We start from the raw sequence: 110,005 nt of genomic DNA, 5'->3' as shown, positions 1-110,005 counted from the left end.
TCACCCACCCAACTACTAACCTCCCGGCGTGTGGCTTAAGTACGGCTGAGCGGACGGGAAGCCCTGTTCTCCACACCCTATGGTCGTATGTATTTGTTCCATGGTTGCAAAGGATTATATAGAAGCTACCCCTAGAGTCTATGAGAGACAGCTTTAGGCTGTCTGCTGAAAGTCAACAAGGTGAGCCCATTGCCCAGCTCCATTCGGCACGGGATGACCAGGGACATCGTGTACTGGGCAAAGTTCACGACATGGGCCCGTCATCCAAGTTGACTCGAAATAGTCTAAAGTCGCTTCTCTGCCTAGTCTTGGGATCAGAATGGGCAAGACATGTTCAGGCACTGGCAGATGGTATGTAGAGGCTATCTGAGTGTCTATTGCGCTAAATAAAAACATCATGCTTGCTCTATACCTTGAAAGGGGCAAACTTAGCCGACATTATTAGTTGGTATGGATTTGGGAACGGTGTTCAGACGAAAGCCTTTGGCGAATTATATGCCATATATGTAACCTATCGAGTCAAACCAGCAACAAGACCTACAGAGTATGAACAATAGAAGGAAGTCGTATCCTTCAAACGGTAGCGCCTGTTGGCGCGGCACTAGTATCGTTCCATTACGCATAAATTACAGCTTCTTGGTACGACTGGAGCTTCATGGGAGCGTACCGTAGGTATTGTACGGTAAGAGACAACACATGACGTCTTTTATCTTATCTCGATCAACATCAACAACAAACTTGCAGCTTCCTTTGAACTCTTCTTTGTGACTCTCTTCACCATCAAACCATGGTGATTGTTGACAATGATTTCATAGATACTCTTATCAGAGCCTCATACCTTAGCAGCCGATGCCTAGTCCCATTTTCCTCAGTCCACAGACATGGAGAGTCTTGAAGAAATCACCCGTCCCCGCGATCCCGCTGAAGGAACCGTCGATGACGGCTCTTCCAGGGCTCCGTCAGTTGCTGATCAGAGCTTGGCAAACTCACTAGTGGGCTTGAATATAGGAAGCGCAGATGCATCGTTTAAATCCACATCCAGCAATAAAGTATCCGACGAACAGGTAGACCGGAAATTCACCGATCAAGAAGACGCCTCGATACCCCCAACCAGAGTGCTCTCCCCTTACGCTCCAGTGCCATACAACCCACCCTCTGCAGCTACCATAAGTGATGATGGGGGCGAGGAGGATGAAGAGCCATGTATCGCAACATCTTTCGAGAGGGACTCTACTCCTACATCCCTTCAAAAGCGTCGTTCGATGTTCTTCGATACCGGTGAAGAAGGCATCAACCGGATGCATAAATTTTCCCTGTACGAGACTGCTACGCGGTTTTATATGGTTGGTATGGACTTGTCGGACACCCGTTTCAAGATTTTGAAAATTGATCGAACTACCGAGACGGGTGATCTGAACGTCGCTGAAGACGATATTGTGTACAGCAAGAGAGAAATGAGTCAATTACTAGATGCTATTGACGACGGCAATAAGATATCGGGAGGTCTGAAGCTGAGGTGCAGTGCATGGGCTATGCTGGGATTTATTAAGTTCACCGGGACATACTATATGCTACTGGTGACTAAGAGGAGTCAAGTTGCTATGCTGGGTGGTCATTATGTCTATCAGGTTGATGGGACTGAGTTGATCTCTCTGACTAACTCCAGCACCTCGAAACTCAAGCCAGATAAGAATCCGGAAGAGGCTAGATATATCGCCATTCTCAATAACCTTGACCTAACTCGGTCTTTCTATTTCAGTTATTCTTACGACATCACCCACACGTTGCAGCGCAATATCTGCCGAGAACGCAAAGCTCATCAAGACGGTTACCCGAAGTCTTCTCAGCAGGACTACAACACAATGTTCATATGGAATCATCACCTTCTCAGCCCTGCCATTGAAAATCTGAAGAACCCTTATGAGTGGTGTCTGCCGATCATTCACGGATATGTTGAACAAGCGAAGATGCCTGTGTACGGCCGCTTGGTTTACATTACTATTATCGCTCGCCGGTCACGGTTTTTTGCGGGAGCACGCTTCCTGAAACGAGGCGCCAACGATCTGGGTTATGTCGCCAATGACGTGGAGACTGAGCAAATTGTGTCTGAAATGACAACCACCTCATTCCACGCCGCTGGCCCCGACCTTTATGCAAACCCTCTCTACACTTCCTATGTTCAGCACCGGGGAAGCATTCCTCTCTACTGGACACAGGAAAATTCCGGCGTATCGCCGAAGCCCGATATCGAATTAAACCTGGTCGACCCATTCTACTCCGCGGCAGCGCTGCATTTCGATAATTTGTTTGAGAGATATGGGGCCCCGATCTATGTCTTGAACCTGATAAAGTCCAGAGAGCGCACCCCACGAGAGTCAAAGCTTCTTAAGGAATACACCAATGCCATAAACTACCTCAACCAATTCTTGCCGGAAGACAAAAAGCTTATCTACAAGCCCTGGGATATGAGTCGAGCTGCAAAAAGCCGTGATCAGGATGTGATAGGAACACTTGAAGAGATTGCCGGCGAGATTATCCCCAAGACCGGATTTTTCAAGAATGGACATGATGCAGAGTCTGGCCTAAGGTTACAAAATGGTATTGCGAGGACAAATTGCATCGATTGCCTCGATCGCACCAATGCCGCCCAATTTGTGATTGGAAAACGAGCACTTGGTCACCAGCTGCATGCGCTCGGAATTATTGAAGGCACAACGGTGGAATATGACACCGATGCGGTCAATCTTTTTACTGACATGTGGCATGATCACGGTGATACCATTGCGATCCAATATGGAGGTTCGCATCTAGTCAACACAATGGCTACTTACCGGAAGATCAATCAATGGAGCAGCCATTCACGAGACATGGTGGAGAGTTTCAAAAGGTACTATAATAACTCGTTCCTTGACGCACAACGACAGGAGGCATACAATCTTTTCCTGGGCAATTATATCTTTTCACAGGGTCAACCAATGCTTTGGGATCTATCAACCGACTATTACTTGCACCACGCTAGTCCAAGGTCCTGGTCAAATAAGCCACGACCCAATTATATACGCTGGTATACACCGGACAATCTTAAGGAAAAAGAGATGCCACCGCCACCATCCCCGCCCAAGGAGCCTTTGTCTCGATATGATGATCACTGGCTCGAATATTACAGGCCATTGGCTGTCTCATCATTCTCGAAGATCTTCTCCTACAAGATGAATTCTACTCTTCGTTATCTCCCCTTCCGTCCGTCGTCGGGAGCGCTTTATGATCTCAGTCCGTTTGTGGCTCGAATCCCAAACGAGCAGGTCAACAGGGAACGTCAACAGCAGCAGCGGAGCGTCAAGATTCAGGAGCCGGATTTCGTCCGAGATCGTCCGGAAAGGGCACGATTTGACACTGTTACTCCTACACCAAATTGGCATCTCTCTACCGATCAAGGCTCAGGACTCATGAGAGACTCATCATTTGGGGCTTCACAGACTAGCAATTATACTCAGCGCTCTACACCTAGCAAAGCGCAAATCGCTCAGTGGACTTTGGGCCAATTGGTGAGCGACTCATTGAACCCATCTGTGACATCCGCGGAGGCCGAGGAGTATGAGCGCTATATCAACCATCCCTTGAAGGTACCTCTTGTTGTGACATCTAGGGACGATCTTACGGCCACCTCTGCTCGTGAACGAGAGTCAAACCTGGATTTAATTGAGTATGTCAACAAATGCAATGTTGAAGACTCCGCTCTCAAGGCCAACGCGGATCAAAATATGGCAGACTACACCGAGTTCCTCAATATATCGGACGAAGGACTCACAGTTTCAGCAGAGGACCATGAAATGAAGCGCTACAAGCGCTATCGACAATGGTTGAGAGGCAAGAGTCTTTTCAAACAGCGAGTTGACATTTGAACAGCATGTATATTTCTATACCACGATTCATGATTGATAGTTTAATGACGCGATACCCATACGCATCATGTCGGCATTAGCGTTTACAAGTCTTAGCTTAGCATGTTAGATGTACAGATTCGTGTTTTCTAACTACATGATCATGCATAAGTAATTCTATGAACAAAAGAAGCACCACCTAGGCTTCCCCAAAAAAGCTCCCATCATTGGCATCAATCTCTTCTAAAAGAAGACCACTTAAACTCTCATCCGCATCAACCAACTCTCGCAACTCCTTGTCCAGATTCTCCTTCGCCTCCAATTGACCCTCCCCACCATCCACTTGAATGGAATTCTGCAAAGCGAATTTCAGCAGATAAACCACCCCCCTCAACTCCTTCCTAAGCCTCCTCAAAACCGCACTCTCACTCTTACTCTCACTCTCCCCCGACAACCCGTTCCTCTTAACCCGATCCACAATATCACTCTCCTCCTCAACAACATGAAGCCAGCACGCGCACACCGCACCCAAAATCTCCCCCCTCCACCTCCACACCCGCGGATGCGCATTCAAAACCACCATTCTCGCAACCTCCACAGCACCCAAAAGCATCGGCGGATAAGCCGGTCCAAACGGATTCGCCAGCGTATTATGCAATAGTGGAATAATATCCTGCAGGAACTTCGTCGTGTGGATACCCAGCTCTCCCAGGACAGTCACGATCTGCTCCAAAAGCAGCGTCGAGAGACGCGGATACGGGAATGATGCGAAGTCAGATGATAGCGAGGTCGTATCTGTTGAGCTGATGTGGTGGAATGATGGGATGAGGTTTTCTCGGAGGGTGGTTGTTAGACGGGATATGTAGGTTTCGAGTTTGTTGGGTTGGGATTGGGATTGGGATTGGGATTGCTGAAATGGGGATGGGGAGGGGGTGTTTGTGTAAGTTGTTTTTTGGAGGGTGAGGAGTGCTGGGTAGGCTTCTTTCAGGAGGTTTATGGAGTCAGGCTCTGGGGTTATGGTGGGGAGGGAGAGGAGGCAGGGTCTTATGGCATCTTCGAAGACGGAGGTTAGGTTTGTGCGGTGGAGAATTGGGGATTTGGTTGCTTGGATTGGGGTTAGAAGTTGTCTGAGGAGGGTGCAGCCTTTTGTTTTGATGGAGGTTGTGTCGTCGTCTATTAGGGCTAGGATTGAGGGGACTAGCAAAGGGAAATGGGTTTCAAGATTGGTTTGGTTGGTGGGCTGGGGTGGTTGTTAGTGGTGTGGTTATGAGGGGGAAGAGGGCGGGGACGTACTTTATATTGCTGGGTTATCCAGGAAAGGACGGTTGTGGCATAAATGTCTTGAATCTTCCATGGCTTGGTTTCTGGGTCTAGGATACTGGCGTCGAATCGAGGTAATGGGACGGGGTGGAAGTTCTTGCGTCCGGCAGAGGTGATAGCTGGGTTTCTGGTTTTTGCGAAGAGGGGTCTAATTTTGTCCTTGAGGATCCTTTCGACCACGGACCAGAATGTGGTATTCGATTCTGTGTCGGAAGCAGTTGCCGGAGTAAGATTATCCAGTGCGGTAGTGGCACATGTGAATGCTTCTTCCGTTGTCCATGGATCTTCTGTGGATGAGAAGCTGGCTAATGCAATAACAATGTCTGCCGCATTCTCGGCTTTGGATATTGGCAGTGATTCATTCAATGTGGCAATCACCGACAACGCAATCCTCGACCTTAGTTGGTCTTCCAGGATAGCATCATTTTTCTCTGTGATGATCTTTAGAACGACTATTCATCAGATGAAGCTGAATCTTAACTCACCATCCGATGAATCTCCTAGCTGAGCATAGACTGGAGACGGGAGTGCAGCATCACTTGCCCAGGAATAAATATGATTTGCAGCAACCTCATCAGCACCGGACAAGTCTTTCGGGCCCCGGGCTTTCAAAAAGCTATATGCGACGAGGAGACTTTCGCATATCTAAGGCGTCATCAGTAAGTGCTTATATTCAACATAATCCACGCTTGTATTTGCTTACGTCCAGATTACTTGTATTCCCTTCTGATGACACATCCTGCCATAACAGATCTAATTCTTCCGGGAGTGTAATATCTACTACCTGCGCTTCTGGGAAAGTCGACGAAGTTGAATGTCTTTGTGATAGCGCCTCATGGCATGCCCGCCGAAGTCCTTCCATTGCCGTAAACTACTAGCTGATCACCCACACAGATTTAATCCTCCTAGTTGGATTGAAAAGGGAAAATGCGAAAAACAAGGAAATGCGAAAGATACTTAGTATATGTTAAATGAGCGTTTGGTATTGGTTTACATAATGAGTGTGATTTAAGAAATCCAAGGCAGGCGGTATATAATGGCAGTAATTACTATTTGCACGTGACCGGCCCAAAGGTATGCCGTCATTTGTTGTCTGTGGTGTCCCAACACAATCACAGCATCCTTTCTTTTGTATTGCCGAAGATTGCTCAATGAACCAAGAGAATCGGTGTATACAATCAAGGTTCATTGATTAATCCTATATTTAACTTTTTGAATAAAACACATTCAAGGTATTAAAATCGCGATCAACAGTCATTAACATCATAACATCTTGTTGCCAGGAATCCCCAATGCGAAGATCTCTCCATCTGGGCCGTGGCTTCATCCTTTCTTAGCTGGCGCTCCGCGCACTGGTAGACCGGCAGCTTGATACAAAGCATCAATGCATTCCATCTGGCAAATGCTATCCTCTCCGGGGATCCAGTATGTAGGTGTTTTGCCTTTGACAGCATCGACGAACGCCTCCAGCTGCCATCGATAGGTACTCCAGTGCGAACTGCCACCTTTTCCGCCAGTGGTCGTAATATTGCCCCACAAAGGACCTCCTTTGTATTGCTTGTGGTAACGTGTATGGCCCGTTGTCTTGTCGGTGACAGCAATGTAGTGATACAGATGTGGCATCATCGCATTGTAGAAGAAGATGATAGCCCTCTCAGTCTCTACTTCAATTGAAGGCAACTCCCAGAAACGTGGAACAACACCAACAACCCATTGCCGTTCCATATCGGTGTAGATCTGGCTATGGACCTCGGTATCCTGGGGTCCGACAAATGTCAGATAGGCGTACATGGCCGCGTCGACGCGCGGATCGTCGCTGGAGACGCGGGCAGTGACTGAGTTGATGGCTTTAGGGTGCCGTGCGCGGAGGGCGTAACGTGTGAATGATAGGGCGTACGTCATATCCATCGCCGAGCCACCTAAACAATGTCAGAGCAAGCCATGGTAGGGTGACAGCCAAAGGTTGAAGCTCTTACCACCTAGATCATATTGCCATCGGATATCTCCCTTCGGTACACCGGGACTAGCCGTCATCACAGCCTTCGTCCGCAGAATCCTGCCATGCTGGCCGGACTCTAGAATATGCCGCCATGCATGTGCTGCAGGGTGGAATTGCCAGTGGAACTAAAAGTGCGTCAGGTTGCCCATCAGTTTCTAACTGAGATGTGAGCATAGACTTACAGCTTCTTCAAGTGTCAATCCTTTCTCGTTGGCTAGGCTCACTAAGCCCTTTGCTTCGTCTGCGTTTGATGTGACTGGCTTCTCGCAGAGCACATGCTTTCCAGCCTGGAGGGCCTTGGAAGTCCATTCATAATGTTGTCCATTGGGGGTGGACACATATACAATATCCACAGCAGGGTCATCCAAGAGTTCCTGATATGACCCGTACGATTTGGTGATGTTGTACTGTTTAGCTGCCTGAGCGGCAGTCGAAGCGTCGCGAGACGCAATAGCGTATAAGATTACATCCGGATGTGTTTCCGCGGGGTGGATAACTGATCAATCGTCGTGAGCCATGATGATCTGCAGAAAGCTAGGGTCTACATACCTGCAGCGGCATTGATCTGCGCCGAGGATAGAATACCTAGCTTCAGCGCTTCAGGAGATTTACGGGGCTTGGAGTGAAGAAACGAAGAGATATACTGGTGGATGAAGGTTGCGCTTTGGGCGACAAGAGCCATGTTTGGAATCAATATGTTCACAAGACACTGCTAAGTACTCAGGAATAGGTAGAGGATGTTTGCAAGATTATTATATCCGTTTATTAGTTCGATTTCGTTGGTTGTAGATGAACAGGACATTCCAGCAGAACAGGAGTCGATAGAGAACATTAGCTATCAATTGCATATTAGCAGCCTTATCAGCGACCATCATGTACTCATGTTACTATCGTATGATGTGGAGCAAGTACCTCAAAATGACGTTGGGGAGGGCGAATCCTATGAATTGCATTGTGACGTCGAAGTTTGGTTAAATATGATGTCACATCAATTGTTGTATTAAAGGTCACCATCTCCCGGAAACAGTAAATCAACAACACGCCAACTTCGGTCAAAATGCCCTCCAAAGTAAACATCGACACATCTCTAAAGGACGAAAAAAATGATATGCCCAACGGTGACAGCATTGGCGTCACTGTGGTCGCCAAAGAAGCCCCGATTACCGTGAAACGGGTTCTCGCGACTCACATCAACGAAGCCATAGACAATCCCGGTGTCGCGCGTGCAGATGTTGCAGTATCCATTGAGAAACCACTCGGCGACCAAGAATGGGCCAGTAAGGTTGGAGAATACGTACGTTCCGACATGGCGTCCGGCGATTTGAATTATATATAACTGACATATCTGATGGACAGACCACTCTCCAACAGCATGTGTTATTCTGGGACCGTGATGGCGATGGAATGATTTTCCCATGGGACACTTATATCGGATTCCGTGAATTGGGGTTCAATATCCTCTTCTCAATACTAGCAGTCTTGATCATCAATATCAACTTTTCATACCCGACTCGGCTGGCCTATAGCTGGCTCCCGGATCCGTGGTTTCGGGTTTACGTACGGAGTGTGCACAAGGCAAAGGTAGGTCTTTTTTTTTTTTTTTTTTTTGAGCAGTATCATAGTAGCAACCAGCATCACGGACTGACTGGTTGGTTCCAGCACGGCTCGGACAGCGGTACCTATGACCCGGAAGGCCGCTTCATCCCCCAGCTTTTCGAGAATCTGTTTGCGAAGTGGGACTCGGACAATGATGGAGCGTTGACGTTACGTGAGTTGTTCCAACTGATGCATGGCCATCGCTGTGCTGCTGATCCGTTCGGGGTAAGTATCCATGTTCATTATTCTGTTGCTGTCTTGAACACTATGTATGCTAATCGCAAATCCTGTGCAGTGGGGCGCGGCTTTCTTCGAATGGGGGACTACATGGCTTCTCATACAGAAGGATGGTAAAGTTTATAAGGAAGATTTGCGTGCTGTGTATGATGTAGGTGACTGTTCTTCCCGACAATCATGAGTTTCTTGGATGAAGTGGACTAACCTGGGTTAGGGTTCCATATTCTGGAAGATTCGCGAGGCACGGAAAACAAGTCCAGGCTGGACGCAAGGCTTTGGGCTTGGTGGGGATGGCTTTGTAGGAGGAGAAAAGATATATTCGTAACGAGAGGGTTGATGTATATTAGTCAGTTGCGAGGCTCAGGACTGGAGCAACATGTGAAAAGAAGAGGCCATTAGCCGTGTATTATATACAACTATATCCATACCTAAGATTTATTATGTCACTCTGCTTTCCAGTGTACATGCAGTCAAGAGTTCATTAGCCCGAATTAATAGTAGTTTCCAGTAACGTTAATTTTGTTGTTGGCACCATACATGATTTCGAAAGCGCTGTCAAAAGGTAAGGAAAGAGAACATTTCTCATAATTCGCAATACATAATCAGACACACCAAACTCAACAAAACATTAAATGACGACTATACATTAAGATATTCAAATACATACACCGCTACCCAGAACCATATATTTTGCCGGCCCCTAAACGTTGCTTCCCCCATTACAATTTCACTGAAGGACAAAAGATTCACTCGGTAGACGGGTTAGGCATGGTAGAGGTATCAGGCCACTTGCGGAAAAGATCCGCCAGGTGATCAATGGGAGCTGTAAGAAGGCCCACAGCCGTCTCATATGGTGGCTTACTCGGAGCACTCGGGTGAGAACGAGAAGGCACAAACATCTTGGTTCGACCAAAGGACTTGGAAAGCTTTTCGCTGTCTTCTGGGGACAGGGCCTCCTCTAAAGCTGGTAAATCGGTTGTTTCCTCTTCTTTGATATGCGGCGCGAGATCCTTCATCAGAGCCTCGATAGTCGGGATGAAGTCTGCATCTGAAGCCTTAAGATTCTGAAACTTCTTCAATTGTTCCTTGACCTGTCCTATTATGAGCTTCATTGTCTTGGTAGGATTTATGCAATATAACTCACGCTCTGGTGCTCCCTACGATCCTTCTCTGCCAGAGCTTTACCATTGGCGACATGTTCCTCCATTGCTGGATAGATTACGAGCTCCTCTCCGATGGAATGACGAGCTAGTTCCCAGGTGAACAGGTTCTGATACCTCGTCTGCTCGTCCTGGTCAGTCGATTGAGTGATACGATCATAGTATTGTTCGAGTTCACGGTGATCCTCCTTGATCGCATCGCTAACACGTGGCGCCATGTTGGTTATTGATCGATAAACTGTATGTCGGTGATTATAAAGTACGACGGAATTAAGATGATTGCGAGTAGCTCTTGTATGAAATAACCATAGTTCCAGAGCAGGTCTTTCAGACCCTTATATCTTGCCTTTCTGTTAGCAATCCCACGGTCAGACGCACGCCTCATAATAAGATGTCATGGCGACGTTACAAATGCACCACAGCTCATTGGGCCATTCGATACTTACCCCAGAAGCCACCATTACAGGTGTATGAGCCGTTTCCTCGTCATTTTCTACTTAGGTCACACAGCTTGCTCCAGGTCCCAATAGTCGACACCACAGCTGCAGAGTTCGAGGTTCACCAGAACCATCGCGTCCAATAACAAGTGTTTGTTTGTCATACAACCTTTATGGGCCCAGTGTCCAGTCGTTTTGCCTGGATTTTTAATCGACGGGCCTTGTAATGGATGGATCCTCTGCAGGGCTGTTTGGGCTAAAAATTTAGGGTTTGATACTAGTGCCGAGCGATGAAGAAACCATGGAACTTGCTGGAACAATGACCGACAAGTGATGTAGGAGGAACATGGGCAGAAAGGAGGCAGGAAAACATGTGACGTCGAGTGCCGCTTTCCATCACGAAATCGGTCAGCCCGCTTGGCTTTATTTATGGAGAGCCTGAGGAACCACCAGAAAATATATCAAAATAAAGTCACCTCATTAGCAATAAAGATTTCAATCACACCTAAGCAACTGATCATAATGAGGAGTCGAGACTGGTGCTCCAGGCTAATGAACCTGGCAGATGCTACTGTAGTTCGACGTATGCAAAAAAACAAAGAAATTATCCCCTGTTGACTAGGGCACGTTCGTGTGTGTTGTTGGACAGATTAACCACTAAAGGCTGCAAAATACTCTATATATATTGTAATGATTCGGAAGACAGATAACTAGGATACATGCATAACAATCTATCTGAGCTTTCTTTCTCATGGAAGTGAAACTGTATGTGTGCGTACTAATCAGCATCTTGGATACGGTCTTATTCGGACAAACCTGTACTCAACAGCTGGCACCGTATGCTGGATGAGTATAGATACTGCTACCAAGAATAATAATTTATATGTTTTCACTCACAGTTTGTTCCACGGAAAGCAGCAATCGAGGAACTAATCAAAAGTCTTGGATACCAATTCCCCCTTTCGCAACGTCCATTTTAAAATAGCTTTCCATGTTATGGTACGTACCGATAGAACTCTATTTGGCTTGAGTTCACATAAGTACAGGATAGCTTACGCCATTGGCTTATGCCTTCTTTAACCTGTAGGGGGGAGTCGGATATCTTCCGTTCTACTACATTCTGGCGGCATCTGCTCCCGCCATTAGGATCTCTGGATCTCTGATGATTTGTTGGCCAAGTGTCCTATATAGGGTCACCATTATACTGAGTATAGCACAGAACCCAGCGCCACTTTCTAACTATTGACTGAAGGAAGCCCTGTTCCTACTCTTAGAGACAAGCAGATCGCGGGCAGTAGCCAAGAATTACCTTATCTTGGCTCTGGAGTGTTACCATTATCATTATGACGTCATCTGTATACGTACACTTCAATTCACCACGAAAAGAAGCTTCATCACGCTGACTCAGGGATATCATGATGATCCTCTTATAGTAGTGTTATTTCAGACATAGTACTCTTGCTTAGAAAATACCAAAGACTTTAACCTGAGCTTTAGCGACTAGACGCATTTCAGACAAACAGAACTAGCTTACTCTTTTAAGACTCAATATTCAACAAACATGGCGACAAATAGTGAGAAGAAGCGCGGTTTGATTATCGTCTCAAACCGTCTTCCACTATCAGTCAAGGAGGAAAATGGTACATACAAGTCCAGCTTATCCAGCGGTGGTCTTGTAACAGCCCTATCGGGTCTGACAAAGTCAACGAACTTCCGCTGGTTCGGCTGGCCTGGCAAGGCTATCGAGGACCCGGAAGAGCAGAAAAAGGTCTCGGACGCTCTGGCAGAGAATAGCGCGGTAGGGATCTTCCTGAGCGAGCAGTTGGCGCAAGATCATTATAACAAGTTCTCGAGTATGTAATGCAACCTCTCTTCCAAATCTATCATCCACCGACGTACTAACCATCAATAGACTCGGTCCTCTGGCCCATTCTCCACTACCAATCTGGAGTTGCCTTCAATGAGAATGCATGGGAGTCATACAAGCGTGTGAATGAGATTTTCGCTGATACGGTCGCCAAAGAAGCCGCTACCGGGGATCTTATCTGGGTCCACGATTACCATCTATTGCTCTTGCCATCTCTTTTGCGTGAGCGACTGAAGAAGCAAGGCAAGCATTGCCCCATTGGATTTACATTGCATACACCATTCCCTGCGGAAGACTTTTGGAGGGCGATTCCTGTGCAGAAGGACTTACTTAAGGGCTTGCTTGCTTGCGACGTGATTGGGTTCCACACGGATGAGTATAGGCGGAACTTTACTGAGAGCTGTGAACGTAGCTTGTGAGTCGGGATTGTCTTTGTTTAGTCAGAATCTTCTGATGGTGCTTGTATTAATACTGTTACAGGGGCGCCTATGAGAAAGAAGGCCAGCTTGAATATGAAGGACACACAGCTTGTGTTGGCACGTTTGTGGTCGGGATCGACCCGCAGAAGTTCAATGACTCTATGCAAGATGCAGACGTCCAGAAACGAATCAAAGAGCTAGAGAGGCGGTATGAGGGTAAAACCGTTATTATTGGTGTGGATCGGTTGGATTATACCAAGGGTCTAGTTCAGAAGCTGGAGGGATGGGACCATTTCCTCAAGACCTATCCTGAGTTGGAGGGCAAGGTCACCTTGATTCAAGTGGCTATACCCAGTCGTGAGGACGTGAAGGAATATCAGGAGCTCGAGAAGGAGATTTCTACGCTTGTCGGCAAGATAAACGGTGAACATGGTATGTAGTCCACCCCTCGCTCTCGGCCTTCGTGCTAATACCGTTAGCTACACCCGACGGAACACCACTCATTTACATACACCGATCTGTTTCTTTTACTGAGCTGACGGCCTTGTACTGCATTTCTGATATCTGCCTTCTCACCTCCCGCAGGGACGGCATGAACCTGGTTGCATCTGAATATGTGGCTTGCCAGGAGAATAAGCATGGAGTCCTTGTACTCTCTGAACTTGCAGGGGCTGCCTCCTTCATGTCTGGCGGCAGCGTTACCTTCCACCCATCCAGCGTTCAGGAGCTATCAGATGCAGTTCATCAAGCAATAAGCATGGACGACAAGGAAAGAAAGGAGCGATATGAGAGTCTACGAGAATTTATCACCACCCACACAAGGCAAGTTGCCAATTTCATCCCTTTCGTACTTTTTCTAAGCTAACCAATACTTCTGTTTGGATAGTGCTAAGTGGGGAGAAGCTTTCATTGAAGCTCTATCTCGTCATATCCAGAAGTAACAACTCTCATTTGCTGTCTTTCTTCCTCTTTCGTTTAACTTTAAACTTGTTCATGGGTCTTTTCGCACAGCGGCTTTTAACCTTCCAGTTTTATTGAAGCATGTTTTGCTTATCTGAGCCTGGCGAGACTGGCGAATTATCTTAGCTGTCATGCAGGTTGAATGGGTGATCGTAATTCAAGGCATAATAATATATGCATTTCTTTACAAAGCAGAGATGTTTTAGTGAAGTTGTCTGTTTCATAAGCGCTGTCTACACTGCTCCGTCGTCCACGTATAAAATCTATCACATTCTTCGGTCTAAAGATCTATAAAATCCAAGCGTGTATTTACATGTCCGGCCGCATACATTGAGAACAATAGGCCACAACTCAAGACGTACCACCAATGAAAACTGCAATGCAAGTAGCATTATCACTACCCGGTACGTCTGCAGCCTCGTCGACAATATATTTCGCGGACTCTGTCGCATTCAACCCAGACCGGTAACATGTTAATAACCCGTGTACGAGGATCTCATCTTCAAGTCCGTTAGTCACGCCGTCCGAGGTCAAGATTAAAACATGTTGACCACCATCATTTAGATCGACTCGTGTCAGATACGGCTCATTCGATAAAAGATTCTGTTGGTCAGTCGAAGCCGTGACATCAGCCCGGATCTGTGCTTCAGTGAGCGGCCCCGTCCCCGAGTTAATGAGGGGATCCTTATACTGGAGATCACCCAGTGCCCGGGACATGTTCAGGGAGCCTATATCGTCCGTGTCAGTGGCCTTGTAGAGAATCATGCACTCATAACTTAGTCGTCGTAGACAGGAACACTGACCTAGCCTTTCCGTCCCACTATCGGTGTTAACCATACCCCCGGCATCCATGATTCGATTCTTTTCGTCAGAATCACCCGGTTTATGTGACCTCGTTATCCGACGCTTTATTGCAATTAGGTGTTGTCTTTTCGAACATATCAATCCACGCAGAACACAGATGACGTACGATATTAGTAGCCCCGTCACTCGAACCAGTATAATCTGCCATTAGAATATGCGAATCGCCCAGGTTCCCAACGACCAGAAAGCCCTGGGTCAAATTGACCAAAGCCAAAGAAGCAGTCGACCCCGTTGTCGCGAATTGCTCCTCGCCATCGCGGAATTCATTCAGTAAATCCGCTTCTTCTTTTTTAACCGCTTCTTTGATAGCCTCTTCGTACAGACCAGATCCAAGGTGCGGGCTTTCTTGTAAGAAGCGCCGTATGCTTTCGTTGGCGTGTTTGGATACTTTACTGGAGCCACTGTGTTTATCATGGTTTCGGTTAAATGGCTCATATTTTAAGTTGAAGGGGACGATACATACTGTCCGTCGTAAACTGCGAAGAAAGCTATCTTATCGCCTGATTTCGTTGAGAAGTTCTCTGGGAGGAGGAATGTGTATTGGTCTTGCTGGGTTGGTCGGGACCCTATTGTCTATTGGGATGTGAGTGCTATACTTTTAGAAATGAAAGAAAATACTCACGCTTGCGGCCCCTGCACCCTCGATCGTTATTGTGGTTAGGGATGTATTGATCGTAGTGCTCATTTTGAAGGCGGGGGAGTTTTCTCTTCAGAAGAGGTGTTTTTGTCGGAGATTGATATATGTAATATGTCTATGTCTATATTCACTGGTCTTATGGGGTCCTTATCAGGGGATATTCATGGATTGACTTTGTTTTATGTTTGTTGACGCCGAATAGTTGGATTCATGTGGATTTAATCTTACGTCAATGGGCAGCCACGGCTGCTTGATGACGCTATTCTGCTTGGCCTCCACTCCACTTTTGCTTTCTTGGGAAACCCTGTTACTGAATTGTGCACCAGGGAAAAGATATCCCGCCTGGCTTATTCGTGACCATACAGACTGTAACTTTGGTAGCTACTTCAGGGTCTGTTGACAAGTTCTACACAGTTTCTCACTTTCATGCTGGGTTAAAGTGTTATATTATTTTTGAGGTTGGTTCCGTCACTTCGAGCGTATATCGAGCTCTTCCCTTCGACTTGACACTTCTTCCAATGCCTTGGCCTTATCTGTGATCTCCGGGTGTAGGAGCTGCCACTTGATCACCATGTCCAAAGCCTTACTCATCCAAGGTCCTTTGGGTGATGCAAGGTTTTGGGCAATTTCAACCCCGTTTACGATGGGTTTCATGTCGTACACGTTCTCCAGGTCGTGTTCTACGAGGTATGAGAGAAACTTGTGGTACTCTTGGATCACTGCCAAGCACATACGAGTGAGTACAATTTGGAAGCCAAGGATAAGTAGGGAAGTAGCTCACCTTTGCCGAACTCGCCGCCTTGCGCGACTTCTTGCAAGATCGCCAAAATACAACAGAGTCTCCAGTCTTTGTTCCATGTACGGATGTACAATCCAATTTGCTGTCGAATCTCTGCCGCGGTGCCATTCATGCGCTCTTCCAGAAGTGAGGATTTCACGTCCACGATAGAGCGCCAATGACGAGCCGCATCACGGAGCAAGTTGATCGTTTTGTTATCAGAACGAAGGCTATCCTTAGCGACTTCCGCCGCGCGGGGAGGGGGTGGCTTTTCTTTCGGTCCTTGCGCCACTCGATCTGGCACCGTGGACCAAGGTGCGAATGCGGCGATCACCCAAGCATAGTAAGCTTCTTGGGCGTCGCGAATGAGTAGGTTGCGCACGCGTACAATAGGTATCGAAGTGTCCTCGGAATGTAACAACTTCTGCAGAGCATTATATGCAAGAGCCCAGGAAGATGTATCCACGCCGATATCATCTTGGTGGTTTGCAAAAATAGTTTGATATAGTTCAAGGCGGTCAATAAAATGAAGAGCGCCTCGGGGGTCGGGACCTATATGTTGTGAGTGTGGAAATCATAGTTGTAAATCAAAGGCCCTATTACCTTTGAGCATCTTCGTCATCTCGGTCCCCACGCGCTCTCTACTGATCTTCAGTTTGAGTGCTTCACTGATATCCTTGTTTTTCATGGCGTTCTCCGTCTCTTCATCAATGCGATACCCTAATCGGCTGGCAAACCGAATGAGTCGTAGTACACGTAGCGGGTCATCCTTAAAGGTTTGATACGGCTCCATTGGTGTTCGGATTACTTGGTCTCTCATATCTTCAAAGCCCCTCCCAGTAAAATCCTCTACTTTGGACTCATTCAAATTATAGAAGAGGGCATTGATGGTTGCATCCCGGCGCATTGCGTCCTCCTCGGCCGTGCCAAATTCCATCTGCGGATTGCGACTATCATCCGAGTAGGTCTCCTTCCGTAGGTTGACTAAATCGATATCTAGCCCAAAGATTTTAGTAGTAACCGTTTCCAGGTGCTTCGACTTCTCCGGATTAGCCTCAATTTTATGGAGACTGACGATAGCGTCCTTGAGCTGGCCATTGTTGTGGTTTTTCTTGTACTTTTGCAGGTTTTCTGGGATATCTAGGTAGTCCTTAAGCAGGAGTCCGAACTGGTAGCCTGTCATATTATTTATGCCCACATCGATGTCATGGCTATCGATACCGAGCAGCTTGTCCCGCACCCAGCCTCCTGTAAAGCGCAGTACCGTGCATGGGGCGTCCGCCGCATTGCCTCCTTTTGCAATCGCTCGTTCTCGTATATAGTCTGCGACATCTAGGAGGAGGGATTTCAGTGTGTTCTCGAGGGGCGTGAGCTGGATTATAGGAAGCGTCTGGTTGGATGTCGCGGCCATTGCGTCGGAAGGGTTCTTGCGCCAGATAGGGGAAGAAATGCGTCTCCTCTTAGTAGCTCTGCCGGGAGAAGAATTTCTAGGTTTCTTGTGGTTCATGGAATAATTGCACACAATTTGGCGCCAGCGACAGATCGGTGGGTGTGGTCTTAGTGGGGTGCTTCTGGTATTAGGCGGGATTCTTGTAGATTGAGTGGAAACATAGGCAGTTCGCAGAAATTGTTGGGTGGGGCTGAACTGATATATCTCAGGAAGAATGCGTAAAGAAGTGGGTTTCAACATGGATAGTTTCCATGACAAGACGAGGTTACAGTATGACTCTATGGAGTTTTGTTGTCAGTGCCCGCATTGATGACTCCATTCATTCTGCCCGTCTTTTTATACTTTGCGATCAGGTAGCAGGGATCACCGCCTTCCGCCTTGTCGGCATTGAGATCATTTGGTGCTGGTCAATCATTTATGGAGTTGTAATTGAACGTGAATGAAATTTATTCCCCTTGCAGCTTTTTGAGTTTTACTATAATTTCCTATGGGTCTCTTTGTCCAGGCAGAATATAATTCCCGTACCTATAAGTCTACCTCTACTACCTAAATCCTTCATTTGGTAAATTTAATTATTGTATCACGTTGCGTTGGTGTTTCTGCCGTGGTGACTTGGCCTCCAACCCGTCAACAACAACATCCCTCCTCCTTGTCCCTCAATCTCCGTCTTCCACTTTCTTCCTTCTCTCTAAACCCACGTGTTACTCCAATACTAACCGCTCCTACGTGCATCCCCCCCCTCCCCCGCCCCCTCTTTGTCTTTATAGCTTCGTTCCATGGGCTCTAAAGTCCCTTCAATTTCTATAAGTCCCGCTTCGCCATCCACTCGGAGTCCATGACATCGCCCGGAGATGCTGCTCCGGTCAGACCTCCGCCGTCCTTCTCGCCCGGCGTTCCGCGAGTCGCATCCAAGACGAGATACCCAGATCAGCGCCGCGACTCTTCTCCAAATCTAGATTCGAACCTAGTAGACTCGAGAATTGCCACGTCTCCCCCGCAACCCCCTCTTTCGGCCACCGCGGCGGAGCTGCCGATTAGATCCGCATCGCCCCATGCTCGATCTATAAGATCGTCAACGCCGCAATTGGCCCGATCATCACTAGGTTCTCCGACGGAAGGACGTCTGGATGGTTCTGAAGATATACGCTCTTTGATAATACGCTCATTCTCCCCAGTAGTCGGGGTCTACGCATCGGTCGATACTGATGAACTAGTCAGACAAAAAGGCTTTGCGGGCGGCTTTTGGGAGCTGATTCGCCCCTTTGGAGAGACTGTTCCTGGGAAGATCGTGGTTCGTGATAGTGTAGGGGCAAGTCGTGGATGGGAAGATTATGGGGTCCGGTTTGTCGACTTGGGGGACAACCCACAGGTTTCCTCTGAACCGAGAGCGCCGCCTCTGACACAATTAGAGGAAGCACTGGAGAGGCAACTGGAAGCGCCATATGATCCACTGGGAGGTATACTACGGCCAAAGGATTTTCTCAGTTTTCCTACAACATCTCCATTATATAAATCATTTCTGCGCCAGCTGTTATCAGTCTCTTCTCCAACCCCGCATGAGACATTCCGGCACCCCGTGGCAAGCGTTATCGTCATTAGCTCACGGAACACTTCTCCTCTTGAGACTTTACGACGGCTATATGCGGACACCAGCAATGGAGATAGGAAGCTACCGGAGTGGGTTCATCCCGAGTACCTCCGGTACTATGTCCTAGTTCATGACGAGGATCGCGATGACATCACGGAATCAACGAAGCTTTACGACCAAATGAAACGTCACTTTGGCCTGCATTGTCATCTCTTGAGACTACGGAGCAACCAATGTGTTGTGACCGATGACGACAGCTGCCAGGCTCCCGAAGCCGAATGGCTTTCACCTGCAGAGCGTCTGTCGGGTCGATCAGGTAGGGTTTAACAACCTTTAGGGATTGGTTTTGTGTACAGGACCTAACAGCGAATAGAGCCTCTAGTCGATCTTGATACAGATGGTCTGCCGTATCTTTTCGAGTCCGATGTCACTGCAATCAAAGCCTTCGTCCGGGAGTTGGTCGCTCAGTCCGTGATACCGTATATGGAGAATCGAGTAACTGTTTGGAATGATCAGGTAGCATCACGAAGGCGTGGCATCAGTGGCCGTTTCATGTCAATGTCTCGACGGTGGGCAGGTTTCGGGTCTGGCTCTCGATCCAGCCTTATCGGCTCGGGTGGTGGAACCAGTGGAAATTACGATCTTGCTCATGGCTTCTACAAACCGGATGTACCCGAGGCTATTCTCCGAAAGATGGCGGACTTTGCCTTCATGCTGCGGGACTGGAAGCTATCAGCATCCACCTACGAACTCCTCCGGTCAGACTATGCGAATGACAAAGCGTGGAAGTACCATGCTGGCGTCCATGAAATGTGTGCTGTGAGCATGCTTCTGAACCCTCTTTCCATGCCTGGAAAATCCAAAATCAATGATATCGATCAGATGATTGAAACCGCCTGCTATTCCTACCTTACAAGATGCTCAGATGCACCTCATGCCTTACGTTGTCTCTCCTTGTCCATGGAATTACTGAAGTCTCGTGGAGGTTCTGGAATCGAAAGTGCCGCAAGATGGGCCATGCGGGCCATGGACCTGAGTCTAGTGGGCTCTATCGGTCAGGCGCTCTTCAGCGAAAGGATTTCAGCTTGCTATGCCTCCCGAAATGCAATCAACGGAGTGAAATTCGGCTCTCGGCACCGAAAAGCTGGTATGTGGAGTGTTCTCGCTGCGGACCTATGGCTTAGACTAGGGAAGCCATCACTGGCGTCTGCGTCACTCGAAGAGGCCGAACGCCTTTATGCAGATGTTGTGGACAGCAACGGCGCATTTCCCATACCGGAGATGCAAGCCTTCGTTGATAACTTAAGACATGCAGTGAAGGTTGAATATCTCGAGTCTAGAGGCTTAGATACTGGGGATGAGGCGGCGACGGCCGATCCTCTAGACGCCTTCGAAACCGAGGAGACGAGTGAAAAACTAGACAAGCGGAAGAATCGGAAATCGCTGATCGCTAATCCGATGGACTCAGGCGGTCTTAGCCCTGCTCAAGGAGCGAGAGATGATGATAATCCTGCAAATGACGATTTTGAACGAGCTTAAGGATGCAATGGCTAATATATGGGCGTACAAAGAAAGGGCATTTGATAGACACACGACCAATCTAATTTATTTTTATGTCTGAGAGTCTTCTTTATCAATCGCCTCAGATGGGTGTCTATGTAGGTTTGGTGAATAACTATTTTGCATGAAGCGAAAGAATATCGATCTCAGACACCGCAACTCAGGAGCCGTAGTGATGATGTCAGTTCATTCATGCACACTGACCCGTTACACAAGGTGTTTTCTACCCGATAAAGACAATGTCAATAGTAGAGGCATGTATATATTGTTCCGCCTTCATTCCATGTTCTCAGTCCATCAATCCATCAGGTTTATATACGTCATATGGACAGGAGTCCCACTTGGTCATATACCGCGCATCACATGAAGGGCTAGGCGTAGCTATACTAATCAGGTATAGCCACATCACGTGCATTGGCCTTATCGGTCCATATCAATGATCACTACAGTAACAAACAACTACGACGATTTATTAAACAACCCACCTGCATCAGAGGAGCAGTCTGGCTCGGAAGCCTACAGAAACCAGAGCCTCATCTGCTCTTCATCATAATCACGCCAAAGGCTCTAATATCACTATAAACCAAGATTACAAATCCCAGCCAATCCTCGACATGAACGACCTTCTCAACTTCATCCTATCACAGGATGCATTCCGGAAGTATGAAAACTCACACCTCCCAACCCTTCCAATCCACAAGAAACCCCACGCTAATTGAATCTGCTACCCAGAAACCGACTCCCATCTCTCTACTCCGACTTCGCCATACACCGCAAAACCAACCCCGACGGCTACGCCGTCAATGTCGCAGCATGGGAACAAGCGCTAACCAAAGCCGCAAAACACGGCTACATCTCCTCCTCGCACGGCCAACTCTCGACACCGTCTAAGGGGGCGACGCGGAAAAGTGACCATCTGATTCTCCGCGCTGATAAATCGCTGTTGCGGGATTTGGAAATCCCGGAATGGGGGCAGCCGGTGGCGCTTGGGGCTGTTTTGGTATGTCTTTCTTTCTTTTCTCCCACTCGAGGATGCAGGTGTGTTAATGTATGTTTTGAGGTTTTTTTTTTCAGGAGGAGGCGATGCAGAACCGAACGATTGTGCCATTGCAGGTGTATAGGGTCAATCCTGCTATTTTGCAGAAGCCGCAGTGGCGGCTTATTGATCCGGGAGTTTTGTATCCGTGGAATGTGATGAGCTGGGGGTTGAAGCAGTTGAAGGGTGTTGTTGTCGGGACGGATGAGTCTTCGCCTGGTTTACAGGGTCAGGAGTGGATTTTGGTCGAGAATCTCAAGGTAAGGGCGCTTCTATTTAGGGGTTGTGGCAAGACGCTAACAGTAGAACAGGAGGCTGCTGGGGGAATAGTGAAGCGGGTAATGGGACAGAGTCCGTCAAACACCGACCTCATTTACTCTAAGGAGAGCTTTGTGAACGAATTTGGAACTATCCTAAATCAGGAGAGCGAACTGTCAGAAGCGGACTTTGATGTTCTATTGTTATATTTATCCCGCGACAGCGGGGCCATTGCATATGATGGCAAGGTATGTATAATGGTCTCTATATGCGCTTAGACGCACTAACAATCTACTAGACAATCAAGTTCCGACCCTCGAATGATGCCCCGAGGGAAATTACCCAGCAAGATAGCACTGTCGCCTCTATCAAAGCGCTCATGGCAACCATGACGAAACAAGTGGAAGGGCTGGAGAACAAAATCTCCGAATTGAACTCAACCGCAAAGGCAGCTTTGCATAACAAGAACAGGATATCTGCGCTTTCGGCGGTGCGGTCTAAGAAGTTGGCCGAACGTAACCTGCAACAGAGGCTAGACACCATGGCCCAGCTAGAAGAGGTTTACTCTAAAATAGAGCAGGCTACCAGCCAGATTGAATACGTCCAGGTGATGGAGGCAAGCACCGGTGTTCTTCGTGGCCTCAATACACAGATTGGTGGCGCCGAGAGGGTTGAAGATGTGGTTGATGAATTGCGTGACGAGATGTCCAAGGTGGACGAGATTGGAAACATAATGAACGAGGCTGGTCCCCAGGTCGACGAGGCGGAGATAGACGAGGAGCTCGAGGAGCTAGAGAGCAAGGAGCGACAGGCTATGGAAGAGGAGGAAGCAGAAAAGACTCGTCAGAAGCTCGCCGAGCTCGACAATCTCGAACAAAAGGCCAAGGAGGCCGCGCGCATCGCAGCCTCAGAGCAAAATGTGGATTCCGATTTAGAGGAAAGGCTTTCTCGGATGTCAGTCGAGGAGAACCCCAGTACTGCGGCACAGTGATGTATAAGGCATCTCTAACGGCGAGAAATCTCTGACCAAGGTATATTTACACGACAAAGAAAGAATGCGCATGAGGATTGGACGGTTTATCCAGGAAGTGTATAAGGCTCTTCACTTTCACTGGGCTCCTGTGCGTGTTGGATTATGGGATAGGCGGCATCTGTGAGGTCTACGAGTGGCTGCTCCAGTTTCTGCGTATTCCTTGGAGCTGCAGGCTCCACAAGCTGCTCAACTGTGGGCGTTTCTTGCGATTGAACCGGAGCTGCGGACGGGATGGTCGTGCGAACTAAAGCATCGCTTCGCTTTCGCGCGTTTGCAATCAGTCGCTTGAAGTCGCTTTCATGGTTTGTCGACCATGCATTTGCATCAAAGTCTTTACGCATAACGGAGTCAGCAGACTCAGCAGAGGGGTGTGCACTGCCTCCCTGTGTGCGTTCCCAGACATCCAACTCCTGTAATAATTCACGCTTGGACTTTGGCGCTTTGGAGTCGCAGTTAGCGTTCCACAAGTTCATCCACTCGGTGTGACGTCTTTGCAGTAGGGGTCGTTGGCCCCAGTTTGGTATGCCCAAATCTTTAAGCTTCTTCCGGAGCACATTATCTTTCAATAAGGAATAGTTTATTGTTGGGAGTCTTTCGGGCGCTTTGTTAGGTGTTCGCGAGGCAGGAGGCATGGGTTGCAATGAGCTATAACTCGGGTCAGTACATTTAGAGTATAAAAGAAACTATCTAGACCATACCCAAATGATATCTTCTTCGGGGGCGCTGGATCTCCTGTGCAATTGTCTAGGTGTCGAAACACTGCTTCGTTCTTCATCCTCCGATTGCAGATTGGGCAAGCAACCAGACCGTCCTCTAACCATAGCGCATTAGGTTTTACGGTAAAGTCGCTGTATGTATGAAGGAGCCTACCGGGAACATATTCCTCATCCTGGCTATCTTCAACTACCTCCATAGGAGCAAGCTCAGTTTGCCGTTCCACGCCTTTAGTTCGTGACCGCGTCTGTCTCCCCTCCGAAACCTCAGTATTTGACCCATCCCGCTCATCGACCTTCCTCTTCTTCGAAGCAGGTTGCGCCGTTCCTACTTCCGTCTCTCCCTGGTTTTCAGCTGCAGCGCGTCTAGCCAGGTCCAACACACTAGGTCTTGCATTCTGAAACGCCTCGACAAGTTCTTGGACCGCCCAATTCCGCCGCAACTTCAATTCTTGGTCCGAACTTCGACACGCCGGACACTTCCCCTCCGTGCTTAAACACCGCCGGATACACAGTGAGCAGAACGTGTGGCAGCACGAGGTAATAACGGGGTTGTCGAAAAAGTCCTTGCACACCTGGCAGCGGAGCGCGGACTCAAGTGGCGTCAGGAGCGACAATGGCGTTCCGAGCCAGTCGGTCGAGTCGGGGAGATCAAACGTCTGCTCCATATGTGCGGGAGCAGATCGAGAAAATGGCGACAGGGAGAAACAGTGGTTCGTACGTGACGAGATGGGGAAGTTGAGGTTCGCCGCAACACAAAAGTAATTGAAAGAGTAGTAATTAATTGAACTATTTGGGAAGGCTGCCAAGCCAAGACCCGCTGACTGATACGCGTTAAGTGGTTTGGACGCGTCGACACTTACTTGCTCATCCCCCCCATCATTCTAACGTATGATCAAGCGTTTCTGGATATAATGGCTGTCGCCGATTATAAGAGGTATCTGGCGGAGAATGTTCTCAATGAGCGCCGGACGGTATGTGGTGTTTCTTTCTTTGCGACAATTGTAGTATTCACTTTCGGCTGACAAGAGTTGCTTTGCGCAGGTCACGTTCCGCTCGTTGAGTCGGGCTTTGAGGGTGCATAGTACTCTGGCGAAACAGTGGGTTGTAATTTTGTCACTTGGGTTGATTTGCGACTAATCAGGCGAAGGATGCTATACGACTTCCACCGCAATGAGAACAGTAAGAGACCGCAGAGCGTGAATGCGACTTACATTGTTACGGGCGTTCAGAAAGCGCCTGCACCAGCTACGAATGGCCATACCAATGGTGAAGAGAACGGAAACGATGTATTCCCGAGCAGTCCATACCTGAGCAGCTCCATGCCCAATCAAGATTCGGTTCCGGATACTGTTCCTACGGCTTCTGTTTTACTGGTACGGGAGGAGGACTTGGAAGGTAGGGCGCCATTTGTCTCTTCCGTACTAGACTCGAGCGAGCAACTCTTAATGGCTACTCATCAGATGCGAAATCCACATTTGAGTCGATATCGTCTATATATATCTACAGCCTGCAGCAGACGGTGTTGCAGGATCTTAATGTCTTGACGGATGTCAGTCGCGAGATGGTGAGCAACCATTCTCAAGAAGATCCTTTGGAGTACGGCGGGCAGTGGGGCATGATCCAAAATAAGAACGTCAAGGTATTTCTTACCCCGGAGGATCTACATTTATCGGAGGCATAGTGCTGATATGTGAATAGCGGAGAACGGGCGCACGGCCGGCCCCAGCGCCAGCTGCTACTACATCTAAGCCCACTATACCCTCGAAACGGCCAAGTGAAGCAACATCGTCTCAGACAAAACCAGAGCCAAAGAAGGAGGAAAGTGCAGTATCCGAACAAGTACCCACACAGGAGAGTACACCCTCAACAACATCCAAACCTACTCAAAAGGCCGCTCCGGTGAAGCGAGAAAAGAGCAACCTCTTTAGCTCCTTTGCGAAGGCAAAGCCGAAGCTGAAGAAGGAAGAATCGGCAACCCCAGCGGAATCGGTCAGTCTAGCTTCCTTTGTGATCCTAGTAGCTATACTAATGGAGATTAGGCCGAACCTAGTGGCGCGGAGGATGGTTAGTACTTTGATCTTTGGTGCTCAGATACGCTCAGATATATTGACAGATGAGACACAGTTTTCGGTGATGACGATGATGCCGACGAAGAACCGGAAGAGCTCTTCCCCGACAGCGGAAAGTCTGCAACCTCAGCCGCTGCAACTCGCGAAAGTCGGAAAGAGCGCGAAGAGAAGCTGAAACAAATGATGGAGGATGACGGTATGGCACCATAGCCTGTTGAAAGCTTAGCATCATCTGACCATACGCAGACGAAGACGAAGACGAAGAAATGCCCGACGCCACAGAGCCACCGGAAGAATCCAAACCCATTGATCAGCCACCTCCGAAGAAACCAGAGCTCAAGGAAGAAATAACAGTCCAGGGAGGCCGTCGTCGTGGCAGGCGTCAAGTGATGAAGAAGCAGGTCCGCAAGGATGATGAAGGCTACTTAGGTAAGGCATTCGATGACTGTAGATGAATTTGAGCTAACTACTACTGCCCAGTGACTGTTGAGGAGCCATCGTGGGAGTCCTTCTCCGAGGACGAGCCTGCGCCGCCACCTAAAAAGAAGCCAGCTGTGAGTGCACCCAAAGGCAAGTCTGCAGGTAAAGGACAAGGCAATATCATGTCATTTTTCGGCAAGAAGTAAGTGGTCTGGGGTATTACACTGCGATGGGGGAGTTTATGTATACCAAATAGCATATTTGCAAGCCTGCGTGTCCGCATTACCTCGAATAATAGAAGTATATCTATCCATTGCCATGATTCCTTTGTTTCTTCACTCGGCGTATCAAGGTCCGTCCATAGTACCCACTTCATGCGGGGGATGCTGGTAGTAGTGAGAAGTGAGAGGATGACAGACATCCAGAGAATGAGAGGAGCATGGCTGATATAACAAATTAACATCAGTCTCTATTTCTGCCTTTTACAGTGAAAGACCTTCTCAGTACCTGTGTTTCAGAGAATTGGCAGATCTATTACCATACGTTCTTCTGAAATGCCGATCCTCCCGATGTTATCATTGTTTTGTTTTGTTTTGTTGATTTGCGGGGAAGATTCAGTAAACCCTCATTTAGCATGCACAGACTATAAAGAGATCGACAGTCATGCCTTCTCTTCCCAGTGTAACAGTGACAGTGCGATGTGACCCTTCATGTCTCCCAGGGTATTCGGAAATTCTCCGAGAAGTTGACCCCTCCGATATTGACTGTGTATTCAATTAGTATTGAGAGACAGCAGCATATAAACAACACTGACCCTCCTCCGTTTTCGAGCTTTCTCCGCATTCCACCTTCCACTTGGCATTTAATTTACTCCGTACAAGGAACCACAACACATCCCTTAACTGCCAACTTCTGTCGCCAATATCCATAGTCTTTGATCGCTGTTCCAGGCTGATCGCAATCCCCATACATACGCGACAACCTGAAACACAAAACTCGCCGTCTGAAGTCCCGTCCATCATGACGCGCTCCTCAGCGGCGCTGGTCGTCGCCCTTGCAGCTTGCTGGAACGCACAGGGCTCTGCAGGACAACCTGACGACCCTGCAATTCTGCGACGGGCCTGTCCGGATTATCTCACATACTCCACAGCACCTCAGTTAGTTCCCTATTCGTCCTCGCGATCGCAGCCATCTTCCTCATGCTAAGTCCCTCTTCCGCAGCCCCCCATACAGCGGAGGTCCTTTGAACCTACCCTTCCAACGACCAGCTCAAGAATGTCGCACCTTCAGCTCCCCAGCAGTAGAACAGGTCATTGAAGACATCACATCGCGCATAGAAGACAAAGATCTAGCACAATTGTTCAAGAACGCCTTCCCCAACACCCTAGACACAACCATCAGATGGCACACTGACGGATCCACCGCACAAGCATCACGAAGGGCCAAAAGAGCCGGATCGCAATGGAACGGTCCCCAGACCTTCGTCGTAACAGGCGATATTAACGCAGAATGGCTGCGCGACTCAACAAACCAACTGTCAGGCTACCAGGCCCTAGCCAAGAAAGACAAGAACCTGCACAACCTCATCCTAGGAGCGATCAACACGCAGGCTGAATTCGTCATCCAATCTCCATACTGCAATGCCTTCCAGCCGCCACCACCCAGCGGTATCCAGGCCACGGACAACGGCCAGGACGACACGGTCCACCCCGCATACGAACCGTCCGTCGTATTCGAATGCAAGTACGAGCTCGACTCCCTCGCCAACTTCCTCGCCCTCGGGACGGAATTATATGAAAACACAGGATCAACAGAGTTCCTCACTGACCGGTGGTACCTCGCCCTGGACACCCTCTTGAAAGTCCTAGACGCGCAATCACAGCCAACCTTCAACAACGACGAGTTCGTCACAAACCAGTACACCTTCCAGCGCACCACCACCCTAGGCACAGAAACGCTCAACCTCGCCGGCGTCGGGAACCCGCTGAACCACGGCACCGGGCTCATCCGCAGTGCATTCCGGCCCAGCGACGACGCCACCGTCCTAGGCTTCTTTATCCCGCCCAACGCCATGATGGCCGTCCAGCTGAAGAAGACAGCAGAGGTGCTCCGCAAAGCAGGTGGCAAAACGGACCTGGCGCAACAGCTCCAAGACCGAGGCGAGAATCTCGACAAAGCAGTCCGCGAACACGGCGTAGTTAATCACCCCAAGTTCGGAGATGTCTTTGCGTTCGAAGTCGATGGTTACGGATCCCGCATTCTTATGGACGATGCTAACGTTCCTTCTCTCCTTTCGCTCCCCGTCTTGGGTTACGTCGACAAGGATGATGAGGTATATCAGAATACCCGGAAGATGGTCCTCAGCAAGGATGGTAACCCGTATTATCTGACTGGATCTGCTTTCCATGGTATTGGTGGTCCTCATAGTATGACTTTCCCTTCCCCACCCCCCTCCCCATTCATCATACTAGAAGATAAGTTCTAATGAAAATCGCACAGTCGGCCTCCAAAACGCCTGGCCAATGTCCCTTCTCATCCAGGCCCAGACCTCCGACTCAGACGCCGAGATTATCGAGTGCATCAATCTTGTCCGGAACTCGAGTCTCCTGGGTCTTGTGCACGAATCTATCGACGTTAATAATATTGAAAAGTATACCAGGCCGTGGTTTGCATGGGCGAACTCGGTCTTTGCTCAGACTATTCTCAAGGTTGCAAAGGAAAGGCCGCATTTGATTTTTGGGGAGGGGGCGAAGCCGTATGTTATTGAGTGAGTGACTGGTTTGGTCTCTTGGTAGGTTATACCCGGATCTTTGTGCTAAAGATTAGTGTTGTGATGGCGTCAGTACTTAATATGAGGTGTGTATATATGGTACCACGGTGAAATATAGGTATACCGCAAATTTAAGAACTCGGAGTCTTAATAAGATAGCTTTGGAGTATTTACTAAAAGCGTATGTAATTGACCATGTCACGTGTAATATATGCTATAACGGGTGTTTGTACAGTAGAATTCTAAATCAATACTCTTCTCAGGCCTTCCGTGCCACCCAACACTCTTCTTCCCGTCACAGGACACCTGCCCTTCCCACTTTCCCATTTCCCCTCCCGACTCTGACCGGGGCCACCAGCCTTCTCCTTGTCGCTCTTCTTTACCTCCTCACCCTCGGACTCATCCTCCCACGGGGCACTTGTGTTTTCCCCATTCATGAAGTCAATTTGTTTTTGATGCTCTCCGTTAAGCCAATGGAAGACACAGACATAACAGAAAACATACCCCGTCTGGCATGCAGTTGGATTTGCCAGCTGATTGAGACAGATGGGACAGGTAGATGCCGCGTCCGAATCTGGGGGTGGAAGAGGGACGGTAAAGATAGGTAAGTATGAGGTAGCCGAGATAGGCGGTTGGGGGCGTTTGCGGGAAGATTTGAGGGCCGATTTCCGCGTCGGCGAGTCAGGTTCTTGTTTCTTCTTCTCTTTCTCTTCGGCGAGCTTCTTTCTCTCCGATGGAAGGACCATTCCGTTTGTGACTGGAGCAGGTAGGTCCAGGACTTCGGTTGCTTTGCGGGCTAGTTGGCGCGAGAAGTCGCTCGCGTGCCACCATTCGAGGAACTTCAGGGCAAAGATAGATGCGGGGAGGAAGTAGCGGAGAGATGTCAGGAGTTGAGGGTAGAGGTTCTGGGGGCTCAGTAGGCCTAGCAGGCCGGAACCTGGGCGGGAGCGTCCGCGGCCACCGGGGCCAGCGGCTGGTTTCGCTTCCAGCATGTCTGCAATGGCCTTGTGGTCGGCACCACCCAGACGACGAATACGAGTGCCGATGAGCCAAAGGAATGGAGAGGAATATTTTGTGTTGTCAAATAGGTAGGCTAGGTTGAAGGCCAGGATAGAGAAGTAGTAAGCGGCGTTGACGGATGGGTATACATTTCGAAGAAACCACTTATAGTAGTGGTGTAATCGCTGCCGGATGGTTGGGTTTGGCGGGAGGTCATCATTAGGGTCATATCGGGGACCGCCACTCATGATCAGCGACGCCTGCGGTGCGGCGTGGATATCGTAGCCTTCGTCTAGCTTGCACTTGAGATACGGAATACCGACCATGATGAGCAAGTTCTTCCACACATCTGAGGAGCGCAGTTTAAGTGTCTCACGGACTGGCCCTGGAGCGCCGAGCTGGGCGCGTGGGATCTCGCCATTCTTGGTCAGGAGAACGCGCTCACGCTTGAGAGAGTAGAAGTTCTCGGTGAAAGAGCCTCCAAAATTGCGGAGATAGTACCGCTCAACTACCAAAGATAGAAGTGCGTAAATCTCATCGTAGGAGTTCAGTATCCGCAGCAGATACCGAGGATGGCGATGGGTGGCAACCGCGAGGATATATCGAATGGATGGGGGTAGAAGGTCCGACAGTTGCTGTTCGGCGAGGAGTTCTATGCGTTATCAGCCGGCGGTCATCGGAACCGTTAGAGCATTGCAACCTACCGAAGAGAGACGGCTTGAGCTCGTCAAACTCCTGTTGAAGACTGGGTAGATATTCCATAGCGAGGATATCGGCCAGTCATCCTCCTCCAGACGCTGAATTGATTGTTGTTTGGAATGGCAGAAGATGTGGAGATGAAGTCGGATGCGGTGCTCGACCCCGGACGGCGTTTGGACGGATTGAGCCGAGGCTTATCGGCATGTGCCTTGGCCCTTATCGTAGTTCCCAATATGGTAAGTGCTATCGATTGCCAGTATACAAGGGGGTTTGGTATTATACAAGACTATAAAAATACAATTGTTATATACATTTCCAATGGTTCAACAGCACCCTAAGGATGCAATAGAGTCCGACACAGCCAAGATGGTCATAGGCTAGATATTTCTTTGGCACTGGTTCCATATTCGCGCCAAGTCACTTGTAGCTCCGCTCGCCGCGCTTTGTTCAATATCCGGGTCTGCCACAACAAGGCATTGTTTTACATGCTGTAGGAGCCGCCCCTGCAAGGGAATTGGAGTTTCCTCCCGGGTCATCATGGGCACCCATGTTGACAGACAGTCTCGAGCGCGAAGCTCATCGCCTAATTCGGCATGTAGCTGGAAAAGCATCTCGTAGTCTGCACCGGTACGTGGGCTATTAGTCAGAGGCAATTTGCGCCACAACTTCCAGAATCCATCATAGTCCTGGTTCTGAAAGAGTGTTGCCATGAGAACGCGGGAGTGGTCGGCATCAAAAGGTAGGTCAAGGGTTTTTATAATACGTGAAATTCGTTGGGCCACTTCAGGGGATGCGGTACTAGTCGCTCTATGTAGCATGTTTAACACTTTCATATTCAGAACATTTGTACCACGAAGGGAGAGATGTTCCAAAACCCGAACAGCAAGTTCTCTGTCCGAGTCTGGCAAAAAAGACCCACTATTGCGGTCATCCGGGGGCGACTCCGTCAACATTGTCGACACAACGTCGAAGCCAAGATCGTCAGAGACATGATATCCTGAAGCAGTGCATCTCATGAACGCAGTCCATAAGTCTTCTTTGCTGTAGGCCGAGTGTTGTCGGGAAATAGCCATGCATAGTAGTTTGACATGGGCTACAGCGGATTCCTCTGCAGACAGGGCTGACAAACGGTTATAGAAAAGTTGAAGAAAGAGGGTCGATCCTTGGTCTTCTGGGCCAGTCCCCAGCTCGTGCCGAGCGGTCTCACTTGGCAAGCTTTCAAGATATTGGAATAAGGAGTATGTAGAAATACCAGCACTAAAAACATCTCCATGAGCAAGGCGTCCGCTTGGCGGTCCCGATGCCATAAACCTTGCTACACTGTTGACATCCTCACTACCGTTCGGATGGCCGATAGGTCTGGTGCTGTGAAAATGCCTCTTCTGCTCGAATAGGAGGCTTACTGTTGACCTGCGGACTTTTCCAGATTCACGGTCAGATGGTGGTAGATATATCGAGTTGGAATCACGAACCTCTTCAGGAGGTGCATTACGAGTGACCTCGGAATACTTCTGTTTCTCTCGTTCGGCGCGGTCTAGGGCTCCCTGCCATAGGCTTTCAAGGTCGACTTCAGCCCTCTTCTCCTCTGTGAAGATCTGCACGACAATCCTCGTACCCCTGCCGACCTTGCCAAATCCCTCAAACGTTTCGTCTTTCTCCAGAACAGGGCTCTCCTCCACAACGCCAGCGTTCACACATATCCAGCCGGTAGTAATTCCATCATCCTTGTCATCAAACATGGCGCCGGAACGGCTTGCAAGTCTGGCTCGACGGGCTTTGCGTCGCAGCTTGATCTTGAGCTCATTCCGACCCAGTAACCCATCCGCGTATGGGGACAATTTGTAATTGCTCCTCAGCCAGCGACAGAGACGGTCTGCGGAAACGTTTAGATGCTTCACACTTCTGGCCGTTCCGATGATCATAATGACATTTGCGCCAAGAGCAGGAGGTGTTTCCAGATCCCGTAAGTCAATCAGCTTAAGTTCATCTAATCCAAGGTCTTTGAAAACATAATCTAGGAATGGGGAAAGAATCGCAGGTGGGTCCTCTGGTAAGTCTGGAATTTGATCTCGGGACGATATCTGCGAGTCGGAGACTGGCATGTCTTCTTGCAGATACCATGGAATATGACTAGTCGATCCGGACGGTTCATTGTCTGAAGAAATCTCTCTTCCTTCTGTGGGCGTGGGATGCGACGGCTGCTCTGATGCAAGGTAGGATACTGAAGCAAAGGCTCGTGGATTGTGCTTGTAGGGTGAGGGTACAGGGAAAGGCCGACGAAGTTTGGAGGCAGAATTTATGGTCCGAAGCGGCAATATGGCCTCCTGGCGACACCAGGGGCCCCTCAACAATGTCCGATGCATCATGCGAGTATATTACAGATGTGAAAATGTTGCTGGATGGGAAGGGTATCAGAAAAAACGATGACATCTGCTCAAGCTCAGAGCAAACATGACAAACACATTCATTATTAAGCAATCAAACAAAACAAACGGAAATCTTTCCCCCGCGGCAAAAAAAAAAAGTTACAAATCAAGTAACCCTTAGTTTCACTTCAACCTACCTCTTTTTGTCTCGGTTTCATATCAGTCTGCGGCAGGAATTTGCAAATATGTCGATGGATCTGGATGCGCCGGTCCCTATCGCTGCGCAGGACCATGTAGCTGCGACGTATGTCGACCTCCTTTCTTCTTATCTTACCCCGCTATGGCTAACACATATATACTAGTATTCTCTGTTGCAACTGCGGTGCCCCGATCGATGGAACAACAGCGGCCGGTGCGCTTTGTCAAGACTGTGTTAGGTCGACTGTCGATATTTCTGAAGGTATCCAAAGAGAGGCGGTTGTCCATACTTGCAGGGATTGTGAGGTGGGTTCATCTCAGAAGTGGTCATTAGGGTGTCACTAACCCTGCGCAGCGGTGGCTTCTACCCCCCAACAGCTGGGTCAGTGCAGCGCTCGAGTCAAAAGAATTGTTGGCACTATGTCTGCGCAAGCTTCGCGGCCTGACGAAGGTCCGGATCATCGACGCCAGTTTCATCTGGACTGAACCTCACTCAAGACGTATCAAAGTCAAGATCACCATTCAACAGGAGGTGGCCGCAGGGACAATTCTGCAACAGGCATTTGTTGTCGAGTATGTCGTTCATTACCAGCAATGTTCAGATTGTCTTCGTTCGTTTTCCCCACATACGTGGGTCGCATCAGTTGTAAGTTACCAGTTTGGCAATTTCCCGAGGGTAATAGCTGTGCTAACTCACTTGGCAGCAAGTACGACAAAAGGTTCCGCATAAGCGAACATTCCTTTATCTAGAACAACTTATTCTTCGTCACCGCGCGCATCAGGAAACCAATAACATCAAGGAAGCAAAGGACGGATTGGACTTCTACTTCAGCCAGAGAAGCCATGCAGAGAAGATGGTTGAATTCCTTTCTTCGGTTGTGCCTGTCAAGGTGAAGAAGGCATCAGAGCTTATCTCTATGGACATTCATACATCGACGAAGTCCTACAAGTTCTCCTACTCGGTCGAAATAGTCCCTATTTGCAAGGATGACCTCGTCGCTATCCCTATCAAATTAGCCCGGTCGATAGGTAATATCTCGCCACTGACACTATGCTACCGGATCGGAACTACAATTCAACTCTTGGATCCCAACACACTACAGACTGCTGAGGTTCCTGGCGCGACCTACTGGAGATCGCCGTTCAAGAATCTCGCGGATGTCACTGAGTTGGTTGAGTTCATCGTGATGGATATTGAGCCGGTAGGCAGATCAAACGGGCGATTCCACCTTGCCGAAGCAACTGTTGCTCGTGCGTCGGACTTGGGCTCAAATGACCAGACCTACTTCACCCGTACTCATCTAGGCGGGATTCTCCATGTTGGAGACTCTGTTCTAGGCTACCATCTGACTGGCTCGATGTTCAACGACCCCAACTATGATGCTATTGAGGCCAGTAACCAATACAGCTCTACGATTCCTGATGTTGTTCTTGTCAAGAAGCACTATACTCGCAAGAAGAACAAGTCCCGCAACTGGCGAGTCAAGCGTATGGCTCGTGAGCACGAGGAGGAAGCACTCCAAGCCTCTACCGGCGGAAGCCGCAAACAGGAACAGGAACGTGAGCGTCTCGAAGCCGATTTCGAAATGTTCCTTCGCGACGTTGAGGAAGACCAGGAGCTGCGCGGCACTATCGAGCTATACAAGGCCAGGAAGAACCAGAATGCTGGTGGTATGGAGATGGACGAAGACGATGATGATGATGAGGGCGTGCCGAAGATCAACATGGACGAGTTGCTTGATGACTTTGATGAGCTGAACATGAACGATGACGAATAAGTTCTGTCGAACTACAATCATGATTTCACACCAAGGGTCCGGCGTTCATTGGCGACATTGATTTGGCGGTATAAAAGTTAGGTCCGAGTACATAGCAAAAGCAGATCTGCTAGAATATTGAAATCAACAAAGCTTGTTTCGCTGATAAGGATATCCTTTAAAACTTGTACACGAATCGACTAGAAAATCTTCCCCAGCACCCTCTTTGTATCATCCTCCAAAGAAGCTGCACCGTCCTTGATTGTATGGCGGCCCTTCTTAACCTCATTCTGCTTGAATGTTCTCCTAACCTTGAGCTCCTTCGTCTGCTGCCCTCCTGCATCACCAGCCTCCATCTTCCTTTTCTTCTTTTCTTCATTCTTCCTCTGCATTCCATCAAGAACCTTACCCGTCTCAACACCCTGAAGGAAGACCTTATCCTCTTTCCTAGCCCGAGAATCTTCAATACGCTGCTTAGCCTCCCTCTCCTGTCTCTCCCTCTGCACTTGTTCCATCAGATCTCCCCATTTGAATCCCTTCAAATACTTCATATTCCACACATCATCATGGTACCAACCCCCCTTCCTCCCCCCAACAATCGATGCATTCAACGTCTCCGCGCAAAGCTTAGCCGTCTTCTTTGACGCAAACTCAACCCATCCATCCGTATACGTCTTCCGCTTATTCGACCTCCTCCGCGGCGCAGAAGCCGGCTTCACAGCAGGCGACAAAAACACCTTCGTAATCGGCCCGAACGACCTCGCCTCAAGCATACTCTTCAACGCAAACGGTTTCAAATAAGGCGGTAAAGACGAGAGATACACAACCCCGGTCTTGTTCTTCTTCGGCGGCTTGCCTTTGTCTAGCGGTTTCCGCTTGCTAGTCTTGGTTTCTTGTTCTGTGACGTCTAGATATTGGGCGCCGGAGGTTTCTTGTTGTTCGTCGTCGTTATCGTCGCTGATATTGTCATCTTCGCTTTGCTGCTGGGGTTTTTTGGCTTTGCGTTTGCTCTTGCTTAGTTTTAGGTCTTCGTCGGAGTCGTTGTCGCTTTGGTCGGATTCGTCGTCTTGGGTTTGGGTTCGTCTGCGCTTGGAGATTCGGGCTTTACTCTCTTCTGCTGCTTCGGAGTCGTAGCCGCGGTCGTTGTCTTCGTCGTCGCTTGGGGCGAGGTCGAGGAATTCGTTTCTCTTGCGGGTTGTCATGTTTTCCCTTTTTGTTTGTCAATAGTAGTGAGGGGTATTCGTTGGAGGGGTTGTTGTGTTTCTTTTCTCCTTTTTGGGGTTTCGAGGATGTATGCAATTTTCAGATCGACTGGGCTTAAAATGATTGTTCTGGAAAGGCCGACAGCTTTTTTTGTTCCGCTGTTGGTCTGTGCTTTCGTGCAGGTGGCTGGCCAATCAGAGGGGGACTTTGGGTACATACTTTAAGGTATAGTATTAGGTGGAGGTAGTATACTGAGTGAAGATTAATTTGCTTAGTCCTGATGGTGATTTACTTCTTTTAAAACTCTTTTCAATAGGTATATTCTTCATCTATAAACACTCCTGTTCATGCACAAAATTCCAACTATGTGCCCTATGTACAGTACCACGAGAGGCAGCTCTTGCCTCACTATGCAAAGAATGGGTATGAACAATGTCAAACGTGACAACCAAACGACGCCAATACCTCTGAATCTAGGTAAAATGGGAAGGGAAAAAAATATGTAAGGAAAACAGTAGAAAACTGGAGTCCGCCTGGCAAGATGTCTCGAGACTTGCCCAAATGGAAAGGTCGAAGCGAAATAAAGAGACACAGTCAGTCGCTTCAGCATTCTCAAATCCCCAGGGACCATTTCATCCGCTCGTACACGAAAAAGCTCACGGCTGTCATGGGAATGATCTTGAGGTATCCAATGCTCAGGCCAACCCAGAACCCCCGGAAGCCTCTCTCGAGCCAGATCGTCCGGGCCGTCTCGGCGATTCCTAGTCGATGACCATCGCCCACTACTCCTCCTACTTGCATTCGCCGCCGGACGACCTCCAGCGGGTAGGATGACGTCTGAGAGACAAGACCGGCAAGGGCCCCAGAGAAAAGTTCCGCCGCCGCGGTTAGTTGAGCGCGATGTGAACCTTTCTTGGACTGCGATTCAGATCCTGGAATAGTTGTGTATTGCGAGAGTCCCGGTGACCGAAGCCAGTCACCAACGGTGTCATGCGTAAGGAAAGACACTCCCGCATAGGGAAGCATTCCCAGGAGGGTAGGCGTAAATCCACGATAAAAGTTCGCCAGTCCAGAGCTAGGAACTACTTTATTCACGGCAGAAGAGACTTCGGCCGTGGCAGTGACTGCAGCTGAGGCCGAGGGGCTGGACGACAGTCCGCTTGGTACGGAAGGCGGCGAAACCCGCTCGCGGTAGATCTGTCGGAAAATATCCGTGAAGGAAGAGCGAGAAGATCGCTTAGTCTCGAACGCCAATCGTACTCGAATTAGCTCCAACGGATACGTAAAAAAAACTGATGTGATCCCCGCCAAACTCCCAGAAATCAAGCGGCGGAATGGTGTTTCCTTGTCCCGAGACGGGATTATCACCGCTCGGATCTGTTCATATGCGAGAAACTTGATGGCGGCATAAGGGAAAATGCGGAGAAGGGTCGCAGAATGACCTTTAAACAGGCCTCTCCTCCCTTCGTGACGATTGATGTCCCGAACCGCGAATAACAGGCCAGACCAGCTGCCTGTATACTTGGCGAACTGCGGGTTCGACGCCTGGAAAAGGATTTTGACACGGTCAAGCGGCGCAACTACCGTTTTTGCCTATAAGAACAACAGTTAGCATTCGACATACTCACGACACTTCAACTAGCACGATAAGCTTAAACGTTGTAACGTACCGCACACCCCGCCACACCCCCCGCAAGGCCACTCCTTAATACATAGTCCAAGCTCCGCTTGTTCATCTGTTGCGGGCCTCCAAGGCCATTATTTTTATAACCCGGTGACGAAGCATCATCGACGGCGGTCGTTTGTGTCGTGGCTACCGCCGTGTTCCTACTTATATCACCAGTCGTGGGCCCTCGTGCTGGTCTTGAATCTGCGACCTGTTCCATCTGAAGATGCGAGTGGGGGACGGCGTCCGATATTACGCGATAAGGCTGAGGGTTTCTGGGGCTGATTGGTGATGAATCATGTACATGTTCCGGTGCGACAGCAGACATGAGTACAAGTACATCCAGGCAGGAAGCCCGGTTGGATGGTGGTGAGGAGAATCCGACGTCAAGGTCACGGGCTACCGGAAAGTAATCAATGCCATGGATATCTCACAAAAGAATTTCAAGCCGGAGATAAGATGGATATCCCCAACGGAGAAAGAAGATAACCTTCCGAATGACAGACAGCAAATAACAGGTAAATTGCAGTATCCTCTATGAACGACACACAGAACAATTATCAATTAGAAAAAACGACCTGATCGCATTCTTCCTCCTCCGGGTGGAAAGCGGAAACTCGGCGGAAGTGACGTTACGCCGCTGACGTGCCGATACGACCCGCCTCCCTTTAAATAGGGCCTGCGTACGGTCTTAATACGCGACGGTAACCGAGTGGCGGATGTTTGCTGTCACATGACTGTCGGGTGGCCAACGGCTGACCACGGATTTGTCAACTTGACGAAGATCCAGTCGTAGTAAGTAGTAAGTACACAGGTAAAATATCCAAATGGTGCTTGGAAAACCAGTTATGTTCTCATTGATGGTGCTCTATTATGTCTCTATGTCCTGATGCTTCATCTGCAGTGCAACAAGTTTTCCCTCCCGTCAGCTGAAAAGCTACTAGAGAGTTGATCTATATACAAACGTCTACCAACTAAACTTTCCTCAGCTCCCCGATGCAATATATCCTCACTTTGTACATAAAAGATATGTGTTGCGATCCAAACTTTCATGGTCTCGTTGCTCGTGTATACCAGTGAAAAGACCTTTTTATTTGCTTGCCGCTCCCCCAAATGTATCCTTAAACCCCATAAAAGGTCCCATAAAAACGCCGACCGAGTCAAAAACGGAAGTTCTAGAAGTGGTAACGTGAGCCTTGCCTTGTCAAGGGTTTGCCCTGGCGATTAACTGCCTTGATCTCCTTGGGGTCGTCAGTGGCCCTCTTGGCTCGCTTGGTTGGTCGCGAAGCATCTATATGAAGATGTCCGTTCTCAGACATAGCCGTCGTGTTATGCCAGCTCAGGCAACGGTGCTTGTGGTCGTCCACGTAGGTCTTGTTTCTGGTCGTCATCCGCTTCGTGGGTATCTCCTCCGACTCAGCCCTTTCGGCCGTCTGCGCAAGATATTCCGTACGGAACTTCATGTACTTGACAATGTTGTCACGCTGAAGCAACAGCTCTTTGCGTAATCTCAACTCTCGATTGCCCCGTGAGTCAAGCCAATCGATTAGTTTGTCCAAAGCATCAGGGTCATCATAGTAGCCCCATTCATCCGCGTTCGAGAGTCTGGTCGGTCCTTCTTCGGCCTTCTTGCGATCCGCTGGAGTCATATGGAATTCTTTCTGGTATTGCTTCTTCTGATCTTCAGGCACGTCAATGAACCCTACACGCTCCATTTCGTCAGGGCCTTGAACCCATAAGCGGCCATTGGCAAATTGTGCCTCTGCCGTTGAACTGTTCGGCATCCCCCCGTATGGCATTGCGTTTCGCTCGAACCACCAATATCGGTTACAAAACCTGTCCTTTCCAAGACATCTGGTACGTGGGCAATCGGCTTCTCTTAAATCGTTGTCCACCACGTCGATCTTCTCTTCGAGCTTTTCGATGTTCGCTTTTTGGTCATCGATCTTTTTCAGCACCCTCTGATACTGCTTCGTGCCCTTCGGCTGTTTCGCCAACTGTTCCTTTCGTTTCTGCTCTTCTTCGTGCTTCCGTTTCCTCTCAAGAACCCTATCCAATCCTCCGCGCAGCGACCGTTGGGGAACTTCCTCTTCCTCTTCGGAATCCGCGACTTGATCAGACTCTCCGTCAACTCCGGTCATCTTGGAGTCTTCCAGTGCTTCCATTTCTGGCGCTGGAGAGGGGGACTTTTCTGGCTCAGGCTGGAGTGCTTTCCGTTCTTGGTGTAACCGTCGAAGTTCTTCGAGCCTGGAATAATATGTCAACCAAACACACTGTTGGAATGTACATCGATCTACTTACCCTGCTTTACGAGCCTTCTGATATTCGATCTTCTCTTTGCGGAACTCGGTCATTTGGTTACTACATTCCTCTAGATAATTTCGAATGGCTTTGGTCTCCAGGCTGAGCATGCATATGATTTGAAGGGCTTCAACGCGCAGGTTAATATCGAGGGTAGCATACTGGCGCTGGACAGTATCTTGGGTCGGCTCCGCATCAAGAGGAGCTAAATGCTTGAGTATATCATTACAGACCTTCTCCATCCGTGGGCGAGCGGATAGTTGGTGCAGTAGCCCTACCATGACCAACTCCCAACCACCGTTGCGGAAGTCTCGCTTCCGGAGACGATCTATCCAACCATAATCTCCAAACATCTCGGCAGCCCGATGAATTTTGACCTCCACTGAATTAGAGCGGCTGCGGTTTGCCTGTGCCTTCAGGTTTTCCGCTTCTGCCTTGGCCAGGCTACTCCGAGTAGTCATTCTAGTCACCACCGGTTCGGGCTCGGGAGTTTCTTCGACTTCCTCTTCTTGATCCTCTTCGTCGGATTCGGAGTCATCTGCTGGAAGGTCGGGGAGCGATATCTGCACAGCACCATTTTCATCCTTCTCGGAATTTACCAGCTTCTTCAAAACAGCACAATGTACCTCAACGAGCAGTTCGCAGTCTACTTCCTCAGATGAAAAGCGCATGGCCTGGAGAAAATCGTCGAAGGTAAACGAGTCCAACTGAAAAACTTCACAGTACACGTTGAGAGTATTCCACGTCTCAAGAAGCAATCCAACTGACTTCATGTCGATGTCGTCATGCAGCAAGTCTTCATCATCAGGACCGTCTGTCTCGTCGACTTTCAAGAACTTCAGAGCTGGCCTTTGCTTTTTCTTTTCGCGGTCCGGTGCGATATCTAGATCCTCGATAGGATATTTGATCGGAGGAGGGGATGGTGGTCTAGGGGTTTCAGTCTTGACGACCACTGCAGTAGCAGTCTGCGATTTCTTTTCGGTATCCTGAGATTTGGACGAACGAGCGGCTCCCGAGGTTTTGTTGCTGACAACAAAAGTCGGGTTGCCATTGAGAGACCTTTGATATTCAAGGAACTGCGCCTCCTTGGACCGCGCCAAATCCTGTTGGGAAAGTTTGGACTTTTGGCCCTTCACGGCAGGTTTTAATTCAGGTAGTTGCTGTGATGCGAAAAACCCGAAGAAACCCTCTTGGTCAGCCTTCTTCATCGCCTTCTTTTCTGCGACCTTAGCTCCGTATTGCAGGTGTTTCGGTACCTCCGTGGGAATTCTGTATTCTTCCGCAATTGATGGTTTCACTAACCAGGGAGCGCCGTTCCATGACTCCCGCGTTACATTGTTCTTGATAAAAGCACGCAACATCTGTTTCGTGAAAGTCTTCCGATCTCGAGTAATGTGCTCTTGGTCCAATAGAGCTTCCTCATTCGGACGATCTAGCACTTTTACGAGATATGTCGCGTACGCTGGTGCTTTAACGGTGCCGTCCGGATGCAGTTGTTCTGCGAAATTGGCTTTGTCTCTGATCATACCATGTAAACGTGTGTTATCATCCAGCAATATCAATACCGGTTCGCCAGGGTAAAAGTCCTGCTTATACTCCTGTATTTGTTGAGTATCAAGTTAGATCATGAGCCAACTCATCTACGATCGTCTAACTCACTTCATAAATCTCATCCACTGTACATCCAGCTGTTAGTTTTCAGAAACTTAAGGAACACAGAACTTGCCATACGCACCAAGGTTGTCGACCCGCGATACAGTGGAGAATTGAATCCTTCGCAAGATGGGCTCCTTCAAAGCGTCAGGGAATGTGTTATTAACTTCCCGCGATTCCTCCAGCTAGTAATAAGACTCAGTATTGGCACCTTAGCAGTAGAACAAGCACAGAGACGTACTTCCGACCTAAGCGCTTCGAAGAATGTCAAGCCTGAATGGCCTGTAATCTCGCAGATAAATCTTCTCTGTTTGTAGAAGTCCATTCGCTGAAGATACGGCTCATACTGAGTAAAGACTTCGTTGGTCTCCGGGATGACCCAGACCTATATAACCGTTGTAAGCATATGTGTCTCCATTGCCCTTGTTGAATGCACATGCCTCGGAACTGTCATCTTCAATAACGGGTCGGGGAAGGTATTGGACGGGCTTCCGCTTGAACAGCACCTAAAATATTGTAAGCAGGCCTCGTTCGCTATATTTGTCTTCTTCTAGCAAATTCGGCGGGCAACACGTAGCCGTGAAAGCTTGCAACGTACCATGGTCCTCTAGGGAATGGAAGAAATGCGCCAATTTAGCATAGATTATTGGTGATGTCGTTGAACATGGACGATCTGCATAATCGGAAGAGACTGTTAGTTCGGTAGACAACAGCGCAAACCAAGGGCGCATGGCAGAACAAAGAGTTGAGGCAAATGGAGTGTGGCCAATGCTGCAAATGGAATTGGCAGTGTTGGGGACAAGGACGCAGGCGCGAACGTATTGCGCGGAGAAGCTCCGGAGCTGTGGCGGAGCTGTAGAGGTATATTCGTAGATCCACCCAAAGCAAAATCGCCAAATACCAGACGAGATAGGTCGTGTGAAGAGAACTTACTGAACGAACGCGTCTCCAATCGCGCTGCACACGGGTGCGCGGGAGTATGGTAGCCCCGACACGAGAACAAAAATCCAGAAAATCGTGTAGCTGCAAGAGAGCTCGGCAGCAATGTGGATCCGCAATGCTGGTTGATATCCAAAAACCAGGTGTCGTGTGGGAGGTCGCGTGAGGAAGGACGAGGACGAGATAGTATGAAAGAAGAAGAAGAAAATGAAGAATCTCCAGAGAAAGAGAAAGGAGAAGCGGTCGCCGCAACGGCAGAACCACCGGGCCATGAGGATCATTGCGGCAAGTGGTGGGAGGGCCGCCGAGGCACGGCGGACGATGATTGGACGAGAGGAGGAGAACTGGCCGAACAAGATGTCGGGCGGACAAAGGACGGCTATACCCGATAGGGAGTAACGCTGAAGGAGTGTGGGAGGGTGCAAGCACTGACTCTCCCCCCATCGCTTCTTGACCCTCTCTACCACCTCGCATCCCCCCAATTATACTAGTATTTGCACTTGTTCGGCTCGTTATTTTCTGTAGATTTTTATGCTATTCTACTTATACGTTATAATCTTCCTATTTCTCCGTAGGCCCTTGATATCAGCATGAGACGTTGGACCATTTCCACGGGGAGTAGTTGGACTACTAGGGTTAATGATGGATAGCCACCACATATACTATACGTCCACAATCAAGAGTTTCCTGGTGAAATATACACCACTGCTTCGCGCAAATCCATCTTTTGTGGTAATTCATGTTTTACTAACTCGGATATTTAAATGCTACTGGAAGCAAGGAAAGGTTTCTGGGATATCCAACATTGGATACTCGGCTGGTCATTTATACAGCCCTCCCCGCCACGACCTCAACAATTACACTTCTATAGCTCAAGGATCATCTGTGCACGCAAGGTAGACAACTACTCATCGCTTCTCCTCGGTCTTGTTTGAAAAGACTACCTTTATTTCAATTTTCCCATACATCATTGCCAAGTAGCAGCTCTTGCTAAAGTATCAAACTTTCAAGCTATATCGCCATCAAAGCTGACGTTCCATGTATAGTACATAATAAACGCTTTATGTTTGCTATATGTATCTTTATATATCGTTCGATGACGTCGTTGGTCTCGCTATCTCCCAATAATAAAATTCGAAATATGTTTCGCCTCATGCAAAGCTACCCCCGATGCTTGCACGAATGCGAGAGATCCCCAGAATTCTACGCCCTTCTAGTTCATAACAGACAAGAATCTAATATAAAATGGTGGTTCTGACTTTCTTTGTGTACTAGTGAGACAGTATTGCCTCTGCAGTTTTCACGCTTTACACTATGAAGAACATTTTCCCGGTTATATGGTTAGGAATGGACGATGCTATGGTCAACCTGAAGGAGATCTTCTATCTACTTATGCTACATCTGTGGAGTCAATATTTAAAGTATAGCTTAGAAAACTCAGGCGATTGTAGCATCTGAGCAGAATTACGTGGTTAGAAGTACCAGTGACTACGCTACAGTTTCACCCAGGTATCATTATATATACAAGCGATATACAAATGACATGTCATGGGATACTCACCAAGGGAGTGTTTAGTACTCGCAGAAATTGTTTAGATAGGTTGTATGTTTATTGAATCCAACATTAGCTTATATTGATATTTCAGCATCGAAATAATAAGTCAGGCAAGTGTAAAGAACAATGGGAGCATTTGTCATAGAAACAAAGAAAGGCGGCTGCGACTACGAGTAGAATCACTAGAATCTGATTTCCATCAATTAAAAGACACTTACTCACTTGTTGGTTGGGGAAAGAGAGCAAAAGGAAGAGAAAAAATGGAGAGAGAATGCAAAGTGGCTGTGATCCATCACTTGACGGATACCGGAAAATATACTTCGACGTCGGAACATGACGAATGCAAATAACCATTTAGACTGATAGCGCTAGAGTTCCTGACTGATAACGTAACCATAAGAATACATAGATAGGTATTTAGTACCAGTTAATGGACTAATTAGCTTAATAACACCATTAGTTTATGTTCGCTAGGCCATTGTATTTGATGTTAAGATTGCTGTAACTTCCTGCAGTGTCACATCCATGGGATCGGTCATCTTTAAAGGTTGAGCCTAACCTGTTTGGGCCTGAAGGCTGATAAACTTTGCAAATTTGGATGATCCAGTGGGTCCACATCCGAAGCACGTGGATTCAGTCAAACAGATCAAACATTCGATAGTTCCGAGAGCCGTTAATTACATCATTGTTGGCATTTGAGACTCTCATTTCCTGAGACTCATGTGTAACACAACCACAACACGCAATAGTACTATCCTTTACGAACTATACCTACTATCGCAAGATTATCAAGAAGGTATCTCATATTAAGACTCTATAAGTTCTTGTATTATGCGGTAAAGTACACAACCATGAATCCTATCCAACTGCCTACTACCCCCAAGGCGGAATAGCTGCTCATGAACATCAACGGCAAGAACTCGTACCGTTCCAGACCAAAAATCAGCTGGTGTAGAAGTGAGCAGTAGATAATCAACGGAATGGCCACTGCGAGGTATAGCAAGGAGAAGCGGTCAACAATCGGGAAAATCCGTGGTCGTTCGGGCACAGGTGCTACCTGCTCAAATACAAACAGGAACAAGACCAGCCAAAAGACGGTGTATACGGTCTTGATAGGAAACTCGGCCGCAGTAAATAGCAAAGGGAATAGGGAGACATGTCCAGCTATCGCAAGAGACCTAAATGCGCTGAAGTACCGCCTGTCTCTAAGGGCTATGAGACTGAAAGGTATGATGATCAGGAGGACGGCTTTTTCATGAACATGCCAGCCGAATAGGAAGGAAGCATATCCACAAAGCGTAATGGCACCAACAAATACGTCCCAGTCGCCAGGGCTACGCCACAACTTGATCAACGGAAGCTACATCTCCATGAGTACAAGCATCGGTGAGTTATGTAGAATATTGAAATCACGTACCAGCTGAAACAGAAAGGTAAGCGCAAAAGTGTGTTCCTTGGCTACCTCTGGAAGGACGGCAAACGAGGTGTCTCCGACCAGACCCCGTGTAACACTCGTTAGGGCCTCCTGGTTAATAGAAAGGCCCAGACGTGGGGCAACTATCAAAATTAGCCATGCCACACAAAAGCTCGGGGCACTAGTACATACGTAAAATGAGGGCACGGTCTGCAAAGGAATACATTGCCCAAATGTTGGGCGCCCAGTAGGCATGGCACAGACCCCTCGAGAACGGGAAGAGCCGATCTTTCAATTGGAGCAACTGATTCCAATAGACGAATGGACCAAATGCTACGGCAAACACACTGATGACACCCAGACCAAGCTTGAAAATATTTGCAAATCTGGGTCGAAAGACCGACTTAGGGTCAAGGCAGTAACTTCTCAGCAGGTAGACAAAGTAAGCCAACGACAGATAGAGATGAATGTGTTTCATGCAGAGCAAAATGGCAAAAGTGATGCCGCTGTAGAGGAGCGTCGACTGTTTTCGTGCAAGTACGATGGACAGGATCAGAACCCCGTACATGAAGCCGTTATACTGGAAATGGATGTGATCGATGATTAGCAGGCCGGGCGACAACAGAATTGAGAGGCTGGTGATATGCGCAAGTTGCTTATTAGATGGAGGCGCAGACTTGATGAAGCTAGATTACCATGTTAGTCTTGGTAGCCACCTTCTTAGGAGACTGCGAAACAGAAGCTGTACCAGTTCAATGCGAAGACGAGAACAAGTTCACTAAGGATAACAGTTGCTCGCTGAAAGTAAATTGTCTGCCAGGAATCATAATTGAGATTCTTGACAATCAACATTGCAGGATCTGCATACTGCGCCGCCTGAGACAATAGCCACTCGAATGCCGCGAAAAAAGGGGGATAGTCGAGTGTCCATTCTGATGTTTTCTAACCGGGGATCCGTTTCAGTATAGAGGAAAACGGAGAGTATGCGGAGTTCGCAGCATACCTCGTAGTACCACTCCTTGACAGGTAATGAATGTGTGATCGCGAGCCAGTTCCGGTGAACCTCGAAGTCAGTCGATTTGCTACAAGTAAAAGCCGGGAGTCAGCGCGAGGTAAAGATTGGCAGACATATACATGCTTCTTTGGGTTTCAATTGGACCAACATACTAGGCGGGGAAAAGGAGAACCTTGAAGGCTGTAGCGACAATGGCGCATTGCGCCAGAGAAGGGTATAGGTCAGCCATTGGAGCTGTTGCGCATGGTGCGCTGTCAAAGACACGGGAGATAACGAACGTGGAGCATTAATGTTCCTGCCAGAAGAGAAATCCCCATAGAACGGAGGATCCTCTCGATAATCTGGGGGGAGCTGTTCACGTGACACGCGGATGCCCACCGACAAAGGCCAGTGTGTCCCTTCGGCATATCATACCGATCGATTTAGTGGTCAAGTAGCAGCAGCTTTCATGGAATTAGCTTCGGACGTAGGAGTCCGTCATTCTGTCGTTCTCTCCAATCTCAACATTCAACATTTGGTCGACTTTTCACCGGCGACCGTCTCAATTGTCAGAGAGATCCGCTACTGTGTGATCGCCATTGTGCTTGGGTGGACCACTACTCGTGTTGTCTCCGCGCTATTGAATCGAAGAGCTACGCCTGATCAGTGACGCTTTTGATACCCAGTGGTCAATCCGTTTTGCTTCTGTTCTTTTGGTCTTTTTCTTTGAATTATTGAACACGCTTTTGTCACCATTCCCATAGATCAACAGGGCACTTCCCTAACAAGTAGTGATACTTGATTGATTGTATAGACACTATGAAGTTTTCGGCTTCTTTACCACTGTTCGCTGCTCTCGCTGCGGCACAAACTGTGATTGAAGGCTCTAGCTTCGGTCATGGCCAAACGTAATGAACCACTTCATTGACCATGCATTGCGTACCATCATCCTGACATCTTTTCTAGGCTATCACCCACCAGGGACACCATCCCGGGATGGTCAATTGGAGGAGAAGGACATGCTCCCCAAGTTGTATGTCTTCGTTGTTCAACTGATTTAACAAATGGCGAAAAGCGTTTCTGACTTCACTAGCTCTCCAACAAGCTAATTCTTACTCCCCCTTACCCTGGCAACACAAGAGGGTTTGCCTGGTCCCAGGCCCCGTGAGTTAGAATTGGTCCACGGTTATATGCTTTGGAATCGCTAACAATGAACATAGGGTTTCCCAGTCTGAATGGTCAGCTGAATTCCAGTTCCGAGCATCTGGAGTTGAGAGAGGAGGGGGCAACCTCCAGCTCTGGTATGCTAAAGATGGTCAGACCAAGATTGGCACTTCTAGCATTTACACTGTTGGCCAATGGGATGGATTCGCGCTCGTCGTTGATATGCACGGCGGAAGAGTGAGCCTCATGATTCTGGCTTGATTATTATTACTGACATCATACTAGCGCGGTAGCATTAGAGGGTTCCTCAACGATGGCACAACAGACTACAAGAGCCATAGAAGTGTAGACAGCCTTGCGTTTGGACACTGCGACTACTCTTATCGCAACCTGGGACGGGCTTCCATTGTTCGTATCAAGCATACAAATGCCAACTTGGAAGTTACCGTCGATGACAATTTATGCTTCGCAACGGACAAGGTTTCTCTTCCTGCTGGCAACACCTTCGGTGTAACGGCCGCGACACCAGAGAACCCCGACTCTTTCGAGGTCTTCAAGTTTGTCCTGCAGACTGCTCAGTCCGGCGCAGCCCCACCAGTCCAGCAGCAAAACAACCAGCAGCAAGAGCAGCAAGAGCAGCAAGAGCAGCAGCAGCAGCAGCAGCAGCAGCAACAGCAACAGCCAGTGGCCGCCCAAGCCCAAACGCAGCAACAACCCCGGACCGACCAGTTCGTTGACCTCGCTGCTCGCATCGAACTCGTTAACAAGGCCACCGGCAACGTCATCCGCGAGATCGGCAACCAAGGCAAGCAGAATGAGAACCGCCACCTCGATCTCCAGCAGAAACTCGCAACTAAGGAGCAAGTCGCCGGCCTCGACGCTCGCCTGCAGAAGATTGAGCAGATGCTGCAAACCATTCAGCGCGATCTGGAAGGCAAGGACTACCACAGCCGCTTCAACCAGCTCCAGGATACCCTCCGCTCTTCTCACCAGACCTTGACTGAGCACCTCCAAGGCTCTGTCCTCAGCGGTATGTCTATCCGTCCTAGGTATCCGTTCATAAACCAGATACTAACGTTATGAATAGCAATCACCGCCTCTACTCCACGCATGGGTTTCTTCATCTTCCTCATCATCGCCTTCCAGGTCTTCTTGGCAGTCTCTTACATCGTCTACAAGCGCCGCCGTGCAAACATGCCCAAAAAATTCCTCTAAACTGAAAACAACAACCCACAAGACTAGTGTTGGAAATTACCCAACACATGATACGCAATATTCGTTTCACCATCCTCAATTCCATGCCTCAACTCCACGGACATGGACACGGAATCCCAAATCCACGAAAGTCATGTAGTAACGCGAACTTTGCATCGGCTTTGTACTGCTCCTCACCTCTATTTCGGCGTGTATATGCTTTGAAGGAAGACTTTTGTTTGGAAGTCGCGATGTAGTCTTGTTGTGTTTTGTTATAGTTTTTTGGGCCGTTGTATATCTAGATTTATTCCTATCTGTTTTATCCTGGAAATTGTGTTTTTTCGGGCTTGTAAGATTGCGGACTGCAGATCACTATCATTGACCAGTCTGAAAAGATTCTGCGACATAAAAACTCTACAGAGGAAACAAACAGAAAAACACACCAATGAGAATGCTAAAAATCCCACCCTCCATGCCTTGCCAAATAATGCGAGATAGAGAAATCTAAAAGTATCGTACAAAAAGGATATGTATCCACCTGGGTTGTCTGCGGCGTACTAGTATGCCTCAAACCAACCACCACTAGGAACTATAAAATGAGAAGTATGGGATATTGGAAGTCTGCCGAAACAACAAGATCGTCACAACATTAAACGGTTTCCTTACGCCAACAGAGAAGTTTGTCCAATTCACTGCCCATGTATTAAGGGGGGACGAATAGCCACAAGCGCTCGGAGACGGAGTAGGATGAGGAGCGATATTCATATAACCCAGGAGGCACAAAGCTCGGATATCACCAATAGGCACCTTTGGTTATGTGCTGGCAGATGGGTTGGTTGGTTGAGCGTCCATAAGCTCGACGTCTGGAGAATTGGCGGCCGAAGATTCAGCTGGAGTAGACTGAGTCCTTAGATTTGTTATGCGTAGTTCAATCAATCGTTGCAAAGATCGAAGTGATGCAATCTCACTCTCGGCCGAGGGCATAAAGTCTGGCGGTACGTTTGCTTTCAACTGATCGATGAGGAGGCTGATCTTGCTGTCCTCGACTTCGGCAGTGTTGCCTTGGGCAAAGGTGATCAAATTTGCCGCGGCCTCTCGCTCAGCGGCAGTACGGGAGTTGAGAATCGCTGTAGTTGTGTCCTCTCCTATCGCTTCTGGGTTCTGAGTTGCATAGAACATGTGGGCCTTGGACGTAAGTTCGTCATGGCGTTGGCGAACATACTCAAAGTATTTGTCAGCGACAGCTTTCTTCATCGCAAGTTCTTCGTTTTCTCTGCAAGTATCATTAGATAAAGTGAAGTTAGACGTATTACCCGAGAATATACTAACCGTTTAACTCGTTGGATAAAATCGAGCTTAATCCCTTTCTCCGAGACACGATACATGATACCCTCTTCCTCCTGCTCCTCTATCTTTTCGTCTTCTTCTTCATCCGGAAGTATTTCAACGTCTATCAAACGAGGGTGTTTCGGACGGCGAATACGTTTCACCAAATCGTATCCCTCCTCGTCTTGAACAATGAAGAACTTGTCATGCCAACTGTGGTCGGGGCACATCCAGCTATGATATGTACGATCACTCCCCGGTTTTTGGGCGGGGGGTATAGCTAGAGGAGGATCTATACAGTCCATATGGAAGGCGAGAGGACAGAAATCGCATTGAATAATGGGCCGACGACCGTTGGTGGTACGGCCACAGCCATGGCAAAGAATGAGTTTGCCCTTCGCATCCACTGTTCTCAACAGGAATGGATCATCATACCGACCAGAGCGATTCCTCCCGCTCCGAGGATTGATTCTGGGAAAGGGTAAGACCTCATCGTATTGCCCTTTATCGCCCGTTTGCACCCCAGCAAAATAGCCACGCAAACGAGAGGGTAGAGCGAAGTCTTTATGCGGAACCTTATCCACAGCGACAAGCAATGTACCCATGGGTTTCAGGATGGAGCATCTCGGACAGAACCAATCCCCTTCTGGCGGGTTTGCGGGGTCCAGGGGTGGATTGAGACAGGAGAAGTGGAAAGAGTTCACACATCCGTCGCAGCATAAAAGCTGACCGCTTCCGTTGCATTCACGACAGAAATCATTGTTCTCCTCGCCATTCTCCCTATTGTTAGCCATTGTAGGGGTTAAGCGCCGGTTGTCTCCAGCATCGCTACTTGCCGGACTCTCTGATCTTTCCCTCTGGTCGGTAACGGCTCCGTCGGCGGCGGCCTGGGACTGGCTGGCCATAGTTGCTGCAGGGGTTGTGATACCAGAAGGGGGTTCAGAAGCGAGTGATGAACGGAGTCTACTCTCAGTTGCAGTGATTTTCGGGAAAGACCTTTGTAAGCGAGTCCGTTTGGCCTTGACGGCTTCTGCCGAAAATTCGGGATTTTCTTCCAATGCAAGCCTTCGCTGAAGAGTTGTATCAGTAGATGGGAATGCGGAGCGGCGACTTGAGGGTTCTGAAGCTTCACTATCCACAGCCTTCTGTGTAGATTTGGAGTGCTTTCCTCTACCGCGAGAGCGAGCGTTCGCCGCTCCTGGTGCCATTCCCGGGGCGAATGTTTCGGCATCGAGTGACTTAGCAGAAGACAGTGAAGACACACTACTGGCAGACCGCGTACGCCCCATAGCTGGCGTCGCAGCAGGCAATACTTCTGTGTTTTCCTCCGACTGCACCTCTTTCCAGGCAGTGCGCATCACAGTCTGGAACACTGATTGTTCACGGGCCCCAGGATTCGCTCCACAGACACCCTCCAAAACAGATAGAGCAAAAGAATCTTTGCCACATGTCTCCCAGAGGCGGAGTAGTCCACGAATGACTGGACGATTACCAGTCTCGGAAGCCATATGGAGGGCGTTCTCAACTGCGGAGCGAAGTTTCACTACATCAACATCGGTTGAATCAGGGACAGGAAGTGTTGTAAATGCAGTCACATCCTGCGCATTATTGTCCTTTGGTATAACAGGCTCAGGCATCGGTTCTTCAGCAGGTGTCAATGGTGTTTGCGGCTTGCTGATCTCTTTATCCCCGTTCTGCACTGACCGCTGGTCTTTCTTGGCAGTAGTATTATGTGTACTTGGCTTGAGAGGGCCTAATCCTGCTTTGCGCATGTCTGCTGCAGATGGCATTGTCCCTAAGGGACGCATAGTTGCAAGGACTGGGTTGTTGTCACTCGAAACAGCTGACCACGGCGTGTCTCTGTAGCTCGGAGCCGGAGCCCTCACCGGTGGCTCAACCCATTCCGCTCCTTTCTCTGACAATTGTGAATCGCTGACCGTATCCGATATCCCAGTCTTAAACTGCCCTAATTGCGATTGATCTTGAGATGGTGTTCCATGCGGAGGATCTGTGGCTACACGGCTGTGTCTGCCCGTCCGTCGTTGCTTTCGAGGCCTCGTAGATTCGGTGAATGAAGAAGCGGGACTCGGGGCATCTGGCGCACGGAGCGGCGTTGATGGGCGAGAGTCGTTCGACCTGACATGGGACGAAGAGCGGAGATTCGGAGCCATCGTTGGAGAACCAGGGCTCGAAAAGTTGCAACACCTGGGGTACGCAGGGTTAGCGCAAAGGACCATGGAAGTTATTTTGTTTATTTAGAAACAGAGAAATACTCACTATTAAATAGAACCCGCAAGCAGACAGCGAAAGTGCCCTGCGGTGCCGGTGGGAGACGTGGCCAGCCCGCGCGCTGTCTGCGGGTTGATGGGAAGGAGGAAGATTGCGGAGTTAGAAGCGACGGGAGTTTTCGAGGACGAGTTCCCAATCACGCCTCGTAGGGGGTACGCCGCGGAGGCTGCCAACCAACCACAAAAAATTTGCGCGTTCAAACTAGCAGGCTTCCAGTCAGAATTGAGTAGCCCCATCTCAGTTTGTGATTTTAATCATTTAATTTTCTTACGAAACTCAAAGTGAGGGTTTCTTACCAGTAGGTCCTTTTGACTCGCCGCAAGGATCGTGGAGATAGAGAGACAATAGATCCACTGAGGCCAATTTATTGAAATGAGGGGGTCTGCCTTTAGTAACCTATAAATGAGGTTCCGAAGCCTTCGTAAATCCCTTGTGATGAGAAGTTGTGTTGTTTAGTAAAACGACGTGTTCTTTGTCTTGAATAGGTTAATAGATGATGCATCAAAAGCAGGTATTGTAAGATGCGAACAATCAACCATATGCAGAATAGCAACGGCAAGCAAGGGAAGTGTGTAAGCCAGAACTTTCAAATACAGACACCACCAAGACACATCGCTGTGTACATAGTGAACCCCCAAAGAGCAGTACGGCGGTCTCCTGACAGCGGGCAAACAAAGGGGTAGGCGCCGGCAGCCATGTAGATATAGAGAAGAACTCACCAAGGATGTGAGAGACCTCTGAGGTAAACTCTGGCAAAATTCAAAGAAAGGCGACGTGCGGTCTTTGCTTATAGCGTAGATACCCGGGCACGCGAGAACAGGCTGTACCTGGAAAGAGAGTGCCTAGCAGGGCTTGGTTGAGAGGCCAAAAGTGGAAGACGCAAGGATAAGATACTCGACAAGAGTTGAGATCGTTCTATTCTCTTGAGAGAGGAAGGGAGGCGTGAGACGGAAGCAGTGCGAAGTGAAAGCAGGCGTTGGATGATAGAAGAGGAATAGGAATCCCAAAGGAGAAGTAACAAAAGGCAGTCAAACAGTACAATAGAATTCACAGCAGAGAAACCTGAGATATAACACGAGTATTTCTGCCACGCAAATGCGACGGACTTGATGAGTGAGGTTTCTGTGTTGCTTCAAGTATCAAGCAGATTGATGACAGATAGGAGGGGTTGGCCTTCATGCACAGGTGGATAGATGCCAGCCTACACCACGGATACAACAAAACATACACTACCCAAGAATCACTTTAACTCAGGTTACTGAAAGCGAGAGCTGGGGAGACCTGAACAGAAGATCTGTACTGAGGGTGATTCTCAGGGGATGAAAAGGTCTGAGGTGAGCCAATAGCAGGGAGAGGAGAATAAGGCTGCAGAGCGAGAATCACAGATACTAATGGGCTCCAGATTTCTTTACATGCATAAAGATGCTAGCCCCAGACTGGAAATATGAAATCTCCAACTGCGAGGGGTCGAGAAAGAAGATAAGGATGAGGGGACTGGAAGGGGTGAGACTGATGGAAGGAAGATTGGAAGAGGAATCAGGATTGGAAACGGAACAACCAGCCCTGCTTGTTTGGCCCACACCACCAAATGACAGCGCCGAATGACCACCACAATGCACCACAGTCAACTCAAGTCCAACACTTGTCAAAGATGGAAATGCATATTCATCTGACGAGTCAAGAGAAAATAGGTTCAATTTATTCCCGTTCATGAAACCACATAAATCCTTTCGGCCATGGAAACTCCAGGTAGCTGCCTTATCTGTCTGCTACACTCTTCAGGATGGATCATTACCTGCTCATATCAGACGCTGTCAGACAAGAAGTCAAGGTAGCGAACAAGGGAAAGGCGGAAGTAATGGCTTTCACCCTGACGGGGACAAAGAAAGTGACCATTGCCGAAACTGAATGGGCTCCACGAGTGTATCCAATGCTCCACGATACATCGTTGTAGACAATAGGATGAGGAGAAGAAAGATCAGACTGACGGTTCTCGAAGAGGACATCTTGCTCCTTGCTCTTTTCTAGAGCAAGAATGCGCATACTTCAGCGCCATCAATAAGACGTAGATATGGGGCCGATATGTTGGTTATCACGGAATCTTAGATTGCGTGTCCGACATCACTGAGCGGTAGCTTTAGATTTAAATAACCTGCAGTTAGTAGAGCTGGTCCTCCTGGTCGACAGTATCATAACAGTAACCTCGAGACTATCCGGGCTACAGGAAAGACAAAAACGCAGACTATGCAGACATCGAAGCTCAATAGAACCGTAAGCAGAAATTCATAATTCTCTTTTTATATTCACCTCATACATAACTTTCGCGTTTTTCAACTAATTACGTGCCAAGGGTTTTCAAGAGGGCACCGTGATAAAAGACAGGAAATCTTATATGGCTTCTCCTATCCTCCTATGCCTCTCGCTCCATGTGCTCGCGGAACAAATTCGCCTCTCTCCAGCGTGGACAAAGGGATTTGATTGACATGATTGATCAACATCCTGGAGCACTCCGAGAAGGAGCCCCGACCATGGCCTGGAGCAATTCCATCTGCCTATCCAACAATTCACTAGATATGCCAAAGTTGACCGAGTCAAACGACTTATTTACTCCTTGTCGCCAGAGTCAGCCTTCTTGGCGGCCTTCTTCTTGTTGTTCTTGTTCTTCTTGGAGCCAGTCGACTTGGACAGAGGACGCTCAAGGATCTTGAGGATTTCCTCGTCCTCGATCTTCTTGTCGGACTTGACCTTGGTGAAATCAGGTGCGGCGGGAGCAGTCAGCTTGGTGATACCGTTCTTGGTGATGGCTACATATCGGTCAGTCAAAAGAAAGCAGGACTATGAGAGGAATGGCTCTGGAGGTTCCTCCGATGCCACGGAATAGATGAACATACCAATAGTAGTCAAGAGGCGGGAGACAGGGGCGTTGTCAGCATCACCGGCAGGTTCATATTGTCTCAGGACACCGCCACGGACACACTCGACGACACCGACCTTAGCGGCCTTCTCATCATCCAACTGGCGCAAGCTGAAGGGGAACTGACCGAACTTCTTGACAATCTCCGAGAGAGTCTGTCTCGAGCTGGGACGCTTAAGGCCGTAGGTGGTAGTGGTACGGCGGTGGAGGGTAGAACGGAGGGGCAGAGTCTTGACCTTTCCGGAGCCAAGGGAGAGACCCATCTCCACACCCCAAACCTCACCAACGTCGGGGACACCCTCGCCCTTCACGCCGGTGCCCGGGGAAAGAATGATTTTCTTCTCAGCCTCGATCTCGTTGCGCTCGAAGAGCCAGCTGGTGGTGTTCTCAACCACGTTGCAGTCGTAGGCCTTGGCAATCTTCTCGACCAGCTGGGAGATCTGGGCCTGAGTGGGAGCCCGCTCAGCGGCAGCCTTCTTCTTCTCCTCCTCGGTACCGGTAGCCAGAAGGCCAGGGGGCACCATGAGACGGAGCAGGAGCTCGTTGGCGTAGTGAGTCGCGGTAATGAGGTCAGCCTCGCGGCCGGTCACTTCGTCCTGGCCGACAACAACCTGGTCGCAAACAATGGTTCCGAAGCCATCGATCTGGGCACCGAGCTGAATCTTGGCGATTTCACCGGCCTTCAGGGTAGTCTCGGCCTCCTGGGCGTCGGAAACCAACGGGGTGTAAGGGGTCACATGGGAGCTGGGAGAGACAGTCGTGGGGTGACCGACACCTTTTTCCGGCAACGGCTTGTCAATGTCATGCGCATGGGGCTTTTAACTAGCAGTAACATGGACTACGATGGTAACGCACCCTTAGTGATCTTCTTGCCCTTGTAGACCTTAGCAATTTCCTCATCGAGAAGCTCATCACCCTTCTGGCAGATCTCAACGATCTTTGCTCCCTCCACACACAGGGCTAAAGAACCGGATTAGAATATGAATTTAGACCTTGAAAACGGCGGGCTCGCCACGGTATGTAAACCCGGAAACTACGCACCTGCGACGGCGTCGAGGACCTTGTGCGAGATAGTGGCAGCAGTCTTGTACTTGGTCAAGGTGTCGGGGTTGTTGAGGGTGTAGTCTGAGAATGGTTCGAGGTTTTGATTAGTTATGACAAAGCGCTCTGGAGGGTACATTCAAATAGCAATAGAAGCGCCCGTATATAGAGGAAATAGATTATCCCTTGAGTGCCCGTGTTCCTCTACAGCTTTCGAGCTGCTAAACGTGCCGCCAACCGATCCCACGCCATGACGATGAAGCAAGCGGGAAGGAAACCCACAAAACAACGGAGCCTTTTTCAATCGGCAGAAAGAAGAGGGGTACTCAGAGTGAACACTTACCAACCTCGGGGGCCTGCTGGGCCTGGGTGTCAGCCATTGTGTATAGTATAAATGATCCTCGCCGTGGTGCGAGGAGTCGATAACGATCAAAGAGGCACTAATCTAGCGGATGTTGGGAGCTCACAAGGAGAAGAAGGAAAAATGGGCTGAAACGGAGCTGGAGAACTCAGATGGAGTCAAAGTATTTACTAGTAAGAGGAGTCCTTCCTTTCCCTTACGTAGCAGTACACATTACGAGGTGTTGGCGGGGTCCTTTTCTTGAATTTTTTGCCCGCGCGGGTGGGGTTTTTGCAGTATGATTTCACTGCAAGTAGGGCTTTGTATTGGTATTACCAGAACGTCACGAGACCGCCTGCCGCAATGCTGTCATCCTTTTCTTTGCTAGCAAGTTTTTCTTTGATCTCCAAGCTTTAGATGGTCTTTTCTTTTCCAGTCGAAAGCTACTGACCGATCTATTCTGTCCTATTCCATTTAAACAGTTATCAGACATCTTCAAGATTTAAGTACTCTCCAACTACACACAATGCCGTATGATGAAGAGTGCATGTGTGCGTATCATTCATTGGTTCTTAAGTAAGGCACAGCCCGCGGAGCAGACATGAAGCTCCTTGTATGACATCACCAGATGGCCACTTTGCAATTTCGAAAACTTTCCATCCGACCTCAAATTCGAGAGCTCGATTTCTAATTTACTCATCTTTTTCTGACTTTGAAGGAGGATTTGATCTAAGAATAACTTGGTATAAATGGGACAGAGCTATCATCTTTCAAGAATGACTTAATTGCAGTTTCTCGCCACTCAACGGTCCTATGGGGTAGTGGTTATCCCACCGGATTTTGATGAACAATATACATATCCTGTATATGTATAGGAAGATCGAATCTTCCGGTAACGCCGGTTCGAATCCGGCTAGGACCTTTCTTTTTCTTTTTTTCTTTTTTTTTTTTTTTCCTTTCTATTTGTGACTATGACCATATCCTCAGCACATTACGAGACGGTCGCCAGATGGCTCTTCTCAGCATAAATATATTATGGACAAATAATGAATGGCGTCCTATCTTTACACATTCTCCCAAAACAATACATTACATCTGAGTTCCTGCTGCAATAACTTCAAACTGTATCCAGCACAGCTAAGCGCTTTCATAAATGCAAAATAACGCCACCATCGGGGCTCCGCGGAGCAAACCGAACACCGTACCTATTCGTACGAAGACTGAAATGATTAGGGTTAGAGGAGCTGGTAGTGCTGTAGAAGACAAGGTTGCCACTTACGTCCAGTAAAGGCAGCCCGTACAGTTGAACTGGCAACTACGAATGAAATCCTCCACATCTCTTTTGACTCCTAAGGATAGTGAGAACCTATCCTCCTCTTCGATCCCATCCATCAGTCGGTTGGCCGCTACATTGAACCGACCCACAGATTGGATGAGTGACCGAATTGCATTGTCTATAGCTGCTTGCGGGCTCCCTAGCGACATGCAGAGGATAGGGATAAGGCTATAGATGGTATCCTGAGCCTGGATGCATCATTAGGGCTGGTTAACCGACGAGCTCGTCAATCATGAGACATACCATCTCTTTCTTCAGGGAATAAATGTCATTGACTCTTCCATGGGCAAACGAATGTTAGTATGCAGCTTGCCGCAAGGGTTCTCTTTATGACCGGAGCAATTCATCTTTTGTAGAAGATTAGCTTACATTGAAGCGATAACGTTCACCTCGTTCCACATTGCTCTCATATCATGATCCTCCATGATAGCATAGGGTATTACGGACCGAAGACTATATCTTTATCGGGGCAACCGCGGTGTCAGCCAGGAACCTAAAGCATCAAGGTATACTCACTCATTAACAGCACATATTACACCAACTGCGCTAGTACCCATTCGCACTCTCCAGTATTCCTCGGGAGTGGGAATCTGCCCTTTGAGTTTTGCTTTCTGTTCCATATGCGACGTTACCATGAAAAGAGACACTTCCCTCAGAAACCTGTGCCGTTGCTCTGAAGACCAAGGAAAGTTAGAGTCATTTCAAATTCTAGTAGACAGAAGAACAAAGCGAAAAGGCAAGGGCAGCAACGAACCATACGTATATGCGTCACGAAGCGCTTCACCAATCACATTAAAACTTTGGACAATAGGGTCTTCTGGTACAAAGAAAGAGTCATTGTAACTACGAGGTAAGTCTTCAGTGACATCCAGGTCAAGGCATTGAGCCACAAAGTAAAGGGTTTCACGACGGTACTGCTCAGCAACTTCAAAGTCGTTGCTCAGGGAACCTTTCGTATCATCAATTTGGTCATCCCAGGTGACGAGCCAAAGAGACAGGAAGGCGAGAATATATAGCTCTTTGAAGCCAGCCAGGGGCCACCGGGTCGCGGCAAGATGAGCAAAGTCACACCTCTTAAGCTTTGTAGCCTTCACTGGCTCTGGGAATAGGCTTTTGATTATTAGTGTTGAAATTTCTCAGAGGTATGAATGAAGTGAAAAAGTAATAGTATATAGAACGAAGCAGACATGTATGGATGATGTAGTGTCGAGAAGTATGAAACAAATGTAATGATCGATGGAATCGAGCACTATACCTGTCAATTCTTGCATTCATCACAGGAACTAAAGCCTTCCAGTGAGGATTAACGGCACCAGGCCAAGATGAGAAGATGGGTAGTAAGTTCGGAACAGACACAGGCTGTGCCCTGAGACATTTGATCAGCTGAGAGTGCGTATTAATATGTGTCTCCATGTTTCACAGATGGTTGTGATCAGTATCAACAATGGAGGAGAACGATGAAAGGTGTGATTGTGCCGTCCACTCCCTGTCATGCACTGGGTGCATCTCCCCTATTTATCTAGTTCTCATATACTCCGGAGAGACTGGATACCCTGCTGGCTGCTGGCTATACTAAGGAAAACAAGGTCCTGAATGCCTTGTCAATTCAGGAATTGAGTTGAGCCATGGAACATAGGGTGCTTCCCAGGCCGGGGATCCTCGTGAAGGATTCACACTTTCCAAACACTAAGTATCAGAACGGGCAAGTGTAGCAACTCTTAAGTACTAATATCAATCTATGAAAACAACATAGCCAATCCGAACAGATTTGCGAACCACCCATCTTTCCAAATTACCCTTTATGGTCATATGCATGATACCGTTTCCTAGGCGGGGGTGGACAGGATAGAGACATGATAAGGAGGAGCCGCTAATACTTTAGCGCTATCCAGCAGACGTAGTTGCTGATCAATAACAATTTGAGTATGCAGGGTGAGCTCTGAGAACTGTATAATAGTGAGACAAGTCTCAGCCTGCATATTTAGATCCAAGGGACGATCTCTGTGTGGTCAAGATCCAGCTGCATGGGAGTGATACTAATGGCGTGATAGATAACACTGATATCCAAGGAAAGCCGACGCAGATCGACGGTTTCGCAGATCATGAACAAGCTGAGTATACAAGACGAACCACGTGGGAAAGGTGTTATACCTAAAAGTTATATTAGAACGAGACATGGGGCTTACTGGCTGCTGGCCAATGGTGGTATAATGAAGATCACGGGGGCGGAGATCTGGCACGCTAGCTGGCGAGGTGAGACGCTGAACCATTAAAGGATTCAGAGGGTTGAGGGCAGTCGATCATTGCGATGTGGCGATGATATCGCACCGATATTCCTATGCCATCCACTTATTCCTTCGACTTGGAAGATCTCTAGAGAAAATGGCGATTCCAAGCTTGGCCTACTACTTTCTGAGTAGGGTAGCTGTGGGGGCGCGTTGGAAGGTGCGTGCGCGGAGTGGTCAGTGGGTAATAACGGTGTTATCCTTTCCTTGTAGCTACTATATGACTTATACGTCTAACAACCCTATCTAAGAGAGTGGTAATGATCTATTTCTACTTGTGAAAGCATGGAAGCTATACTTAATTATATGTTTTCAGAAGACTATTATTATGCGTCAAAAAGATAACCGGCAAGGTGCTCGTGGTATTAGTACGTCACTGCCTCGGTCGAGCTTTCACCGAGCACTCCCCGAAATTTCGCGATGCTCCGATATCCATGGATAGTCTTAATGTAATACTACAATCAAATTGAAGATGGATTGAGAACGAACGACTTGATAACTAGCACTTGTAGAAGATCACATTGCAACCGTACCATTCTGTAACATATTGAGTTTTTGGCGGTAGTAATTCTTAATCTTTCCTTTTTCGACCTGGATACATGACTACCTCCTACTGTAAAGTTAATCAGCTTCAACACTCTCCCGTTGCACTTCCTCCTTCACACACCGGGCCTGTACATTCAAAGCCCTTCGGGTTTTCCACATTTCCGCATAGATATTCTGAGGCCGCGGTTCCATTTGTCAGTTTCAGATTAATACTAGAGAGCGTAATGTCAGTACATGGTGCAACGGCACTGCACTGGAAACTTCCGACTCGAGTGGATTCTGTTGTTCCGCTCAGGTTGAGTACCGAAATATCACGGATCTGGAACTCTGAGTTCGTGCAGTTGCCTTCCCCAGGGGCGCCGCTGAATCGAGTACACTGCGAGATTGCAATCGCGGCCCCACGAAGAGATGTAGCTTTAAGGTCTTTGAGCGTCATATCAGAGATGTCTATATAATTGACGTGGTTAGCCTTTCTGTTTCAAGAGTATATATTGTGTGTAAGTGTTCTCTAAGTGCAACTTACATCCGAGGCCACCTCCGCCACCATTAGGTGGATAGCCGTTCTGATCAGCCGTCCATGTTTTAACGTACATCTATTCATCATAAATGTTCGTCAATAAAAGAACTCGATATTTACCTTCTGGGATTGACCTACCGCATGGAGGGTATTGTGGTAGTTGATATTGCTCACGTTGAGCCTCTCGATGGTTTCGAACTGATCCTTGTACTGACCGATGCTACCCAATGCAATTCCTAGTCCATCGTAGAAATTGGAGTTTGTGATGGTGATGTCCGTGCTGTTGCCCTTGAGTGAGATACTATCATCACCATTGTATACAGTCCAGTTGTTGAACTTGATATGGGAGGATCGAATGGTATCTGCTCCATCCGTGTTTGCTGGTTCTGGTTAGTGATATGATATTTGTGCTGGGTTCAAGATACGGCACTCACAGCTCGAGACCACATTTCCGGTGTTGTTTACGAGTATGCTGTCGAGTTCAACGTGATGACTATATATGATAGACATTGTCCTGCCAGGGTCTTAGTTCAACATTTTAGGCGAGGAATCGAAGATTAGCATACCACATCTGGCTACGTAGGAACCTAAGGCCTCGAACCACTGAATTTGTGAGGCCGTTGAAAGTGATGGCATGTGGTCGACCAGGATAGTTGGAGGTATTGGGCTGCTCTTGTATCCATTGGTACCAAGTGTCACCGTTGCCATCGAGCGTTCCCCTACCATGGCCGTCGATGCGAACATTATTTCCTCCAAGAATGAAAGCAGTGGATTGGTTCTGATACCCGACTGGTAAAGAGTGGTTTAACCAGTATTGAATGTTCGTACCCCACTAAAGAGTCCAGCGTAAACTTATGCAATTATGAATGAACAGGAACTGGGAAGAACATACCAGCAGTGTTCCTCCAATATCAATGTCGACATCCTCCAGCCAAGTGATGTTCATAACAGAATTAACATGGTATGTCGTTGGCTTGAAGACTACCTTTCCCCCACGGCCACACTTCTTAAAGGCATGTACAATCGCAGGGGCATCATCTGTGGCGTTGGAGCCAGCAGCCGGCACGACACAAGTTTCTCTACCCGCAGACACACATGCGAACGCAGCAAGGACGCAAAACACTCGCGAAAGAAACATCGTTATCAATTGCGCGTGTCAGACTTTTCAAGGGATCGATTCTGGCCAGATCTATAACGAGACAGCTAGCTGTCGGCTATCGAATGGACCTTAAGTATGTACATTGGTAATAGTGGTCTGTTCCCTCGCCTCCACGGTATGCATTCGTATTGAGCTGGCGATCTTGAAGGGTCGGAATTTATTCTTGCACGAATTGAATGGCTACTATTGTTCGGTCATAGGAGGCAGCGATCTGCAACGAGCAGTGAACGACATTCTCGTTCCTGGGAAATGCGGGGTATCGTGAGCTATTCAATCGGAGTTCGGTCGATTTCATAGCGAGGGAGTGATCAGAGCCCAGGCCTATAGATGACGAGAATCTCAACGGGTTCAACTCTGGCACAGCCCCTGGAAGCGTTGGCTTGGGGCCAGCCAGCTTTCCTCGCTTAGGTTTTAGCTCCGTGTGACTACAGTTAAGACGGTTAAAGCGTTGAACGGCAGCATTATGGTCAAGAGAGCTAGGTTAGAGTTACGCGTGTACAAGGGTCGAGATACCGGCCGCGCCCATTGCAGCCCATCACGCTTCTACTGTTAGCGAATATTATTGCTTCATTAAGAGCGAATGGTGCTCGTAGCGTCTTGCATATGTGTCCACACCGTCCAGGAAGGGAAGGCTCATTGCAGACCAGAGAATAGATGTCTTACGAAAAAGGGACCCGTAAACCCCATAATGGATTTTGCACATCTAAAACCGTTCTAGGGAGAACATAAACTGTCTGATTGTAAACTTCAAGTAAGTATCTGGAAATAACTGGCTGCACCTGGGATTTCTTTTCATTCTTAGTCCTAAGAAAGGACGGTGATGGCTGAGCAAATTTGTCAAAGACCGAGTGCAATACACATTGGGAGAAGGGGTACGTGGTCAGACGTCGACGTGCGTACCCAAAAATAACAGGTGAGTGCGCCTGGACCAATCACTAGCCGAGCTTGCCGTAAGCCGAGAAGGTATGGGTCGCCGGGCGAAGGATGCCTCACCAACACTCCGCACTACTCCGTACTCTCGAGATAGTCCTAAGGCATGCAGGACTATAATAGGAGTATATTATAGTTACGGCGCGCTTCTAAGGGCCATGCTATCTATAAGGGCTTCTTACAATATAAAGGTATTAGTGCAAGGAACTCTAATTTGATACTTGCAATATCTCTATGTTCAAATTGGTTAAGCCACTATGGATGTTTGGAGACAACAACAACATTGGAGATTACAATACTACTCATATATCTACACATTACAAGTCATAGAAAGTTATTGATTTTCAGGGATTCAGGGATCAACACGCTAACGCCTTACTTCGGACCCTGACCACGTGGAATTGTATAGTGCACCTCTTCACCGTGCTGATCATCCCACGTCAGACAGGTTCCCATCAACATCCGTAATTTTAGTCCTGAGACTTTGAATTCAATGACGATGGGTCCGGTTTACCAAGCAAAGAGTCAAGGACGTGATTGATACCCCGCCCATGATTGGAGGTCAAATCGACTAAGGATCGTGGACAGAACTAGATACAGCTTGGCGTATGCGAATGTGCAGAATTCAAAGAGATTAATTAGGCAGATAGGACGGGTTCCGGAAATTGGTCACCTACCTTACATGTGGACTCCTTTGCCAAATGGGATGGAGCAACGCATTTCATACCTAGAGGCCTCAGACCAGCACTCGAGCTTGGATACTAATGGTTCATCACTTACCACCGTATTATTTAATGCATCGACGGGTGGCATACTAACTGGGGCCTAGTTATGGGGTCAGCTTGCGCATGCACACCTCAATGGGTATTATCAGCAGCATGCGCTAGAGGCCAGCAGGGACCAGCCATTCGTCGTAAATCAAGTTTGTCCAAGTTATGAAAGAAATCTAGAAGCTACTAGGGCAGTTGACCAAGTTGTTTCATGGAAGAGGCTGGTTGAATGATTGCTTCGTCCTCGCCCTCCTGTTGCAACCAGGCCGAGCTCTTCTTGTGAGTGGATAATGAACTTTCGCCCATTATTTGGAAGAATTGTGAGGTATCGTTCTTAAAAGAATTATCTATACATGATATGGGTAGAAGGTATCTATTTTAAAACCGAGCTTGTTCCCGGAGTTTCTTAACGAGATGGGGTGTTCATGAACCGAGTCTTCAGTAAAGCACGCATATCGAGGTAAAATACTCAACTACCCATGGGGAAAGGAGATCAACAATATGTGACAAACCGGGAAACTATTCTTCCCACTGTGTTGAAGCAGCCATGAACTGTATAGTCTTTCTCCAATCTTCAGCCCCCAGTTGACGACTCACCGAACGGAAGTTTAGGTCAAGTGTGTTAATTTAAAATTTGTCGGTTGTTCAACGCTGTCAATACCAGGAATAACTCTGACTGCTCACTACTCTCTAGGCTTTACGACAAAAATGTCTACCAATTATTTCACTTGACGATCAAATTGGGTCTTTTCCGGCAGCAACTGCATGTACAGAAGACAGAGGTGCATTGGAAAATCTCCACTCCCGGTAGATGCCATAGTTTACAGTTCCATAACCTACCAAATCTGGTATTCAGTGATCAGTACCATGGAATGATTAGGCATATATGTATAGTTAATTTGAGTGGATACACATACGAGCTGAGCAACTTCCAATTTCACCACCGGTGGATATTTGTCGTGACAGGCGGGCTCGGAGCATTGAAAGAATCATACCAGTAAAAGTCTGGCCAGGGCACAGATAATCAACTAATGCACTAGCATTTCTGTATGTGGGATGAGCGCGGAACGCATAGCTACTTCTGGAGGCAACACAAACCGACGGTGATAGCCGTTATTAAGCAGATGGGACTTCTCTCCAAGGCTGGCATAGAAGTAGCCATCACACTGACTGTTCCCTCTTTATTGTCTCGTTGACTGTGGCCTTTCGGATGTGCATAATTTCCAGAATCCTACGGCTGTCTCTGACGACCTCTGACTATATGGTGCTTGCATTTTTGGTGTGTTGTGAATACTTCTTTTGAGCCGTAAATACAGCTGCTGATGCATGCTGGTTAGGTTTTATATTACTCTTATCCTGTAGTGACTTACGTGAGTATTTTAGGAGCCTTGTTTCTAAGCCGTTTAGTCTGTAGCGCTGCTGAGACATGCTGCTTTTAGCCTCAGCTAACCGGGAAGATTGGCCACCCTTAGAAGAGATAGGACCATGGCGAATGACTTTCACGATAAAGGTGGGCAGCAAGAAATCGATTGGACGCTAAGACTTTGTATGCTGACTCCCCAAGAGCTCTTACTACCATCAAATTGCGTACATGATTGGTATAGGCTTGGTCAAGTGCATCATCGTGGTCGTCTTGCGTCGAATTTTCGACATATCATTACCTGCCTTCCGAATGGCAGCCTGGACCAACCTGGCGCTTTGCGCAAGCTAGAGTCTCATGACGATTATTACAGTTCATCACAAAATTTTCCAATTTTTCACGAAAAGATCTATAAGACCACTCTCCATTGGATATAGTCGGACGGTTTCTATACACTCTCGGAGACAATCCGCCGCAGAAGTTGGTTCAATTCTGTTGTCTCCTTTCATGATCAGACGCTCTGGATCCAGCCGGATTGCGGTAGGTAGTAGTCCAAGGGAAACTCTGAGTAGACTTCCAGCAACTCCATCCTCTGTAGCAATTGAGGTACATACTAGCACAGAGTGGGTTATTGAGCAGCACTAAGTCGCATTGTCGGTGGATCGGAATAGCCAGGGAATTTTTGTCCTATTATTCTCTTTCCTGTGCCTTTCTTTTCTCCCCTTTCGCTCGTTGAACCTTCGTGTTTTATGTCGCTTGTCAAATGTCCGTGGTGGACTATAGTGCAACAACTAGTACAGAGTCTACAGTCTTATTTTAGTTGTGGCTGTTAAGGAGGGTATATACCAGCAGGCTATTATACTCGGAGGGATTATGATCATCAACACGGTTTTACGGAAATTATGTTTACTGCAAGAGGCCCAAAGCAGACTGTGCAGAAATCCTTCAGGCCCTGTAAATCAAGGCCGGACCCACATCAATGCAATCATAACGAAGGGATATCGGAGGTTAATCTCTATAGACCATGATTTTTATCCTGTCTGTGATTGAGTTTACCACGACCGTGTCTCAAATAACAGGAGTAGCTTGCCATACTGTAAATGGATTTCTTGAACAACCCATACGGACTGTTTTGTATTGCTCAAGAGAGTACTGACTCGTCAGGTAGTGTAGAAAGCGACTATGATGTGTTAGTTCAAAGGACGTTCTTGTTAAAACCATATCATCACATTATCACATGACTGATGAGAATGGCACCTGTTTGTCTCCGAGTCCCGTCACTCGTCTGGACATTTGGCGCTACAGCTCTGAAGAGGGGAGCTGCTGCCCAGAAGAGGAGAAAGACCTCTCCTCCAATCACAACGCCGGTTGACCCAACCTTCTCCTCATCTCATCGGTCCTATAACATCGCTATTACCTGTAACTCACATTAGGAACGGTATATCTGACAAGCGCGGGCGGCAAGGTTCTCAGTTTTGATGGAAATAGCAACCCATCGCTTCCATAAATTGACATTCAGCTGTTGCACTATTTGAAAATGAGATCTTCTACAGAGCTTCCATTCCGCATCTTAACGAATAACATTCGTTATGCAACGAAGTCGCCATTTAAGGGAGAGAAACCGTGGGAAGAGCGCAGTCAGCCACTCCTAAATCAGCTGCTGTATAACACCCGCAATCAAGACGCTTTCATCTGCCTACAGGAGGTTCTCCATAACCAGCTCATCGATATACACTCCGAACTGAATCGTAAACATTCCACAGTCTCCGCCAAAGCTGAAGACAATACGTGGGCGTATATCGGTGTCGGGCGAGATGATGGCCATGAAGCTGGTGAATACTCACCTATCTTCTACCGACCGTCGGTCTGGCAGCTCCAACATTGGGAAACAGTCTGGTTGTCTGAAACGCCGCATATCCCCTCCAAAAGCTGGGATGCAGCGTCCATCCGCATTGTAACTATTGGTGTTTTCACACATCAAACAAGTCGTCAGACTATTCTGGCGATGAACACCCATTTGGACGACCAAGGATCCCGTTCTCGTTTTGAAGCAGCCCACATTATCCTTCGAAAGATTGATGAGTACCAGAGTGGAGAGTACAAAGATATCATTTCCGCTGTATTCCTTACGGGTGACTTGAACAGCGAAGAGACACAAGAGGCCTATTCGGTGTTAACAGGGAATGAGTCCACTCTAGTTGACGCAGCAAAAGCGGTCGATCCGGCGGAGCACTACGGTAACCATTTGACCTGGACGGGTTTCGGCTACGAGAAAGAAGACCCTTCTCGTATCGATTACGTCCTCTTAGGACCAGGGCCCGTGAAGGTGCTTAGCAATGGAGGCCAGCCATGGAAGGTGGAGGGGTATTCCGTGTTGGCCAATCGATTTGACGACGGTGTGTTTAACTCAGACCATCGCGCGGTTGTTGTCGATGTGAGATTATGCAGCTAGATGAAGAACATGCCCACAAACCCATAGTCAACGCGATCCAAAGGACAGGCTGCTATAGATCAAACTCATGGATGCAAGCAAGATGGTTACATGGTTACCTCTCCTGGGGTTCCAATACAACTGATGTAATTATGGAGAAAGGTCAATACCGTACCTATACAGAAAATCAAATCCACCGTGAAGCAATCCCGTTACGCCAAGGACCTTAGTGTAAGATACTATGACTAGATTAAGTGTAGCTCACATCACATGCTTTCCTAACTAGGAATAGTGGGTGGGAACGTGAAACGCGACCGAGACTCTTTTACAGAACCAATACAGTAACCGTAAAGTACGTTTTGATGCTGCCAGATGGATGAAAAGCTTTTAAAAGGATGAATGGTGATAGCTTCAAGAAGAACCCAAAAGGGATGTTCTAAATCTCTGATCAGGATGGTTTTTCCTGGCGCTGCTGGCTCATGTCCAGCTACCTCCCCGAACGTCTCCTCCGCCGACGAACGGACAGGACTTGTAACGGCTGTTCAGTCCGCTCGGCGCTCCTTTTTCCTCCCTCTCTCTCTTTCTCAATCTCTGCTATTCTTTTCTCCCCTTTATCTTACCACTTCTCACGAAACTGGAGCATTGTCACGTCAGTCTTCACGCACCGGGGGACACTGGAGATTAACTGAGCCAAATCCTTCAAGAGGACAGAAAGGGAGATCTCCGAAGAAATAAGGACGAGAACGATCGAGACCTGGACCTTACCTCAACTGGGGGCGCGCCATCAGCTGATTTAGCCGTTCTCTTCCGGGTTCTCTCTCGCAAAGACCAAAGAAAGACCCATACCGGCAGACCCATCCACTGCTTGCTTGTGCTGTGCCTCAGTCCTGCGCTGGCCCTGGAACCTTCCTCCTGCCTCGGGCTTTCCGCCGGTCTTTTCATTATTGCTTTGATTATCCTCCGTGGTTAGTGTTATTTTCCTTTGATTCGTCATTTTCCGTTTCCCTTTATTTCTTTCTCCCCGTTGGTTCTGGTATGTCTCTCTACCTTCCACGTTGTCGTCCCTGTCTCCATTCTTACACCGCGGCTCTGCCAACCTTGGTGTCAAGTCTACCTCCATCCAGGTGACATGACGGCAACGGCGTGGCGGGCTTGCGGCATCTCCTCACTACCTTATCTTGCGATGCATCGCATCCCCCGCTGCGTTGGTCGCGTCCCAGTTGCGATAAGACCTCAATGTGCGGCAATACCAAATTTTGCTAACCTGAACGCGGTCTGTCTCAGGTTCCCGTCTAAGCATGCTGCCGTGACCGACTCATTATCCACTCGGTTGCCATCCTCGTTTGTTGAGCGCCATCTCGAAGGGTGAATTCTCTATACAAGTGACGCGTTCTGTTTCGTTCAGGACGATAATCGCGACTCCGGATCGTGCCAATATCCGATCATGCCGTCCCCAGAGCTTTCTCAATCGGGGCAACTCCCCGGCGACTTCCAGTCGGACAGTATTCAGAATGGCTCCGTTCTACCAATGACAACTGGGAATCACAATGGCGAAGCTGCTTCCGGATCTGCTACGGAACAGGGGCCGAATGGATCAAATGCGATCGCAGAAGGAAAGCACAATGCGAAAGCCGTTCTCGCAGCCTCGGGTGTGTCTTTAACACCCGCTGGCTCCAGTCATGACGCGTCCAACGGCAATCCGTCTACCGGCTCCCAGTCAAACAATGCCAATGGCTCAGCAGCAAGCAAGAAACGATCGCATGGCGGCTCCGCCATTCATCCTTCCTCTCCGACAGAAGGACTAGCCGTGCGTGTACGTGAAACCCCAAAAGATAAGATCCTAGCGGAACAGTATGTGAACCGGGAGTTCCAGCATTCTGCTTTGACGGCGTACCACAATCAGAATCAGGAGATACTGAGCCAGAAACGCGCCGAACGGGACTTTTATCTGACTCTACGACGGGAGAACCATATGAACCCAGCCGCGCTGTATGGCGTCGGCTACGAGGGGTTTGGGAATGCTCGTACAGATCTGCGAGGTCAACATCCCCAGCTATTGTACCCCTCCAACCGGCGGCGACCAGGTAACCGGAGGACTAGGGAGCTACGGGTTTCACGGAAAGATTTGAAGACGCAAAGTGAACAGATCGAAGACCTTGTGCCCATTCGGCTGGACATCGACTGGGAGAAGATCAAGATCCGAGATACGTTCACCTGGAACCTTCATGATCGGGTGGTATCTCCCGATCTATTCGCCGAAAAGCTAGTGGAGGACCTGGGCCTCCCTCTTGAATCGTGCGCCCCCCTCGTGCGGATGGTTTCACAAAGTATCCAAGAGCAGATCTGCGATTACTATCCTCAAATATATATGGAAGAAGAGCCTCTCGACCCTCACCTCCCATACAATGCTTACAAGAACGATGAGATGCGCATCCTTGTTAAGCTAAATATCACCATTGGCCAGCATACTCTGATTGATCAGTTTGAATGGGATATTAACGATTCCTCCAACTGCCCCGAAGAATTCGCTGCGCGTATGACGGATGACCTTTCTCTGTCAGGAGAATTCACAACAGCAATTGCGCACTCCATCCGCGAACAGTCGCAGCTATTCACAAAATCACTCTATATCCTCTCCCATCCGTTCGACGGACGTCCTATCGATGATCCCGATCTTAAGTCCGCTTTCCTCCCTACTCCCCTCGCATCATCCTTCAGGCCATTCCAGGCAGCGAAGGAATTTACACCTTATCTATATGAATTGAACGAAGCAGAATTAGAACGCACAGAAGTTTCAATATCCCGAGATCAACGGAGGCAGAAGCGCTCCGTTAACCGTCGCGGTGGACCCGCCCTACCCGACCTGAAAGACCGTCAAAGGACTATCCGCACGATGATTGTATCCTCCGTCATTCCTAATTCGGCTGCGTCTATTGATGAGAGTAACGTCTTCAAGCGATCTGGGTCGACTCGTGCCAGGCGCGCTGCTGTCGGGTTGCGGGACACTGGTGACGATTCTGATGAATCAGACAGCGACGAATCTTCAATCACAGGCTCCCCCGCTATCGGCCCTCATCTGGCCCAAGGCACTGCGCGCACAAGAGGCATGCGAGGGGCTGCCAGTGCTGCTCACGCTGCTCTGCGTGCGAACCTTGGTCAGTCTGCCACTCCGGAGCCTCACCACGAGGGAAGAGCATCTGCTAGGAGACGGGACTATCGCGAAGAGAGCATCGAAGAGCCAGAAAAACTAATTGTGAAGCTTAAGATCCCTCGTGAGAAGTTCCGTCAGCTTCTTACCCACGGACCACAGTCAATACCGAGTCTCTCAGCGACTCCAGCCCCTCAGCCACCATCACATCAAAGCACGCCTCAAATTAGCACTCCGACCCCAAGCAACATGGCTCCACCTCCACTCACCCAGCCTCAAGCCCGTGTCCCAAGTGTCGGTACACCCACGCAACGGACCGTCCCCGCGCAACAGATTGGAGCCATAGATGCAACCCACCCCCCTCAGCCGGGTGTCCCAGGGGTGAGTGATAGATAACTCATGACAATTCTTTTGTTGATTCGCCTCAAGTGGACCGGCTTATCCGGCTATGGTGGGTGTATCAATCACGGTTCCCTGCTGACTTGAACTTCTCTTAGCCCCCGCCTCCAAGTTGGCTTGCGGCGGGACTCGCGCGACTAAAACGCTCGTATCCAAATGACTCCTTTGAAGGCGTAATGCGCTACACTGCTGTCGATACAGAGACAATGCTACCAGTAGCCAATACCAATACCGAGTCAGGCCACAAACTAAAATACCAATACCTCCCACGCATCCGATGCCATGACTGCCCAGGCAAACTGTATACCCCGGGGCCAGGCACAACAGTTGATAATTTCGAGGTCCATCTTCGAAACCGACAACACAAAGAGCGTGTTGAAGAGAGAATTGCCAGGACCGGGGGTGCAGGGGCCAACAATACATCTTAGTCATGAGCTCAATGATGAAGCGCTTTCATCTTTCTATATCTTCCTCAATTTTTTTTTATCTTCTTTTCTGCATCAATGTATACTTTCCAAAGATCTTTCTTCTTTTACCTTTTTCCCCCTCATGTGTGCGTACCACTGGAAACAGAATTCGCGGCTTTATGTATATGGTTTGAGCGATTGGACTTGAAGCCGTATCTTTTTTTTTTCCGTCCTGAAATTATGTGTCATACTCTGGTGAGCTTGGATCTGGTGCTGTCTTTCTCCATTGTCATGGTCGGCGTAAATACAGCGTTGTTCGAGACCGGGGCATTAAAGTCATTATACGGTGCTCTCTATCTTCATTGTTCATGGGACCTGGCCTATTCACTCAATACAAATAATACATGTCACCTGATAATGACATTCAAGTCCTAGTCACATATCTATAGCTATTAGTTTTGGGCGACTAAGATTATGTGTACTACCGTGGCCTCAATTCGCGCTGTACATGTATTGGAGCACCGGGTACATACATACATACGAGTGTAGCTAAAACAAAACCGGATAAAAAGAGCAAAAGCAAACACGCAGGCAAAGTGACATTTGGAACGGGCGTTATCCTAGCAATTTTAAGGAAACAAGACGAAAAGCAATGAAATAGCGTAGGAAATGGGTATACATTTCAATTCGACTCAACGGGTAAAATAACTGACACTTACTGACGGACTCGTTCATTGGTGAGAAAGCGGAGATAACATGAAACAGCATAGCATAGCACAACAGGCACGAAAAGCATCCCGTCAAGGAATGGCTAACGTGGACAAATGAAGTGGGAGTTTTGGATTGGTTCAAGGAATCACGTAGGTTACGCAGACAGACAGGCTGGCAGGCCTGATAACAAATGTGATGGGGATGGAAGGGATAAAGGTAGTATATGATGCTTGATAAGAGATCCACATTGCTAAGTGTGTCCGTCTTTATCCTCTTCGAGAGGAGCGTCGGGATGGCAGGGTTGTTGCCTTTTCAGCACGTGCTTTTTTGGCGCTTGGTGGTGGGGATGATGGGGGGAGTGATGGTGGAGGAGATGATAGGTCGCTGCCGTCGTCGTTTTCGGAATCCTCGGCGTGATTGTTCTCGTTTTCTTCGTCGCCTTCAGCTTCAACTTCGTCTTCATCTTGGTCCCAATCGTCCATTTCGACGTCATCTTCATCGCTGTCGTGATCTGCATAACTGACTCTACGCGAAGTACCTCTGCTGCTGCGTCTGCGAGCAGTAGCTGTGCTGGTTTTTGCGGCTCCTTCATCTGATGACCAGCCATCTTCGTCCTTGTTCTTCCGCTTAGGTGTCCTTGATGTTGCGCCTGAGGACTTCCGGGGCCGTGTAGCCTTCTCCTTAACTTTCTTTACTTTCTTAGTTGTTCCAGCTCCACCAGTCGTCTCGGTGGGCTCAGGTTTTCTCTTCTTCGCGGCTTGACCTTGGGACCCGCCCTTTGACCTCATTACAGACCGTACAAGCCGATCCAGCAGATCATCAACGTCTTCCGAGAGGAAGTTTTTCTCGGCTACTTCCTGGGCTTCGCGGTGGCTGCTCATTGGGGCAAAGATTGAACTCGGGAGACCCATCTTGCCGGGGTACGTCTGCAGGATATTAGTGCCACCAGCTCCCCCGCCGAATTTGCGCTGCTGTGAGTAGATATCGGCAAATCGGCGAATGGTAGATTGAGCAAGATCTGAAAGTGTGTGTAGACGTGTCGTGATTTCATCGGACTTGGTAATACCGTCACGTGTCTGCTTGACACGCTGGGCGATATGGAAAATGAGCGAGAGATTATGTTCATTAGCTATCGCAGAGAGATAGAAAAGAATGTAGCGGCCCAAGTCGGTCAGATCGCGAGCTTTCGTCTCCTCATCCAGGTTTTGCGGGGGGTAGTCGGGATGATAAGCTAGTAGTGATAACAAGCGCGAAAAGATGGATTCCATAACTGGGTCTTTCTTTTTACCACCATTCTGAGAAAAGAAGGTCGCACGGGATCGCAACCATGTTAGAGTGCTGTCTTTCAGACTAGCATTTGGTTCAAACGCGAGCAGGAATGTGATGATATACCAACGGTGGCTCAAGCGCGAGTTTGGTACCAGTTTCTTTTTGAGTTCATTAATAAACCCAATCCTTACAGGCGCAAGACGATCTTGGGCGACTAGAGCAAGCGCATTGAAGTCTTGAGGCGCAAGCAAATGGTCACAAATGCTGTGGGATGCGCATAATTTGAGTAATGACTTAGCGGCCAAAAGACGTAGTCGTGACTTTTGCCCTGCTGGTGTGTCTTTTTTCTTTGACAACTCGCCCTCACCGACCACAAGTTTATTGAGAGTGCTATAAACAGGTTCGGCATGAGCACGGAAATCGTCTTCGCCGTCCGAGCCTTGCTTGGCGCGTAGGCGGTTGACAATAATCTTGAGAGCCCATTCTTTGGCAGCGGTTTCATCATCCACGGTGTCTGACCACGTATATCCGGCTTCCGGTTTCGGAGACCGGTTCGTCAAGAGGATTTTATTGACTGCGATCGAGATGATGGCGTCACTCTCTTCGTCTGCCTCCCTTGGGGCTAAGAGGTTCAGCTGAGATAGCGTAGCTAACTTAGTGAGGAATCGGTCTGCTCCATACTCCCACTTAGAGACACACTTCTGGACCAGGTCCTTTGCGTACATCTCTTTGCGATCTGCGGTGGCCATGAGGATTGAGACAGCATGCTTGGCAGCGCGAGGCGATGGGCTATACAACGCGTAGTTGACAAGGGCCTGGAAAAACTTGCGATCTTTGGGCAGCTTCGCCGGAAGCTTCTTTGCAAACCCAGAGCAAGCCTTGAGGATTTCTTCGGTTCCAGTGTCCTTACTCGTTTCGGCCGATGGTGCTTGCGATTCGAGATCCTTACACATCTCTTGAACCTGAGCCTCGAGTACCTCGGGATTCCGGGAAGAGATCTCCCGCAGCATTTCATGTGCGGGACTCGCCAATCCATTCTCATCTGTCCGCGAGAGACTTATAATTGCTGGAATGTGGCTCCGGTTGAAAACAAGGGAACTACAGCGGTACAGAAGGGGGGTCAGAGTCTCAAGTAAAGGAGAGTTGTTAGAGCTTTGCAATCGGCGTGCGAGCTCCCTGATGGCCTTGATGACCGTTCGGTAGTCGCTGACCGCGGCCATTGCAAAGCGAATCAACTGGTAGCTGCGCCGGTCATGTACTTTGGCAAACTTCCAAAGATCTGCGGAAGCTCTTGATGCATCAGGAAAGACCTTTGACAATGTATCAATCACTCGATTAATTTGAGCTGTGATCCGTTCGTCGTCTTTTTCCATCACACCGCCCTACGTTCACTTGATATCAATATCCGATCATCTATACAAATAGCGAGGCACTTACATTATACTCCTCGCAGGCCTGAAGGTAGACTGTAACAGCTGTCCTCATTTGTGGTTGCCTGGCCTGCATTGCAAAGAAAACCTTCTTTGCCTTGTCGTCCAATCCACTAATTAGGGTTAAGATGCGACGCACACGAATTTTGTCAACGTCTGTCTCATTATCGCCCTCTGACGTCTGTGAGTCTTTCAGTTTTTGAGACTGCGTCGAGCTACTCCGCGATAGTTTAGGCTTTATCGGTGGGTAGCTCAGCGGAAGAAGGATCTCAAACAAAACGCGATCGATCAACACATGGATATCGAGGTCATTTGTGTAATAAGCATCGAAGATCTTTGACGGCCCATCTTTGAGCAAGGATACTACTTGCTCGTTATCTTGTTCAATCTCACCTGCCGCAACTGCCCACATCCGGCCCAGGGTTTTCATGGCATGTTCCCGAACCTGTGGCTTTCGGTCTTTGACACGCTCCGCCAAGATAAAAAGTATAGAATCCTGGGATGAAAAGCCACCACTGGCGCCTAACTTGTGAACGATGTGAGACAGGCCAAACGTACCGACCGCGTCGACTGCCGCTACTCGAACCTTCTCATCTGCATCTCGAAGCATAGACGCTAGGTTTTTGATGAGCATCTGCTCCTCACTTTCGGCCAGGCCAGAGCCACCGGCCGACGTTAACAATATCCGACCAACGACGGTGGCCCATGCAGCCCTTACTGAGGCAGACTTGTCCAATCGTCGGCTCAAAAAGCCCTCGTAGGTGGAGCTATGCGCCTGCGAGAATGGCTTGGGGGAGAATGGCTGTAAAAGAACGTTTGGCTGGGGGATCGTTTGCGAATAGTCTGACAAGGTTACCGGCGGATAGGCTGCAGGATCCATTGGCGGAGGCGGGGGTGGCCCGGCAACTCCAATTCCAGCCGTAAGGTCACCAATTGTCTGCGTAGCTAGCAGGCGCAAAGATACAGATTCCGCGGAGAGTTCTGCCTCCAGCTGGGGGGCCACATTCTGCAACACCTCGGGACAGGCCCTCCAAAGTTCCCTGATCAAACGATGTGCCTTGCTCAGCTCTTTAATATCCTCCCCTTCTTCGTCTGAATCATCAAGATTGGGCCGGCGATGAGAGTTCTTAGACGGACCATTCGCTCCGGTCGCAGAGGCGTCGATGATGACATTATTGAAATACTGGCTTATATGACTAGTCATCCTCTCCGGGCAGGCTTGGCAAATTGCCTTCGCCATGTTATAGGCCGGGGGGTAGTCCTTCAAAAGCAATGTTCCCTGTTTGGCATCGACCGGAGTATCGGCCTTCTTTCCTCTCCTGCTAGGGTTCTCCAGAGCACGTGGATCGATGCGCAGGAATTGGGCGACGATGATATCCACGACATCCGGAGCAAGTACTGGCGTCTCATCGATCACCGTTACAAGCAGGCGGGTCATGTCGAATTCAACATTCTTCGCGATGTCCTCGCCTGTGGAACCTTTGGAAGAACCAGAGACAATGTCAAAGCAAGTAGTAAATAATGGAATAATTAAAGCGTCCGGGTGATCGAGGTCTGTCATTAAAACTATACTCTTCACTTCCGCTAGTGAGTTTAGCACATAGATATGCTGAGCATTGTACGTGTTAGATGGATCCCCCAATGCGGGGATAATGGAGGTCACGATGCAGGTAAAAATATCCTTCATAATTCAGAGCATAGTTAGCATTCAGCATAGCTCAATTGAGTAGACCGTCTTTCACAAGAACAATTAACACCGCGGCAGCATACCTTAAGTTGATTGCCGGTGAAGGGCGCGTCGGGGGCGCAGAGGCGCAAAACGTCGACAATGCAACAGGCCGTCCAGGCTCTTACACCCTTGTCCTTATGTGCGAGAAGCTGAGCTGTTGCTAGCTCCTGAGAGACTTTCTGGAGAGAATCCTTTTCCACCTCCTCCTGTTCCAGTTTGCGGAGCTCTTGCGCGAGCGTCTGCAAGCGCTGCAGCAGATCCGCAATGGGAATAGCCGATCGCCCAACGCGCCATGAAAGTGGCTCATTGAATCTGAGACGGCGAAGGCTGCCGGGTGTCTCTTCTGTTTCCACGACCTCCGCCGCAGCGGAGGGGCCTTGACGAGTGCGCGCAGGCATCGTGGAAGCAGCGCGGGGAAGCCGGTGAAGGTGTCAGCTTCAGCGCACCATGCGCTAGGTCGGGAAGGGAGGAGAGGGGGGGGGAGGCACAGGAAATAAGATAAGGGGAGGAGATTCGGAGGAAGAGGCGGGAAGAAAGCACACTGTCAAATGAGGAATTCGCAAGCTAGAACGGAAAAGGACGTTATGATAGGCGGAAGAGGAGGTGGTTGGACAAGCAGCAAGCAAGTCAAGTCAAACCCCCGAGGACGATGGATTGATTGTCGGGCGGCTTTTTTTGACCGCCTTCACCAAAGACGCGTCGCGTCGGTCTTCTTTTTTTGCCCTATTTTTTCTTTCTCTTCTAGGTTACAACTCCGCCGACTCGTATGATCTCATGGATTTGACTAGTTTTTGAGTCTTTGCCTAATCCTCAGACGTTCGTTAGTGTACGGACTCCGGAGTCCCTCGTCTTATCTGAGACAGAAGCTAAACCACCTCGGCCTTTTCTTGTCCGACGTCATGGAGTAAATTACTCGACCATTTACACTACCAGATGGTGCCATGATGAGGGCTGATATTGAGACTCTAAATCACCTTTTTTCTAGGTACACGGTATATCGCGATGAAAAGTGAAAGGTAAACATTAACAATATTCGTGGGGAGTACACTCGCTATGCATGCACACAACCAACACTTCGAAAAAGTAAAATAAACATTATCGTTTATATGCCACCTTATAACGCCGAGTTGATGATCAAAATTAACCATATGCACATCAAACCTGAGATATGCAATTGTTTTTTCTCTATTTTGCTCCCGCAAGAAAGGGGAAGAAGATTTTGTGCAAGTCTGGCAACGGCCGATTTAGAACTTTGGCGAAAACTTGCTCATGGCACGAATCTTCGCGCCGTAAAAGAAAAAGACAACCGGAATGGGTATCATAGCAACCGTGATGAATCCAAGTAGACTGGACGCCCAGGCCACACCCAATCTATGGTACATCTGCACGGCAAAGAGCGGGAAAGCACCACCCAAACCACTCCGAACCAGGGTGTTGGCAGCGATAGCTGAGTTGGCAAACATCATGTACACATCGATGATATAGTTAAGGCCCTGCATGAAGATAACGAGGATACCCATCCCGATAGGGACACCTGCAATTACCTGGGGCACCCATGAGATGTTGGGATTCGAGGTCCATCCGAACCAGAAGAGACCAGCTGGCAACAGAACAGAAGCAATCATCATGGGAACCAGGCGCTCTTCGGGTACAACCCTGCCATGTTTCTCCAGCTTCCGCGCAAAGCGCGTCTTCGTCTGCCAAATGATCAATGCGACGCCGCAGAGAACTCCAATCATAATACCAAGGAACGGTAGCCCTGCCACACCCCCATTCGTCCAACCTCGAACCTCCGCGAAGGAGACCGGGTAGGCCTCGAAGAACAGATACAGGATACCGTAGATAAAAGCCAGGTAGATCGTCATAGCTAACAGGATCGGTTCGAGGAAAAGCATTTGGAGGGGGCGCAGAAGATATTTCGTAACGATTTCTGATGCCGTTGGGCGATGCTCGTCCAGGAATGAATGCAATGCCCAGTTACCAGTCTCCCGCCGCAGGCGAGCAGCACGTTTCTGAAGAATTACGGGGCCATAGGTTTCGGGGACGGTTAACAGTGCAAGGGTACCGAACGATGCAGAGGCTATCAAGGTGATCCAAGCTGTCCACCGCCAGCCAAGATGCGATTCTGTAATGAAACCACCCACAATGGGGCCTAATGAGACCTGTCAGCCTTGCTACCACGTCGGAAAGCAAACACTAACGGGAGATGGAAGGAAGACTTACCGATAACGGGTCCAACAAAAGTCGCAGCTGAGAAACAAGCAATAGCCACGGCGCGATCCACGGGGTCCCAGAAATCGGCCATTGCGCCACCCACCACAGCCAGGGGCGAGCAACCAAACACACCCATGAGAAAACGGCACAACATGATTGTCTGAACATTTTGGGCCACTGCGACCGGGATTTGGAAAATTGCGAAGATAGCATAGCCAGAAAACAATGGTATTCTGCGTCCGTATAATTCTGAGAGAGGCGACCACATCAATGGCCCAACTGCGAATCCAAACACCACCAAACTAGTCGCTAGAGTCATAACTTCAGTTGAAACGTTATACTCCTTAGCTGTCACCATGGTTGCCGTCGAGAACACACTACTAGCGAAAGTGATCCACATTGTCAAGGAGGACAGAGTCATGGTCAAAACCCATTTTCTCCATTTTGGCATGTTCTGGGGGTTCTCTGGATCATCTGGGCCGTCCCATTCTACCAGGTTCGGGTCCTTCTCCGGCGCCTTCTCTTCGTGTCCCTTCCTTGAATGTGGTGTTGACATCGATCTCTCCAACCTCTCCAGATCTGCGTTCTGAGTACCCCCAGCGTTCTTCTCGGGGTCTTCCCCGATCGACGAGGAGGACTCTGACCGCAAGGTGATGTCTGAAGACTGCATCGGTCCCTCATTTTCTCTATCTAGACGAGCTGAGCTATGTGGATCATGTTGCGTTGCACCATCTCGATTAGTAGTGCTCATTTTGATGGAAAGCGCGGAATATCGTTAAGGTGCAGACTCCAATATCACTCGATATAGGTATAGCAAACAATAGGCTCTGAACAACAGCGATTAAGTCCTTGCAAAGGGGCAGAAAAGTAAAGTGAATAAGGTCTATAGCCTACTACCTAGCTAATCCAGGCGCATGGGAGGGGGTCTCCTATTATAATAAAGCATTTTCTGCTACACGGAGGTGGGCCTATAGAATAAGAAATTTGCACCCTAGTGACAATACATCAGTTAAACGGGGCACTATGAGAGGAGGAGCCATGGCTGCTAAGCTGCCCAGCGCACGTACGTGCTCCACCAAGGTAGATGTCTTCTTGTTGCTAAATCCGAGTCCGATAGCCGATCCCGACACCTATCTACATACACCAGATATGTACACGTTATGTACATATGAACTAAAATCTGATTAATAGGAGAGAGTATATGCGTGATGTCAGCGGATTTGTCATAATGAACACATGAGGAGGATACCATGGTCGGTGGAAAAAGCTCTCGGACTTTGACGAATGGAGAAAGGCATGAGCTGATAGCCATGAACAATGACACAAGAACCACGAGGTCTGGCGGGTAGAAACTGGAAAATGCTTAGCGCTCTCGCCCCTCGCCCTTTCGGCCCTTCACTGTGGCCGACTTCCATGGCGCTTCTACGGCCACCATTGGGTCCCCGTCTCCACCCTTCCCGATGGCTTAACTTCGTTTATATCCACTTTCGGCAGATGCTCTGCTTTCACTTCCGATTATCCGAATCCATATCAGGTACAAGTTAAAAGGCCGTGTTACAGTTGCATACCTTTTTTCCCTCAATTGGTCAACGCCCTGCATGAGGACCCGACCCCAGTCACTCTGGGGCTCTTTTCATTTGTTTCCTGGAGTCAAACAACCCACTTATCCCCGTTCGGATTTAACGTGGACTAAGGGTATGTCTCAGCTTCATCTCGCGTTATTCATTGTTCATTGTCCGATGTCCGACACGTGCTCACCCACAGGATGCATCCATACCTCAAAACCAGCGAACGATAAACGGTGTAACTAGCAGAATTCTCATTTTCTTTTAGTCATCTGTGTTGGGTTTATCGGCCTATTGGAGTTCTAGATCGAGTCATGTTGGCGCCCGCGCTGCCGATCTGCTTAACTCGGGAAATTATATATGACATGTTCCGATGGCGTGCTTCATCACCGTTGTGCGTGGTGTTGATCCGGTTTGCATATCAATCAATCTGGTAGATGTAGGTGCTATAACTGCTGTCTGACATTTGAACGTGACAGCCCCGAGTTTGGCGTTGTATACTCCGTAAGTATGTAGAATATTCTTTCTCTTTCGTATTAAGTCTTGAACACATCTGTAGTAAGGTGGCCCCTCCTGCTTATCACATGATCCTCTGGCATGCAGATAATAGATAGCATGTCGTCGTAAGTTCTCCAATTCCTTCATAGCACGTATCAGCTGGTAGTGTATGAATGTGCTGAGAGTCAAAGTGAGCGTTGACTATCGGGATTTGACCTAGTCGCGGTGTGAGGATCTACGCCCGCTTCACAATATCTCTATATCTGTGCCACAGTTACAGCTCTCGAAGCCACTTTCGTACAAAACCCTATGCATGACCTTCGAGAGAGGATAGAACAGAACCTTCATTTATTACTTGAAATTAAAATTCGAATTTTCCATCTACTTGATCTGCGATAATAATATTTCCATACAGAACTCAATATCAAAATGAATATGAGTTTCACTATGGTTGCGGGGTATTTCCGATTTAACGGTTAACTTTCTAGCCCGCAAACTATATATGCTTGTTTATATATCTATCTACGTTATACTCCCGTTTGTACTTATCTCCGAAAATACACAGATGATATTTGCAGTATAGTCATTAAACTATCTAGGAAATGATAGCCTATTTCGGCTCCTGACTATTGAGTGACAGTAATATGCATGAAAAAAAATATTCAAAAATATTACACGGTATATAGGTATATGCCCGAAATTCAAACAAGAGCAAGACACTTCCAGGTGATGAATCCAGGATTTGTCACCAGAATAATTGCTATCATAGTTCAGGACACGAGCGATAAACAGATTTACAACAATGTTTTTGATGTTAGATGACCTTTTGTCTGAAGGCGGCATGGGTCCCTATATATAGTACATAGCACGACACTACTTAACATCATCATAAGAAAAGAGAACCTAAGTTGTGAATGTCGATTAGCATAGTTTCATCCCATCTTGGAGACCAGCATATTACAGATATACTACAACCTAGCGCCCAATAGCCATGTGTGATAGCTATGGGAGCTTGAACCGATCAGCTGCCTACGGTACTTATATATCTTCCGCGAACATAGAGAAAGCACACACGACGGGTAAAAAGGGGCTTCTTTCTACTTGAATGATCGACTGAAACATGCAGACAACTAATAGTAAAACTAGGGTTAACTAACTATTGGCATTGTTATTCTTAGTAAGTGTTGTAACTATTGTTGCGGGCAGAAGATCGTGACGCGTCATACAAGAGGCGATATGAGGTTCTAGGTGTGGCATAGGCCCTATTAAGCTGCGTATGTCCCATCCTTGTCCATATTACTTGGATTTATTGATAGAAGTAGCCAGTGAGACTCTGATTGACTACTTGGCCTGCGAAGATTGCTCGGCGATAATGGCGGTGTGATGAGAACTAAAAATTACCCGAGGTCGGTGCCAGATGTAGTGAGTGGTACCAGTACATCGAAACTTACGGAGCTCTACTTATGTGTGACCCTTTAATTTCTGAAAACAGCGTTCACTAGGAAACCAGCTCCGGCTCTTTATTCATGTATAGGTGCTAGGAGTTGCTAGCAGTGATAATGTTGTCGCCTATTATAAGACATAGAAGAATAGAAGATATTGCTATAAATGTTTATACCCGCCACGTTGAAGTCCAAAACCAGTAACTCCCATATTCCTGGGTATCCTAACGCATCTTACATGCGTAAGCTCGCTAAAGATCATGCTCGAACGCCAAACGGATGCTCTCATCCAGTAGAGCCAAGATATCGCTGTGAACGCCGGGAAATGCTATACTCTGTCCAGAATTAGGGATCAAGAACTGTCATCAACAGGGTCGTGGCTCTCCATCTTATGTTTCTGTGCCAAGGCGTCGATAGCCTTGGTAACCTGCTCCTTCGCAGTAGTCTCCAAGTCGGTCCTCGCATCAGCTCCAATGGTTTCAACGTCGCCCACTCGTTCATATAGCATTCGGGATATGTTCCGATTGATATCGGTGTACTCGTCCTTCGACACAGTCTTTGAACGATAGTATGGCTTCAAGGCCGCACCGACCAGCTTCTGTATGTCAGTCTTGACCGCCAAGGATAGGCTGGGCCGGCTCGGAGACTTGTCGTTCGCTCTCAATAAACTCGAGCGATATGCTGCCCTTGGAATCCGGCGTCGGGTGCTGTCTGAGAACCCCTGTGACGGCGTATCTTCCGTAGAAATGGTTGGAGAAACATCGGGCGAAAAGGGTGGCGATGAGGGATGAGTGGGTGTCGCGAGCTGTAAAGGGGATATCGGTCTACTCCTTGGGTGAGGTGGGGGTGTTGTGGAGGAAAGGCGGGGTGAGGAGTGGTTAGATGGCACGGGCGAGATTGATGGGGAAGAAGGCCCAGGAGTAGCATGGTCAGTTGCTGCAACCGAAACCTGGGCAGAATTCCCATGAGAATTAGTGTCGTTCGAAGCGTCCTCGACTTCTTTCAGTAGGGATTGAAGAAAGCTTGGTTCGCTTGAAGTTTCCGCGTTGATTCGAGCGGAAGCCTGGGCACCAGCAGCCCTGGAAGACTCGCCATTCTGAGTAGCCAATGCTGCTAAGTCTTCAGCTCTGCGGGTTCGTGGACGCTTTAGCTTCCGTTCAGGCTCGGTGGGTTCAGGCGAGGGTGACATTGTCGGTTCCTTTCTTTTCCGGGCCGCACTAGGATCATTCTCGATCTCACGAGCCCTTTCAAAAGCATTCCACGCCCTCATCTCTTCCAGAGATTCAGGCTCAGGTGTTGGTTCCCTCGGCACACGTGGCCGTGATGGTCGCGGAGCCTCAATATCAAGTAAGGCAGCCGTATCCCTGAAGCGGTTACTACCTCCTTGTCGTTCTGCAACTTCAAAACGACGCTGCCAAGCTCGAAACTCTCGCTGATTGGCTTCTTCCCGTCGTTGTTGCTGCCTGGCACGCTCGGCAGCCCTATCATCATCAAACGGAAAATCCAAGTCGAGGTTAAGGTGATCCCAAACGGACTGCCATACCCGAGCCCAGTGAAGGGAGTTCATCTGATTACGGCTCTGTAGCTGCCGCTGCTGTGCCCTCGTACGGCGACCGTGCCGGTCCCGAGCCCGCGATGGCCTATCAGCACTGTCGGGGGACAGCGCTCGAGCGCGTTGGGTCTCGCATCGTGAACAATACCAAGGCCCAGACGGGACAGTATCAAGCCCGAGGCAGTACGTATGCGAGGGGGCATCGCACCCATCACATAGAAGGAGAAATTCTTCGTTGTCAGAATCTCCGCAAATAAGACAAGGTGAAAACCCGGCAAGGTCGTCTTCCTCGATGTACTCTATCACCATCGAAGGATCGACATCCGCAACTTGAACGCGGTCCTGCACAGCATAAGAGGAGAGTACGGGGCCTGTTATAGATAAGTCATTCAGTTAGTATATATATATATATATATATTTATCCGACTGTACAATAAAATCCTTAAGACAGAGAAAGGATGGGTAGGTAGTGACTGTGAAACATACCTCCGATGCAGTCACTGAGCTCCACAACGTTGAAGCTGCGGCGGCATATTGGACAGCTGTTCGCTCGTTCAACCCAGGGCTTCAGACAATTGTTATGTAAGATATGACCACAGGGGAGCAACTGGGCGATCTGACCAGAATCCTCACTGCCATCCACGCCATCTGCCTTGACGGAGGTGTCGGTCGACCTGCCATTTACTTGAGCATCAAGTCTTGGCGCGGCCTCGGCGGAGACGGCAAGAGGATCGCTGGCGCTTTCGCCAAGGTCTCCTAAACACACAATGCAAGTGTCGGACATTAACAGAGGGTTCTGTGCCAGGACTATCTGCAGAGAAGCTAAGAGAAGGCATGAAGAGCAGCTGGCAGAAAGGGATAAAAGGCAGAGGAGTGGAAGGAGAAGGGAGAAGAGCAGGTCGAGTGATGTGGGGAGAAAGCAACCGGCCTTTTGAAGGTGGACCTAAAGTCCGGTCTAACGCAAAACAGTCTGGCCGTCAACGTGACCTACCAAGTCTCAGGCGAATCATTGTTCAGGAAAATCGGACGAGGCACTTTGGGCGCAACCCTCAAGGTTGCGAGTAGTTGTAGCTGAGGAAGTGTGCCCTTGCATCCTTACTATGAGACACGCCCCTCTTTTTTCTTTCTTTTCTTTTTTTTTTCTTCTCTATCTCTGCCTCTCTTGTTCTTCTTCTTTCCCCTCTTACTATCAGACCGCCTGTGTAACGTAAACTTGCCCCGATAGAATTTGAAAGGAGACTAAACAATAATGCGACGAAAACTTGATATTACCAGAGCTTGTTCAAAGCATTTCGTGGTGCTGAAGATAAGTAGATCGTAGATCGAAACGGAAGGTTAATTGACCCGAAGGTACTCCGGTCTCGGTGCTTGAACAGGGAGGCAATGCTATTCTCGAAACCTTATTTAACAGGGGCAAAACGAGATGCTACATTTAGACGCAGAATCGAGGAGGAAAAGGCGCATAGGCAGGAACACAAACCAACGAAAGTTAGATGGCCTACTCCGTAGGCCTATCTCGTTGGGTGCACGAGCTTACTCCACTCGTATTTCAGTAGTCCTGTCCCGTCAGAAGACATGGTCACACGTATTAAAAACTTGAGTGATCGTGAACGAAATAAAGATCCAGCGTGATACGAATGAAAGAGCGGTAGAGCAGACATGGCAGATGTGGAATAGCTGATACGCAGTCCTATTTGCAGAAGACCTGAAATCACGGGTTATATTTGTGTCTATTGGTTAAGCACCATTCCGTCCAGATGATGGCTGGGTATTCGTAACGAGGAGCCCTTGGGAGCTTTCCAGATCTTGAATTTCGCTATTTTTTATTTCAAACGTAAGATAAAGAAAATCCCATCGTGACACTTAAACCTCCGCGATTTCCCTGAGACGACGGATGGTGGAGCGGGTGGCAGCGGCGGCGGGGGTGCTGTAGCACAAGGATCGATCAGTATTCGTCCCACATACTTCACCACACAGTACACAGTCCAATACGAACTGCCCCCGTGGTCATCGAAAGAAAAAGAATGGGCTCGACTTACGAGACGGTGTAGGCACCACCGGCGACGGTCTTCTTGCAACCCTTGCACTCCCAGATACCAACAGCCTGGCGCTTGACGGTGTTCTTACCGCAGAAGGTGCAGACGTAGCGGGCGTGCTGGGACACTTCCATCTTCTTCACCTGCTTACGCAGGGAGGCACCGTATCTGTTAAATCACGTCGTCAATACATTGTTCAACTTGTCGAAAGCTCGATTTCGAATCCTTCATTTAATCGTGCGGAATAGGAACGCGATCGATTTCTAGGCGAAAGGGCGCAAGAGCATACCTGGTACCATATTTACCCGTGATACCGACCTCTGAAGTATTATGTTAGTCTCAAATTATTTTTCCAGTTATTTATTAGGCATATTTCTCTATGATAGAGCACTTACTCTTAGTGCGCTTGGTCATCTTGTCTCCGTGCAGCTGTTGAGGTCGAAGATGGATACAGTGCGGTAAGTCGAAATCGAGACTGAGGCTTTCAAGTGGAAGCGGTTGTGGGTGTCCAGGCTCGCTTAGGGTTCAAGTCTTGGCTTATCACGTGATGGGTATCTTTGCGAACTATGAACGATTCAATAGGTAAAACCTCCCACCAGCAGCTACCAGGGAAGAGGAATAGATATTCTAAATACTATCCTTTAATGAGACAAAGGATGCAAACGAAAAGTATGTCTTTACGAAAAGTCGTTCTGACCTCAAGATATTCATCGAATCCTCTTACTTTCAAATTTTCGTGCCAATTTTCTATATTTTCTAACTTATCTAAAATTTGCACCAAAATCCGCTAGTCTGGCCCGCATGACATAAGAGACGGTAAAATGCAACCAAATGCCCTTGCACAGTAGTAGTAGTTACTTGTTCCTTGCCACATTATGTTATCAAGGCAATACTATTACTTGTGTAATGCTCTGCATGTATGCCTTGCTAATTGAATGCCTGGACATACCCTATACATTATTCTTCCATCATAGGACTACCCCGTACTTACTATTGCCGAACAATTCTTTCGCCGCTCTAGTCACATGAACGTGGGATGGGCCCTTCCTCTTTCTGGTTAGTCTAGCGGCCGAGGCGATCATCTCACGTCACCGAGCAACCATGCTTAAGCTATGTGTATCTACGCAACTCTGCTACCTACATAAGTAGATCTTGTGTCTTTATATATTTTGTTTTTTTTAAGAATATATACTTTATCTAATTGTTTGTGTAATTCATCCATCTTTAGTCACCGGTACATTCTCCCCAGCTTTTGGCAATGGAGTCTAAGAGGGAGTTCGACCTGATCCTTCTAGGCCCGACTGGCTACACGGGTAGACTCTGTGCAGAGCACATTGTTAAGAACTTTCCTACGGGCTTAAAATGGGCTCTAGCAGGGCGTTCGCTCCAGAAGGTTGAGAATGTTGCCAAAGATCTGAAGAATCTGAACCCCGATCGCGCCGAACCAGGTACTATATGAATCTGTACTACCGTTGAAAACAACGAACATTGTTAACCTACCAATTAGAGGTTCTGGCTGTCCAGCTCAATCGGGAGGAATTGAACTCATTGGCTCAGAAATGCCGTGTACTTCTCAACTGCGTTGGGCCATATCACCTGTATTCTACTCCTGTAGTCGAAGCTTGCGCTAGCAACGGAACACATTATCTTGATGTGTAAGTAAATCATTACAATCAGGCGGTGGACGCTATGGCTAATCTGTGCAGCACTGGAGAAACGCCCTGGATCAAGAGTATCATCGAAAAATATCATGAAACTGCCAAGTCAAATGGTGCTATAGTGCGTGTCATGTCTTTGTTCCCTGGCCTCATGTGGTGATCCCCCTGACTGATTTAGATAATCCCCTCTGTTGGTGTCGAGAGTGCTCCTGCAGATATGTTGACTTGGGCCCTTGTTAAGCGTATACGTGAGGAACTTTCCTGCGATACCAAGGAAGTTACATGCGCAATTGATGAACTGAAGTATGCTAGCCGCTCTTTGACCACCCGACCGGATGCATAGTACTAATAACGTTCCAGGTCCTCCGGGGCAAGTGGTGGTACTCTCGCCACAGTCATGACTATGTTTGATACCCTCTCATTGCTCGATATACTCAAAGCAGCAGACCCGTTTGCGCTGGCCGCATCTTCACCACCCAAGTCTATCCCCAGCGAACCACTCGCGGCAAAGGTGTTCGGCGTCCGCTCAGTCCGTGATATGGGCACTCTCACCACCGCTCCAACAGCGATCGCCGACATCACTATCGTGCATCGGAGTAGTACGCTGATGCCAGAGTTCTACGGGCGTCGGTTCCATTTCAGACAGTTCCTTAGGGTGAGGAACGCGCTCATTGGTGTTGCACTTCATTTTGCTTTCGTCACCGGCTTGTTACTTTTGCTCCTGCCGCCAGTTCGGTGGCTCTTGCAGAAATATATATACGCGCCTGGTAGTGGTCCCCGCATGGAGGACTCAGTCAATGATCGGCTGGTATACCGTGCCGTGGCGACAGCTGATCAAAACACGCCGGATCCTAAGCGTGCACTTGGCAAGCTGAAATACGATGGAACGATGTATGTTTTCACAGGACTCTTGCTGGCAGAGGCAGCCATGACTATTCTGGAGAATGAAGAAAAAGTGAAGAAAGTCTCTCGTTGTGGCCTTGTAACTCCAGCTACCTTGGGCCAGGAATTCATTGACCGTTTGGAGAAGGTTGGATGTCAAATTGAGACCGAAGTGTTCAAATACTGATGACTATCTGCAACTATGCGATGTTGAACTTACGTTTTAATGCCTTGGAGGATTAGGCTTTTTTGTCTAACGTGCTTCCATGCATTATCGTGCTGTACCAGTCGAATTAATGTAGTCCATACACATAATGAAACATCGAAAATCCATACAATTTTGAAGAGCCCACAAATAAAATGGTAATTAATGCACATAGTCAGGACACCGTTCCCCGTGATAGAAACAAACAAAGGATAGTAAAACAAGTCACACGAATAACACTACAGATATATACAGCGCACCAGAATCTGCATATCAACATCGAAACCCATCACAATTTGAACATCCTCGGGTCTCGGAACACAACTTCATCCAACCACCACGCAATTATCTCATTGACTTCTTCTGGTTTCTCCCATAGCGCCCAGTGAGAGGTATTGATCTGCTTGAAAGTCATATGGGGTATAGTCCTGGTCATTCCCCTGCCGAGATGTACCGGAAGAGCTGTATCGCGGAGGGCCTGAATGAAGAGCACTGGGGCAGTGATGCGTTGGTCCAGGATGGCGATTTCCTCTCTGTAATTGATTTCCCGGGTTCGATACCAGTTAACTAGGTGCTGCTTGTTAGCTTCGTTTTAACTTTTTTTTAACTCAATTGACGATTACAAGGGTAGCGTACATGGACCATGGAAACCGTTCCTCGAGAACTCCTCCGCATAGTATTCAAGTTCCTGGAAACTTTATTAGCATAACCGACCCTGAGTTTATTGGTGGAGGGATAGAATGGGAATAAACTTACTTCCTCACTCAACAACTCTGAGGGAAGTACACGAGCCAACTTATCGGGCAGAATACCCAGTTCTGCATCAAACGCCAGTTCATTTTCAGGGGTCCGCCCGCCGTACATGGCGGAGAGGAGTTTCTTGATATCTTCTTTGGTCTGCGCATACTTATTCAGTTCTCCACTGATGAACTGTAGCTGGTAATAGAAATGAGGCGCTATCCTTTCTACCATGTCTCGAAGGGGAAAGTATCGCCTCGTTGGCGCGGCGTATGGCACACAGACGGTGATGATGTGTGTTACTAGATCTGGGTGCCAGAGGGCTACACGGTATGCGAGAGCGGCGCCCCTATGTACATCAAGATTTAGCAACTTTGACTTCAATGTCTAGACCGACAATTGAGGCCCAAGGAGAAAACATACCAATCATGTCCGGCAACGATAATCTTAGATATTCCAAGCTGGGACGCGAGTTCTTTGATGTCATTGGCGCAACTCTTGTGTGAATAATGATGTGGATCTTTTGGAGCATCCTGTTTATCCGCATTGTTAGCATTGTTGTATTGGTGATATACCGGGTATGACCCCGGCAATTGGCGCTCTGGTACGTACCGTCCTCCCGTATCCTAAGCAGTCTGGCGCAATGACCCTCAAACCCACATCCGTCAGCATGGGAATCTGATACCGCCATCCCATTGACAGGTCCGGGAAGCCATGAAGCTAAAAACCATGAATTAACCTTTGATTGGTTTCCTTTTGTCTTCGGCGTTATTTGCAAAGACAGTTTGTGATCCCAGAGTGTCACGTACAAGAAAGATAGTCGCTCTATATACGCCCGTATCGGGCTCACTGTAAAGATAACCTGCGGGAACATATATCATCAGCTCATATATCCCCCATCAAGTTTCAAAGTTTTGGAGAATCGTATATCCTGGGAAACAAGAACCTTAGACTCTCATATCTGGTCCAGATTCAAGACTCCGGAAAAAGGACATCCGCATACCATATCTCTTGCCGTTAATATCAGCGAAACGGCGCTCGACTCGGGGATCGCCGGTTACATGGATCTTATCAACGATCATGATTGCAACGCAAGGGCTGGAGATTGTACAGCTTCACGGGTTAATGCAAGGTAAGGAAACAACGAAACCTGTGAAAAGCAGAGGAAAAATTTCTTGGTCAGGTCATCCTGTGCATACCGACTTTTTCTTTTATTTATAGAGCTGTATGGAGACCCCCGCCAGCTGTCTGTCACGTGAACCAAATACTGATGTATGAAAAGATGAGGCTACAGGCTAAGGATTGGGCACTAGTTTTATAAAATGTTGAGGAAATCTTGGAAGACTAGTCTCATGAGAGGTGTTTCAACCGTTATATGAGAATATGATTTGTAGTGATCTTCAGAGCCAATGCCGCTAAGTTGTTGACTCCGCCGGATAATCGATAGCCTCGGTTGTGCCCGTTCATGTCCTGTACGATTCCTTAGATGCAGGAGACGCCTCCCAATGATAGCTCACATACATACATAAAAGTCGGTGTTAGAAAAAATAAATAAATAAAAAATATTGAGAGCCAACGAAAAAAAAAAATGGTATCGCCTAGCATTCAGTAAATCACTGTATCCTCCTTATCCTCGACAACCTCGCCACCGTCATCTTCAGCACCTCGATGGACGTCTGCATGGTCATTATCGATGGGTATATTGTTATTATTAGTAGCCGTAACATCAGGTGGAGCTGCTTCAGAGTCTCTGTTATGGTTAGTCTCAGCAACCACCGTGTCAGTCTCATGGGTTGTATCCTTGTCTTCTTTGAGTTCGGCTTCGGGTTCAGGGGCCTGGTCACGGTCTTCTTGAGTAACCTCATCTTGTTTCTTCGAAGACTCGTCCTCATGAGCTGGATAGCGCGCCTCGAATTCTGCGACCTCCCGAGCAACTGTGGCTTCCGCTTCCTCAACCTGTTCACGTATGATCGTTTCATCTCCGGGCCGAAGTTGCCATGGCTTATAGTACTGTAGAAGGCTCTGTTAGCCAAGTCCAGGGTCGTAGACAAGACAGGTAGGCGTACTAATACAGGCTCAGTTTTTGTTTTGAGAAAATGGGACATTGCCAGTAGGTTCGAGTGTCGCGTGCACATCTGTAAATGATCATCCGCATGTCAGCCCTAGACCCAAGAGCAGATGAATATCCCAACCCCAGAAAACCCACCGATTCCTCCTCATAGAGTCTCTGCTCCTTCTTTCGGATAGCAACCCGTTCCTCCCGTCTCTTCTTCTTCAACTCGCCGTACTCTTCATCCTGCAGCTTAAGCTTATCCTGTTGTCTCCGTTCAATATCCGCACGGCGTTTCTGAGCCGCTGAAGTCGAGCTCTGTGAAAGCGTCCCCAGTAAAGCACCGAATAGACGTTGTCCACGCTTGCGTTCCTCCTCACGTCCACCTCGGCCGGGCCTCCGTTCCGGCTTGCGTTCCGCTCCATCTGGAGAAGATTGTTTGTGCTCCGTAGGTGACCGATCGCCCGTGTGATCTTGTTGTGAGCTAAGGCGACGGCGTTTGCTCTCCGAGTCGGCTTCTGCAACGGAATTTCTTCGTTTCAAACCAGCATCTGGGGATGGGGGGAGGTTGTCCTGTTCGGGCAGTACAACTGCCGATGCCAGTGTCCTACTCATGTGTACACTGTTAGCAGCTGTCCCGGAACTGTATAGAGTTGACCGCTTACCCTTCAGCCATATCTGTCTGTTTCAAAAGGAGTGAAACGCGCCCCAACACAAACACGCTAAAATAGGTGGGGAATAACAAGTGGATGGCACCAGCTATCGATTATACGGTAAGTATGAAATAGACGGTGTAGACAACCTGCGGTAAAGCCGACTCCTCTGATCTGCAGAATCAATCCGATGAAAACTACTCGGTATCGCGATATGAACGGCGGGCCTCCCGTGTCCTGTCTACGCACGGACCATGTTCCTGATATGGAGCGTAAGTTCCGCATGGAAACTTCTTCCCTTTCCTTCGTCTTCTCCAACGCCCTCGGTCAGGTTCATAACTCCCTCTGTCCTACAACACTTGTTAGGGCATTTGCCAATCGTTATAATTGAAACTTCCTTTCTGAGGAATATTCTCTCACTCAGAGTTTTCTTCATTCCCTGTTGTTAGCTACTTCCACTTGAGCTTCTTTTGCATTTGTCACGCCCTCTTAAGTCGCCATGTCTCGCCATCACCCCGATCTCGTTATGTGCCGCAAGCAGCCGGGCATCTCTATCGGTCGACTGTGCGACAAGTGCGACGGTAAATGCCCCGTGTGTGATTCCTATGTGCGCCCCACGACTCTCGTTCGGATCTGCGACGAGTGCTCGTTTGGTAACTACCAGAACAAGTGTATCGTCTGCGGTGGCGAGGGAATCAGTGATGCTTTCTACTGCTTTGAATGTACGCGACTAGAAAAGGACCGAGACGGGTGTCCGAAGATTATAAACCTGGGAAGTTCGAGGACGGACTTATTCTACCAAAAGAAAAGTTTTCGAAATCATTGACCCCGCGCGATGGCCATTTCACCGCTTGTCGGTCCGGTTCGAGTCTATGGCGGAAACGACTGCTCCACGTTCTACGTTTCTGCTCCTTGCTAGAGCGATACGCCAAGGATTCCACTGTGTCGGGCAACTCCAAAAGATAACTTAATTACAGAAGGAGAGAGATGATGGAGAAATAGCAATCTAAGGGGGCTGGAAGATAGCACCGCTCTACCTGCCGGGTCTTCTCGGTCTTGCGAATCCACGGTTCAGTCCGTCGTGCTGTGGCGGGCTCACTTCCTCCTGCAGCCTGTCGCCTGTGATCTCGTCTGGCGAAGAAGCTTCGATCTGCACACTCATCGTTAACTTGTCTCAATCAAACATCTGCTCACGACATCAACTCGTACCTTCTTAGAAATCTTCAGACCTTGGTCTTCGGCCAGTTGGAGGGCGTACATCCGGGAACTAGCATATAACATACGCTCCTTGATCGACGAACCCGATGGGCAAGTATAGACGAAGATCACCACGTCAGAATCGGGATAATGATAAAATGTATAACGTGGTGAAGATGGAGAGATGTGAGATTCGACGGAGCCAGGAACAGTCCCGTTCTCTATCCCAGCAAGGACGAATGTCTCCCTTGGAATATCAATGGCCTGTATTTAGGGGAAAGTAGAGTTAGCACTCAATCAAAACCTTCAACAAGTCGGAAATTCTTCGCTCTTCACATGTACTTACCAGCTGCACTAAGTCACCCGGCTGCAGACTTCCCAGAGCATTCTTCGCCTCGTCATCTACAGGCATCTTGTACTGCATGCTAGATGGTGCTCCGATGCCACCATTCTTTCTAGCAAAGGAACCCCCGATTCCGATGTCCCTACCGGGGGTGCCACTTCTCGCCTCATCCTCGGCTCTCCGGACGGCTTCCAGCTCTCGCTCTTTCTCGCCCATCAGCTCCTCGCGTTGAGAACGGCTCTTGCTAGAGCCGTTCTTCTCGGCGTCTCTCTCCTTCCACGCCTCCTGACCCACAACCTCATCCTCTTCCGTCGCGAAGATAGTCGAGGCAAACTTCTCGCTGCCTAGTTCCCTAACCAGCGTTGCACGGGTAGAAGCGAAAAGGGTCTTGGCGCGCACTGGAGCATTGGAGGGGATGTAGGTCAATGCAACGAGAGACGAAGACCCAGACTCCGGACGGCGAAGAAGAAGGTAGATAGGGGTTTTCGGCTGGAGGACGGAGGAGAGCTGGGAGAGAGAGGGGTAGAAGGCACCCGGAGAGGAGAAGGGGATCGGCGAAAGGGGAGTCAGACTCTCAGCGGTGATATTCACCGGGAGGCAAAAGATTGATGAGTCCGAGGCGAAGTTATTGAAGGCATCATGTAGCTCCGAGGAGACTAATCAACATAATGATTGTTAGTGTGTCCTGTGCATACTTCGGTCCAGTAGAGAGCCGCGGGGCATGCTTTAGAATGACCGTAGCATGCAGACCCTGCAGTATGGCTACTTACCCGAGATTCCTGACTGCATTTTCAACGAACACCAGCCGTAGCCTGGTCTCTTGTGTAGATGTGACTTGTCAACCGGGCTGCGGCGTTGTTTGTTGTCTCTGGAGTCTGCTGAGGGGAAGTCAGAAGCGGTGTGCTTGGACAAGTGGGGTCTTAGCGTTGGCCTTAGTTTCAAGGTCCTCCGGGGAGTCTACGCCGACATTTGCCTATCCTATTCTACAAACAATTGGTCTTAGTTCATCCGATTCGAGACAACTTGGTCCTGAATTTGTCTAATATTTTTACTTGTTGAACATAGGAAAAGGTATAACAGCGAAACTAACAGAAGAAGAAAAAGAGCTATGTACAGTCCACGCTATAGGATCAGATCTGAACGGCCGTCAAAAAGCCCAAAAGATAACGACAATCATATGTACTGATGATGCAGAGATCGCATTGCAATCGAAAACGCCACCATGCTCATGGTATCAAATGCTTTCGAGAACACGCAGCGGCCACTCCCTCCAGGGGTGCCTAATTTACTCCTCGAAATTGCCTCCCACGAAGGCCCAGTTGGACTTCTCAAGCTTGCCCTTGAGGAATTCGTACACGGTGAAGGTGACGGCCTGACCAGGAGCCACTCTCATCACACGAGGTGTGATACCCTTGTAGAAAGCACGTGCACCTTCTTGCTTGAACATATCATTGGCGATAGCCATGATACGTGATACAGCTGATTGGCCGGGCTCAGCGCGGGTCTTCTGCAGTCTCGTCTTGATTGTGTCGATGGGGGCGTTGGAGAAGGGACCAACGGCACCAGAGATCAATCCGATCACGGTCGTCTGGTAAGAGGGGAGCTGGGTATCGGCGTACTCGGGCTGCCATCTTTGGAGCGCAGCCTTGAGCTCGCTGTATGCAGTGAAGTTGGCGGCCTGGTTTGTACCCTGTCGAAGGGCTGTCAGGGAGACACCACGGTAAAGAGCGCTGAACCCTTCTTCTTTGATCACGGTGAAAAGTGCATGCGGGGCACTGCGGTACTTGGGGGCATCGAGAGGGTCGGCCAAACTGTGATACTGTGCTTGCAAACGAATCTTGACGACTTCCATAGGGTTGACAACCGCCACAGCTTCGGTAACACCGGCAGATAGACCGGCTGTTTTAATGAAACTTGTCAGTTTTCCGGGGAATAGTACACGAGATGACGGGCGAGAACTCACCAAGGAAAGTTGCTTTGCTTGTGACATGTCCCGTCTCCTTGTCCGCAAGCATTTGCTTATACCACTCATAGGAGGTGAAACGGATAGCCATCTTCGGAATGATACCTCCGAGGACAGCTCCTAGACCCTTGTAGAGACCCAGAGCGGTCTCCTTCTTCACAATCTCAACACCAGTGGCAACAAACCCACGGGGTTTTACCTACATGGTGGGAAAGCTATTAGCTGGGGTAGATGGTGCATAGTGGAAGTCAAACTTACACCCGGTGCTCTGGCGCGCCGCGAAAGCTGCATCCGGACCTTAACGGTATCTAACCATGACAGTGAGCCATTGCCTCTCAAGAAATCTTGAATTGGGTGTTCCCGTACCTAGAGGATGACATACGAGCGCCTCCATCATTCCGGCGCCACCACCAGCTGTTTCACAAGTTAGCACGTGCCGCCTTTTGGGTTGAACAAAATGAGCCCTACCGATCAAGTTCACAGCCGGAGAAGCTGGCTTCTTGCTATTGCCATTGCCATTGCCTTTGCCTTGCGCACTCTTCGTCGACATGTTGGGCAATTGTGTATGTGCGATTAATGAATTGTTATCGAGTCAATTGAGTTGCGACACCCTTCCAATGGGGGAATATAGTTGTCTAGGTCAATGCGACGGTATGGGAGAACAACAGCACGCGGGAGGAAGAAGAACTAAAGATAAAGGAGGCCGAGAGGAAGATGACTCAATTGTCGTTCGAGCGCCAGGGACGACCTTATTTTTTTTAATTAAAGAAAAGAATATCGACGATATCGGACCTTCACAGGTTGACCTTAAAATACGGCGAGATACGGAAGTATAGCTACTACGTCCCTCGGCACAACTGACCATAGGGGTATTTAAATCGGTGGATAGGGAAAGGGGGCCACACTCTGGGGTTAAAGGATTTAGAAATAATAATAGATAATTTTCGGGAATGGGGATCATTAAACGGGCTCGGTTCAAAGTGGCGGCTTTCTTTTTTAGACTTCTTGTTACAGCGAACCGGCCGTGGAGGAGCTCTGACGGGGAAGCGGAGGTAAGCTCGCTGGACGAGCGGAAGATGCCCGCGATTCAACCGAATCACCACTAAAAGGATTCGCGGACAGAAGAGAGTCCATGCGACAAGGTTATTTGAGTAGAAGCGGAATTAAGTACAATCTACAAGACTTCTTCGTGGGCTATTTTATAGATATGCTTTCTTTTCCACGTCCCCCGTCGGTCGTGCCCTCTACAAAGCATACCTACATAGTATAATACGTAAGTATGTCATCCCGAGGCATCGGATAATAACTAGAAACAACTTCTTCCGCAGTTCGCTGTCAAGCCCCAAGTGCGGTTCCCCCAGAGTGTGACCTCATCACCCTACACCAATGACATGGCGGAGCCAACCCTAAAGTCTTCAGCCAGTCAATTCTTCACATGCTGAATGAGATATTCTGGCCACTGATGGTCAAGCTGCCGTCGTCACCTGGCAGGATCAGTGACTTAAGTGTGCCCTTTGGCTCCAGAAATGCTTGTGATTGATACCCTACCTGTACTACGTACTACTAGTACCAAGCACTAGTAATACAACCTGGGGTTGGAGTCCCCTCACTCTGACTAACCCCATTGTCACGGAAGATGTCGGGCCAAGACGAGAGCTTCGTTCAGCCGAGGCTTTTACCCTTCTTAGTTCTTATCCGACGGTGCCCTACTACTGTGACTCCCTGCACGGAAGGCCAGACCACCAGATACCAAGAAAGTAAAGTCTGACTGCATTAGTAAACTGGTAGATCAGGAGGGGTAGGTATTTTTCAGCTTCAGATGGCTTCAAAGATAAGATTTCCTTGCTTCTTCTTGATCTCTTCTTTTTCGAGGTTAAAATTGAAGCGGCTGTAGATTTATTTCGGCAGCCTTGTCGCGGTACATGATTTATCCACGCCTCCTGACTATTTATCCCCTGCGATCTATACGAATTGGATTAATCTACGGGTCCAAGACTTTCACGTTTCAGGGCCAATACAACAAATGTTTATACAACTTTCACATGAAAGCTGAATGCAGAGTAGCACATGACTACTCTGCATTATTCGTGTTCTCATACCACCCTTCATCATGTATCGTGGGGAATGAATATGCACTGATGGTATGCTGGAACGGAGCACTGTACCAACTCCGTGTATACCTTTGTCAATCCCTGCGATATCCAATTCGTACTAGCTGTAAGGCCAAGATCATTCAGTGGCCGAAATAGGTAGTTGAAGATGATCCCATCCCGGCTCAGGATAACATGTATTTGGAAATATCAGGTACATTGATTGGAGCCTGCAAGCGGCGAAGCTCAGGCACCGCATTAAATCAGACAGCTAGTGCTTCCACCATGGCAAAATAGCCATATTGAACTATCAGACATGAAAATAGGAAATCCTGATTCAAAGTTATCAGTGCTTAGCGCCGTTCGTATAGTCAAGATTCGCAATCGAGACTCTTTATCATGATATCGGATTCTCTACGACATTCAATTATCCCCACACTAAACAACATGCAAGCATGAGCCAAATGCCACGATAAGGGGCTGGCACCTCTCAATGAATCCAATATAAACCCGGACAGGCAATATGAATCCCTGTCTCTGTATACCTTATCTTCATAACGAGCCAATGCGCAACGGGTAATGACTGGACAGCCAGCACACACGGCCCGCATCCAGCAGATCCTAAGTACAACCCTCCTCCTCATCGGGATCGGCATCGTCTGCATGCTGGCTTACTAGGTACTTCCCGAGTGTCGCCAAAAATGGCGGCGTAATCCGACCCGAATATAGCATTCTCTAGGGCCCATTGGCGTTCATCTTCATCTCCGGACTGAGCCTCCCGCCCCAGAAACTCACTCACTCACTGAACTGGTGTCCAGGCTATCTAGTTTGCTAAACCATTACTCTATTGCCGGATACCGCCGAACCCAAGCCCTGGAGGTCTGACGGGGATAGCCTATCGGATATGTACAAGGATGTGTTGAACCAATTTGGGTCTCAGCGTGCTCGCACACTTAGTATTGAGACTTCTGTTGTCTATCTCCCATATAGCAAACGTTATACTGGACATTGTATTCCCTATTCCATATCTCTAATTAGCAAGTAATAACTGATCGATTTCAGACTGCGTTCTACTCATGTCTTGGCGGACTCCGAGGGAGAAAACTATTTGCTGTATGTTTCTATTCGGTGAAAAGCACGGGTTTGGGGATCTCGTTGTAGGCTATGTGAATGCCGGTTGACTTGTATGTTCAAGCGAAAACGTTTGTGCCGTATTTTATGTGTACGATTGAGCAGATTTGTGCTGTACACTGTTTTGTGAGTTTGTTTCCGCGGTTATCTGGGTGGGAATGAGGGTCTCGAGGGCTGTGAGATTTGCTTTGGTAGCGATAAAGTCACGAGTGCTGGTGGCATGGTGAACTTTATAGGAAAATTAGGAATGGATAGTGGTGGGCCATTTATATTTCGACAAATTGATTTCGATGTCGTGACTATTGTCTTATAAATCGGTTCTGAATCGCACGTAAGTCTTGTAGGTAAATTTACAAAGGAGAAGAAACAATCCTATATAACATCGGCGGAAAAAGTCCAGTCTAGGTTTCCACCAGACGCCCGCATGAACGCCCATGTTTAGCCTTTAAGACAGCGACCATGGGAAATAGAAGAAACTAAGAATGTGCACCTAAATGTAGCTCACTTTCACACCCATTCCGACGGTTCCCTTGACTTTCTGCCATCCAGCTCCGGTAATTCTCTGGAGACGTTCCCGCACGCCTTGCCTGCTTAGTGCCACCAAGAGCCCCAGCAGGAATAAAAGCGTCCGGGCGAACGACATCGGGTTGCCGGCGACCGTTCTCGAGATATATCGCAACAGGTTGCGTAGTACGTTTGCCAACGCTCGCGTTTGTCCGGGCCGAGATACGGGCTTCTCCGGTCTCTTTTTCGAACCAGTGGGCGAAAAAGCAGCTCGATTGGATGACGTACTGCTCTTGCTACCGGATTGCTTCTCGCCCTTCCCTCTGCCCTTGACACTTCCGTTCGGGTTGGTCTTCTCAATACCGTAATCCACCTCACTGTTATCACGGGTATGTCCCTTCTGAGGGTGTTGAGCCGCAGCGGCCTCTTCCTCTGCCCTTTGGCGTTCCGCTTCCTGCATTTCTCTCTCTAGCTGAGCATCCTTCTCCCGCTGAAGCGCTGCGGCGCGCAGTTCGCCCTGCTCCCTCTCTTCCTTAAGTCCATCCAGGGTTTGCAAAAACATCTCTTTTCGCTCTTCATCGAGGACCTCACTGAAGTTAATGAATTCACTCGCATAGTCCCACTCTTCGTTCCTAGGAAGAACATGGAGGGTGAAAAGCTCAATTATCCTGACCCGAGAGGTCAAATCCCTCGGCGTGTCGGTGCCGCCATTAACTCGGGCCTTAGATTGTTGATTGGGAGAGTTCTGCAAATGCTCGGCAATGTCCAAATTTGGTTGACCATATGATGAAAGATAGTGCTCGAGTCGCTGCTGATTGAGTTGCTGGGAGGGAGAATGGTTCAATAGCAATGTCGCTCTACCCATAGTTAGTCACAATGGAACCAGACATAAGCCGGGGTAGGGATTACTGACAAGTTATATACGACTTCCGCATCGACTGAGCCCTCGCGGCCTTTATAACCCGTTTGAACAACTGTCTCCCAGATTTCGCCCTCGCGCACTTTGGTGGAGATAGCCTTCCACTCTTTCTGGCCGAACGTTGCTTTTCCTTCCTCGGGTCCCAAGTCAAGTATTGCGCTCAGCAGTGTGATGTATAAATTCCAAACTTTGATCCTCACCGAAGCTTGAGCCATAGCAATCGGCGGTAGTGACTCGTTACCGTTGGCATATTGGTCGTCATTTGCCTGACTGGGTGCGAGGATGGGTTCAAGAGTGGTTAGAGTTTCTTGCAGCCGACGAGTTAAAAAAAGCTGAGAAGCTTTCTTGTAGGTTTTAGAGCAGATCTTCGAAGGCGAAAGGGACGATGCGGAGGTTGAGAGTTGCGACTGCGAGGCCGACACGGAATCGTCGGCGGCCATTGTTTCACCGCCAGCCGAGGATGCGATAGATGTTTAATGTGGGGATATGTGGTTCGCGTGGTGGTTACAATATGTGCAGTGAAGATTAAAGGGCACAATTCACGCTCAACTGTATCTCAGGGGTGGTTGGGATGCAGCTAACAGGAGGACGTGACACTTGACACTAACTTTCAGCTTGGACGGGTTGCAAGTCGGGGTTCCTTTTCCCTCGGCTCAATCTGATGTGGCCGAATCTGGGGTCTGATGTCACGGGACGGTGGATCTGCGCTGTCTGACAATACAACGATCGGGAATTATCCTATCTAATTGTGAGGCTTAACTGAACTGCGACATAATCATAGTCACATTGCACTTCCATGACATATATATACAAGGAACAGGAATACTGCAGCTCTAGAGAAATGAATTGAGACTCACATTACTGACTGGACTACTATGGCCCACTCCACGTGAAGGATACAAGCCGATCTGCTATTAATGTGACAGCACCATTATACTACCTATTGGGCTAGCCTTTTTTAATCTGACTCCCGTATACTCATATCGACCAATTTTTTTTATTTCCACAGGTCTATGTGACAATCGAGATGGATATCACACCAAAAACCTTCCCCTTCTTCCTCCCCAGGATACTGGATGACCTAGCGTCTTGCAGTTTCGTTTCTTTAGACTTTGAATTTTCGGGGATTGCGTGCTCTTCAAATTTGCCGAATAACAAAATGTCTACGCTGCAAGAGCGTTATGCAGAAGTCAAAGAATCAGCCGATAAGTATCGAATAGTGCAAATTGGTCTGACAATTTGTCATGAAGATACTGAGTCAGGTAAGAGACGTCCGTCCTCGAGGGTTGAGTCAGAGGTATTAATGGTCACAATTACAGGAACCTACATCCTCAAACCCTATAACTTATACCTAAACCCAATAATCGACCGTAGATTAGAAGTGGGAAGAGATATGTGCTTCCAAAGCGGCGGTATGCCTTCAAGTTTCATACTTGTGAGATAATGGAACTAAGATCTATCGAAGCGGTTGAGTTTCTCTTGGAGAATAAATTCTGCATGAACTCCCTTTATAGTGATGGCGTTCACTATTTGTCACGAGAAGAAGAGACAATAGCCATAGCCAGGGCTGCTGAGAGGTATGGCCGTACCTCCGTGCGCAAAGTGATCGACGTTAAGGACACAGAACATGACTCTCTGGCGTTCCTGGAAGCAGTACGACATCTGGTAGACGACTGGCTTGCGCTTGGCGAGGTAAATTGCCTTGATTTTATTGCTTTACTCCCGATTTAACGTCGCTAGGCTCGTGAGGCTTATCTCAACATACCCCCACCAAAACGATACACCGCGTCTCGAAAGCCTAAACTCATGCCATCTATCTTGAATAACTTTCAAAAGAGGCTTGTTCATCAGCTAATAGAGGTCGAATACCCCTCTCTAGTGACTATCAGTAGACCAGCTTTCATTCAAGTAATTGACTATGACGAAGACCGCGAGAAAGCTATCCGAGAGCAGAGGATGACTCGGGCACAAGAGCGAGTCTGGAAGCAGATTGGATTTAGATGGATCGTGGAGGCGTTAACTGGTGGCGATCTCTCGCATCTTGATCCGTTTTGTTTTGGGAGCATAATGAACAGCTCGACAGCCGTGGAACCACAGGTCTCACTGCACGAGTTTTCTGACAAATTGCAACAGCGCTTGAAATCTCATCGACCCGTGCTGGTAGGACATAACCTGTTCACAGACGTGGTATATCTTTATCGCTGCTTTTTCGGACCACTTCCGGATAAGCTGGATCAATTCCAAGCAATAATTCATGAGATGTTTCCAATTTTGATGGATACAAAATACATGGCTACGCACGATTGCGGTTCTATCATACCCAAATCGTCTTTGGGTGAGATAAACGATAAACTCCTCCATATAAAGATCCCGAAAATAAGTGCGGAGAATGCCTCGTCTTGTATTGTTGTTGCGTTAAGCTGATTCTTGACCAGGTGTACATGATCAGCATTCCAAGTACAACAGCCAGAGAATCGACCACGAGGCAGGCTATGACAGCCTGCTGACTGCTCAGATATTTATCAAGCTCTCCGCTCAGCTTCGTGACGGAGGCATCTCCAAGCTTCGGGAGCCGGCTGAATTGAAAGGTCAGCCGGATACTACGGACTCGAACGCTACAACCTTGACTGTCCCAGAAAGCCTGAGGGGCATTGTGGAGAAGGAATCAGCAACAAGAAAGGAGGCGTTCAAGACATCGACGAGCACCAAGCTTGGCACGAGATTTGATGCACTTGAAGTTGAAGAGATTAACAACCAATTTGGAAGCATGGCTCTCAAATCGCGTAAATCCAGTAGCTCCGTCGATATCACTCGGAGAGTCGCCAATGGGGATTTAATACCTCGGCGAGACGCAGAGTTTTGGAAAGTCTACGGCAATAAGCTGCGTCTTTTTGGCACAGAAGAAAGAGTCTGGAATGTCGCCTAAGAGCCAGCGTCCAGCCAAGCATTGCCTAATCTGCAACCAGGTCTCTCACGAGGATAATAATTTTTGCATTACGAAGTATAAAGTAATGATATACTGGCCCATCTTTCTCATAGGGGGGAACATGATCATTCTCCCATAATCTACTATAGTTCGCAGACCCCTAAGCAAACAGTGTAGTAAGGCTAGGGGATGTATGCAGCATCTATCTAACAGTACGCCTTGATTTTGAAGAAGGTACCGCTAGCGAAATCAGCCGCAAAAAGTACTCACTCTGAGCACCGGTAAATGATCGACTGGTCGTGGAGAATCTTAACACAGTGACGATAAGGAAAAGGTGCTGTGAAGAAGAAAAGGAAGTGAAAGGAACTGCGGGAAAAAATTTAAAGGATGAAAAATGGCGGGTCACCTGATAGTCTAACCTCCTCGGGCTTAGTGTTTCCGGTGCTCTCTCAGCGCGACAGGTGACCGCCAACTTTTCTCGCAATATCGGCGTCGGACTGTTGACAAGCACGTCAGTATCCAGCAAACACAGTCGGCAAGATGTCGTCGGGATCCAATGGTGCCAGGCGCATAGCGTCTGTTCTGCGTACGTCTTTTGTCGATGCACCAATGGCCAATTATCGGCCGTACTGACTCTGTTTAGGGCCCTCGATTGCCGACCCCAAAGTGTGCAGAAGTTGTCAAGAGACGCTTGTTCGCCGCAATTATTCCTCGGCCGCTGCCCAGCCCTCTTCAGAATCTACCTCTACCGCTACAACTACCTTCCCCGTCGTGAAGCCCGTCTACACCATCAATGCCGGCGTGGCCCTATCCCGCCCCCCTCAGATTACCCGCGACCTCTCACAATTTGAGAAAGCATACTATTTCTACCAGAAGCGACTGAACGAGCGTTTGGCGCTTCCATTCACTAAATACTTTTATTTCAAGCGAGGAACGCCAGCAGACGAAGACTGGAAGCGTAAAATCCGGGAGCGCCAGACGCCTGCGCGTGATATCGGCAAGTACAATGCGTACTCGAAGGACGCATGGAACGATGAACTTCTCGTCGGAGCCGTCGAGGCCGAACCGGAACACCAGGTGGAGATGCTTGTGCAGGATGCGGAAGCCACAGTCAATGCCACCTCCCAAGATACTAGCAAGAAGGAGGAGATCCCCAGGCCATTCCCCCGAGTAACGGAGGCGGATGAGAAGAACGACCAGAGAAGCCTGAACCGGGCCCTCCAGAGGACACTCTATCTTCTGGTTCAGACTAAGGATGGCTATTGGAAGCTCCCCAGCTCTCCAGTGGAACAGGATGAAACTCTTCGACTGGTGAGTGCACCAGAGATTACCTACCCCTGTGTCTGTTCCCTTGTACTATGTTGGGCATAATACTGATATGTCATGTAACGCACAGGCTGCTGAACGTACCCTTGCCCAGGCCGCCGGTGTTAACATGAACACCTGGATGGTGGGCTTCCACCCCGTTGGCCACCACGTCTACAACTTCAGATACCCGAGGGGCGACAAGGCCGATGGCACAGAGCATCTGGGCGAGAAGACTTTCTTCATGAAGGCTCGAATTATGGCTGGACAGGCTGATCTGGCCACCAACACGCAGAACCTCAAAGACTTCAAGTGGCTGACCAAGGAGGAGATTGCGCCTTATGTGCTGCCACAGTACTACAGCCACATCAAGAACATGTTGGCTGAGCGGTAAATAGTTGGTTAAACAGGGTGTACGGCTTATTAGGTATCTTGTCTGAGAATGATTAGATCCTATGCTGGGATGTGGAAGGTGTGTACTGATAAACTGAGCGATTCGATCCACTGAGAAGTGCCTATGCCCGAGATGGGCCAGAACTGCATATACTATTGTATGTCATGTATAACTAGCTTTTGAATTATCATATCATTATTCGCAATTCATCTTCAGCCTCGCTGGTGTACAGTATCAACAGAGCCCAAAACGCCATGCAATATGGTTTAGTCCATACCCAATGTAAACAAGGCAGTATAACCAACTTCACGAACAACCCAGCAGAAGAGGAAAATCAACTAACGACCCGAACTCATCCACCAATTACTTCAGATTAAACTTCTGCCCCTGCACGACAGGCTGGTCCTTCTTGGACTTCCCGGCCATACTCTTGCCGCACATCGGACAGGCTATGATATCAATTAGCAACCCCATCACCTTACTATTTAGGACAAAACAAGACATAATAAGAATAATAAGGTAAAGAAACGAACCATTCTTCTGATAAGCACACCGCTGGCAGAACTTCCGCCCCTGCTCCGTCTTCGTCTTACAGTTCTCACAAGAAGACGAATAAGCAGCATAAGGATTCTTAGCTTTCGAGCTAAGCAGCTTGCTCTATAGCAATTTACCATGTCAGCAAGCACTCTAACCAAACACAAATCCACAAATCCCCAGAAAAATAAAGGAACAAAGAAACGAAAAAGCATACCTTCCCAATACCCGTATTCCCTAACGTCGGCTTAGACTTACTACCTTCTCCACCGCCCCCTCCCACAGAGGTCGATGGCGAACCATAGTACATCTCACTTTTGCGTTTGACGCCGGGAGTAGCTAGTTCGGTGGATTTGAGTTTCTTTTGGCATTTTGAGCAGACCATTTTCCTTGTTCCTCTTTTCTTCCCCTTTGATTTTGGATTTCTGGGTTGCTTTTATGGTTGTTATTGATGGGTTTGAGTATTGTTAGTATGAAATCCATGGTATTCCCGTTTGGGGTTGGAGTTGTATCAAGTGCCAAGACACTAACGAGTAATAAGTGGTCGGGAACATGACGCGTGTACTGCCTTGGGAATCAGGCATTAATGATAGAAAGGTGTACTTGTGAGAAAGAATGTCCTCCGCACGGAGTATATGATGCCAACAATGGGTTGCAAAGCTGGTTAATGCTTACTGTGGATTATATCACTAGCCTACGATAACATCGGTGTTCTAACAGGGTTCTTCATCTTGCCAGTGTTTGATTAGCTACACCGTATGTGTTAATGATTGCACTTGGAAATGACTTGGCTGCTATGAGTGATATAGCTAAGTCTATAGAAATTCGAGCCCTTACTAAAAGTAAGATCGTCGTATACGTGATTAGTTTGGGAATCTGAATTGGGTATTTGTCATCGAAGGAACAAAGAAATAACTTAACAAAGGAACAAGACGTACATGGTGGTTGGTACTTTAGTAGCTGTGTTTGTCCAATAATGTATTTAGAACGATATATAAACATAGTTGGCTACGTCGGCTATCGCCGACATGTACAGTAATGGGCCACTTTTGAATATTCTAACTCTGGCTTAGGTAGGCGATGATCATGCTGGGCTGTAGTCTATGTAGTTGGTAGGTCGTACTGCAGGATCTTGTTTAGACTGTAAATGTCTCGGGAACTCGAGCCAGAGATATACTTGAAATGGAACCATAGCCGGGATTTGCATACATATAAGCACTTGGTAGGGCTTTGGGATAAGCATTACTATCTGTACTTTCTGTATAGATTACGTGTTGAGAATATGCCTAATTTGCTCTCTTTGTCTTTACTACTTGCGATTTATGATGACATGATTAATGAATTGTCTTCGCAGCTTGACAGGCGAGGTCACGGCCACAGGGTGTTCCGTATAGTTTTCGTATTTATGTCAAAGTGCAGTTGTAAGCTGAACTATGAAGCATAGAATAAGAGATTGGCCGAGATCAAAGTTTGAACAGAAGGGCTGAAGAGCTGAAGGAGGAGTCGTATGTAACATGGCTTGGATCGCGTAGATGTACTGCTGATCCACCGGTTACTTGCGCCCGACACAGCCACGGTCCACAAAGCCGAGACTTGCAAAGCACCAATAAAATAGATTAGAAAAAGATATTAGGGGAATGTGGGTATAATGCAATGTTCATGATGAGTTAAAGTTGCTTCTTTGAGTAACTGTACTGCAGTTTTATTGGTGTTGATGTCTTGAGCTAGTGCGGTTTGATTTATCATCGGAGATACCCCCAGCCCTAATTGGGATTTTTAAAAAAGCAAACACTGTTAGCATATTGGCGCGGCCGTGCATATACTCACATCAATTTATGCCTATATGCAGCATCTTTCCCGAAGTTGTTTCAATCAACAAACAACCAATATGCCTGAGTTAGAGAGTAATTGATTGAAAGGGCAATGTTTGGCGATAAGGGACGAAGTTATTTCGAAAATGGCTATTACTAGTCGATAGACTGTAAACATTGGTGATGTAAGAGGTTAGTGAAGGAACAGGGCTTTTGGTGACAATGAGTGCAATCTTACCCTAAGTCGCGGTAACATCGATAAATCGAACGAGAGTATACTAGGAGAAGCACTGGGGTTACGGCATCCCACTCGATGTGCCTATCGCCGTTCCAAGAATTTTGTCAAGATGGTGGTCAGGAAACGCATAATGACCACATTCCGTGGAGTTTGCCCGCATTCGCATGATGCCAGGTTCCATGGTCTAGACGAGTCTCTAAAAGCTCACGCAATCGAGATCCTTTGCACCATTTGGCATTATATCGCGGAACGTTGGTGCTAGAAGCCGAAGGATATTTTGTGCACGAGTCAAGATATAAGTATTGGAAAGTGGATTGTGTAATAATTACATATATTGAATGTGCTATGGGCCGATATTAAATATGCAAGGTCAAGTTTCCTACGGGCAATTGGGCAGGGTGTATTGTTCAGGCATGCTAATTTCATATCTATGAGTTGGAGCATAGGAATTTGATCAGGATGCGATTCAACTCTAAAACATGCAGAAACAAGCTATAGTGCTTCATTTGCATATTGACTAGCAATCACCTTTACTATGCAAGTAACCATACTTCTCTTGGAGAGGTGTGTGCGTCTCTGTAGGTTTGGCCCTGGACTCTCCGGTAACCCCAACTCTTGGAGAATTCTTGTACGAGAGACGCACAAGGTTATGACCAAATAGGCAGGTCTGAGGAATTTCTATAGATAGATATCTCAAGAGGCGGAGAAAAAACATCGATGCGTCCATTCACAAGGGAGTAAGTACGTATGGCGTAGGTGCCCATCGCGCATTGTGAGTGGAGTGGCAAACAGGGCAATTGCACTACTTACAACAACACTAAAAGTACTACTTTCTTTAACTCTCATCCACCGCGGGCCTTCCGTCCATTCTCCATTTTTCCTTTCAGCTCTCTTCTGAGTTCTCTGCTGGGGCCCCAGGGCTAGCCACAAGTGTCGGGCCAATACGTCCTGAACTATTTCGACTTATTTTCCCTTTCGGCTTCTCTTTCAGCTGCTTTGGACCAACATTATCCCCCACAACTCACCACTTGCGTGGACTGCTTGTCTCCCAATGAAGCAGCATTTGACCCGCCACTCCTGAACTGGTCTGCAGCCCATCCGCTGCAGAACCGAACATGAAAAGCAAATCTCGCCAGAGAAACCAAATCATGATTTCTACGCACAGAGGACAGAAGTTTAAAAATTAAAACAGGGGGTGAAAAAAAACGGGAAAATCAGAAGAAAGACAGAAGGGGAAAAAAAAGAAAAAAAAAGAAAAAGAAAAAGAAAAGTTCGAATAACATGGTTCGAGGGATGACCAGCGCGTCGGAACCGTCAGAGGAATGAGAACATGTTCCAGCAGAGTGGTTCTTCCCCCCGTTGGACATTTCTACTGCTTGGCTATTTTTCCGCCCTGATTTAGGGGGGCAAAGTGTCTCTGCCTCGACTTTATAAATCAGCCCCCCATTGCTCAATTGCCACGACTAGTCCCAAGCCTTTGAGATCCGATTTTGCATGTTTACCGGCAACTTTAGTCATTGTGACTCTATCCCGTCTCTGTGACTTAAATGTTTGGTTTCTCATTGCCATTGGAGCCTTTCCCTTGAGGCTGATCTATGCACGGCTTTCCGATCGAAACACCATATCTGGCTTTCAACATTATTCTTTTTTTTTTTTTTTTTTT

At 48.3% G+C, this 110,005-nt stretch overlaps 38 protein-coding genes and 1 non-coding gene across 39 annotated transcripts; 15 read left to right on the top strand and 24 right to left on the bottom strand.

Moving 5' to 3' along the window:
* The first annotated feature begins 710 nt into the window (after window positions 1-710).
* On the top strand, window positions 711-4,032 carry BDV27DRAFT_130006 (polyphosphoinositide phosphatase Fig4). The gene has a single exon (XM_032067338.1). The coding sequence runs from the start codon at window positions 882-884 to the stop codon at window positions 3,900-3,902; it is 3,021 nt and encodes a 1,006-aa protein (XP_031926478.1). The 5' UTR covers window positions 711-881; the 3' UTR covers window positions 3,903-4,032.
* Window positions 4,033-4,080: 48 nt separating this feature from the next.
* Window positions 4,081-7,882, bottom strand: BDV27DRAFT_146179 (uncharacterized protein; the record flags this gene model as incomplete). The annotated part of the gene is made up of 8 exons (XM_032070531.1): window positions 4,081-5,121; window positions 5,175-5,632; window positions 5,687-5,846; window positions 5,905-5,940; window positions 6,555-7,120; window positions 7,178-7,325; window positions 7,383-7,696; window positions 7,750-7,882. The coding sequence occupies 8 exons, from the start codon at window positions 7,880-7,882 to the stop codon at window positions 4,081-4,083; spliced, it is 2,856 nt and encodes a 951-aa protein (XP_031926477.1).
* A 341-nt stretch (window positions 7,883-8,223) lies between these two features.
* On the top strand, window positions 8,224-9,479 carry BDV27DRAFT_130002 (caleosin family protein). Its single transcript, XM_032067337.1, has 5 exons — window positions 8,224-8,494; window positions 8,557-8,781; window positions 8,860-9,021; window positions 9,092-9,184; window positions 9,248-9,479. Exons 1-5 carry the CDS (start codon window positions 8,258-8,260, stop codon window positions 9,356-9,358), a joined length of 828 nt encoding a protein of 275 aa, XP_031926476.1. The 5' UTR covers window positions 8,224-8,257; the 3' UTR covers window positions 9,359-9,479.
* Window positions 9,480-9,533: 54 nt separating this feature from the next.
* Window positions 9,534-10,942, bottom strand: BDV27DRAFT_130001 (hemerythrin HHE cation binding domain-containing protein). Its single transcript, XM_032067336.1, has 3 exons — window positions 10,640-10,942; window positions 10,178-10,534; window positions 9,534-10,124 (listed from the first exon to the last, which is right to left on the bottom strand). Exons 2-3 carry the CDS (start codon window positions 10,409-10,411, stop codon window positions 9,780-9,782), a joined length of 579 nt encoding a protein of 192 aa, XP_031926475.1. The 5' UTR covers window positions 10,412-10,534; window positions 10,640-10,942; the 3' UTR covers window positions 9,534-9,779.
* A 1,139-nt stretch (window positions 10,943-12,081) lies between these two features.
* BDV27DRAFT_7518 (trehalose-6-phosphate synthase) lies at window positions 12,082-14,136 on the top strand. The gene is made up of 5 exons (XM_032077492.1): window positions 12,082-12,483; window positions 12,543-12,912; window positions 12,978-13,348; window positions 13,396-13,738; window positions 13,803-14,136. Exons 1-5 carry the CDS (start codon window positions 12,192-12,194, stop codon window positions 13,855-13,857), a joined length of 1,431 nt encoding a protein of 476 aa, XP_031926474.1. The 5' UTR covers window positions 12,082-12,191; the 3' UTR covers window positions 13,858-14,136.
* A 26-nt stretch (window positions 14,137-14,162) lies between these two features.
* Window positions 14,163-15,521, bottom strand: BDV27DRAFT_7517 (PP2C family serine/threonine-protein phosphatase). The gene is made up of 5 exons (XM_032077491.1): window positions 15,363-15,521; window positions 15,204-15,313; window positions 14,847-15,141; window positions 14,680-14,782; window positions 14,163-14,604 (listed from the first exon to the last, which is right to left on the bottom strand). The coding sequence occupies exons 1-5, from the start codon at window positions 15,423-15,425 to the stop codon at window positions 14,228-14,230; spliced, it is 948 nt and encodes a 315-aa protein (XP_031926473.1). The 5' UTR covers window positions 15,426-15,521; the 3' UTR covers window positions 14,163-14,227.
* A 324-nt stretch (window positions 15,522-15,845) lies between these two features.
* BDV27DRAFT_158866 (tRNA adenylyltransferase) lies at window positions 15,846-17,566 on the bottom strand (the record flags this gene model as incomplete). Its single annotated transcript, XM_032072783.1, has 3 exons — window positions 15,846-16,096; window positions 16,159-16,707; window positions 16,759-17,566. 3 exons carry the CDS (start codon window positions 17,564-17,566, stop codon window positions 15,846-15,848), a joined length of 1,608 nt encoding a protein of 535 aa, XP_031926472.1.
* Window positions 17,567-18,183: 617 nt separating this feature from the next.
* On the top strand, window positions 18,184-21,049 carry BDV27DRAFT_129996 (TRAPP III-specific subunit 85 family protein). Its single transcript, XM_032067335.1, has 2 exons — window positions 18,184-19,509; window positions 19,567-21,049. The coding sequence occupies exons 1-2, from the start codon at window positions 18,441-18,443 to the stop codon at window positions 20,730-20,732; spliced, it is 2,235 nt and encodes a 744-aa protein (XP_031926471.1). The 5' UTR covers window positions 18,184-18,440; the 3' UTR covers window positions 20,733-21,049.
* Window positions 21,050-21,229: 180 nt separating this feature from the next.
* Window positions 21,230-23,175, top strand: BDV27DRAFT_7503 (putative vacuolar sorting protein SNF7 family protein). Its single transcript, XM_032077484.1, has 5 exons — window positions 21,230-21,414; window positions 21,486-21,753; window positions 21,828-22,049; window positions 22,101-22,295; window positions 22,346-23,175. The coding sequence occupies exons 1-5, from the start codon at window positions 21,368-21,370 to the stop codon at window positions 23,036-23,038; spliced, it is 1,425 nt and encodes a 474-aa protein (XP_031926470.1). The 5' UTR covers window positions 21,230-21,367; the 3' UTR covers window positions 23,039-23,175.
* Window positions 23,082-24,537, bottom strand: rad18 (E3 ubiquitin-protein ligase RAD18). The gene is made up of 3 exons (XM_032077482.1): window positions 23,951-24,537; window positions 23,779-23,893; window positions 23,082-23,725 (listed from the first exon to the last, which is right to left on the bottom strand). The coding sequence occupies exons 1-3, from the start codon at window positions 24,459-24,461 to the stop codon at window positions 23,125-23,127; spliced, it is 1,227 nt and encodes a 408-aa protein (XP_031926469.1). The 5' UTR covers window positions 24,462-24,537; the 3' UTR covers window positions 23,082-23,124.
* A 170-nt stretch (window positions 24,538-24,707) lies between these two features.
* BDV27DRAFT_158862 (uncharacterized protein) lies at window positions 24,708-26,491 on the top strand (the record flags this gene model as incomplete). Its single annotated transcript, XM_032072782.1, has 9 exons — window positions 24,708-24,767; window positions 24,838-24,893; window positions 24,944-25,191; window positions 25,257-25,435; window positions 25,495-25,785; window positions 25,836-25,860; window positions 25,921-26,061; window positions 26,112-26,294; window positions 26,346-26,491. The coding sequence occupies 9 exons, from the start codon at window positions 24,708-24,710 to the stop codon at window positions 26,489-26,491; spliced, it is 1,329 nt and encodes a 442-aa protein (XP_031926468.1).
* Window positions 26,492-27,122: 631 nt separating this feature from the next.
* BDV27DRAFT_129987 (glycoside hydrolase family 125 protein) lies at window positions 27,123-29,198 on the top strand (the record flags this gene model as incomplete). Its single annotated transcript, XM_032067334.1, has 3 exons — window positions 27,123-27,442; window positions 27,507-28,711; window positions 28,785-29,198. Coding segments are annotated over exons 1-3 (1,610 nt in total), but the record flags the coding sequence as incomplete, so codon positions are not given.
* Window positions 29,199-29,297: 99 nt separating this feature from the next.
* Window positions 29,298-33,116, bottom strand: BDV27DRAFT_146171 (Pex12 amino terminal region-domain-containing protein; the record flags this gene model as incomplete). The annotated part of the gene is made up of 3 exons (XM_032070530.1): window positions 29,298-30,706; window positions 30,759-30,799; window positions 31,150-33,116. 3 exons carry the CDS (start codon window positions 33,114-33,116, stop codon window positions 29,298-29,300), a joined length of 3,417 nt encoding a protein of 1,138 aa, XP_031926466.1.
* Window positions 33,117-33,298: 182 nt separating this feature from the next.
* Window positions 33,299-35,243, top strand: BDV27DRAFT_129981 (ribosome-binding protein NMD3). The gene is made up of 4 exons (XM_032067333.1): window positions 33,299-33,423; window positions 33,482-33,623; window positions 33,673-33,963; window positions 34,022-35,243. Exons 1-4 carry the CDS (start codon window positions 33,365-33,367, stop codon window positions 35,093-35,095), a joined length of 1,566 nt encoding a protein of 521 aa, XP_031926465.1. The 5' UTR covers window positions 33,299-33,364; the 3' UTR covers window positions 35,096-35,243.
* Window positions 35,244-35,261: 18 nt separating this feature from the next.
* On the bottom strand, window positions 35,262-36,363 carry BDV27DRAFT_129980 (RNA-binding ATPase activator ESF2). The gene has a single exon (XM_032067332.1). The coding sequence runs from the start codon at window positions 36,274-36,276 to the stop codon at window positions 35,275-35,277; it is 1,002 nt and encodes a 333-aa protein (XP_031926464.1). The 5' UTR covers window positions 36,277-36,363; the 3' UTR covers window positions 35,262-35,274.
* Window positions 36,364-36,573: 210 nt separating this feature from the next.
* BDV27DRAFT_129979 (coenzyme A transporter) lies at window positions 36,574-38,686 on the bottom strand. Its single transcript, XM_032067331.1, has 2 exons — window positions 37,948-38,686; window positions 36,574-37,870 (listed from the first exon to the last, which is right to left on the bottom strand). The coding sequence occupies exons 1-2, from the start codon at window positions 38,269-38,271 to the stop codon at window positions 36,890-36,892; spliced, it is 1,305 nt and encodes a 434-aa protein (XP_031926463.1). The 5' UTR covers window positions 38,272-38,686; the 3' UTR covers window positions 36,574-36,889.
* An 80-nt stretch (window positions 38,687-38,766) lies between these two features.
* Window positions 38,767-43,030, bottom strand: BDV27DRAFT_7473 (DDT domain protein). The gene is made up of 8 exons (XM_032077474.1): window positions 42,831-43,030; window positions 42,496-42,570; window positions 42,338-42,403; window positions 42,139-42,282; window positions 41,980-42,082; window positions 41,904-41,920; window positions 40,245-41,842; window positions 38,767-40,190 (listed from the first exon to the last, which is right to left on the bottom strand). The coding sequence occupies exons 2-8, from the start codon at window positions 42,496-42,498 to the stop codon at window positions 39,119-39,121; spliced, it is 3,003 nt and encodes a 1,000-aa protein (XP_031926462.1). The 5' UTR covers window positions 42,499-42,570; window positions 42,831-43,030; the 3' UTR covers window positions 38,767-39,118.
* A 2,121-nt stretch (window positions 43,031-45,151) lies between these two features.
* Window positions 45,152-47,096, bottom strand: BDV27DRAFT_129976 (dolichyl-P-Glc:Glc1Man(9)GlcNAc(2)-PP-dolichol alpha-1,3-glucosyltransferase ALG8). Its single transcript, XM_032067330.1, has 6 exons — window positions 46,973-47,096; window positions 46,809-46,887; window positions 46,554-46,747; window positions 45,998-46,491; window positions 45,809-45,948; window positions 45,152-45,751 (listed from the first exon to the last, which is right to left on the bottom strand). Exons 1-6 carry the CDS (start codon window positions 47,047-47,049, stop codon window positions 45,221-45,223), a joined length of 1,515 nt encoding a protein of 504 aa, XP_031926461.1. The 5' UTR covers window positions 47,050-47,096; the 3' UTR covers window positions 45,152-45,220.
* Window positions 47,097-47,247: 151 nt separating this feature from the next.
* On the top strand, window positions 47,248-49,459 carry BDV27DRAFT_7450 (putative lectin family integral membrane protein). The gene is made up of 6 exons (XM_032077465.1): window positions 47,248-47,707; window positions 47,766-47,832; window positions 47,893-47,963; window positions 48,020-48,200; window positions 48,249-48,993; window positions 49,051-49,459. Exons 1-6 carry the CDS (start codon window positions 47,619-47,621, stop codon window positions 49,176-49,178), a joined length of 1,281 nt encoding a protein of 426 aa, XP_031926460.1. The 5' UTR covers window positions 47,248-47,618; the 3' UTR covers window positions 49,179-49,459.
* Window positions 49,460-49,970: 511 nt separating this feature from the next.
* On the bottom strand, window positions 49,971-52,255 carry BDV27DRAFT_146165 (putative PHD finger domain protein; the record flags this gene model as incomplete). Its single annotated transcript, XM_032070529.1, has 2 exons — window positions 49,971-50,430; window positions 50,487-52,255. The coding sequence occupies 2 exons, from the start codon at window positions 52,253-52,255 to the stop codon at window positions 49,971-49,973; spliced, it is 2,229 nt and encodes a 742-aa protein (XP_031926459.1).
* A 2,789-nt stretch (window positions 52,256-55,044) lies between these two features.
* On the bottom strand, window positions 55,045-57,327 carry BDV27DRAFT_129974 (curved DNA-binding protein (42 kDa protein)). Its single transcript, XM_032067329.1, has 5 exons — window positions 57,071-57,327; window positions 56,728-56,811; window positions 56,542-56,646; window positions 55,664-56,461; window positions 55,045-55,576 (listed from the first exon to the last, which is right to left on the bottom strand). The coding sequence occupies exons 1-5, from the start codon at window positions 57,105-57,107 to the stop codon at window positions 55,377-55,379; spliced, it is 1,224 nt and encodes a 407-aa protein (XP_031926458.1). The 5' UTR covers window positions 57,108-57,327; the 3' UTR covers window positions 55,045-55,376.
* Window positions 57,328-57,874: 547 nt separating this feature from the next.
* BDV27DRAFT_t130 lies at window positions 57,875-57,989 on the top strand. The gene has a single exon. It is a non-coding gene; the product is annotated as a tRNA-Gln (tRNA).
* A 779-nt stretch (window positions 57,990-58,768) lies between these two features.
* Window positions 58,769-59,816, bottom strand: BDV27DRAFT_146163 (terpene synthase family protein; the record flags this gene model as incomplete). The annotated part of the gene is made up of 4 exons (XM_032070528.1): window positions 58,769-58,862; window positions 58,920-59,076; window positions 59,158-59,513; window positions 59,659-59,816. The coding sequence occupies 4 exons, from the start codon at window positions 59,814-59,816 to the stop codon at window positions 58,769-58,771; spliced, it is 765 nt and encodes a 254-aa protein (XP_031926457.1).
* A 1,503-nt stretch (window positions 59,817-61,319) lies between these two features.
* On the bottom strand, window positions 61,320-62,889 carry BDV27DRAFT_146162 (putative exo-polygalacturonase; the record flags this gene model as incomplete). The annotated part of the gene is made up of 6 exons (XM_032070527.1): window positions 61,320-61,681; window positions 61,758-61,827; window positions 61,890-62,131; window positions 62,186-62,265; window positions 62,318-62,583; window positions 62,644-62,889. 6 exons carry the CDS (start codon window positions 62,887-62,889, stop codon window positions 61,320-61,322), a joined length of 1,266 nt encoding a protein of 421 aa, XP_031926456.1.
* A 4,193-nt stretch (window positions 62,890-67,082) lies between these two features.
* On the top strand, window positions 67,083-68,538 carry BDV27DRAFT_129968 (endonuclease/exonuclease/phosphatase family protein). The gene is made up of 2 exons (XM_032067328.1): window positions 67,083-67,150; window positions 67,228-68,538. Exon 2 carries the CDS (start codon window positions 67,508-67,510, stop codon window positions 68,420-68,422), a length of 915 nt encoding a protein of 304 aa, XP_031926455.1. The 5' UTR covers window positions 67,083-67,150; window positions 67,228-67,507; the 3' UTR covers window positions 68,423-68,538.
* Window positions 68,539-69,338: 800 nt separating this feature from the next.
* BDV27DRAFT_7409 (uncharacterized protein) lies at window positions 69,339-72,819 on the top strand. The gene is made up of 3 exons (XM_032077455.1): window positions 69,339-69,370; window positions 69,676-71,930; window positions 72,047-72,819. Exons 2-3 carry the CDS (start codon window positions 69,846-69,848, stop codon window positions 72,374-72,376), a joined length of 2,415 nt encoding a protein of 804 aa, XP_031926454.1. The 5' UTR covers window positions 69,339-69,370; window positions 69,676-69,845; the 3' UTR covers window positions 72,377-72,819.
* Window position 72,820: 1 nt separating this feature from the next.
* Window positions 72,821-78,103, bottom strand: BDV27DRAFT_7380 (sister chromatid cohesion factor PDS5). The gene is made up of 3 exons (XM_032077449.1): window positions 77,536-78,103; window positions 75,773-77,446; window positions 72,821-75,717 (listed from the first exon to the last, which is right to left on the bottom strand). The coding sequence occupies exons 1-3, from the start codon at window positions 77,890-77,892 to the stop codon at window positions 73,333-73,335; spliced, it is 4,416 nt and encodes a 1,471-aa protein (XP_031926453.1). The 5' UTR covers window positions 77,893-78,103; the 3' UTR covers window positions 72,821-73,332.
* A 256-nt stretch (window positions 78,104-78,359) lies between these two features.
* On the bottom strand, window positions 78,360-80,696 carry BDV27DRAFT_129960 (MFS transporter). Its single transcript, XM_032067327.1, has 2 exons — window positions 79,718-80,696; window positions 78,360-79,646 (listed from the first exon to the last, which is right to left on the bottom strand). The coding sequence occupies exons 1-2, from the start codon at window positions 80,457-80,459 to the stop codon at window positions 78,739-78,741; spliced, it is 1,650 nt and encodes a 549-aa protein (XP_031926452.1). The 5' UTR covers window positions 80,460-80,696; the 3' UTR covers window positions 78,360-78,738.
* A 2,569-nt stretch (window positions 80,697-83,265) lies between these two features.
* Window positions 83,266-85,678, bottom strand: BDV27DRAFT_129956 (putative PHD and RING finger domain protein). The gene is made up of 2 exons (XM_032067326.1): window positions 85,252-85,678; window positions 83,266-85,136 (listed from the first exon to the last, which is right to left on the bottom strand). Exons 1-2 carry the CDS (start codon window positions 85,547-85,549, stop codon window positions 83,566-83,568), a joined length of 1,869 nt encoding a protein of 622 aa, XP_031926451.1. The 5' UTR covers window positions 85,550-85,678; the 3' UTR covers window positions 83,266-83,565.
* A 403-nt stretch (window positions 85,679-86,081) lies between these two features.
* BDV27DRAFT_129953 (60S ribosomal protein eL43) lies at window positions 86,082-87,313 on the bottom strand. The gene is made up of 4 exons (XM_032067325.1): window positions 87,197-87,313; window positions 87,091-87,121; window positions 86,805-86,969; window positions 86,082-86,692 (listed from the first exon to the last, which is right to left on the bottom strand). Exons 1-4 carry the CDS (start codon window positions 87,213-87,215, stop codon window positions 86,629-86,631), a joined length of 279 nt encoding a protein of 92 aa, XP_031926450.1. The 5' UTR covers window positions 87,216-87,313; the 3' UTR covers window positions 86,082-86,628.
* A 511-nt stretch (window positions 87,314-87,824) lies between these two features.
* BDV27DRAFT_7306 (uncharacterized protein) lies at window positions 87,825-89,682 on the top strand. The gene is made up of 5 exons (XM_032077438.1): window positions 87,825-88,249; window positions 88,309-88,456; window positions 88,508-88,580; window positions 88,638-88,762; window positions 88,820-89,682. The coding sequence occupies exons 1-5, from the start codon at window positions 88,060-88,062 to the stop codon at window positions 89,526-89,528; spliced, it is 1,245 nt and encodes a 414-aa protein (XP_031926449.1). The 5' UTR covers window positions 87,825-88,059; the 3' UTR covers window positions 89,529-89,682.
* Window positions 89,683-89,835: 153 nt separating this feature from the next.
* On the bottom strand, window positions 89,836-91,366 carry BDV27DRAFT_158843 (alpha/beta fold hydrolase; the record flags this gene model as incomplete). Its single annotated transcript, XM_032072781.1, has 7 exons — window positions 89,836-90,113; window positions 90,183-90,234; window positions 90,303-90,633; window positions 90,708-90,817; window positions 90,897-91,004; window positions 91,094-91,146; window positions 91,288-91,366. The coding sequence occupies 7 exons, from the start codon at window positions 91,364-91,366 to the stop codon at window positions 89,836-89,838; spliced, it is 1,011 nt and encodes a 336-aa protein (XP_031926448.1).
* Window positions 91,367-91,646: 280 nt separating this feature from the next.
* Window positions 91,647-93,269, bottom strand: BDV27DRAFT_129950 (pinin family protein). The gene is made up of 4 exons (XM_032067324.1): window positions 93,000-93,269; window positions 92,491-92,941; window positions 92,351-92,419; window positions 91,647-92,294 (listed from the first exon to the last, which is right to left on the bottom strand). The coding sequence occupies exons 1-4, from the start codon at window positions 93,008-93,010 to the stop codon at window positions 91,890-91,892; spliced, it is 936 nt and encodes a 311-aa protein (XP_031926447.1). The 5' UTR covers window positions 93,011-93,269; the 3' UTR covers window positions 91,647-91,889.
* A 39-nt stretch (window positions 93,270-93,308) lies between these two features.
* Window positions 93,309-94,552, top strand: BDV27DRAFT_129948 (PHF5 family protein). Its single transcript, XM_032067323.1, has one exon. It carries the CDS (start codon window positions 93,487-93,489, stop codon window positions 93,811-93,813), a length of 327 nt encoding a protein of 108 aa, XP_031926446.1. The 5' UTR covers window positions 93,309-93,486; the 3' UTR covers window positions 93,814-94,552.
* Window positions 93,983-95,416, bottom strand: BDV27DRAFT_7296 (twinfilin). The gene is made up of 3 exons (XM_032077431.1): window positions 95,298-95,416; window positions 94,531-95,183; window positions 93,983-94,448 (listed from the first exon to the last, which is right to left on the bottom strand). Exons 1-3 carry the CDS (start codon window positions 95,314-95,316, stop codon window positions 94,152-94,154), a joined length of 969 nt encoding a protein of 322 aa, XP_031926445.1. The 5' UTR covers window positions 95,317-95,416; the 3' UTR covers window positions 93,983-94,151.
* An 82-nt stretch (window positions 95,417-95,498) lies between these two features.
* BDV27DRAFT_129945 (putative succinate:fumarate antiporter (Acr1)) lies at window positions 95,499-97,684 on the bottom strand. Its single transcript, XM_032067322.1, has 5 exons — window positions 96,959-97,684; window positions 96,857-96,904; window positions 96,749-96,798; window positions 96,491-96,689; window positions 95,499-96,426 (listed from the first exon to the last, which is right to left on the bottom strand). Exons 1-5 carry the CDS (start codon window positions 97,038-97,040, stop codon window positions 95,813-95,815), a joined length of 993 nt encoding a protein of 330 aa, XP_031926444.1. The 5' UTR covers window positions 97,041-97,684; the 3' UTR covers window positions 95,499-95,812.
* Window positions 97,685-99,951: 2,267 nt separating this feature from the next.
* On the bottom strand, window positions 99,952-101,743 carry pex26. The gene is made up of 2 exons (XM_032077423.1): window positions 101,129-101,743; window positions 99,952-101,072 (listed from the first exon to the last, which is right to left on the bottom strand). Exons 1-2 carry the CDS (start codon window positions 101,572-101,574, stop codon window positions 100,202-100,204), a joined length of 1,317 nt encoding a protein of 438 aa, XP_031926443.1. The 5' UTR covers window positions 101,575-101,743; the 3' UTR covers window positions 99,952-100,201.
* Window positions 101,744-102,161: 418 nt separating this feature from the next.
* BDV27DRAFT_146148 (ribonuclease H-like domain-containing protein) lies at window positions 102,162-105,759 on the top strand (the record flags this gene model as incomplete). The annotated part of the gene is made up of 7 exons (XM_032070526.1): window positions 102,162-102,396; window positions 102,454-102,546; window positions 102,600-102,826; window positions 102,875-103,514; window positions 103,570-104,019; window positions 104,704-105,371; window positions 105,457-105,759. The coding sequence occupies 7 exons, from the start codon at window positions 102,162-102,164 to the stop codon at window positions 105,757-105,759; spliced, it is 2,616 nt and encodes an 871-aa protein (XP_031926442.1).
* A 363-nt stretch (window positions 105,760-106,122) lies between these two features.
* BDV27DRAFT_158836 (cysteine-rich PDZ-binding protein) lies at window positions 106,123-106,678 on the bottom strand (the record flags this gene model as incomplete). Its single annotated transcript, XM_032072780.1, has 3 exons — window positions 106,123-106,208; window positions 106,293-106,416; window positions 106,511-106,678. 3 exons carry the CDS (start codon window positions 106,676-106,678, stop codon window positions 106,123-106,125), a joined length of 378 nt encoding a protein of 125 aa, XP_031926441.1.
* Window positions 106,679-110,005: the final 3,327 nt, after the last annotated feature.

Source organism: Aspergillus caelatus (assembly GCF_009193585.1).
Source record: "Aspergillus caelatus strain CBS 763.97 unplaced genomic scaffold BDV27scaffold_115, whole genome shotgun sequence".
Lineage (NCBI taxonomy): Eukaryota > Fungi > Ascomycota > Eurotiomycetes > Eurotiales > Aspergillaceae > Aspergillus > Aspergillus caelatus.
The sequence above is the reverse complement of the archived record's forward strand: the minus strand, read 5'-3'. Positions and strand labels throughout refer to the sequence as shown.

Excerpts from the sequence above, each read along its gene's own strand:
- BDV27DRAFT_129948 (XM_032067323.1), top strand. The coding sequence starts at position 93,487 with ATGTCTCGCCATCACCCCGATCTCGTTATGTGCCGCAAGCAGCCGGGC.
- BDV27DRAFT_7306 (XM_032077438.1), top strand. The coding sequence starts at position 88,060 with ATGGAGTCTAAGAGGGAGTTCGACCTGATCCTTCTAGGCCCGACTGGC. Across the intron at positions 88,250-88,308 it reads CCCCGATCGCGCCGAACCAG|AGGTTCTGGCTGTCCAGCTC; the intron begins GTACTATATGAA and ends CCTACCAATTAG. Across the intron at positions 88,763-88,819 it reads TGCGCAATTGATGAACTGAA|GTCCTCCGGGGCAAGTGGTG; the intron begins GTATGCTAGCCG and ends ATAACGTTCCAG.
- BDV27DRAFT_129980 (XM_032067332.1), bottom strand. The coding sequence starts at position 36,276 with ATGACAACCCGCAAGAGAAACGAATTCCTCGACCTCGCCCCAAGCGAC.
- BDV27DRAFT_130002 (XM_032067337.1), top strand. The coding sequence starts at position 8,258 with ATGCCCTCCAAAGTAAACATCGACACATCTCTAAAGGACGAAAAAAAT. Across the intron at positions 8,782-8,859 it reads GGAGTGTGCACAAGGCAAAG|CACGGCTCGGACAGCGGTAC; the intron begins GTAGGTCTTTTT and ends GGTTGGTTCCAG. Across the intron at positions 9,185-9,247 it reads ATTTGCGTGCTGTGTATGAT|GGTTCCATATTCTGGAAGAT; the intron begins GTAGGTGACTGT and ends AACCTGGGTTAG.
- BDV27DRAFT_129956 (XM_032067326.1), bottom strand. The coding sequence starts at position 85,549 with ATGTCCGACACTTGCATTGTGTGTTTAGGAGACCTTGGCGAAAGCGCC. Across the intron at positions 85,137-85,251 it reads GCTCAGTGACTGCATCGGAG|GCCCCGTACTCTCCTCTTAT; the intron begins GTATGTTTCACA and ends TATCTATAACAG.
- pex26 (XM_032077423.1), bottom strand. The coding sequence starts at position 101,574 with ATGGCCGCCGACGATTCCGTGTCGGCCTCGCAGTCGCAACTCTCAACC. Across the intron at positions 101,073-101,128 it reads GCGGAAGTCGTATATAACTT|AGCGACATTGCTATTGAACC; the intron begins GTCAGTAATCCC and ends AACTATGGGTAG.
- BDV27DRAFT_130001 (XM_032067336.1), bottom strand. The coding sequence starts at position 10,411 with ATGGCGCCACGTGTTAGCGATGCGATCAAGGAGGATCACCGTGAACTC. Across the intron at positions 10,125-10,177 it reads ATCGTAGGGAGCACCAGAGC|GTCAAGGAACAATTGAAGAA; the intron begins GTGAGTTATATT and ends ATAATAGGACAG.
- BDV27DRAFT_129968 (XM_032067328.1), top strand. The coding sequence starts at position 67,508 with ATGAGATCTTCTACAGAGCTTCCATTCCGCATCTTAACGAATAACATT.
- BDV27DRAFT_129996 (XM_032067335.1), top strand. The coding sequence starts at position 18,441 with ATGACATCGCCCGGAGATGCTGCTCCGGTCAGACCTCCGCCGTCCTTC. Across the intron at positions 19,510-19,566 it reads GCGTCTGTCGGGTCGATCAG|AGCCTCTAGTCGATCTTGAT; the intron begins GTAGGGTTTAAC and ends AACAGCGAATAG.
- BDV27DRAFT_7503 (XM_032077484.1), top strand. The coding sequence starts at position 21,368 with ATGAACGACCTTCTCAACTTCATCCTATCACAGGATGCATTCCGGAA. Across the intron at positions 21,415-21,485 it reads TCACAGGATGCATTCCGGAA|AAACCGACTCCCATCTCTCT; the intron begins GTATGAAAACTC and ends TCTGCTACCCAG. Across the intron at positions 22,050-22,100 it reads TTTTGGTCGAGAATCTCAAG|GAGGCTGCTGGGGGAATAGT; the intron begins GTAAGGGCGCTT and ends ACAGTAGAACAG.
- BDV27DRAFT_129950 (XM_032067324.1), bottom strand. Across the intron at positions 92,420-92,490 it reads GACTCTATGAGGAGGAATCG|ATGTGCACGCGACACTCGAA; the intron begins GTGGGTTTTCTG and ends GATCATTTACAG. Across the intron at positions 92,295-92,350 it reads CAAAAACTGAGCCTGTATTA|TACTATAAGCCATGGCAACT; the intron begins GTACGCCTACCT and ends AGCCTTCTACAG.
- BDV27DRAFT_7380 (XM_032077449.1), bottom strand. The coding sequence starts at position 77,892 with ATGCCTGCGCGCACTCGTCAAGGCCCCTCCGCTGCGGCGGAGGTCGTG. Across the intron at positions 77,447-77,535 it reads TCACCGGCAATCAACTTAAG|GATATTTTTACCTGCATCGT; the intron begins GTATGCTGCCGC and ends TGAATTATGAAG. Across the intron at positions 75,718-75,772 it reads AGGCCTGCGAGGAGTATAAT|GGCGGTGTGATGGAAAAAGA; the intron begins GTAAGTGCCTCG and ends AAGTGAACGTAG.
- BDV27DRAFT_129974 (XM_032067329.1), bottom strand. The coding sequence starts at position 57,107 with ATGGCTGACACCCAGGCCCAGCAGGCCCCCGAGGTTG. Across the intron at positions 56,812-57,070 it reads CCAGCAGGCCCCCGAGGTTG|ACTACACCCTCAACAACCCC; the intron begins GTAAGTGTTCAC and ends AACCATTCTCAG. Across the intron at positions 56,462-56,541 it reads GGGCAAGAAGATCACTAAGG|GTGTCGGTCACCCCACGACT; the intron begins GTGCGTTACCAT and ends TGCCGGAAAAAG.
- BDV27DRAFT_7517 (XM_032077491.1), bottom strand. The coding sequence starts at position 15,425 with ATGAGCACTACGATCAATACATCCCTAACCACAATAACGATCGAGGGT. Across the intron at positions 15,142-15,203 it reads TTCGCAGTTTACGACGGACA|TGGCTCCAGTAAAGTATCCA; the intron begins GTATGTATCGTC and ends TGATAAACACAG. Across the intron at positions 14,605-14,679 it reads TAGTGGGACGGAAAGGCTAG|GCTCCCTGAACATGTCCCGG; the intron begins GTCAGTGTTCCT and ends CGGACGATATAG.
- BDV27DRAFT_7409 (XM_032077455.1), top strand. The coding sequence starts at position 69,846 with ATGCCGTCCCCAGAGCTTTCTCAATCGGGGCAACTCCCCGGCGACTTC. Across the intron at positions 71,931-72,046 it reads CTCAGCCGGGTGTCCCAGGG|CCCCCGCCTCCAAGTTGGCT; the intron begins GTGAGTGATAGA and ends AACTTCTCTTAG.
- BDV27DRAFT_7518 (XM_032077492.1), top strand. The coding sequence starts at position 12,192 with ATGGCGACAAATAGTGAGAAGAAGCGCGGTTTGATTATCGTCTCAAAC. Across the intron at positions 13,349-13,395 it reads CAAGATAAACGGTGAACATG|CTACACCCGACGGAACACCA; the intron begins GTATGTAGTCCA and ends TAATACCGTTAG. Across the intron at positions 13,739-13,802 it reads TTTATCACCACCCACACAAG|TGCTAAGTGGGGAGAAGCTT; the intron begins GCAAGTTGCCAA and ends CTGTTTGGATAG.
- BDV27DRAFT_7473 (XM_032077474.1), bottom strand. Across the intron at positions 42,083-42,138 it reads TCGAAGCGCTTAGGTCGGAA|CTGGAGGAATCGCGGGAAGT; the intron begins GTACGTCTCTGT and ends TCTTATTACTAG. Across the intron at positions 40,191-40,244 it reads CAGAAGGCTCGTAAAGCAGG|GCTCGAAGAACTTCGACGGT; the intron begins GTAAGTAGATCG and ends ATATTATTCCAG.
- BDV27DRAFT_7450 (XM_032077465.1), top strand. The coding sequence starts at position 47,619 with ATGAAGTTTTCGGCTTCTTTACCACTGTTCGCTGCTCTCGCTGCGGCA. Across the intron at positions 47,833-47,892 it reads AAGGACATGCTCCCCAAGTT|CTCTCCAACAAGCTAATTCT; the intron begins GTATGTCTTCGT and ends TGACTTCACTAG. Across the intron at positions 48,201-48,248 it reads TTGATATGCACGGCGGAAGA|CGCGGTAGCATTAGAGGGTT; the intron begins GTGAGCCTCATG and ends ACATCATACTAG.
- BDV27DRAFT_129976 (XM_032067330.1), bottom strand. The coding sequence starts at position 47,049 with ATGGCTGACCTATACCCTTCTCTGGCGCAATGCGCCATTGTCGCTACA. Across the intron at positions 46,888-46,972 it reads GTTCTCCTTTTCCCCGCCTA|CAAATCGACTGACTTCGAGG; the intron begins GTATGTTGGTCC and ends TTTTACTTGTAG. Across the intron at positions 46,748-46,808 it reads TCAAGGAGTGGTACTACGAG|AAAACATCAGAATGGACACT; the intron begins GTATGCTGCGAA and ends ATCCCCGGTTAG.
- BDV27DRAFT_129981 (XM_032067333.1), top strand. The coding sequence starts at position 33,365 with ATGTCGATGGATCTGGATGCGCCGGTCCCTATCGCTGCGCAGGACCAT. Across the intron at positions 33,424-33,481 it reads CAGGACCATGTAGCTGCGAC|TATTCTCTGTTGCAACTGCG; the intron begins GTATGTCGACCT and ends CATATATACTAG. Across the intron at positions 33,964-34,021 it reads ATACGTGGGTCGCATCAGTT|CAAGTACGACAAAAGGTTCC; the intron begins GTAAGTTACCAG and ends CTCACTTGGCAG.
- rad18 (XM_032077482.1), bottom strand. The coding sequence starts at position 24,461 with ATGGAGCAGACGTTTGATCTCCCCGACTCGACCGACTGGCTCGGAACG. Across the intron at positions 23,894-23,950 it reads GGATGAGGAATATGTTCCCG|AGGACGGTCTGGTTGCTTGC; the intron begins GTAGGCTCCTTC and ends CGCTATGGTTAG. Across the intron at positions 23,726-23,778 it reads CCGAAGAAGATATCATTTGG|CTCATTGCAACCCATGCCTC; the intron begins GTATGGTCTAGA and ends CCCGAGTTATAG.
- BDV27DRAFT_7296 (XM_032077431.1), bottom strand. Across the intron at positions 94,449-94,530 it reads CGGGTGACTTAGTGCAGCTG|GCCATTGATATTCCAAGGGA; the intron begins GTAAGTACATGT and ends CCCTAAATACAG.
- BDV27DRAFT_130006 (XM_032067338.1), top strand. The coding sequence starts at position 882 with ATGGAGAGTCTTGAAGAAATCACCCGTCCCCGCGATCCCGCTGAAGGA.
- BDV27DRAFT_129945 (XM_032067322.1), bottom strand. The coding sequence starts at position 97,040 with ATGTCGACGAAGAGTGCGCAAGGCAAAGGCAATGGCAATGGCAATAGC. Across the intron at positions 96,905-96,958 it reads TCCGGCTGTGAACTTGATCG|CTGGTGGTGGCGCCGGAATG; the intron begins GTAGGGCTCATT and ends CTTGTGAAACAG. Across the intron at positions 96,799-96,856 it reads GCTCGTATGTCATCCTCTAG|ATACCGTTAAGGTCCGGATG; the intron begins GTACGGGAACAC and ends TGTCATGGTTAG.
- BDV27DRAFT_129979 (XM_032067331.1), bottom strand. The coding sequence starts at position 38,271 with ATGTCTGCTGTCGCACCGGAACATGTACATGATTCATCACCAATCAGC. Across the intron at positions 37,871-37,947 it reads GGGGTGTGGCGGGGTGTGCG|GCAAAAACGGTAGTTGCGCC; the intron begins GTACGTTACAAC and ends TTGTTCTTATAG.
- BDV27DRAFT_129960 (XM_032067327.1), bottom strand. The coding sequence starts at position 80,459 with ATGAGCACTACTAATCGAGATGGTGCAACGCAACATGATCCACATAGC. Across the intron at positions 79,647-79,717 it reads TTTTGTTGGACCCGTTATCG|GCCCCATTGTGGGTGGTTTC; the intron begins GTAAGTCTTCCT and ends AGGTCTCATTAG.
- BDV27DRAFT_129953 (XM_032067325.1), bottom strand. Across the intron at positions 86,970-87,090 it reads ACGGGTAAATATGGTACCAG|ATACGGTGCCTCCCTGCGTA; the intron begins GTATGCTCTTGC and ends GTGATTTAACAG. Across the intron at positions 86,693-86,804 it reads GGTGGTGCCTACACCGTCTC|CACCCCCGCCGCCGCTGCCA; the intron begins GTAAGTCGAGCC and ends CTTGTGCTACAG.